The sequence below is a fragment of the Pituophis catenifer genome, unplaced genomic scaffold (genome assembly GCF_029215685.1).
Source record: "Pituophis catenifer annectens isolate HBS135680 unplaced genomic scaffold, rPitCat1.0.hap2 SCAF_1, whole genome shotgun sequence".
NCBI lineage: Eukaryota > Metazoa > Chordata > Lepidosauria > Squamata > Colubridae > Pituophis > Pituophis catenifer.
In genome coordinates, this window is record NW_027256881.1 from 205,182,461 (window position 1) to 205,326,639 (window position 144,179).

Sequence of the window (144,179 nt, forward strand, 5' to 3'; positions counted from 1 at the left end):
GGTTCCAGATGTACGTCAGCTCACTGTTGCTTGTCTGCAGACTTTCACGCGAAAAGAGCCCAAGTATTGAGAAACGGTTGCAGGCGTTGAGTCACAAGTTTTGTTTTTAAAAGACCAAGTTGAAGTAATCCCAAGGCACCAAGCTGATGCAAGATGTTGCTTTGAATAGAAATTGATCCCTTGGTAAATTTTTAAACGAGAGGGAAGACTTCTCCTGATTGAGACATTTGGTTAAAAATCATTTTCTAAAGCATTTGTTTGTTTCTCAGAAGGAGGAAGGCATTTCACAGCCTGTCCCCAAACAATAATGTAATTATTGATATTACATTTTATACTTAAGGGGTGAAAAGTAGTAAATCTGGTGATAACACAGTGTGTGTCTAAATATGCCAGCTATTTTGCTGTTCAGTTGTTTGGAATGGTTGGTGCGGGGAGCCTACTGAATTCTGGATTTTATTCATTAGCCTCTGCTGGTATCTTGACTGAGCAACACCACAATTTAACCTCTTGTTCCTGCAGGTTAGTTTGTGAGAAAAAAATATTTTCTCCCACAGTACTGCCAAACTTCCGTTTCCTTTCTTTTATTTTTTAAAAGATATCTTTAAGTTGCAATGTAAGGACTTTACTATTTTGTTTCTATGAAGCTGCTAGATCAATTAGTCCTAGCCCCAAAGTTTCTCTGGAGATTAACAGAGGAAAGTAAGATTGAATGACTTGTTCCTTCTTGGTTTGAGAAGGAAGGAAGGAAGGAAGGAAGGAAGGAAGGAAGGAAGGAAGGAAGGAAGGAAGGAAGGAAGGGTCTGCATTTATGTCAAAAGAGATGAGGTGGGAAGGGGAGTGAAGGCATCCAGGTGTGCAAATATCAGAAAGCACTGGAAAGCCTCACTGGGAATAGTGAGGAGGAAACAATTCCTACAAGAAAAAGGCAGACACTAGAGTGGTCCACAAAACAGCCAGCCAGGGGAGTTTACTCTTCCTTAGTACACCTCACAGGGTGTCTGTACTAAGCACCAGCTTGGCTGCTAGCCAACTCACTGAAATCTGGTTTGGAATTTCTGAAGTTGGCTTGTGGAACAGCTTGGGATATGAACAGAGCAAGGCTTCTGGAATTATTGTTCCTCAAAGTTAGAATTCAGGAAGGAAATTTGTTTGTTTGACTTATTATGACTGCCCATCTCAAATAAATGATGTTGGGTGGCTAACAATGCTAAGAGTAAATAAAAACAAATCCATTTAGAAAAAAAAAAAAAACTAAAGCACACAGCAACCAGAAAAAAAAATCGCAAACAGCTATTAGGCCAACAAGCATCAGGGAATGAGACTTAAGCACAAAACTAGGTCTTTAAGGGCATATGATACAAATACGATATGATAAAAAATAACAATAGACACAAACTAAAGGTAAACCGCTCCAAACTCAACTGTAGAAAATACAACTTCACAAATCGAGTGGTCAATGCCTGGAATGCTCCACCCAACTCCGTTGTTACATCCTCAAACCCTCATAGCTTCAATCTTAAACTGTCTACCGTGGACCTCACCCCATTCCTAAGAGAAAGGAGGCGTGCATAAGCGCACCAGCGTGCCTACCATCCCTGTCCTACTGTCCCCAATTATTTGTATTAATTTCCTTCATTCATGTCCATGTTCATATTCATACCTGCTATCTTGTACATGCTTGACAAATAAATAAATAAATAAATAAATAAATAAAGAAAGAAAGAAAGAAAGAAAGAAAGAAAGGCCAGCAGGGTTGAGGCCAACCTGATCTCCAAAGGGATGATGTTCCAGAGAGTGGGTGTCATAGCAGAAAAGGCTCTCCTTCTTGGCCCTGCCAGCCAACATTTTTTCTTAGCCAATGATACTTGAAGCATGCCTCTTCTACTGAATTGCTTAGGATGGGTAGAAATACCTGGGGAAAGATAATCCCATAAGTAACCCAGCCTCAAGCCATGAAGGGATTACTAGCACCTGGAAACATACTGAAACCCAGTGAGCACTTCTAGCGCCAATGGAAGAGAATAGTTAGAACACAGAGGATAGAGTTTACAGCTCAAGGTTGAACTGGGAGTTTCTTGGTCCTCTCTGAACTCCATTGTTTTCTTGCAGACATTTCATTACCCAACTAGGGTACTGATGATGTTACCTAATGGGGTAATGAAACATCTGCAAGAAAACAATCAAACCTGGAGAGCACCAAGAACCCCATAGTTCTGCTAGCATTTGATCTACCTAGCAACCCAATTCACCTTAATTAGTTTATACATCACAGGTTAGCAGAGAGCCACACACCGCATTAGAAACAACTCCAGAAGCCCTACTCTGCAGGATTTCCCTGGTGCATTTTAAAGTCAGAATTGGTCTAACTGTGATTTCCCATGGCTTTGTAATCCATTTTTTTGCTTTTACTGTTCATTCCCCTCCCCCCCTCCCCTGTTTCTGGGCCTTGACAGTTTATCTTCTTCTTGTTTAGAGTGGATGTTCTGGTAATTGTTCCAGAAAACATCCACAAAGGAGGGTGACCTATCTAAAGGCCCAGGGCTGTAACCCACCCAATCTTTGTGCCCAATTCCCAGTGCAACTTAAAAGAGCCCACTGTAGCATCATTTTATTGTGGCACAAGGGAAAATTGTGCAGTATATAGGTTTTAAACATGTTAGCAGCATTCAATTAAACGGAAATGTAATCAAATTTCACGGATCTATTTTTTTTTTAGTTCTGCCACTTTTTTTCCTGCCCCTCTCAGATATAATGAAATGTCTACTGTTTGAAACCCAGAAACCTTGCCATTTAGAAGTCAAGGTTGAGCTTTTTTACATGAAAAAAAAACAATACTTGTTATCCTTTTTAAATAGTCAAATTAATGTATTATCGGTATTTATAGATCTTTCTAAGGAGAGTTATGGGCTGGTAATAAAGTTGATGGAAACTCTTTCAGTTTTTCCAGTATCTGAAAAGAGAAAATAAGAACGTCTTATAATATTTCGGGGGCACTGGTTGCATTCCGCAATAGACAACAAAACAATGCAAGAAGAGGAGGAAGGACCAATAAGAAGAGGAAGCAAATTTAAACCAGTGGGTGTCAATACATTAGTCACTCGGGCAAGAGAAGTGATGATATCCTCCCTGGAGGAACTATTTAGTTTATATTTTGAAAAACAAAAAAGAAAAGCCAGGAGGAAGGTGATTTAATTTGAACCCAGAAAACCAGCTGTGGTTTTTCTCCTCACACTTTGAATTCCAATACCCATTTACCCCCTAAAGCAAAAGGCAATCAGAATTTAAGAACTGGGTGGGAATCTTTGGCTTGGCTCGGCTCACAGATCACCTGACCAACCTATTCAAAATATTAGGGTTTGCCTTGAGCTGGATTTTCTTTTGTCTCAAAAGATGCCTTTATGGTGAAACTGGATTGGATTGAGGCGACCCATATTTATCAGTGGAACAGCTTGCCTCCAGAAGCTGTGGGTGCTCTGGAGAGCACTGGAGATTTTTAAGAAGAGATTGGACATACATTTGTCTGAAATGGTATAGGACTGTGATGGCAAACCTATGGCACGCATGCCCAAAGTGGCACGCGGAGCCATGTCGCCTGGCACACGTGGCTTCGCCCATTCCTCTTCTCGGTTTCTGGCGCGCATGCATGTGCGAAAATCAGCTGGCTTTTTTGCATGCAGCAGTGCCAGAAACTAGAAGAGCTGGTCTTCCATTTTCCTGCGTGAGCATGCGCGCCAGCCAGCTGATCGTTGCGTGTGCATGCGTGCCAGAAACCTGGAAGAGTAGCTGGCTGAAACCGGAGGTTCAGTAGCTGAAACTGGAAGTTCATTTTTGGGGGCGCGTATGCCTCCTGGGCAGCTCCTCTTCCGGGTTGTGACCCAGACACATGCATGCTCCCTTTCTGGCACTCAGGGCCAAAAAGGTTTGCCATCACTGGTATAGGATGTCTTGCTTGAGCAAGGGTTGGACTAGAAGACCTCCAAGATCCCTTCCAACTCTGTTCTTCTGTCTGTTATCTCTGCCTTTTTTCTGTGAAGCTTCTCCATATTGTCTGTAGTGCTCAGAATCTGCTTCCAAATGCAGACTGGCTGCCAAAGGATAACTTGCTTTCTGCCTGTTCTCTCTGTCCCTTGATTTTTGCTTTGTTAGGGCTGGCAGCGGGGCTGATTATAACAAGGATTGATCTGCCGGGATGCAAGACAGGTCTTTAGCCTGAGCTATAAATAAAATTACAGGATAAAAGGAAAGTGAAAGGGAATGGAATCGCACAAGGGGAGGAAAGGGAAGAAAATGGAACAGACGAGCAAAATGGATGGAGAGCAGGCAGATGATGAGGGTGATAAGAGAAATAGATACACCAGGGACACAGGATTTGCTTGCTCTGTTAGGTCAAAGCTGGGGTGGGCACTGCTGCTGAATAACAACAATAAAGAAAGCAAAGGTAATGCCAATAGCAATATAGCCACCTTGAGTGCAATCCCAAAACAACAGGAGCATCCCTTGAACATCATCGGCACTGACAAATTCACCACCATCGGCATTCATCGAATTCACTAATTCATTGAACTGAGGAGTCAATTGCAAAAGCTTTTACTAAGAACAGCTTATATCCTGTGATATCTGTAACACCATCAAACATCCACATCTGCCTATCCCAGGTCCTTGGGAAGGACTCCGTTGGTGGACAAAAATGCCAAATACAGTCTGAACTTCTGGATCACTGGGTGACAAACCACAATAACATAAACAAGTCCAACAATTAAAACATCAGGCTATCAAGGGCAAATAGTAAATACAAAGCTAAACACCATAACATTGTAAAAAACACTAGAGCCTGTATGGCTGTCTCTGCTATTCATCCTGCCCAGAGGTGGTATTCAGCAGGTTCTGACCAGTTCTGGAGAACCGGTAGCATAAATTTTGAGTAGTTTGGAGAACCGGCAAATACCACCTCTGGCTGGCCCTAGAGGGGGGTGGGAATGGAGATTTTGCAATATCCTTCCCCTGCCACACCCACCAAGCCACGCCCACAGAACCGGTAGGGAAAATTTTTGAATTTCACCCCTGCTTCAGCCTTTTTATTCCTGCCTTATACAATACTAATAAAGCGTGGTAATAGGCAGCAATCTATAAAGAAGGAGAAAGCAGTTTTTGATTGCAGGGCACATATTCAATTGTTTGATTTGCTTCTAGTCCCTGGTGAATCAAAGGCAAGAATTTTTGGATCAGAGATAATGGAAAAGAAATAGAAATATAGGTAATCTTCGACTTACAACAGTTCATTTAGTGACGTTTGAAGTTACAATGGCACTGAAAAAAGTGACTCATGACCATTTTTCACACGTGTGACCATTGCAGCATTGACCCCATAGTCATGTGATTTACATTCGGATGCTTGAACAACTGATTCACATTTATGACGGTTGCAGCGTCCCAGGGTCATGTGATCCTTTTTTGCAACTTTCTGACAAGCAAAGTCAATGGGGAAGCCAGATTCGTTTAACAACCATGTTACTAATTTTAACTGCAGTAGTTCACTTAACAAACGCGGCAAGAAAAATCGTGAAATGGGGCAAAACTCACTTTTAAAAATTCTCACTTAGCAACATAAATTTTGGCTCAATTGTGGTCGGACGTTGAGGACTACCAGTAAGTGAGGGCATCAGCTCTATCCTCCAACCTACAATTTTTAGAACAGGTGGAACTTTGAGAAGCTCTATCCGTGGATAGTTGAAACTTAGTAGGAAATCCTAAGCATCTATCAAATACCACGTAGGACCTAAAAGAAATTTGCCTAAAGATGGCTTGTGCAGTTAACACAGAAGAACGTTTTGAGAGCTGTCTAACCGCATTCAGCCCAGGCATACACATTACAGGAAACAAGAAAGCAAATGAAGCACATTTTTCATGCACAAAGGTAGGTACAGGAAATCAAAGCATTTTGGGGAACAGGAAATTTTAGAAAATACCGCTGCTGATTAAAAAAAATTTTCAGAAGAAATTAAGCTAAAAGAGTGAAGCCCAATTTTTCAATACTTTGTGGGCCTTTCCCCGTGATGGCTGTTGATACATCATTTCACGTGGGAAATGCCAATGTGTTCTTCGAAGTTTCTCTCATGAGGCCTCCCATATTCCTGATGCTCGAGCAGAAATACTTGACCATAAGAAAATGTGACTGTGGCTGATGACCCCTCAACTCACTGACATCTACAGATTTGTATTCCTAGAAATCTCCAGAGATCTCTAGAGATGCCATTTCTACCCATTCTGACTTGCTGATCTTCTCTGCAGCCTTTTGAAAGTCAGGAAAGTGAAATAGAGGAAATACGAGGTACACATTACTTATTTATTAATTTTATATAGCCAACGATCTCACAAAGGCGACTCTGGCTGGCACGCAACAAACTGATTAAAACCGCATGTAAAAATAACAACATAAAATGCATTAAAATCACTTTAAAAGTTAAATATTATTTTTAAAAAAACAGAGATATAAACCCTAGGTGAAGAGAGAATAAGAATAACCGGCTCAGCAATGGAGCCATTTAAGTAAGTCTCCAGTTCCCTGGGAGCCCAAAACCCAATAACATAAATTAGGTTTTGAGGGCCTTCAAGATTATCAAAAGGGGTGGAGCTAATCTAATTCCAGGAGGAAGATTCTTCCGTAAGGCAAGCACCACAGTGGAGAAGGCATGTCTCTTGAGACCCACCTAAAAACAGTTGTACTACTGAAGATTAATATCCAACTGTTCCCTCTGGCTCTGCTGCACATCATAAAAATATCATGAATATAGCGGTAGTTTCGGAACAAGTACATCTTATTCTGTGTCGTGCTTGTTGCTGATTTTGTACGATAAACATGATATCAGCATCCAAGTTACAATACAACATACTACTGATATTTTTTGCTATATTTTGTGATATTTATACTCTTGCATTTGGACAGCAGTTTCCTGAAAAGAATCCTATCTAAAACATTTTCATTCTATAAAAATCTACACATAACTCTCTAAGGTTTCCATAGTAGCTGGGCCAGGATTAAGGTATTTTTGGATTGCATTTTTGTAAATTCTTCAAGAGAAAAAAAAAGCCACATCCCCATGGAGTTTCAATCTTTGGGCTTCAGAAAGTTCTGAGGTCCGTTTGTATCTGAGGACACGACACTGCCTTCTAATTGGTCAGGTCATTTTGTCTGATTAGGCTCAGCACTGCATAAGTCTTTGGTCTGTCTTGAGTTCAAAACTAAGATTCTCAATTTCAAAAGCCCTTTCCAAATTAAAGTCAGAACAGAACAGAACAGAACAGAACAGAACAGAACAGAACAGAACAGAACAGAACAGAACAGAATAGAATTCTTTATTGGCCAAGTGTGATTGGACACACAAGGAATTTGTCTTGATACATACGCTCCAAACAAAACAAAAAACAAAACATTTTTCTCTAAAATTACAAATTGGGTTGCTAAGGGTTTCTGTGTTCCTCATCTGGAAATTGTTGCATGGAGGACAGAGGAAGTAACTCTATTTACAGTGGAACTCACATATGTATTCATTGTGTCCACTGTGTTCTTGCAACCATGGGAATGGCTACTATGGGTATCTGTGCAGTGCCCCTTTGTACCAAAGGATGTTTGGTGGGTAGTTCAGTAGTAATGGGTGAACTGCTGTAAGCCCTACGCCAAATAGTTTAGTAGTTAATGATCTTTCACGATGAAGATCCCAAGGGAAAAATAAACACACTTCTAATACTTCTTTCCCAGGTGGTATCATGCATTTTTATATTATTTAGTAAGAATTGTTATTCCTAGTCCAATCCATGATGGAAAGAGCCTTTGAAATTTACCCTAACTTGTTAAAATAAACACATGTGAGAACATAAAGGTTTGAATGTGGGCACGAACCACATCAAGTATTTGGAAGTAGCAAAAGAACATCCTTATCAAATAAAAGGTTGTTTGATTATGATTCATAGCACTCATCAAGACTTCTAATGAAAGCAGTAGTTTAATATGTTTTAAAATGTCTATCTCATTACAAAACAAAAAAATAAATATTTCATGTACTGCAATCACACACATTCCAGAAAAGACTATTTAAGAACCTTTAGGCATATATTTAGCCTATTAAAACCATGCACAGACCAAAGAGTGGTTTCCCTATTTGCACTTATCCAATATCGCTAATATGACACTGTAATTGTGTCTGTGGTTTATTATCAGGTCAGGTGCCTCATTTAAGAAGACCAAGTTCCTGAGTCTGAAGATTATCTGAAAGGCTACTATGAGGACTATTCAAGGCAGAATTATGTGAGCATAGTTTGATTGTTCCGAATCATTTCCAACAAAGTGTGTCTTAATATATCTTGTTGATTGATATTTGTTGCTTTTAATTTTGCACAGCCCTGAGTCATCTGTTGAGCAGCTGCCCATATACTTTGAAAAACAGGCAGGGAAATAAAGAAAATTACATTAAACCTGTATCTTGAATTGCACCTGGGATCAACTGGCAGCCAACACAGCTCCCATAGTAGTGATGTTGAATGATAAAGGGATGGCAAGGGGACAAGTTATCATCATTATGTTATTGACCTATGTACTATCAAAATTTTCTTACACCCAAAGAAAAGAATACAATAGAAGAAGCATTGTTGTAAGGATTTCAACATCCTTTAATAGTGTTAGAATGTGAACCACAGCTGCCCACGGCTGAACTGAAATGTTTTTTTCCATTCATTCTTGAATCCAGACAAAATAGCATCAACCTTGTGATCCCCGTTGCTAATTGCCATCCCACTTCTACTTCTGTTAAGTCACTGAAGCCAACCAACTTCCTTCCAAGATAATGGATGACAGAAGTCTTTTCTGCATGACTTGCTAACTGCCATAATCATATTGAAAGGCAACTGCCTTTCTGCATGGACCTCAAGACCTTTCTGCATAGACCTGCATGGACCTCAAGACCTTCAGCTCACACTTTTTTGGAATAGAGACCATGTTCAATATGCTTTCCTGCTATTATGGATTGCGGAATGTCCAAACATAGTAGAGAAGCAAGGACGTGGCAAAAAAGAAAACCTTAATCTACAGGAGGGGGAGAAAGCTCCAGAAGGAGAGTTTTTTTACACCAGGTGTGACCAAGTTCTGCAGAAATGACTTTGGCAGGCTTTCAAGGTTTTGTATGACGCCCTCCTAGAAATAATAAAGACCTTTCCAGAAACCTAAGGGGTTCTTATTTTTTGAGTCGGTCTGCCCGGAAGGGCTTGATACCCAATGTATTTCAAAAGTAGGGGTTTCTGACTTGCACAAACATGAGCCTAGTATGTGGTTTTGCTACCATGCGTTCTCTTCATGTGTTTCTGAAACTTCCTGTACTTTCTGATGCAGATCTTGGACATTTCATTAATTTTTTTCTCCCCTTTATCTGTAATAAGCAGTTCTCTGAAGCACTAGTTCCCCATTCAGACCCTACAACCAATGTTCCAAGGTGGAAGGCAAGCAATGGATGGTCAGAGAGGACCAGTGAATTACTGGACTCCTCCCCCCATTTTCAAGGCTGGACTGATGAAATAGGGGACTATTTTTGTTTTTCTGAATATACTGCATTTATTATTTATTTATTTATTTATTTTATTTATTTATTTATTTTATTTATTTATTTTATTTATTTTATTTATTTTATTTATTTTATTTATTTATTTATTTATTTATTTATTTATTTATTTATTTATTTATTTAATATATATCCCACATTTATTATTTTTACAAATAGCTCAAGGTGGTGAGCATATCTAAGACACCTTCCTCTTTCTATTTTCCCCAATAACAACAACCCTGCGAGTTGGGCTGAGAGAGTTTGATTGGCCCCAAGGTCACCTGGTTGTCTTTCATGGCTAAGGTGGGACTAGAATTCACGGTCTCCCATGTTCTAGCCTGGCGCCTTAACCACTAGACCAATCTGGCTCTCAAATGAGTGAAATTGACATGGATTTGGCCAATTTTCCCTAGTATCCCAATTATGAAATGGTGGTGTTTCCTTTCCCCTGCACAACAGTCTACTAGTTGATGTACCACCCAGATAAGTGTTGAGTATGTGGGAAGAATCAATGGAGGGAGGATGGGGCTCATACAAAAGATCTCTCAATGTAAACCACATGTCAACAAAACCCATCCTTGGAATGGAAAGTTATTGGCACTTGTATGCCTAGCATAGGTGAGAGGAATTTAGAAACATGACTCCACCAATTAGGAGTCTTAGTTACCAAACACCAGATAGTCCCAAAGGTGCTTTATCAGGAGGCCACTGGACCTTCTTATTTTTTCTTGGAAGATGTTTTGTTTCTCATCCAAGAAGCTTCTTCAGCTCTGACTGAATGGCGGGGAAAGGAAGGATTTATATTCCTTGCAGACAGCTGGTCATTTGCATTCTTTTAGAGAGTTGAATTCATTTAGAGAGAGAAAATGGTAGACAAAAGAAATTACTGGGGACATGTTTGGCTAGGTGCAACCTGGAAAAGTCTGTATAGAGCATTGAAAATAAAACAGGATTTCCAACTTTTCTTTCTTTTTTAAAAAAAAATATATTTTTTTAATTATAGCACAATATGACAAACACATAACATACAACAGATAAATACTGTATATCCTCTTTTTAAAACAATGTTTCTTGGTGGTCTTCTTTCCATTTTGTATCTTTCCCCCCGTATCTCTCTTATTATTTATTTGAAGAAAAAGAAATAATAAGAGAGGATTTCCAACTTTTCATCCCTACCTTTCCACAATCAGATAGAATCAACCTTTTCATCCCTACCTTGCCACAATCAAAAATGAATGATAGTCCCCTATTTATATATTTGAAGAAGCGTTGCTTTACTTTTAAGTAACAGTTTTAATCTCTCTCTCTCTGTCTCCCTCCCTCCTCCCTCTCTCCCTCCCTCTCTCCCTTTCTCCCCCTCTCCCTGTCCCTGTCCCTCCCTCTCTCCCTCTCTCTCCCTCCCCCTCTCCCCCCTCTCCCCCTCTCACTCCCCCTCTCTCCCTCTCTCTCCCTCCCCCTCTCCCCCCTCTCCCCCTCTCACTCCCCCTCTCTCTCCTCCTCTCACTCCCCCACCCTCTCCCTCTCTCCCCCCTCCCTCTCTCTCCCCCTCTCCCTTTTTTGTCCCTCCCTCCCTCTCTCCCTCTCCTTTCCCTCTCCCCCTCTCTCTCAATTTCTGCCATGCTGTTGAAAATGGTGGGTTCCTTAATAAAAAATTTAAAGACATCTATAAATGGCACGAAATCATCAGATCTGGAGAGATTGACAGATGGTGTTTTGGACACAGATTATCAAAGGCAGAAAAATAGCATGTTAAGAATCCCTTCTATTTACCACTAGCTGAAGGAGGCGGGGGAAAAGTAAGCAGATTGTTCAGTCTCATAAGCAAAAAAAAAAAAAAAAAAAAAACCACCATCTCTACATGCCCTGAGTAACACTGAATGATCTGAGAAAAAAGATTTATGTAACCTGCACCCTAAACCACAAGTCACATGGGTTTCCCCTATGCTTTTTTTTTTTTTTTTTTTAATATTTTGGGCTAGAGTAGTTATGCTTTTAGCTGGCTTCCTCACTCATGCAATACTCTTCAGTGCTGAATGAGTTCAGCTTGAATGCAAGATGTCCTTGAAGAGGTTGATTCAACAGAGAGGCAATGCCAACTGTGTGGGCTACTGTCTCAGCTCAAATTACAGCCCATCTTTGGAGCCAATTGATGGTCCATCTTTGGACAACCAGGGAAGCCAAATGTTCTCAGACCCAACTGGAAGATTGTCCAAGGACTGCAAACAGGTACTGCTCACTTTGGAACTTTGCAGGATTTTGTTTGTGTCACCTATAAAAGACATATTTCTTTCTTTTCCTTTTTGGCTAACCAGAAATAGATTTACCAGAAGATTTATTGGCAGCTCAAAAGATTCAAGCCTAAACTAGTTTAAGAGAAAGTTTTGTACCAGGAGCATTGCTTGAATTACAGAAATTTAATGGGGGTTTAGCTGGTGATTATTTTTTTTTTTTTGGTCTTCTCCTTTCTTTCACATTGCTCTCTGGTTTATATATAGAAAAATGGTTTAATATCTATATATGTATGTATTTATGAACACTCCTTTTTTCCTCCCTCCTTCTTCTGGGATATTTTTTATTTCACGTGGCCAAATAATTCATAGCAATTTCAGCACTGGGAAAGTTGCTGGAGCGCATGGTGCCCTTTGCTCTTCTCTGTCAGACAGAAAAATGTTTGGGACAGTCTCTTGGTAGTGGATTGGCGTTGATAAACGGATTGTAATCCCAATTGATTTTAATGCAATCCAAAGGCAGAGCCCAGATGTAGCTTGTTCCAACAGCAGCCTCCTCGGTCAGCTTGACTAAAGTCAGGGCCGTCTTAACAGCATTATGGGCCCTGGGCATAAAGCAGTGCACTGGGGCCAGTGGTGGGATTCAGCCAGTTGGCAGCACTTCGGGAGAACCGGTTGTTGACTTTCTGAGCAATTTGGTGAACTGGTTGTTGGAAGAAATCATTAGGGCAGAGAACCAGTTGTTAAATTATTTGAATCCCACCACTGACTGGCCCCTATGATAACTACTCACAGGAATAAAAATGTAAATGGTCGATAAAATTAAACATATATTAATTTTATTGGCACTTCCAGCAAAATTGGTGTTGAAACATTAAAAACATGTGGTGCCGCAACAACTAATCCACATGATAAACATTTGAGCAATACATGAGGCTTGAAAAACACAATAATACTCAGTTGCTGTATTTATATGATACAAGGTGCATTGAAGGGTTAACATACACAGATTAGTATGGGGCCCCTATGCTCGTGGGGCCCATGGGTAAGTGCCCATCAGGCCCATGCATTAGGACAGCCATGGGTGCCCAGATAGAGAAGGTGCTTTAAAACAGCCGGTCACGGGTTCTGTGCTTAAGGTCAGGCCATAGTCCAAGCCACCTTTGACACAAAATTCGGTTGTTTTTTCTTAACTGTCTACTTGTGTCTACTTGTGCAGCATTTAAGAATATGTTGAGGAGGTCAGACAGTGGTAGTTAAACCAGGAGCAGCTCTTACTGTCTATTTTAAGGAGATGAGTTTTGTTTTCCCAGATGTAATCATTAACTTCAGTCCATACAGTGGTGATGTTTAATTTTTAGATTACTTGAATAAATGTTTGCCTGATTATATAGCTTAACATTCAAATGTTCAGTTTATAAAAAAAGTTTGTATGGGAGGAAAAAGAAAGTGACCATGAAAAATAACAAGCTAACATCCTCTCTGTCTGCAGAACATGCATTATTTTATTTCTATATTGGAACGAGCATTAAACATGCATTATCTTATTTCCATATTACAATTGCCATACATCTCCTCTATGTTTTATTTAATGCTTTAATTTGGGAAAACCTACTTTTATCACATGTATGTACCTGATAGGCAGAGGACAGGGGTATTGTCTGAAGGAGATAACACTGAATGACAGGTATAAGATGGCTATCAGTTTACTTTGACTTATGAAGATAGCTTTGGGTTGGTTAAAAGAGAAGCAAGGATTGGTTCTGAGTTCATATATAGAAAATCTCAGATATCCCAATTTTTTTAAAAAAATAATCTCAGAAGAAAGCAATAGAAAACCACAGTTGTATCATTGTCAGGAAAACTACAGCAACGTGTAAATGAGCCACCGAGAATGCGTTTTAATAATATCTTCAGAAGTCAGTAGATATTGTTGTTGGACTACATTTAACTCAAGGCAACCGTATTAAGTGCTTTTAACTATTTTTATATTTTCCCTAGTTTATATGCCATCCAGAGACCACTGGAGTTGGGTGGCTAATCCATTTAAATAAATAAATAAATATTAAAAGGACCCAATTCATACAGTGTCCTGCCTCATTGGAGCTTCTACTTTTCCAGTGAAAAAGGGCTACAGCATTTTCTCAATTTATGAACATCGTGTGTATGTCTAAAGATGCTTGAACCAAGTCCTCCTGTAGTGTTTTAAGTAGTGCCTAATTTATCAGAATTAGTAAATTCCAGCCAAAAATTCTGTACAACTAGAATGGACCCTCGTAATAGAATCAAAATCTGCCAAAAATACAGTCTCCTGTTGTTGTTGTTGCTGTTGTTGTGCTTTTCTGATGTTGGTTTTTTGTTTTTTGGTTTTTTTGCGTAGTTCCTTGATATTCTTGAATGAGGAATCTATGTTGATATGGCATTTTGTTCAGCAAGATGGCAGAGACTGCCCTGTAAAAGTTTGGGAAGAATAAATAAACTGGAATTTGCATGTAGTAACAACAGGCGACATACAAATTCAAACAGAATTAGAAAGGCACATACATATATATTTGAACAATTAACAAATTAGCATGTGGTATACGAAAGTAATCAGTAACGAATTTATGGCAAAATGAAGGAAGATTTCCCTCACCCATTCTAGCAACAACTAAGATAAGATCTTCATAGATTTGATGAGAGCTTTAGATGACTTTATGGAGAAGAAGCTGTCCATGATAACTGAATGAGGTGTCCACAGATTGCGATGAAAGGTCTCTCTTGTTCAGGGAGGCTTTTTGACAACCAAAGTAGCTGCTAGATATGACAGCTAGTCAGATATGTATATTTCTATTCTGCTAGTAGTTAAAGATGAAAGACAGCAATTATGGTTATGGTCCATATGTGGCTTTCTACTCTGAAAAAGTTGGTTATGAACAAAATTGGGGTCAGTTAGAGCAAGATTTCTAACTTAGTTAAACTGGTCGGCTTCTCCTGATGAAGTATTTAGGAAAGCAGTTGTCTTGTTTATTTCATTATTAAGGATTCCTATCAGTCCACGTGTAACGTTTTCATCATGCTACTGATTTGATATGATAGAAAAAATACTTCTCTGTGTGTGATGGAACTAATTCCTGCTCTCCATTTCTATTTCCAGCTTGCTTTAAACAGAACGAGTTCCATAAGCAAATCTTCTGGCCCACACAGGTAATAAAGATATTACTTTGCTCCTTTCGTCTATTATTTGTTTACTATCTGCCTGCCTGTAAGGCAACAAATGTGTAGGAAGATAGAGGAACATAATGAATGGTGAAGATGTAAGCATGAGATTGCTGCAGTGAAATATGTGGGCTGTACAGAGGTGAAAAGATTAAATAATTCATAAGGGCAATCTCTCTATGAAACCAGTTAACAGTACAGTTATTATGCCACATTGTGGCAAAATGGCATTAAGAGATTAAGTAGGTATGTATATTAGATTAAAAAAAAAAAACTCTTGGAAGACTTTGCATGCAAGTTCATATCTATGTTAAAGAAACCGCTGATTGATCTGGTAGCAAATGCCCCAGGAAGTGACCCGCCATTTTATGTTCTGTTAAATTCATAATCTGATTTAATTCAACCAAATCGGGAAGCCGAGTGTGTAACCTGAAAGGATTGATGCAGAAAAGAAATATGCTGAATAGACATATTTTAACTGTGTGTGCCCGTTGTCCCAAAAATTATGCTAGAGAGATAAATATGAACATAAATTGCGAGCTGGAGGAGATGTGAGATAACAGCAAAATTGTTACCCACTTTGCTCCACTTAGATTTCTCGGCTGTGTCCATTGTTAATTTTTTCACATGTTGAACTGATAGTTGTATCCCCCCTTTAGAGTGCTAACCACCATCTGCCTTTTCTGGCCCCTATCATGACTGAAGCTCATTTTGAACTCAGTGGAATCAAAAACTCACTCAGGTCTATTTCGTTACCTTTTGAGTTTGAGTTCAAACCTGGAGGTCCTTGCCTTGAGTTGCATTTTATCTAATTTGTGTCCCTGGTTTATTTCACCATCATTCTTAGAGCCACTTTCTCCAACATGGTCTCCTCCAAGATATTTTGGGATTTTGTGCTACTTGAAAACTGCTGGAGGACACCAAGCTGGAGAACAATTTGATTTCCATAATGTAGGAGTTTGCCATACTTCTTTTGTTATCCATAAAGTTGAAGATTATTTCATAAGAAAAGCCCATTCAAAAGTTATTATTTTTGTTCACTATATCTTTCAATCATTTACTGGTAGCAATGTTACATGGCATAGCTAAACAACTTCTTCCTATTTTATTTTTTATACAGAAAGACATTTAAAATCTTCAAGGAAGACAATGAAACATTTGGATTTGAAATCCAGGTGAGGCTTTAACTTTGTGAATAGGCATCTCCATGGCTAATAGGTAGGATGGCAAACAGTAATTCCAGAAGACTGATTTCAACAAAGGCATTCATTGATACTCATAGAGATGTTCCTCACTTATTGAGGTTCACCTTGGCTCATTCCACAATGGCAACAGGGCCTGAACATTTCCTCTTAAAGTTTGTACTTAAAGTTTGTCTGCGTCAAGCATTCTGGACCATTGTGGAAAATTGAAACACTAGCTCCTTACCATCCTTGGAGCGCTGCTTCTATTGACTTCCATACTGAATGTGGCACAAATGACAAGGAAGACCCATCAGAGTCATTTTGCTTAAGGAACTTACAATTACATGCAGGTGCCGTGTAACGGGCTGAGCTCCCGTTACTTGTCCCAGCTTCTGCCAACTTAGCAGTTCGAAAGCACATAAAAAATGCAAGTAGAAAAATAGGGACCACCTTTGATGGGAAGGTAACAGCATTCCGTGCACCTTTGGTGTTTTGTCATGCTGGCCACATGACCACAGAGACATCTTCGGACAGCGCTGGCTCTTCGGCTTTGAAACGGAGATGAGCACCGCCCCCTAGAGTCGGGAACGACTAGCACATATGTGCGAGGGGAATCTTTACCTTTACCTTAGAGGTAAACCATAACATTGCACAGACACATCTATGAAATCACAAGAGTTAACTCATCATGAAAGAAAGAGTCCTTTTGTTGTGTTGGCCACTAGCCACTCCAGCAGCCGAATCAAGGAAGAGGAGGAGGTGTGAGTCAAGGTCAGCAGCAAGGCAACCGGAGAGCTCCGAGGGGGAAGAGGTCATGGAGCTGGCAGAGAGAGAAAAAGAGGCAGAGCCTGGGCCGTCCGTCAGCCCTCAGATGGAGAGTCAACAGCCCTCAAGTCTGGAGATGACTAATGAGGAAGAGGAGGAACAGCTGGGGCCAGTGCCTGACAAGTGGATGTGCAGCAGGCAGAGAAGAAGCAAGCAGTGGAAATCCATGGGCCAATCTTTGGGAAGGACGAGCCACCGCTGCTAACAAAGCCCCACCCTAGCTTGCGGATAAAAGGCAGGAGGCAGAGATGAATAGATGTGGCAGACAACTATTCATCTTCCGGTCAGCCGGACTTGTTAACCTGCTTTGAGAGAGAAACTTTTTGCCGGGGTTGCCGGCGCTCCTAATAAAGGAATCTTTGCGTTAACTTCAGAGGGTTTTGTCATGTTTGGGGAGCTCTTGGAGCTCTCAGTTTGGGGAGCTGGGTCATAACACCTTTCTTTGAAGGGGAGCAGTGATATGTAATCATCTTAATTCTTTGAAATAAACATTTGAAGGGATTATGTGGCACAAACAGGCAATACAAACCAAAAAAGAGGGATCTACTTCTTAAACATCTTAGCTATTCCTAGGCAGAAGATATGTGTTTGACAGTGGTGGATTTCACTTACCTTTGCTACCGGTTCGCTCTACACATGCACAGAGCATATTTGATGACATCTGGGTGAGTGGTCGGAGCCTCTCGCCGCTGCTACTATCGGTTCACCCGAACTGGTGCGAACAGGTAGCAACCCACCACTGGTATCTGAGTATGTGCACTTTTCCCCCCTTGCCACTAAAACATATGCAAAGTGTTTCACTTTGTATAATTGTTGACCACACTTTTCCATACAATTCTGGAGAATTAAAAAGGAAGATAAGAGTGATGTCCGCAGCAACTGGCACTGGTGTCCTAATGACAGCAACTGTGTGGTTTCTGATTCAAGTCATGGCATTTGCTGCTGATATCCCATGTGTCCTCCTTTGTCACCATGCCCACCACTCTGCTGACTGTGGAGGGGCCTCTCTTTCAACTGAGAAACTATAGCCAAGTAATTGCAAGACAGAATGAAAGGGGATTATGTGTTCTTCAAAGGCCAGCCCTACCAGGGGGTAAAATGAGTCATTTACCCTCTGGTATCAGATTCCAGGAGATATTGTGCTTTGGAGAAAGTTGAGGGTCGGGTAACTGGAGCTGCATCTTTAAGTTAGCTTGTTCCCTTCAGACACAAAGAAAGGTGGTATTCCTATCACAGTTGAAGAAACATCAATCAATCAGATTTCAATCAGATTTTGGACAGTATGTGGCATGGTAGGTGATGCTACTTTGTCATAGGCAGCAAAATGTTTGGGTCTGGCTCCTGGTCCTTTCTCCCTCTTTCAGGGGTTTCTGTGAAGGGCGTGGGGGGTCAAATAACTCAAGAGAGCAGCCACAAATTTGTGCAATGCACCTTTTTAAAAAGTGGGATTTCAACTGCATGATTGTGCTGCCCTCTTGATTTTTCAACACTCCCCTTTCCCTTTTCTTCCCTTTATGGCATGTTCTAAAAGCTGACATCTCACACTGGGGAACAGTGCAGAGAATCTTCTGTGGCGCAATGGCCCAGTTTCCTCCTAATCATATTGGTGCAGCTTGGTAATCAGTCATATGCCATGAAAGAACAGGACAGCCCAGTTGTTGGGTGGGAAGCCTATTTTTTCCTCTGATTGTTCTTGTTATTTTTCTTTAAAGGATAAAAAGAGGAAATGTTTATTTTTGCACTTGACAAGTAAAGCTTTCCATGGGCGTAGGCAGTTTGGTAGAGTTGTAAGGCAACTGACCTTCCTGTACCATGTTGGAAACTCAGGATAGCTGTCTACACATGGCCAAAAAGAAATGCACCACCAAAAACTGAAGACAAAACAAGACATCATTTCATATATTTTAAATTTAAATAAAATACACTATCCCTTAGCGAGGATACAGGGGTCTGTAGGAGCCATCTGCTTGCCGAGTCTAATAATTGTTGCCCAATTTCCAACTATAATGAGTAACTTCAAAGGCTTGGATTGGGCAACCCTGTCAATGGAGAACACTTTCTAGCAGACTTAATTGACATGACATGCTTATCCCTCATTGATTTACTCCCCTTCATCTGTTGGATTTGTGTGATAAACCAGTCAATTGATCACCATCCAGGCTAAAATGTAGTCGGCTTCTCAATGAGTCATGTGAACCCAACTAAAATAACAGGCTATTCTTTGAAAAGGGGGACAGGTGGCCACTCTAATGGTAGCTAGGAATTGGGGTCAAAAGTTGCAAGATAAGAGTTGCTCTTCTAACAACATTTTTTGTTTCATGTTTTGCTTTAATTCTTTAATTCTTCCATTTTAGTGCCAAAGTAATCGTTTCATGGAAACTTGCACTTATATTTGCAACGTGAAAGGAGGAAGCCCAGCTTCTCTTACTGGACTCCAACATGGTAACTAACCTTTCTTAGAATTCTCATGGTTTAAGGGATCACATTTCTGATAATGTAGAAGGGTTGATGAACATCAAAATACATATTCTAACATATTTCATTTTGCATTATTACAGGTTACATCCTGGTCAGCATCAATGGAGTGAGCATTAAAGGACTAAGTCACAAAGAACAGGTGGACATGATTAAATCATCTAGGAATTTTTTAAGGTAACCAAGATATATGGGGCTGGTGCCTGAGCTTATTTTTGTAATATTATGCATTTGTTATTGATTGGAGTGGGCATTCCATCAGTTTTTCACATGCTAAGGAAAGAATATGATTGCTCTCCTTAGATTGGAAATCCACTACAAATGGGAACAAACGCATCTTTGTATTGTAAAGGGAGGAAAGATGGCAAGATGACTTGATGAATGAGATACATCATAAGAAATAGATGAGGATTAAATTGTAGCACTCTGCCACTCAAAGTTACAGTGTCCCCAAAAATCAGAAATAGGGGACAGTCCAGTTGCTGTTCTTTTCTCTCGTGGTTTTCATGAGATTCAACAACTAGACCAGTGGTGGCGAACCTATGGCATGAATGCCAGAAGTGGCACTCAGAACGCTCTCTATGGGCACGCCCCAGCCCAGCTCCATCGCGTTTCTCCCGTGGGGGGGAGAGAGAGAGGGAGGGAGGGAAAGAGAGAGAGAGAAAAAGAGAGGGAGGGAGAGAGAGAGAGGGAGGGAGGGGAAGAGAGGGAGGGAAAGAGAGGGAGGGAGGGAAAGAGAGAGAGAGAGAAAGAGAGAGAGAGGGAAAGAGAGAAAAAGAGAGGAGGAGAGAGAGGGAGGGAGGGAGGGAAAGAGAGAGAGAGAGAAAGAGGGAGGAAGAGAGAGGGAGGGAGGGAAAGAGAGGGAGGGAAAGAGAGAGAGGGGGAAAGAGAGGGAGGGGAAGAGAGGGAGGGAAAGAGAGAGAGAAAGAGAAAGAGAGGGGGAAAGAGAGAGGGAGGGAAAGAGAAATGATATTACAAAAGTTTTTCTTTTTTATTGTTGCTAAACGTAATATTTCAAAAGCAGAAAAAAATTGAAGGGGCATAAAAGTGCATTTATCACGTTTTCCTTAGAACATTTAGCTGAACTCTGCCTTGTTCAGTGTCAACTGAAGTGTCAAAGTGTCAACACGGCAATTTAACCTGAATAATGAGGTAGTAAAACCTCATTATTCAGGTTAAATTGCCGTGTTGACACTTTGCGATAAATAAGTGGGACTTGGGTTGCAGTTTGGGCTCTCGGTCTCTAAAAGGTTCACCATCACGGAACTAGGTGAACCACCTTTCTCATTGTTTTTCCCTTTGACTAATTGAAGGCATGATTAGGTAGCATTCTTTTGCAACTATTGTCACTTCTTAACAACTGGCACTTATTTATTTTAACTTTTAGTTAAAAGAACTAAAAGGTTAACTTTTAGTTAAATTATCTTCCAGTTCAGATAGAGGGAACTTACATCCACAGCCCCATTTTTTTCAGCTCTTTTTAACTCTCTCTCTCTCTCCTTAAACTTCACTGGTATCATTATTAGAGACCTCCAAAGGCCTTTGTGGCTGACTATGACAGAAAAGTCAGAGTGTCACAAAAGTAAAAAAACATTTGCCTACTCTAGCTTTTCTAACCCTAACCCTAAATGATATTTCTTTCTGTAGGCTATCTTTCTAAAATGGACTGATCTAAAACAACTCTTGCTTCCATTCCTAGGGTTGTATTGCCACTATAAAATTATATTAAAATGACAATGATGATATCAGTAACTCGCTTATTGGTTAGACACTGATGATGATAATCGTTAATTCAATTTATAGGTTAGATACAGTGAATGAAGCCCTGATTATGAAAAGAATGGAACTGGAAACCAAGTTGCATTGCATGAAGGTACGATTTCTATGTAAAATGGAAAGCGAGGGTGTATATTGGCTTCAGCCAGATTCTAAGGTGAAGGGAACCCCTTGGGCTGCTCAGGGAGGCAAAGCTGGATCCCAGCGAAAGCAGCCCCACTGAGTCAGGATTATTGTGAAGCTTTGGAAGCAATTCAGTGAACAGAGAAACAAACAGCTTACAAACAAAGTCCATATCCAGGTTAATTCCTCCATAAATGAAAATCCTTGATGTCAAAGTCAATTCCTCCACTTATCTACTTGGTGTTTTTGCCAGGATTTGTCTCCCTGCTTTATAACTAGGATATAAACTCTAGGATATAAAGGATATAAACTATTTATAGTTTATATCCTCCCTGCTTTATAACTAGGATATAAACTCTAGGATATAAAGGATATAAACTATTAACAAATAACGAATTAACAGACACACACTTGTTTACTATTATTTGTTTAAAGTGCAATATTCACTGAAGCTACCTTAAAACTTTGCTGTCTTCTATAAAATTGGACAACCTTCTTGCCAAAAAGAACCATTTGGACTGGGCAACTTTCCCAGAGTTTCCCCTCCGCTACAAGGAGGATTCAAATGTGCTATGGTGGTTAAGATAATGTGATCAAGGCCAAGGAGATCCAGATCCAGATCCAGATCCAGATTCGAATCCACTGTCCACTATCAAAACTCAATGAGATGATGTTGGACATATCATTCTGTCAACCCAATTTACCTTACAGGGTTTTTGTTGTGGAAAAAAAATAGAGGAAGAAAGTATAAGCCACTGCCTTTTTCTCCTGGGAAAAAAAAATCAGGCTATAAATCCAATAAATAAAAGTTAAACAAAGTTGTCCACTTCTACTCTAGTGCTAGTGCTCAAAGTTCAAGAAAAAGTTAGGGGAACAAAAGGGCCAAAACAGAGAAGTTTAGGAGATCCATTTTCAGCTGCACCATATTACTGGAAATCCAAGTCAGCTTTTTTGTACTTCCTTAGATCTTACCCACATAATGTTTTGCCCATTAGAATAGAGGGACCAGAAAAAGAACCTTGGTAGTACAGTGGTTTAAGGCACCCTGTTATTAAGCTGGTTATTAAGACCAGCTGCCTGCAATTACTGCAGGGTTCGAATCTCGCCAAGGCTCAAGGTTGACTCAGCCTTCCATCCTTTCTAAGGTAGGTAAATTGAGGACCCAGTTGTGGGGGCAATAAGCTGACTTTGTATAAATATACAAAAGGATGAAGGCTATTGCTGAGCACATTGTAAGCCGCCCTGAGTCTTTGGAGAAGGGCGGCATATAAATCAAATTAAAAAAAAAAAGATATAAATTACATATAAGTCACAAAGGTTCCAGAACTGAATTGTTCCAACATTTGTAAGAAAAGCCCATTCTATGGAAGTAGCGCATGGGATCTTATCCTACCCTTGCTCTCACTATGTGGGATGGCCAGTCCGAATGAGATGCCAGGTGCTCCTAATACCCGCCTGACCTTTAGTTTCACAATGAAGATCTAAGCCTCATGATGAACTTCATCCTACGATATTTCTGGTCTATGTTACGATGGTTTTCCCGTTGCTGATGGCTTTCCTACTCTGAAAATTGCCATCAAATAGTGATCTTTATTATGACCAAAGAGGCAATTTAGTGTTTAATCAAAACCTTTCCAATTTTTGGAGGGCAGCAATTGGCCCACCACTCAAGGAGTAGCTGTGGCCATGAGTCTCCAAGAAACGGTGCATCTAAATAATGCTTGAAATACAACCCATACTGTGACTTTCTCAATACAGGTAGTCTTCCGCCTATAATCATTCATTTAATGACCATTCACATATACCATGGCACTGAAAAAAGTGACTTATGACCAGTTTTCACACATATAACCATTGCAACCTTCCCAAAGGTATGTGATCAGACTTTGGGTGTTAGGCAACCTGTATGTATTTTTGATGGTTGTAGCATCCCAGAATGCTGGGATTGTTACTTGCAACCATCCTAGTGATTTTCTGGCAAGCAAAGTCAATGGGGGAAGACAGATTCGCTTAACAACTGCACAATCCACTTGACAACTTCAGTGATTTGCTTTACAACCATGGCACAAAATGTCGGGGCATGACTCACTTAACATCTGTCTTGCTTAGCAACAGAAACAGCTGTGGTTATAATTTGAGGCCTACCTGTACATTAAGTCATTTACTATTACGATAGAAAGCTATCAGGCTCCATTAAAGTAATTTAGAACTGGACTTATACAAAAGAAAAATCCATATACAGGTAGTCCTTGAGTTACGACCACAATTGAGCCACAAATTTATGTTGCTAAGTGAAACATTTGTTAAGGGAGTTTTGCCCCATTTTATGACTTTTCTTGCCACAGCTGTTAAGTGAATCATTGCATTACTTAAGTTAGTAATACGGTTGTTAAGTGAATCTGGCTTCCCCATTGACTTTTCTTGTCAGAAGATCACAAAAGCTGATCACATGACTCTAGGACATGGAAACCATCATAAATATGAACCAGTCACTAAGCACTTTTTCCAGGGCTATTGTAACTTTGAACGGTCACTAAACAAACTGTTGTAAGTCGAGGACTACCTGTATTTTTTGCATCCAGTCTTGAGATATCCTCAGGTCAGATTTTTCACGATGAGAAATAACTGAAGCATGGAGTTGCTACTTGATAAAAGACACAGTAGTTTCCAAATGACAAAGTGTTGTTTTCCCTTTGACAGAAAACTTTGCAAGATAAGTTGGCCGAGCTCCAGGCCCTGTGCTTACGAGAAAAGGACCTTGCTCGCGGTAAGTCTGAATGTCCTGTTGCAGAAGTAAGAAACGGTAACGCCCAATTTCTGTACGGACATATGCAAATTCAGTTAATGGTTATAAAGTTGCTTAGTTTCAGTTTTGTTTGCGTAGTTTGAAGGAAGTTCTGAAGAGGAATAAGAGCCATATTCTGCTTTTACGAAAAGAACATTTGCGATAGTCTATGTTGTGGGTGTGCCATATTGAGGAAGTTGTAAAATTAGATACTAAAGTCATTATTTTTTTAACCTTGCCCTTCTGATGGTTATCAATTGCTTAGTTTTATTATAGTTCCTTGTCAGTTCCCCAATAAACTTTTATGTAGGCTCACATATACCGTGTTTCCCCGAAAATAAGACCCTGTCTTATATTTTTTTGAACCCTGAAATAAGCATTTGGCCTTATTGCCATGCACTCAAAAGCCCAATTGGGTTTATTATCAGGGGATGTCTTATTTTGGGAAAAACAGGGTAGCTACAGCACATACATTAAGTAAATCAGCACTAATTTTTCTGTCTGACTCATATCATCTTTTCTGTCTGATTTGGAGGGAAAAATCAATATTTTTCATATCAGGGTGCATGGAGTATTCTAGAAACTTCAAAACTAATTTTGGTTTCTCTTTGTTAATTTTTTTCCTTTTGGACTCTGCTGAGTTCTGATTGACACTTAAAACTTTCAAAGGTTGTGTGATGTATTTATTTCTTTATTTGTCTGTTTATTAAATGTATATGCTGCCTCTATAAGGTGACTCTGGACTTTTTTATTTGTTTAGCTTGGTCATGCTCATGGAAGAGGGGATAGTGGCAGAAAAAAGGTCAGAATCTGGACTCTCTAAACTATAGCTTAGCATCCAGAGTCTGAAAATAATCCAAACTACAGTTCTCGGTATTCTCCTCCATTGACTTTGCTGGCTCTGCATCATAGCAATTTATTGCCTCTTCTAGAGTCAACCAAGCATTATTTAGGCCAGTGTTTCTCAACTTTGGGCACTTGAAGATGTGTGGACTTCAACTCCCAGAATTCCCCAGTCAGCATCCACACATCTTTAAGTGGTCAAGATCAGGGCTGGATTCCACTTACCTTTACTACCGGTTTGCAATGGGAGTGCATATGCGCATGCGCAGATCATCAGTGATGACTTCAGGGCAGGTAGGCGGAGCCTCCTGCCACCATTACTACCGGTTCGCAAGAACCGGACTGAACCGGACTGAACCGGACTGAACCGGAGCAACCCACCACTGGTCAAGGTTGAGAAACACTGATTTAGGCCAAAATGACACCAATGAGAACAGGTTTTATTGTTTCAACAGGGCCGAATGATACTAAGAAAACTTTACCAGTGATTACCAAGGAAACAGCTTAAAGGTCGCTAGGGATTGTAACTCAGTAATATGAGGAAGCTTTCAGGTCTCCCTCATGCCTGTTCAACTCTCACACTCATACAGAATAAGTCTGGAAACTAACCTTTTGCTCCACATGTAAAGGCTTCCGGTGTCTTCACAGTAATCAAATGGCACTTTTGATATTCTTCTGCTACAAACAAACATTTCTGAGAATATAATGCTTGTTCTCTTCCATTTGCCCTTTAGGAGAAGTCTGCTCACTACCAGATTCTGCAGGATTAGAAGGACCTAATATCTTTGGTGATCATGCTGGATTAGAATCCCACTTGGGCAGTAAGGCCCGATTTTCCAGTGAAAGCAGCTGCTTAAGCCGCCTTAGCTCAATGACTATGGATAGTGAGGACAGTTTTTACCAATCCAGTGTTTTCGAAGACCCCGCTAAAGAGATTTTTAGCCGACAGTCAAGCACAGAAGACGACTGCTTTCTTCCAATTGGTAGTAATGAAGTAAAGAAGACATCATTGAGAAGGCATCGGAGTATCAGTGTGACTAGCAATGTCTGTAGATCTCCTTCAAAGAATGGAGATAACTTCTCAAAGATCTTTGGGACTCTCCCACGGAAAAGCAGAAAGGGAAGTATTCAAAGGAAGCTGTTGACTTTCATTCCTGGCCTTCACCGAGCTGTGGAAGTGGATGAAAGTCGTATCTAAATAACAAGTTTAGAATTACATGGAAATCTTGGACTGCAATTTGCATTTCATATTCAAATCAGGCCTGCATTTCATATTCTCAATCAGTAAATAAATGGAAGTAAAATAAATAGCTTGGATTGATAGCTTTGGGGCTTTTTTTCCTGATATAGTTTCAAGACAATTGGATTGATAACATACTTTTGGGTGTTATTTGTGGATTTTTGGCGGGAAGCAGGAAAGACTCGAGTCGTTGCCTAGTAACACTACAATATAGGCCTGAAACAATAAGAAGGCAGCAATTTGTAGTAGCTAAGACTTCACATACATCTATAAGTATTCAATTGCTAGCAAGACAAGTTAAATGTATTTTTTAAATAAAAATATATATTGTTCTGGTTACCCAACATCTGACTCGCACCTTGTAAATCTGGGTGACGACTAAACCAACATGATTCCCCTAGTTTATGTTACTCTAATATTTGAGGTAGACAAGTGAAGCGTTAGAGGTCTTTGCCCAAGGACCCATACTGGCAAAATACAGGGAGTCCTTGACTTACCACCACAACTGAGTCCAAAATTTCTGTTGTTAAGTGAAACATTTTAAAGCATGTTTGCCCCATTTTATGACCTTCCTTGCCACAGTCATTCAGTGAATAACTGAAGTTGATAAATTAGTAACATGGTTGTAAAGTGTATCTGGCTTCCCCATTGACTTTGCTTGTCAGAAGTTTGCAAAAGCTGATCACATGGCCTTAGTACACAGCAACAGTCATAATTATGAATCAGTTGCCAAGCATCTGAATTTTGATCACATGATCATGGAAATGCTTCAAAAGTCGTAACTGAAAAACGGTCATAAGTCACTTTTTTTCAGTGCCATTGTAGCTTTGAACAGTCACTAAATGAACTTTTATAAGTGGAGGACTACCTGTAGGTACCAATTGGGATTTGAACCAGTGGTGGGTTTCAATTTTTTTTACTACTGGTTCTGTGGGTGTGGCTTGGTGGGCGTGGCATGGCTTGGTGGGCATGGCTTGGTGAGCATGGCAAGGGAAGGATACTGTAAAATCTCCATTCCCTCCCCAATCCAGGGGAAAGTTATTGCAAAATCCCCATTTCCTCCTGATCAGCTGGGACTTGGGAGGCAGAGAATATATGGGGGCGGGGCCAGTCAGAATTTTTACTACCGGTTCTCCGAACTACTCAAAATTTCCGCTACCTGTTCTCTAGAACTCGTCAGAACCTGCTGAAACCTACCTCTGATTTAAACCCAGTCTCTCACATCAAAAGTGGCATTCTAACCACTGTCTAGTCATGTTATAGCAACATTAGTGTTATGTCCTCATAAGGACATCCGCCCGGATTGGCTGCCAGCCATCGGGCGGGAAAGTTTGAATCTCTGTCAGGGGCGGTGCGACTGCCGGAGCGAATATAAGGAGAGCTCCGGCAGCGCGCAGCCAGTCTTGTCTTGTCTCGTTACTGTAGCTATTAAAGTTACTAAATGTATCGAGCTGGTCACGTCTTCATTTCCTGCGCCTGATCTAACAATTAGGAAAAAGGATTATGAGAAGCTGGAAGAGTACCAGGACCTGTGAGAGGAGCTAGAGGGGATGTGGAAAGTTAGAGGCCAAAGTGATCCCAGTAGTGATATGGGGACGTTGACTCCTAAGTAGGGAGAGAAGTTTCAACAAATTCCAGAACAGCCTCAGAGCTCTCTGTCCAGAAGAGGACAGTGCTAGGAACAGCCACGATCCCTCAAATTCCCAGGCCCTGCCCTGACAGATAGGACCCAAGACTGAGGAAGGCACAATCTACCCATAGGCATAAGGACTTTTTTAAAAAAAAAATTGTAATCAACTGATATATTTGAAATGATGATCACATGGAAGAAGCTGTATGTGAACCAGAAATCTGTGTGAGTATGTTCAGAGAAATGCAATGATTTTTATGATTGGAACATTATGGAAGAATATAAACACACCACGAAGCCAATTGCAATAAGGGTGAGAATTAAAACAGGCTACTATACTCATCTACCTATAATAGTACCTTACTTCTTGCGGAGGAACTGGAGCTGGAGTAGGCCTAAAGGAAATGTTGTTAGCATACTGAATTACGATAATAGCTATTGCTTTTAGATTTTTATATACTGATATTTCCTGTTCTGTGAACTCCCAGGCTTGTTACCGAAGAACTCGGCATTGAAAGAGGAAGTGCTTTAATACAAAGGTTCTACCTCTTCTTCTTTTTCTCTTCGTAAATATAGTCTGAATAATAATTTAACCCATGGGGGGTTAATATCAGTCTTTTAAACATTCAAACGTGGTATTTATTGCCCGCTGCTTTGTGTTTGAGTTGGTTGAAAACTAGTGTTGCCTTAATATGGGTGCCGAAATTCCAGTGAACTCTTCAAAAATGGAAATACCGGAGATTTGTCATCTGAGGCTGAAACAAAAAAAGAACAGGTCAAGCAGACTGAAAAATAAAATGTCAAATATCAATATCCAACTTGAAAACAAACAAACAACAAACAAAATATGTAACATTTGGCTTGGTATTGCTTAAAGGTTTGTATAGTTCCATCTTTGAAGTGAAATGGTTGAACTGGCAAATTTCCTAAGAGTCCAGTGTCTGGAGAGTGAATATTTTGGAAGGAGGCTAATCATTTTTAATTTTCAGGCAAAATGTTCCCTTTCATAAATCAACAAAATAAACACTGCTTTGATAGTACCACTTAGCAAATTTCTCCCGGTTCTTGTTCCCTTATTCACCACCTTGGGTCCTGTTAGTGGACTGATTCTGAACAGACATACAGTACTGTTTGCATTTCCAACACGGTATCTGAAGCAAACTTTAATTTAACGAAGCATGCTTCTCGACTGATATAAATGCAAACAAATCAATCGGCTAAGATAATTCTCTATCACAACCTCTGGAGGAACCTTGTGTGAGGCAGCTGCAGTGTTGCAGCCTGCGGTTTCATTTTATATTATTACCTTGAGGGCAGCTGAGACTTTCATTTCTCTTTCCAGTGAAAATGTTCCACACTTGAATTTTTCTGCAGTGCAGCCTGAAGCTGCCTGATTCCTGTGTGTAAACTGTCTGGAAATGAAGCCAGTTTATGAAACCCCCTTCTGGATTTTGGATTTCAGCACCTTTCTCTACTTTGGTCCCAATTCTGGCCCTTTATTCTCTTTGGCCAATGGCTAATGGCAAATGGATCTTCCGGTTTCTTTACCCTTCCCCTCCTGGCCATGAAACAAGCTATAATAACTTTTCTTTCTTTGAGCAGATAAGGAAGGAAGGAAGGAAGGAAGGAAGGAAGGAAGGAAGGAAGGAAGGAAGGAAGGAAGGAAGGAAGGAAGGAAGGAAAACCACCATACCCTTCTTCCATTCACTTGAGTTAGAAGGGAAAATGTGTGTGTGTGTGTGTGTGTGTGTGTGTGTGTGTGTGTGTGTGTGTGCATGCGTGCATATTTTAAATCCAAAGGGAAGAAGAATTGCTTCATAGGTTGAGGTCTCCTTAGAAGAGGACAGCTGTGATCAGAACAAGGTGATCAGAAATGACAATGAACTCTGGAGGGAAACATTCCTGGCATCCTGCAAGTAGCCAGCTGAGAAGGAGGTGCCTATCTGTAATAAAATGAAAAATAGTAGGCAAACTGGAATGTCAGAAAGCACGATGGTGTTATTGGAAATAAAACTATGTTAAAGATTTTCCATTTTTGAAACATTAGATCTGGAGGGGGGGGTCTTAAATGTTGAAATCAAGTAGAGCAGACACCATGGTAGGTGATCCCTTTAGCACCTAGTCCCCGTATTGGAGATCCCCCCCAATGGCATTTAAAAATAAAGCTAGCTAAAATCACTATAGTAATATAATCAAACATCTGAGATAACCACTACAAGTAGTACATCAGTAACAGCATAAATAGCACTGGAGTAGGACCAGGACCAATCAGTTATCCCAAAGGTGCTTTTTAAAGAGGCAACTGGACTTTGGTTTTCTTTGAAAATATTTTGCTTCTCATCCAAGAAGCTTCTTTTGCTCTGACAGGATAGTGGGGTATGGAAGGATTTATATTCCTTGCAGACAGCTGGTCATTTGCATTCTTTTAGAGAGTCTTTGAGGCCACTTGGAGGTTTATCAGTGTCCTCAGGGTCACCTGAGTAGTGCAAATGGGTGCAGGGCCTTCTTGGAACTGCTGAAAGGACTTTGTTGTAGACAGGAGATAGATGATGTCATATCCCTCCCCCTCTGTTGAGAGACAGCTGTTTAGTTTTGACATTGTTGGCCTCTTTGACCCCCTCTTTCAAATCAGCAGTCCTCTCTGTCCAAAATGTGGATTTTGCTGTCTTCAAGAGTGGCCTTTGTCTTTTAAATGCATATGGATTATAGATGGACTGCTGAATCTTGTCCTGATGGGTTTGTTCTCCTACATTGTGCCATGAGAGAGAGAGAGAAAACCCATTAGGACAAGATTCAGCAGTCCATCTATAATCCATCTGCATTTAAAAGACAAAGGCTACAAGTGCCCCTGAGGTCATAGTCAAACCTCCAAGTGGCTTCAATGACTCTCCAAAAGAATGCAAATGACTAGCTGTCTGCAAGGAATATAAATCCTTCCATACCCCACTATCCAGTCAGAGCTGAAGAAGCTTCTTGGATGAGAAGTGAAACGTCTTCAAAGAAAAACAAGAAAGTCCAGTTGCCACTTGAAAAAACATCTTTGGGACAACCATGACCTGTATGACTAAGAATCTCTATAGACCAATTGGTTACTGAGGTAAATTTTAAAAAGCATCCAGCTTTTATTAGTGGATGTGGATGTGAGGCCTCATAAAAGTCCCTTCCAGATGTACTGATGCCAAGAAGGTAATTGAATATATTACTTATTCTTTACCAAACACTTTCCATATTTGAGTTAGATACTGGCATGTGAAAAGGAGATGGAATTACTGGCAAAGTAGAGCAGAGAGACCTAATATGCCTAATAGCTGATGGAATGAAAGACATTTCATTTGTACTTAAATAAGAAGGAAGGCACCAGGCAAACCTCCATAGGAAGCACATTTTAGAGGTGGTTCATATAAGAGTGTGTGAAGAGATGGTGAGAAACTTGCCAAGAAGAGGACAAGAGAGTGTTTGGGAGTGGTTCTAGCTCTTCTTGTGTCTTTGTAATGTGTTCAGAGTTCTGGGAGTTGTAATATTTTTGTCCTGTGGTTGAGACATGTGAAACAGTTCTCAAGCACAGTCCACCCTCGCAACATGAATCTGAAGCTGATCTGCAGGCCCTGCTTGTTTACAATGCTAACATTACTCAGGTGGGTATGTATTGCCTGTTTCTCTGCAGAGCAGGGGAAAGAGGAAGTGGTTTTCTATGGTTTTGTTATACACCAGCCATTGCCACAGTAACTTTGGCTTTGCAGTCTTCACGCCGATGACGCAAAAACTTTCAACTGCCAGATGTTCTTTCGGAAAAAAAAGTCCTTGATTAAATAAAGACCCATGCTACTTGTATGGCTTCAATCCCATTAGAGATACAGGTTGAACAAGGGCAATATGACCATCCTTTCCCGAAAATTTACCTGTTTCTCCCAATTATTTAAGCTTTATGTATCCTGATTTATTTTCTCTGAGCAACGTGGGGGAAAAAAGAAAGATGAGACTTCAGAGCCTGATGGGATAACAAGCAATAGCAATTACATAATACTGAAATGCAAGAGGAAAGATCATAAGCATTGGCTGGACCTAGGAGGAGAAACCAGGAAGGAAAACTAACTCTAGACAACTCTCCAGCGGATGCCCTCCAAGCCCTAGAAATGTTCTGAGACAATATTAAGAAAGTGCAGCATTTAATGTCTGTGGAGATTCTCAGTCATCCAGATCATGGTTGTCCCAAAGGTTGTTCTTCAAGAGGCAACTGGACTTTCTGGTTTTTTTCTTTAAGACTTCTTATCTAAGAAGCTTCTTCAGGTGGTGGTGGGGAGGTTCTGCCCACCTGTCCACAAGCGCGCACACCCCCACAAGCAAGCCAGTAGTGATGGGTTTTGAAACCCACCCCTGGTTTATAGCTATAAACTGAAATACTAACCAGACCCAAACTTATTTAGCTTTACAGCCCTGACATTGGTCTTGGTAGCCTTAGTTGCTGGCCTTCAAGTCCTTTTGAAAGTGAAGGATCCTTGATACTCTCTGACCTTGGTTATTTTCTTGCAGATGTTTCATTACCCAAACTAGGTAACATCATCAGTGCTACTCACTAGCACCGAGGACCTCTTATTTCAGCCCTGAGCTATAAATATTTATTGGTACCTTTTAGAACTCGTTGTGACCTCAGAAATAATTGACTGTGGTAGACTTCTGAATGATATGCAATTTAATAATCCCATTCCCTTTTAAGTGGCAGTTCCAGTTTTGTGTAGGGGGCAATGGTAGTTACTCCTTTGTGGGTTCTGCAACCCCCCCCCACTGCTTATTATCTACCTGAAGCCACCACAGAGGTCATCTGTTGGTTCGGGGCATGATATCTTCACCAACAGTAATGGCTATCCCAGGCCAGAGTGGAGATGTCATCAAAATCCTGGCCAAGTTTAGAGTGGTTTATTTTTTATTTTATTTTATTTTATTTTGAATTTGTATACCGCCCTTCTCCCTGAGGACTCAGGGCGGTGAACAGCCAAGTAAAAACATCAAGTACAAATATTAAAATACAGTTAAAAATATACATATATAAATTTGGCCCCGTTAATTAAAACCAATAAACAAAACACTTAAAAACACTTAAAAAATTAGGCCAGCCCAGCTTGCTGGAAAAGGAAGGTTTTAAGGGCACGGCAGAAGGCACTGAGGTCTTGGATTCTCCTTATCTCTGGAGGCAGTTGATTCCAGAGGGTAGGTGCCCCCACAGAGAAGGCCCTCCCCCTGGGGGTCACCAGCCTACACTGTTTGGCTGATGGCACCCTGAGGAGGCCCTCTCTGTGGGAGCACACAGGTCGATGGGAGGTCGTCGGTGGCAGCAGGCGGTCTCGAAGATAGCTAGGCCCTATGCCATGGAGCGCTTTAAAGGTGATAACCAACACCTTGAAGCGCACCCGGAAGACCACTGGGAGCCAGTGCAGCTCGCGCAGGAGCGGGTTGATGGATCCCTTGTATGGTGGTTTGGCCTAGTCAACCGAAGTTGTTGAACTTTTTTTTTTTCTTTTTAAGAGTTTTGTGTTTGCTTTTTTTGTCCTACCCTGTACGCTGCCCAAAGTCACAATAAATTGGAGCCCGGTAAAAATACATATTCAAGAGCCATGATAGAGCAATGCTTAGAATGCAGTTTTGCAGGCAAAACTCTGCCCACAGCCAGGAGTTTCATCTTGACTGGTTCAAGGTTGACTCAGCTTCCATCCTTCCAAAGTCAGTAAAATGAGGACCAGATTATTGGGGGCAATATGCTGACTCTGTAAACCTTCTTAGAGAGGGCTGTAAAGTACCATGAAGTGCTATATAAGTCTAAATGCTAATGCTACTCAAGAGTTTACCTCCTAAAAGCACTTCTTTTCATATTTCATGTAGGAAGGCCCATCCATCATTTAGGCTGAGTGATAGATTGAGAGCTATGGAGAGGTACAGTATATAAATCTAAGTGCTATTGCTATTCTATTTTAGCAAATGTTTTGTTATTTCATACTCCTATTTGTAAACAGATTCAACAATGTCTTTGCCTTTATCTTTAATTTCATTTGCCTCAGTTAGATCCTTTCTATGATTATTTTGAGAAGGGATATGCAAATATATATAAAGCAATGTGAGACATTACAAAGTTGGTTTAGCCTCAAACCTCTTCTGATTTGGAGGATTTATTGCAGAAAAGCACCAAATTGTCCCATCCCCCAATGTTTATCTATCTATCATCTATCTATCTATCTATCTATCTATCTATCTATCTATCTATCTATCTATCATCTCTCCTATTTCTAAATTGCCCATCTCCCTCAGATACAGTTTGGGAACAAATTTGACATGACCTGGAGAGAATTGGAACATTCTGGAGTTCTCTGGAACATTCCATTCTTGGATTGATGAATTTTGCACATTCCTTTTCTTTAACATGCCTACTTAATGATCCAGTAATTTCTCTGATCTTCTTAAAAACATCACCCATTTCTTTTTCTTATTCATAGACTTTATTGGTTAATACTCTTGACTGAGATCTTTTTTCCTGAGTTTCCTTGTTTGGGAAATAAAAAAGAAATCTGAGTTTAGTTACTGACTGGACATCTTTGTTGTTGTTTTTTTTCTTTTGGCATAAGTTTTATCCTCCATGTTTCTCTGACTATCATATTAGCTTATTCTGAAAGCCTCTTGAATCTATTTTCTTTGAAATTTTAGAAGCATATTTTTTTCTGCTTTAGTTTTCACAATGCCTTTGATCTGTAAGCTGTCTCTGGCATTGATCTTACATTATGATTGTATATTTTCAATTGCACACAATTCTCATCAATTTTCTCTCTTTAAACTCTGACTTTTTCACAATGTGCACCTGGAACTATCTTGGCTAAGTAGCAATTCAGTGCTGCAATTTTGGTGGGTTTATATTAATACAGAATTTTTAAAAAGAAAGACAAAAAGAAAAGAAAAAAGACAAAACTTCAGAAATAATAAAAAAAAGAAATAGAAAGAAGCAACTTCTAATTTCCTTTGCAGCAAATATAAGCATGTTTACAAAGTTATCTCTTATGCGATGGCTATAAAATCAGCTTACTTTATCTATTTTTCCCCCCTAATCATCCATCCACAAGTTATAAGTGCTTTTTTTTTGTTTCATGCAAAAAGTTTGTAAGAGATTTCCAGTCAGCCACAAATGTAGATATTATCTTTTCTCTAATCAAGGAAGTCAGTTTAGCCATCTGCAAATTCTTCACCAACCATTTTTCTGTGGTTGGTAGTGTCGAATCTTTCCACTTTTGAGCATCTAATAATCTGCCCGCAATTGTCAAATATATAAAAGATGGGGTTTTTTTCTAGCTATCTGTCCGTTAATCCCAAAAGAAAAGTCTCTGGTTTCAATTCTACATTCGTCTTTAAAATGTTCTGAAATAGTGTATTAATCTGTGTGCATTTTCCATCACTTTTTTATTCATCTACCACACATGATAAAATATCCTTCATGTTGTTAGATGACAGTGTTTCAAGCACTGGACCGGATGCATGCTTAATCTGCCCAGTATTGCAGGTTGAGCAAACAAAAGTTCTTTCTTAGATAACCAGGCCCTGTGCTATGATACTGTTTTAATTACATCTGATTTCTCTTTTTAGCTATATTGACAAAGTAATTCCTGCCTGAGTTACCTACCTCTATCTCAACAAAAAAAAAAAAAAATTTAAATAGAAAGATTGACTACGGATATTTAGGATTTTGTATTTCTCCTTATGTTTACACATGTACTAATGCTTACTCAAAAGTTTTTGTTTTTAAAAATATTTGCTTTTGTGTGGTTTCTATTTTTTTGGATTTTTTTTAATTTCAGTTTTTTGCTTTTCCAAGTTTTGTTCCTCTTTATTTTTTGTAAAATAAATGAAAAAGCAAACAAAGAAGCATAGGGATTGTATATTTAATGCATTTGAAAAGTAAATGCCAAATTTAGGACAACACATATACTGAATTTTTTTTAAACTTCATTTAATACAAAGTTCACAGGAAAAAAAAAGGGGGAAAGAACAAAGTAAATGATGTTTGGCTTGATCTGTCAGTCTATTCCTGTCCAGAATATATGTTCTGCATCAAACAGAGTTAGTGTTGGCAAGGAAATCAGATTTCATTCTTCTCACATCATAGCATGACTTGTAAATCAAGATATTCGGAGCTTTCTGACGTGCTCAATAACACAAACAGGAAGTGGCTACTGGAGTGAACATGGGGAGCTGTCTCACTTGAAATCAAGTTTAACCACAATACGAAGGTTATCTACAGATTTCCTCAGGACAGTGGTAAATATTTGGGTACCCTCCCTGACCCATGTTAAATTTTATGATATGCATCTTCTCACATATTTGGGAGACATTCATCCCACTTAAGCTTTATTGAATGGGATTTTCAGTCTTTTGTGGTGCTAAAGAAAGATGCAAAAATTGGGCTAACAGGAGAATCTTCTTCAAAACTGAGTGTGTATTGTAAGCAGCAGTGCCTCTTTGATACCATCCCCAGCTGTCTTCAAAACTTCTGCCCCTTTCGGTCCACTTGTCCATAATAGTTTTTATCAGGGGATTTATTTCTGAATAAATCTGAATAAATATATCAAATAGGATTTTAGTAAATCTGGAAAGACCAATGGATTTTTATCCCTAAGAGCTTTCAGATTGGCTGCTCCACCCTTTCTTTGCACCTATAAACTATTTTGTCCACAAGGCCAAATGGGGACAGAAAGATAAGGAGAAGGCTCTTCCCGTACTGCCCTGTGTCTGTTTCTCACATGATCTAATTGTTAGTCAGAGGAAACGCTGTGTTTAAGAAGAAAAATAGAATTCTGCTGATGTATATCTCTTCAAGATAGAAGTGAGGTTCTTGTATCCTCATGTATTTCCTAGTAAATCCCCTTTTTACGTCAAGTGCCACGAATATCCATTGGCAATTCCTGATAGCACTTTGCCTCCAGGACAGCTTGATCACGAGCACTTCATTTTTGCAATGGGATGTCTTGTGACCAAATTACTTTATGTACTTTTCATGCTCTGCTTACGTTCAGGAGCACATCATCTAACAAGGCTCCTGCTGAATTCAAATGCACAGTAGGTCCCCAGTCTTTATGGCTGTGCGAACTGGCAGTGGTGGCAGAGGGGAGGAGATGGTTTTGCTTGCATATCTGCGGCTTGCAGAAATGGAGCTTTGCACACTTGCCTTCCACTTGTGCGGTCCAGTTCTCAATGGACCAGTACCATCCATGGAGCAGGGGTTGGGGACAGGGGTGGGTTCTACTCAGTGGTGAAATGTAAAATTTGTGACTATCGGTTCTGTGGGTGTGGCTTGGTGGGGGGGGTGTAATGTGACTGGGTGGGCGTGGCCAACTTTTTTTTTTTAACTTTTCAAAGCATTTTTTCTACAACCTCTTCGGCCTAAGAGGTTGCAAAAAAATGCTTTGAAAAGCCTCTGCCGATCAGGCAGCTCAACTGGGATCGTCAGGGGCTTTTCAAATCATTTTTTTTACCACCTCTTCAGCCGAAGAGGTTGCAGAAAAAATACTTTTAAAAGTTAAAAAAAAAAAGCCTGTGATGATCGTGCGGCTCAGCTGGGCATGATGGGGGGGGGCGCAGGGATTTGCTACCGGTTCTCCGAACCACCCGCCACCATCACTACTGGATCGGGCGATCCGGTCCGAACCGGGAGCAATTCACCCCTGGTTCTACTTATCTTTACTACCAGTTCGCTATGGGGCCGCACACTCACTTTGCTTCGCTCCTGTGCACACGCGCTCTTCTACGCAAGCACAGAAGCTTCTGTGCATGCGCAGAAGCGTTTTGATGACATCAGGTCAGTGGGCAGAGCCTCCCACCAGTTTTACTACCAGTTCTATATAACCGGTACAAACCGGGGGCAACCCACCACTGGTGGGGGACCCTTGCAATAAATGTTACATAACATATGAGCATAATTGGGGCCAGAATTTCCATTGCTAAGCAAGGCAATAGTTAAGTGAGTTGCATTTGATATTTTTTTTGCCATTGTTGTTAAGTGAATCATGTGGTTGTTAAGTGAATCTGGCTTTCCCCATGGACTGCTTGTCAGAAATTGGCTGGGAACGTTGCAAAAGGATCGGTTTTAAGTCACTTTTTTCAGTGCCATTGCAATTTTGTTCTCTAAATGAATGGTTGAAGTCAAGGACTATCTATATTACATAAGCTAATGCTGGTGGCTTTTCCCTTGTAGAGGATGTTACAATAATGTTCTTGAGCTCATTGGTAGACATGTTGTTTGTCTGCAGTGAGGATATGGGAAGTAGTCTGCAATGAGAAACAAGAGTGGTTGAATGAATGCAAGAGGACTTAAGAGGAAATTATTAAATTCTGTGGCCCATTGGATTTAGTTCTGCCAGACATTGGCTTGTGTGAGGTTAGGAAGGAAGGAAGAAGTGAATGAAGTGGCCAATGGAAGGGCTGCCACTGACATCCTTGTCTGTTCAAATGCTAGATAAAGTGGGAGGTTAGGGGTCAATAACAAAAAAAGTGGAAGATGGAAACTGTTGAAAGAAGACTTCAGTGCTTTTCTCCTGTTGGAAATACCTCCTCCCTGATTTATGACTAACAAAATTGAGCAGAACCAGTTAATATTTTAAGAGTCCGGTCAAAGCAGTCATAACATTTGAGGGATGTTTATCTAAAATTGCAACAGCTGGGTCAGGTCACATCTGGGATATGGAAGAAATGGCTGGCAAATTCTTCAGATCTGTTCTACATTATGGTATGAAAGAGCTTCTCTGCTGCCTTCATGGAATAAATCCAATTTATTTAATCAGATAAAATTCCTTCACTGAAATCGGTCCTCGTCATGAAACTTTACAAATGGCTGACTTTCTGGAGCTTTTTGATTAAGTGGCATTTGTGATTGGATCAAATCTACTATTCTGGCCTGTAGGTGGCAATAATGAGCCAATTGCCATCCTTGCTCCATTGGAAAGTTCACACACAAGATTACTGCACTTTTAGGCAATTGCTATGTGATTCTCAGAGATGATCCAGTTCTAGTCCTAGGAAGTCAGAGAGATGGGGAACTCCCATCCTCATCCTGATTTGACTTTATAAATTGGCCTGGGATTCTTTGTTAAAGAGTAACTTAATTTATTTGTATGGGATGGTGACAATTTACTCTGTCTTGGAGCTGCCCTTAAGGACCAAACAGGAATTACTGCTAGTACAAAAGGCAGCTACCCAGGTACTTGCAGAATACTCCCAATATTGCCATGTGACAACATTGTTGTTATGGGAGTTGCATTGACTGCCTTTTTGTTTCTCAGGGCAAATGGGGTTCAGGGCTTAGAAACTATCTCCAATGCTTAGAGTGGCTCAGTGGCTAAGACATTGAGCTTGTCGATCAGAAAGATCGGCAGTTCGGTGGTTCGAATCCCTAGTACAGGTCTCCTGCATGAGCAGGGGGTTGGACTAGATGACCTCCAAGATCCCTTCCAACTCTATTACTGTTAATAACTGTTAAAATGCTGAAGCTAACCTATGTTGAGAAGGCGCATAGAGAAAGGCATTCTTGGGGGGGTGCTCCTGTCACTTGATACCTTTGCTGGAATGCAGTGACAGACTGCCATGAACTGGAGAGAAGGGGAACAAAGGGGGTGAATGCTTGGGGAAATGAAAGTAAGTGCAGTATCCCCTCGAGACACTGCCTCAAGGTCACTCAGCTGGAAGAAGGAGGGAGCTGCATACCAAACTACACTTGGACTGACCATTATGAAAACGTCTTGCCTGAACATGCGGGTGGGCAATGAGAGACATCTAAGGAAGGGAAAAGTTGATTTTGGCACACAATTCTCAGTTCTAGCTTTGCATTACTTGCAATACACTTGACTTCTAATAACTTCTATATAATTGACTTTACCTTTCTCAACCGATGAAGCTAAGGGTTGTTTCTATTTAGAGGTTTAAGTTGTGGCAGGTCTAACATCTTCCTTCCTTTGAAGCAGTAGGAATGGTTTCCTCTCATCCAGAAGTCCCAACTTTTCTGGAAAGCATTTAGAGATCAATTCAGGAATTTAAGCTGCATTGCCACAGTTCTAATCCTTGTTCCTGTCTTGCAATGTATCTAATGGTATCGTTATTTTCTTGTGACTTTATTGCTTTGAGGCTTTGGAATGGCGCAGTCGTTACAAACCAATAAATTATTTTACAATAATTAAGTGTATAAACTTAGTTCTTTGTCTGCTTTTCCTATTAAAGCATTAGCTACTTCGGTAGTTTAGTCATTCTTCCTTATAGTATGGAGCATTGGCTCTTTTTCTTCCTATTCATCAATTAGGATCACATTCTGTAGCATCATCCTCCATCCTCATTTGGATAAGATATTGACTTTCCCCTCTCCTAATTAATTAACTAATTAAGATAAATACACTTCTAAAATTTCTACTATTCCCAATTATGCATTATTGGGGGCGTCACTCTTTTTTTCCTATTGTTCACTGAAACAGATTTCTACCAATTTGCATATCTGGGCTATAAAAATACAGTATGGGCAACTAAAGTTAGATAGGAGCAAAGGGACACAGAAGACTCTTTGCTGCCCTCTACTGGTCATCAGAAGTTTTGCAAACCAAACATGATTAACACACATGTCTGTACATGCACACATGCATACACCCTGGTTGCAATTCTGGAACATAACTAACATCAAATCCATTTTTATTCATCTGGATAAAGATAGTATGGTAGATGAATGAAATGAAATGATTCTACCCGTTGGGCCATTTATTAGGCAAAGAAAAAACCCATCTTTTCTTTCATAGGTTTCACTCTTCACAAGGTTTATTCTTCCATTATATTCATAAGGTTTCACTCTTTGAGAAAGAAGTAAGACTGAAAGTAATTATGCATATACTGAGAAAACGAGAGAAAATCAAAGGGGAACCACAAGTGAACAGCAATTTAAACTTCTTTGTATAAAGAAATACACAAAAGCATATGAAATTTAATTTTGTTTGTTCATTTGTTTGCAGCCCATCTCTGTCTCAAGTCTCAAGTAACTCTGGAGAGTTATTATCCTACATCACTAACTTCACTTCCTTGCAGGAGATTTCAGTGGTTGCATTCTGATACTTAATTTGCCTTAATTTGATGTGATGCCAAACATTTTTTGCAATGTTATTGATCATAAAACATCTCCCAGGTTCTAACATCTGGAAAGTGAAGTGACTTGAACCCAAAACAAAAACTGGATTGATAGGCTGAAGTTCTGCTGAGGTTCTGTTTCTAACACTGAAAAGGAATATGTTCACAGAAAAAAAAATGTTTAATTTGTACATTTGTGATTTATAACCATATTAGCTACCTCACCTTTCCACTATAAAGCACACTCAACAACCTCCACGCCAAAAACAACTCAAATTCACATTAATAATAAAAAGCACAATGAAATCATAGCAAAAATAGAACATGAAACATTTATACAAACTAAAAACTGTCCCCAAATCTATTTCAAAACCCAAATGAAAGAGATGCTTTTTGATACCCTTCCTAAAATCAGAAAGGGGGACCACTTACAATGAACTACATTTCAGGAACAGCACAGTTGTTGAGTGGAAACCACAATCCTTTGGCTCCACTGCTGAGCAGCAAGAGCTTTATGACACACCCATGTGTTTTCTTTGTTGCGGGAAGCAGATCGACGGGGAATAAGTAGTGCTGAAAGCACAGGATCTGACTGAGTAAAACATCACTGAAGGCAATATATGCACACACATTAATTTTAAGCGGAGATGCATCCTTCTAGCATGTGGCACACTGGTTACCACATGATAAGAAGCCATTTGCTGAACTGCATGATTAATTGGTAGACAAGCTGAACAGGGTATTTATGTACATTTCCATATGGCATACTGCAATTAATCAATGGCACGCCACAGGATTTGGAGAATGGATCACGGACTAGTTCCCTTCAGTCTGCCCCCCCCCAAAAATACCCTACAGCCTATCAAGCAGCATATCAAAGAGATACAAATTGGGACAGGAGAGAAAGGGAGAATATTCTGAATAATAATAATAATAATAATAATAATAATAATAATAATAATAATAATAGAGCCCTGATTTAGTTCAAGGCAGTTTTAATTATCTTTAGTAGTGGACAGCTGTTGTGGCACAGTGTTTAGAATGCAGTATTGCAGGCTAACTGCTCATTGACAGGAGTTTGATCCTAATGGGGCTCAAGGTTGACTCAGCCTTCCATCCTTCCCAGGTTGGTAAAATGAGGACCCAGATTGTTGGGGGCAATATGCTGACTCTGTAAACCGCTTAGAGAGGGCTGTAAAGCATTGTGAAGCATCTAAGTGCTATTGCTATTTCCAGCTATTCTGCGATGTTACATACACAATTATTAATGATAAAATAACCAAAGGCCTTTGTATATTAAAAATTACCTCTAAGTCAGGGTTCCAATACATTCCTTTTGACTGAAATAGGTGAGCAGTTGAGGAAGAACAGTTTCCTTCAAGTTTTTTAATCTATAGGTTGTCTTCCCAGAAGCTCGCTCTCCAGTGGTACTCTGAAGAAACACCAAATCCATAAAGATGCTAGATGAAGAAAAAACAACCCCACTATTCATTTTGTCATCTACTGGTAGATTTTCACAAGCAAGCTGACTCCCCCCCACCCCAAGGCTAGGTTTTCTTGATGCCCTGGAAAGCAGGATTTTTCTTCTTCTCCTGTTTGATAGCTGGATAAAGAAGGCAGCTGTAGGAATCAGCTGCTGCTGATAGCAGTGGTGGGTTGCTACCAGTTTGCTCTGGATCGGGCGAATTGGTGGCGGCGATAGCAGGAGGCTCTGCCCACTCGCCTGGACGCTTCTGCACATGTGCAGAAGTGTCCAGCGCGTGAATCAGTGGTGGGTTGCCCCCGGTTCGCACCGGTTCTATAGAACCAGTAGTAAAACCGGCAGGATGCTCCACCCACCGACCCCGACGTCATCAAAATGCTTCTGCGCATGTGCAGAAGCTTCTGTGCTTGCATGCAGCCCCTTTGCAAACCAGTAGTAAAGGTAAGTAGCTTGAATGCACGTGTGCCCACGAGCAAACCAGTAGCGATGGGTTTTGAAACCCACTACTGGTTGATAGGCATCTATTTGAGCATGGCCTGTGAGTTGTTGCAAAGGTGTTTTGATCAATCATTAACATTCAATAAATTGCCTGTTTGTCTTATTAATCAGCGATGAAAGATGGGTCTTAATGGATGATCCCAGAGTGGCAGGAACATCAGAATATTCAATAAAGTCATGCTTTGTAGATTTGCCTCAGATTTGCCTTGTTCTACTTGCTTAGAAGACCACTCAGGCAATCTGTTTTGTTTTTTTCAAATAAAATCTCATTGGAGTCAAACTTGCCTCCAAGTGACTCCATAGACATGTCCTTGTAGCTTTCTTGACCACCGTATGGAAGCTGGTTGACAGTGCTTCCTTCTAGCCTTGGTGGTAACTTCCCTGTCTAATCTATAGCCCTGAGATTTCCCATCAAGTCTAACTCTGATTAGCTTTTTGATATCAGCTAACATCAGCTAAGTGCTGCCATCTGCTGCATCACTGAAAAAAATGTGCATTGTTTTCAGTAGCAGGTGCTGCTGCTAACAGCAGAGCTATCTAGGAAAAAAATCAGCCTGTCAGAGAAGAAGGACATTTAATGGCTAGTAGAAAAATTTCCTTAACTTCCATAATACCATCTTAATTTTAGGCCTTCGAAACAAAAGACAAACAGAACCGTGTTGTTGCAACACAGTTCCTGGAAAACCTAGAAATGCTTATTTTTTAATTAAAATATTCATTATTCCTTAATTACTTATGCCTCTGTAGTTGCAGCTCAAATAAATATGCTGGCTCTTTCTTAATGTGTTTCTACAAGGATATGTTCTCACTATTCCAGAGTTTACCTCCTAAAAGCACTTCTTTTCATACTTCATGTAGGAGAGGCCATCCATCATCTTGGCTGAGTAGTGGATTGAGGGCTACAAATAGACACCTGATCGGTAGCCTCAAGGAGCTGCTTTGATAATGTCCTAAGTCTGGATCCAATGGGAATTGGTCAGATATTTAATATACTATATGACAGTGATGGCTAATCTTTTTTTCCTCGGGTGCCAAAAGTATGCGCGTGCATGCTATCACGTGCGCACACATACCCACACCTATAATGCAATGCCCCTCCCATATGCCCCGCTCCCTGCACATGCGGGCAACCCCCCCACATGTGCAGGGGGCAGGGCATGCAGGAGGGGTGGGGCATGCACATGTGACCCCCTCCCTCCGTGCATGTGCGTGTGACCCGCCTTTTGGCCTCACGTTCCAAAACAGCACTGGGGGTGGGAAGCCTTTGCCTCCCAAAATGGCTGGGAGGGGGGTTGGGAAAGCCTCGCCTCCCAAAACAGCACTGGGAGGGGAATCACCGGAGATCTGGGAAGGCACAGGCAGCAGAAAGTGAGGAGAAAGGTACATCCCCCCTCTTGCAGGGCAGACCCGAAAATCAGCTGGCCAGCGGGAAGCACGCACACATGCACTGTGGAGCTGAGCTGGGCGACGGCTCGCGTGCCCACAGAGAGAGCTCCACGTGCCACCTGTGGCACATGTACTATAGGTTTGCCATCACAGCTATATGATACTCCAGGGGTAAAAATAGTAAGATAGTAAAGGTAAAGTCCTCTCTGAGTTAAACTAAGTTTCTAGTAATAAACAGTTTTCTTAGAAACTAGGAGACCTTGAATTTTAGTCTTGCCTTGCTTGCTGATTTTCAGAAAATCATTCAATTTATAATAATAATAACTTTTATTTGCGGTCACAGACCAAAATACAAATATAATTGCAAAAGAACATGGGGAAAGTAACATCATAAACAGCTGGCTACCAGAAGCCTTGGCTGAGAGGAATTACAGCATTCTCCTCTTATAGTTACAGCTCTTAATAAATCATTCAATTTAAAAAGAAGGCTTTAGCAATCTACTTCTGGAAAACTGCATAGATTTGTCCCTGTGGTCAACAGGAATCAAGGTAGACTTAATGGACCATTACTTATACTTAACTAATTCACTCTAGTGTCTAGAGAAAATTACCCACTTACCGTGTATTTATGTATATACTGATTTCCTTGCTAACAAGTCTTGTACCTCTTTCAGCACCAAAGAAAGAACATGGCTTGAAGACAGGCAGAACTGTGCTCTTAGGCAGAGTAAGGCAATTGTTTCAAACAGCAGATGCTGAAGACTCCCAAATGATCCTCTTGAACATTGTTGTTCTGACCTCTGCATCACACCCATATTTAATTGTACACTGCCCAGAGTCACTCGGTGAGTGAGATGGATGGTCTTCAAAGTTGGTATATAAATAAATGTCCAGTTTGTCCCATGAGTCTAAGCCAGGGGTGTCAAACGCGCATCGTCATCATGTGACATATTATGACTTTTCCCCCCTTCGCTAAACTGGGGGTGAGCGTGGCTAGCAGGTGATGCATCTGGCCCATGGGCCATGAGTTTGACCTGCCTGCTCTAAGCTAGACTGTTATCTCAAATCCAGAGGAGAATAGTATCCCATCATCCAGTTTGAAATAAGGTTCAACTGCAGTCCAGTTCTGTACAGCGACTGAAAACGAAGCACTATCTAGTATTTCACCAGAAACAGCAAAGTAAATAGAAAAGAAGGTAGACTCTAATAGGAAGAGCTTTGGGATGCAGGTACTAAGGATGCCAGATATAGAAAACATCCTCTTTCTTGGGAGTTGGATTTATTGGGACCAGTATTCATCTAAACAGACAAGTATCGGAGACTAATGGATCTGTGGCAGCCAAAATCTTACATTTTACATCTTACATTTGGCCATTGCCATTTGAATCTGATGCAATAGTGTCTGATGTAATATCTTGATGTATGATGTAATATCATGCTGTATAAACCCAGTGATGGTATTGATAAATCATGACTCCCTATGTGTGAATCCCAGCTGTGGTTTTATTTAGCAAATCTTGGCCAATAAACCCAACATAAAAACCTTGTCACAGATTGCAATCTGAGCATGGGCTTGTAAGGGGAAGACAATTGCTTGGGGAGGGGACTTTCAGGCAATGCCATTTCCCTACAACAGAGAAAGAGATCTCCTTCATGAATGTTATCATGTGCAAGGTCTATCACTTAATGACACAATTTATTTGCACACAAAGCTAGGGCATTCCTTAACCACCTCCATTTTGTTTCTCAGTGATGACTGACCATCAGAGATCAATCAGATATTCGGCTACTAGCAGAATCTCAGTGACCACTTAAAGCAGGAGTGTTGAACTTGTGGCCCAGATACATCACGTGCTGGCCATGCTCACCCCCGTTTTAGTGATACGTCACGTGACGACAACATGACGTTGTGAGTTTGACACCTCTGACTTAAAGCTTTTAGACTTTTCTTCCATTTCTCAATATTGGAACTGAGCCTAGTAGTTTGACCGTGGAAGAAAAAAAAATGGAGAAAAATACAACGCTTACATCTTCAATGGGAATATCATTCAGCTTAAATTGTTTTTCTACAGAAGTAGATCAATGTTTCCCTTGGCTGAATTTTATAAAATATGTACTCCTAACATTCCATCCTGTTTATTCTGTCACTCATGAACTTCATGGCAGAAAGGGGAATATTCCACTTTTGATGGGAAGCAAAAATGGAAAAAAAAAAAGATAGGTGGAGGCTGTTCTTCTTCTGGGCTGAGGAAAGATGACGATGTTGGATGCTCACATCCTTGACAGATGGGTAGCGGGCCTCTTCGCCTCTGGGCAGGATGAGCAAGGCATGCAATTGTGATGCCTTGGAGATACATAATAATATCCACCAGAAGAGAATTTTACAGCACATCACTGGAGCTTATCTGGAGAAGCGCCACACCCAGACAGCTGCCAAATGTTATCTTGTTGTTGTATAAGATACGTATGCCAAATAGTCTTTGGAATCTGGATGGAGAAGGGTAGTGTGTTAAAAGACTGATCTGAGGTTTTGTGGTGCAGCAATGCTGTAAACCAATTTCTTATCTTATCCACTGAGTCCTGGGATGGAGGAAAGACACTTTGGTGGCCTCCTTGACCTGTAATGTTCAGACAACTCACTGAAACATTTAAGACCATAGAGAAGTAGAATTGAAGACAGATCTTCAAGAACTACTTGACAGTTGTGTCGCTAAATGGTAATCTCCCTTTTGCTGCTTTGACTCAACAATCCTAAAAATGTCTCCTTTACATTATCAACAACAGAACTTTACTTTGTGGCTACTTTTGTCAAAACATTCATTTTTAAAAAGCATTATTACCATATGTAAGACTTTATTTTAATTTTTTTAATGCCAGGTTGAAAACGGGGGAGAGGACATGAGAGAAGAGTATACTGTACCCAGATTAACATGTCTTGAAAAAAGTGATGCAATCACATGCAATCACATGCAAGATTACCCAGTGCCCTTCACAAATGTCAAATGAATTCTTTGTCTGATCCAGAAGGATATCAAGGTTTAAGCAGAACCTATTGGGGAATGTTAATCTGTTTATACTGCAGTACTGTGCCTTAAGGTGGTCACTTGGTGTAGATTAAAAGGTTGGGACAATCACACTCTTGTTTCAAGGCGAGCGGACAAAGAAGCTTTATGGTAGATGGACAAAAATCTCTGCTTATTTCAGCGGGGCTGATATGCGGAAAGCTCAGCTTTGCATACCAGCACAAAAAGCTTTGTTGCTTGTAGATTGTTTGTTTATGTAAATTGAAAATAGTGCATTTATTATGCAACAGAAAGGCTAAGTGACAGGAGAGCTACCGATTGGCTGGCTTTTTTGTGAGGAGAGCTCGGACAAACCCAAGATACATCTATTCTCTATTTTGGTTACAACAACTTGAAGGGAAGGGAAGCTTGTTGATTCTTCAACAATTCTTTATTCAACACACAAACAAACCTACACAGAACAATTGGTTTGAATATTGCAATAATTATAGGATTTTTTTATTGTCACTGGATACAAATCTGCAAGGAAGCAACTGGACGTTACCTTCATTATGACAGAAAATATCCAAGCTCCGACCAGTATTAATCGGAACATGTCTTCTGAAAAACCTCAGCTCCAGGTCATTGATATTATTGATCAACTAGCTAATTCTTCTGAGATACGTCCATATGAAATTACAGAGATTAATCCTGGCTCTCCCTTTGTAGAAGAAAATCAAGAAGGTGCTAAACATTTGGCAGAGAATTCGGCACACCAAATTTCGGATGCTACAAAAGAACTTCAAGGTAAAATGACATTGGTAAAATTGTTCTTTTCAGTAGCTTTAGAAAAAAATAATGAATTTGGATTTTGTTCTATTGCATCATAGTTCAGTAGCATTATTTTTAAAGAATGTTACATTTTTTAAAGAATGATGAATAATAACCCAAGGTTACAAAGGACATCCCCCCCCCCAAAAAAAAAATCTTCTGAGCTTTTAAAAAGAATGTAAACAAACAAATATTCCTTATTTTAGATAAGGTCTAGATAAAATTAACTACTTTTAATTCTTACTTATTTCAAATTGAAGAAATGTAATCATGTGTACTACATGTTCTTGTTGAAAGTAGCCTGATTTAAAAGAATTGTATTTTGGCTGAATTTTGTCTCAGGCTGATAATTTTAATTGACTTTACTTATAAGTCCACAGTCTTTAAAAAAAAAAACCAGTTTAATTGCAAATTTAGTTCACCTCGAGTCCCAGCTGAATTGTACTGTGAAGGGATTAATAACTGCAAGTTATAATCATTAAGCTTTGTTTTTAGGGAAATATCACTTTTATACTTTATATCTTTTCAAGGAAAGCCAGAAGGAAAAAGTGAAGAAAAAAATTGTCTCGTTTACCAGGAATCAAGAGTCTGTGAAGAAGAATCCAGAGACGGTGAGAAATACACTTAGTTTTTGGAAGTAAAGAAACATCGTGGATATTGTGAATTGCATCATGATCTAACTTGAGTTATAGACAATGGGTTCAAGTTTATTTTAATAGGTTACTTAACATGTTTACCCTGCTTCAGATTTAAATTAATTATAGCTATGCTCCATCAAAGTATGAGGACTTCACAATAGCCTAATTTTGCTATCTAACAGCATCTCTCAAGCCAATATTATTTCAAGGGCTCTTTGCAATGCCCAAACTGGGTTGAAGAGTTGGCGGTAGTAATTCAACACATTTGAATAGATCCAGGTTGAAAAAGGCTTCTTACATGAATAGATTAGTAGTCTACATTTTTTTCCCTCCTTGTTTGGAGGCTAGACCCTGCCTTAGTGGAAATAGCTGCCATAGATGTGTGAGAGAGTGGCAGAATCAAAACAGCCATGGGAACGGTTAACCCTTGCCTGTTGTTGCAGTTTTGGTTAAGATGATCGGCAAAAGCCATGCTTAACCTTGGAAAGGAATATTTCTCCAGCCTCTGTGAGAATCTTTATTGTGGGGATAAAGCAGCCTCTGGGATGGGAAAATGCTTAGGAGGAGAGTGTTGGAGAAGAAATAGTTAAATACAGGATGATTGACCTCTTGTTTACCAAAGCACATGCCCATTGCTTTCCTGAATTTAAGGAATGTATAGTTTGGTTCATTTCCACAGAAATGAATACACTGAAGAAGAGGAAATAGGAGAGCTCCATTTATTTTATCAACTTCTATCCAGTCCCAAATGAACCAATAAATGTTGGCTGGAAAATTCTAGCTAGCTTGTGACAGTGTTTTTGAACTGAGTCATTATAAGGCAGCAATGGCAAGAAACAGTATATATCTAGTCCACATTTAAGTCTGGCAATTTTTTGGGACTAGAGGCACATTTGTAATTTTTAAAACACGATAGGTACTCTCACAAAATGGATGTTAAGGAAAACGGCTTGCTTATTCACAAAATGGCTGCCATAGTCATTCATAAAAGAACACTTTCTCCAGGACCCCAAAATTCTCTTTTCTGCCCAGCTTACCTTTGGCTTCCTTTTGAACAAGTGGGGTATACAACACTTTCACAAGAAGTGAGACATGAGATTTTTAAAAACAATTTTCTAAGAATGACTGAAAGACACATATTACCAGAAATAGGAGGCATTACAAGATAATCATATAGAAGCAGATGTTTTGTTTTGCATATCACCGCCATGTTTCCTGTTGATATCTGGTAGGAAATAAATAAATCACAATGTGTATTAAAACTCATGGATGAACAAAGAGAAAAAAATAATCCTCACTGTATTTGTGACATCCCTAGATCCTAGATTTGTTTTATTGGAATTGTTACCTTGACATATAGTCGATGATGTTCTAATCAAGAGACCAAGTAAAACTTGCTTAAGGGTTAAGGCTATCATATCTCTTGGAGGCAAGGAAGGTCATTGTTCCATGAGGCAGGCACCACGACTGAGAAGGCATAACTTCTAAGCCCCACAAGATGATATTTCCTAATAGAAGGGACCTAGAGAATGCCAATCCTGCAGATTCTGGTGGGCAAAGCATAATGGCCAGAGACAAATGGTCCCATGTCATGTAGGGCTTTATAGGGGACAACCAGCATTTTGAATTGTGCCTTAAAGCCCACTGGGCGCTAGTGCAGCTCACAGAGATAACTGCCCATATTCTGAACCAGCTGCAGCTTCTGAATGTTCTTCAAGGCCAGGCCCACATAAAGCACATTGCAATAATCCAGCTGAGAGATGACTAAGGCATGACTGATCATGCGTTGGGCCTCTTGGTCTGGCAACAGGAACAACTGCACACAAGATGCATCATTATAAAGGCCTTCTAAACAAGAAGCTGTGTGCTCAAAAAGACCCCCAAATTGTTCACCTACTCTGTTTGGATGAGTGTTATGGCATTCAGAGAAAAAGATTTTTTAAAAAATCACTGGATTGGATGTGGTCAAAACCCATAGCTACCTAATCCTACTAGGATTAAGTTGGATCTTGTTCTTCTCCATCTAGATCCTCACATTTTCCAGACACTTGGATAGAACCTTGACAGTGTTCATTTGGTTGACCAAGAGTAGAAACATATGGGTATCATCAGCATATTATAACTTGGCCAGTGTCAATCTCTGTGGGAGTTCTTCCATTCTTATAGGAATTAAAAAGAAGCTTCTTATAGGAATTAAAAAGAAGTGGAGATATAGTAGACTAGACCTGGGCATTTAACAGCCCATGAGTCACATCCGGCTTACAGGCTGTTGCAGTCAAGCCCACTGTCATCGGTGGGATAAAGCATCATTGGTGGTGGGAGGTGGGGTGATGTCATTGTTGGGGATATGGCATCAGCAGCAGGGAGTAGGGCATCAGTGATGGTGGGCCTCCATAACAAGCCCAGTTTCTCATGTGGCCCCTTGGGAAAACCACCATTAATTGTGGTTGAACCTTGCGGAATTCCACAAAAGCGGGGGCCTTGAACATGATCGCTTCCCACTGACCAATACTGGCTGGAACCATCCCCAGAGGAAGGAGGATAATAGCACCATGCCTCCCAATTGCAACCCTCTGAGTTGCTACAGAAGAATACCATGAGTGATGGTATCAAAAACCATTGAAAGGTCAAAGAGTGCCAGGATGGATTCACTGCATCTATTTTGTGCCAAAGGGCATAAACAAGTGCAATCAATGTTACCTCAGTGCTATAACTAGGTCTGAAACCTGACTGAAAATGGTTTGGAATCCTTTGAGGGGACTCTAGAACTGCAGGCCGACTATCTTTACAACTTTCTGTGAAAGACAAAGATTGGAGACTGGGCAAAAATTGTCCAGTTCTGCTGTGTCAAGCAGTGGTTTTTTGGGCAAAACTTCCTCCTCTTTCAAATCAGGCAGCACCAACCCCTCTACAGAAAAGCATTAACCACTCCATAGACCAGCCATATCACACATCCCAGGAAGTCTTCACTAACCAAGAAGGATATGAATTCATACCTAAAATGGCTGAACACAAAACATTGAGGCCACTTCATCAATTCTAAAAGGTTCACATTTTTCTCAGATAATCTGTAAAGACCAGATCGCAGGCATCTCAATAGGACCTGTACAATTGTAGTTCAACTCCAAATGACTCCAAGCAACTTTATCTGACAGGAGCATAGAACAATGCCCTGCAAGTATTCCTTAAATTCCTCTAAATTTAATTCATCTAAACAGGATCACTGACCAGCTCTCTGTAGATGCACAAAGAGAAGAGGATGGAAACTTAACTGTCAACCATTGAGGTAGACAGTTAGGAAACTAAACTCATGCAGATTAATACTATTTCTATTATAAGATTATAGAATCTTCCATACCTAAATGTACTTTCTTGCTCTTTTCCTTTATTTTCATGAGAATTAGGGAAGGTCTTTTCTGAGATGCTTCCTCAGATTACAGTTCTGGTCCAGACTCAGGTTTCTTTTCTCTAACTGTTGTCTTGTTAGTAACTCTTCCTTCTGTTCCTCAAGATTATTCCTTCCATCCATCACAATAATTACATTTTCCCACCCTTATCATCATGACATAAAACCTAAGGAAGGCTCTTACTTTGGCTCAGTTGAGTTCATTTTTTCATTTTCCTCCAAAAGTGCTGTAGGCATCTCTTATGCTGTTTTGTCAGGAGGAATTCCTCTAAAAAACCAGGGAGCTCTCTGGTATCCATGCTCATAGTGGCTCCGGATTATTGTGATTCAACCCAAAACTGCCATAGCCCGCTCATTATAAGCTGAGCCACTGCTTCTTATGGTAGATGGGAGCATGTACAAAAGGGAAATTTACTTTAGCTTTGAAAGTGACTGCTTGTTACAACTTTACTACAGTTAAGTGCTATTACCGCAACTGAATTTCATCAATGCCATTCCTAAGGTGATTTAAGGAGTAAAAAAATATCCTCATCTGAGAGATGGCAAAACATTGACTCTTTTAAAAACATAGGCAGATTATGGCTAAGAAGGCATGCAAATGATTTGCTACCTGATTCAGACGAAGCCTAGTTTCATTGCTTGTTATATTTGAAGACATGTGCAGTATAAGATCTTTCTAAAGCAAAACAAAAAAAATCACATAATCCCACATAATAGTTGGTTTAGAATATAATTCTAAGACTTGCGTGGCCCCAGTCCCTATCAAATACAGGCAGTCCTCAATGTACAACAATTTGTTTAGTGACCATTCAAAGTTATAACAGCACTGAAAAAAGTGACTTATGACCGTTTTTCAGTTACGACCTTTGCAGCATCCCCATGATCAAAATTCAGATGCTTAGCAACTGGTTCATATTTATGACTGTCACTGTATCCGAAGGTCATGTGATCACCTTTTGTGACTTTCTGACAAATGAAGCCAATGGGGAAGCCAGATTCACTTAATAATCATGTTACTAACTTAATAATCAGGTTACTAACTTAATAATTTTTCTTTATTTTTTTAATTTTTTTAATTTGATTTATATGCCGCCCTTCTCCGGAGACTCAGGGCGGCTTACAATGCATTAAGCAATAGCCTTCATACTTTTGTATATTTATACAAAGTCAGCTTATTGCCCCCACAAACTGGGTCCTCAATTTACCTACCTTAGAAAGGATGGAAGGCTGAATCAACCTTGAGCCTGGCGAGATTCGAACTAGCAGTAATTGTAGGCAGCTGGATGATAATAACAGGCTATTAGTCCACTGCGCCACCAGGCAGTAATCAGGTTTCTAACTTAATAATCAGGTTACTAACTTAATAATCAGGTTATTAACTTGGCAAGAAAGATTGTAAAATGGGGCAAAACTCACTTAACAAATGTCTCACTTACAAACAGAAATTTTGGGCTCAATTGCAGTTGTAGGTTGAGGACTGCCTATTACTCCCTAAAGAAACTATTAATAAGTCTTCCTACAGTGGAGTTCTGTGCTTCACAGGACATTTTGAGAAGATGTTGACTCTTTACCTACACAAGAATTTGGCAAATGGTGCTTAGTAAACCTTGGTGAAGCTCCCACATTGCGTTAGCCATGGCTTGTTCAATTTGCTAAATAAAGCACACTCACTGTCTTCCCACAAGAGGCTAAGCCAAACCCAACACTTTCCGGGTTAGCATTATGTATGAATCCAATGTGTGTCTTGAGAGCTCTGCAGATTGGTACAATTTTTCCCATTTATGCCATTTATCTCTATGCATTTTTATTTGGCATAAAGTAAGGATCATCAAGCCCCTTAGAGGAAGGCACAGTCAAGGAAGTAGGAATCATACAGACTTTGACAATACATTTTAATGCAACAATGATGAGCTGGGAATATAAAATCTTGGAAATTGTGATAGGACTCTCCAGCCCTCATGGGTTCATGTGAGATCACATGTGGTCTCACATGAACCTTGTGATCTTTGAAAGTTCAACTCTTTTCTTTCTGGGTTTTCTGCAACCTGAGCTACCATTTATTAAATATTCCACTAACCAACAAGGCCATCTATTGATTGTTTAGGTCTAGAGGTAATCCTGGTTTATTTTCAGGCTCTTTATAAATCTCTCCATTAAGGGAAGATAGCATTACCAGATCAAACACAAAGCTGAAACTAGTGGGATACTGGCATTAAGTATCTTCACTGTTCTGTTTATTCCAAAGTGATTACAGTTCTTTCTAAACAGAGATTTTCAAAATTATCAGGTGTATGCTAACTCCTGGCATAACTTCTATTGAATGAAAAGGTTTAATGCTACTTCTTCCCCATGGATTTAAAAGCACAAGGCTAGTACAAATCCCATTTTGCAAATCAGGTTGAATTAACTTTGTTCAGTGAAGGCTTTTGCTTGCACAGGGCTTGCTAAGTGTCTGATTTCACAGCCTTCACACTGCATTAGTGCCCATGATTCACATTTCACATGACTAAGCTTGGCAAATCATTCCAATCATTTAGAGCCACTTTAACTGCATGTCAGAAACCATACTTATCCAGTGACCCAAAGGGGCACAAGAAGACACTTTTCTGTCTGTCCTGCAGTGCTGATATACATACACCGAATTTTTACGAAGTGACTTTGGGTGAACGCCCCCAGAAAAGGCTTCAACTTATTTATCTTCAAACTTAATATTTTTGTGGGAATCAGACCTAGATGTTAGTATTTTCTAGTTTGGTAATCAGGGAATAAAACATGATTTTTTTTTCTGGTTCCTGAGAAAATCTCCTATTGATTCCCTTCCTCTCCACTTATAAAGAATCAAACAAAAAATAATGAGAAAGCGGAGATAAAAAGCTTAGATAACTATGCATGAATTACTGTATTGTCAGGACAAGAAGATATAGATATTTATGTAACATTTTATATTGACTAATCAATTATATGTACAAGCTATCAACCCCCCCAATCCCAAATTATGAGGCCCACTTTCGAATACACACATACACATATGACTACAGCGTTAAAGATTTTCGATGTTGCTTTGTAAATTTGTCAGAGTGGCTGAGAAAATGAGATCAATTTACGTTACTGATAAGTTACCTATTATACCATAGTAGATGTCCTTAATTGCTTCTGAGAAATCATTGTCCTTATTAAGGCCCACTTGGTTTTCTAGATACGTTTTTTAATATTTCTTTGGTGTTAAAAGTTCCCTTCCTCAGAGTCTTTGAGAACTAACATTTCTGAATAGATTGATGGCAGTGATGGCTGCTGGTTATCTCTAGATCACGGGTGTGAAACTCACATTGTCACGGCGGCATCACATGATGTATTGGGACTTTCCCCCCCTTCACTAAGGGGGGAGTGGCCATGGCCAGTGCGTGATGCATCCAGCCCGTGGGCCGGGAGTTTAATCTAGAGCCCTGCTCTAGATTATGCACACAGATGAACTCAAAGACAGAGTGCAGGCCATTGGCTGCTATTTTAGAGATCCATGTTTACAACTATGGAGTTTGTCATTCCTAACATGGTTTGAGACTAACCAGACTCAACTTGGAGACCTTCAGAAGTGTTAGATTTAAGTACTTATCATCCCCAGTGACATGAATACTGATTATATTTGTTAAAAATAATGGAAATTGAGTCCAGGACATCTGGAGGACATCAGGTTGAGGAAAGGTGCCCAAATCCACCATGTATTGCAATGTATCTATTTGAAAATAATAAGAGGAAGATTTAGAACACTGCTGCCTTGGTGATAGCATAAGGCAGACAGAGGCAGATTAGCACAATGCATTAAAGCATACATAGAAAAGAGGTTATCACAATATATCCAAAGGGCAAGGCAAATAGTTGGAGAAAGAAGTATGTCTCTAATTCAGAGGTACCATCATTAATGAAGGAAAGGAATCCCTGAATGGGTGTTGGATATGAACTCTAATGCAGGTAGTCCTTGACTTATGACCACAATTGAGCCCCCAGTTTATGCTGTTAAGTGAGGATTTGTTAAGTGAATTTTATCCCATTTTAGGACCTTTCTTGCCACAGTTGTTAAGTGAAACATTGCGCTTGTTAAATTATTAACCTGGTTGTTAGGTGAATCTGACTTTCCCACTGACTTTGCTTGTCAGAAGGTTGCAAAAAGTGATCACAAGACCCTGGGATGCTGCAACAGTTATAAGTATGAACCAGTTGCCAAGCATCTGAATTTTGATCACATGGCCACGGGGATGCTGCAAAGGTCGTAACTCTGAAAAATGGTCCTAAGTCACTTTTTTCAGTGCTGTTGTAACTTTGAACGGTCACTAAATGAAATGGTATACATTGAGGACTACCTGCATAGAATCTATAGATAATGACTAACCTAAAAGACAAAACTTTAGTGGAGATGCGAGGCATAAAACTAATCAAGGATGTGATTGTCTCCAACAGGCATGGCAAACATAAGGCTAGTCCAGCAATTCAGTAGTACAGTACAGTAGAGCCAATTTTGGTGTGGTGATTAGGATGCTGGATTAAGAACGGAGAAACCATGTTCTAGTTCAGCTTTAGGCATGAAAGTCAAATGAGTGATCTTGGGCCAATCATTCTTTCTCAGCCCTAGGAAGAAGACAAGGGTGAACCTCTTCTGAAAATGCTGCCTAGATAACCACATGGACTTGTCTAGGCCATTGCCAGAGGTCAAGGCCGAAGCAGGGGTGAAATGCTACTGGTTCGGACCGGTTCACCTGAAAGCAGGAAATCCTGCTTTCTAGCGAATCTAAATCACGTGGCACAGCTGTTCCCCCCCGTTCTACTTACCTTTGAAAAGGCTTCTTAATCCTCCTTTTTCAGCATTGTGCAATAGTGCATGCAGTGCACATGCGTGAAAAACATGCATTTGGTCTGCAGTGAACCAGTAGCAAAGCGAACCTGTAGCAGACTTCAGAGCATTTCACCCCCGGACTGAAGGTTTAAAAAAAAAAAAAAAAGCTACACCAAAAGTTAATAATATGAGTAAATGATTATCCTGAAGTCTGTTACTAGGAGGGAGCCTTAGTGAACTTATGGGTTGAGCCAGACAAGTGTAAACTGTCTGCTTGTTAGCATATTGCTATATTGTGATTGTTGTTATTTGTTACAGGGCTCCATGAGAAAACTGCTACTTTAAGTACTAAAGAATGTCAGGGGGAAGAAAATGTCCCATCCAAGCTTCAGGATGAAAACATCAATAGCCCTACAGAAACAGAGGAGGAGCAAGGAAAGACACAGTCGAACGAGACCAGCGAGCAAATTAAAGAAGAAACCCTGTTAAAAGACAATGAGAGCCTAACGGAAGAAGATTGGGAAGGTGAAGATGACGAATTTCAACAGGAAAACAGTGCGGCTTCTCATAAAAAAGGGCAAGAAAACAATAATATCCAAGGCCTTCCTACCAGTCCCAGCTGTGCCTCTCAGACTGAGCAATATGATGACCAACCAGGGCCCCTGAAAAAAAATGATATCTCTAGGCACAGTTATTCTCGCTATAACACAATATCTTATCGGAAGATCCGGAAGGGAAACACTAAACAGAGAATCGATGAATTTGAGTCCATGATGCATTCATAAACTGAGGCAGAGAATCAAATAGGCTTGCTAGGATTCTTCCTTTCCGTCTAGCTCCACTCCAGATGTTTCTCCATCTACAATATCAAGTTATTGTAAAGTCTTCGGTGGCTTCAATCCAACTAAATGTAGTAGTCCTGACTAATGGTGTAACAAGAGGCTCCCTTGCCACTTGGGAGTTAGCCACATTGACCGCATGAAGGTTTGCTTCTAAATAAATATATACATAAGATCAGGATGCATGATTGCAATCCTATACACACTTAACTGGAAGAAGTCCTACTCAATGTAATGTAACTTACGATGGCAAGTACGTACCTACATATCTTGCAACAAACTTGTGGTCTGACTTCAGGCCTACTGATTTCAGTGGACTTAGATGCAACTGATTGTAGCTGGATCGAGGCCCAGTATGTATTGTTTGATTATAGACTTAAACAGTGTAACTACTTCTATTTTAAAACGACAGTTTTAGGATTTAAGTCGATAGTGCGATCAATTTACCCTAATTTGATTTTAAAGATACATTTCAAACAAAATGTTTCTGTCCATTTTTGGTACATCATTGATACTTTGTTCTGTTTTTGCCGGTTTTTCTATAGCGCTATCCTGCATAAGTTCTCATCAGCATTTCATGTCAATCTTAATAAATTACATATACTGACTAATTCAGCCCAGTAGCATCTTTCTAAGAGAGTGATCCACTTCATGCTTATTTGACAGACAGAGTATAGAAAACAAGTTGCTTTGAAAATATGACTCATTAGGGTTCTATCAACTACAGTCCTATACACACGTACCATCAAGTACAATGGTTTTGAGGGCAGGACAAGAATCAATGGATGGAAACTAATCAAGGAGAGAAACAACCATGAAATCATCTTTGGAAAACTTGGGGCACCTTATTTGGTTTCCCCAAAAATACAGATGACCATGCAATTGCTTTCCTAAGATAACCAAGCAAGTAGATGTGCATAACAGTTATGTCTCTATTCCAACCATCTGAGAAATGAAGGGAAATTATGAATGCTAGTTTTCATGTTTATCTTCTGAAGGTATTCAACAGATTGACTGAGTTAACAGATCATAAGCCACCATATGGTTAGCTTTTGATTTAGCAAAATGGATGTATCTCTCATTCAATACCCTAGGATTAAAATATCATGATTTAATGTGATCTGTGAACTGATTTCTTAACATTTACAGAATCGTGGTGGGAGGAATGGGGAAGGTATTGTGTCGTTATTTTGTTGATTGTTTTATAACGTTTTTAGCAGGACATGTTACTTTAGTGATTCTTTTTTTATAAATGGGTGTGATGAAATTGTGGAAGCAATGCTTTGTTCTCATTTTAGGGCTACCAGATCTAGGTTGCAAAAATCCAGACGACCACTAGATGGCAAAATATAATTATTCAGGTAATCCTTGCTTATCAATAACTGTTTGCTCAGTGAGCCTGCCTGCCTGCCTATGCAATTTGTTTGTTTGTTTGCCACCCATCCGGCAGTTCAGGCTTATGACACTGAACAAATGGTAACTATGATCAGTCTTCAAAGTTATGGCTGTTGCAGTGACCCTATAGTCATCTAAGCAAAATTAAAAAGTTTGTTCCCATGCTGGGCTACAATAAAGGCAGGAAGACACTTGTGAGCAGATCAGGAAATTGTTTATTAAAGTAGAGCCGAAATCAGCAAGCATACAGAGAGGAGTTCGCCATTCCTCCCCTCCTATACTTTTCTAATTCAAAAGTTTAGGCCAATCATTAACAATAACAGTACAAGGCATTGGCCAATCAATTAAGATTTCTTAGCAAGGACTCCTTATGTGCAGTTCCCCTCCCCTCTTATTTATGGTTTGCTGCAATGGTTATAGACAGTGCCTGCAGTAAACAACAACCCCCAAGTCTTTAATTTTATTTTCAGACAACTTTTGCAGCATGCTTATTTACCCATGACAGAGCTACTGCTCATTATAAACTTCAAACTTTTTATCAGTCCTTATGCTAGTTTAGGTATTATTGTAAACGAAATATTTTAACACTTTGATATTAGGTCTCTGAATGTAATTGAACTGCTGGCACTAGGCAGAGTCAGCCTGAAATACTGCATTCTAATCACTGTGCCACCATGGCTCTTACCCTTTTTGCAGCCATGTGTACACCATGTTGCAGCTATTCAATCTCAAAGTGATGAAGGTGTGAGTTGCCTTCACTAGGTCCTCATATTCCAGAAAGGGTTGCAGCTGGGCATAGCTGGGCAACAGCACTCCTGTTCATAGCTTCCAGCTGCCAAGACCTGCTACTTTGTGAGGTTCAACAAACTGCAACTTTCTGTTCCTGGAATTCCTTTCAACGTGTTTTGTTCTGCTTCCAGACTGCAGGTTTCCTTAGCCATTTGAAGCACAATCAAAGGACAACAGTCTATGCCAACTCATTTTCCATAGGAAAAGATGCTCAGTCAAAGTTCAACTTAAGAAGGGTGCTGTTAGTAGAATGGGCAGCCAACACAAATCTGGACACAATCTTTGATTCTGTGATGAATTGTTCGGCTATTTAAACTATATCTAAATTTGCATTTGGGTGCTTAAATTGGATCACACACATTTATTCAAAGCTGTTCATCAGCATTATGCTTGTTTCTTTCTTTTTTCTTTTTTAATTTGATTTATATGCCGCCCTTCTCCGGAGACTCAGGGAGGCTTACAATGCGTTAAGCAATAGCCTTCATTATATATTATATTATATTTATATTCATATAAATATACTTTTGTATATTTATACAAAGTCAGCTTATTGCCCCCATAATCCGGGTCCTCATGTTACCTACCTTAGAAAGGATGGAAGGCTGAGTCAACCTTGAGCCTGGTGAGATTTGAACTTGCAGTAATTGCAGGCAGCAGATGTAAGTGGATGTTAATTAGTCTGCTGAGCCACCAGAGCTCCTCAACTCCTTTTTGGTGTTGTGTCCGTGGTCCTCAAAGGGGTCATGCATATTAGCTTCCCATCCTGAATCTACCATATAAATAGATAGGCATCTATTTCAGACTGTGCATATATTACATTTAAGAGTCCCTAGGGAGTTGGGCGGCATAGAAATGCGACTAATAAAATAAATAAATATTTTATTACATTTGCAGGTCTCACTGATGAATAAGCACAGCATCACGGGCATCCATGACTGGCCAACATCTACATGGCAGGGACATGTGGGCAATTTGCACCCATTGTCTGCAAAGTGGGTCTTTGATTGCCTGAGTTGTGGCTTCTGTTTTGATGCTACAGAGGGCACCGCTGCTCAGCAGCTGCCCATGCCCAGTGGGGTCCTTATCATTTTTATTAAATTTCTTTTGCACTTGACTTAACTGAACATCAAGGGTAATAAAAATAAACCAACAAAAGTGAAATGGTGGGGGAATGGAGCTGTTACAATGCCACTGAAGTTTAGAAATGAAATAATGCTTTAGGTTTATTTTTCATGTTTTGGAATTTATTTTTGTTCATCGTACAAATCACTCCTTTATTGTTTAAATGAATAAAATGACAGTATTGTACAAACTAAACACTAACCTCATTGTACCAAAGCAAGTTGTTTATTCGCCCCATTAGTCTGTATGACCCCAGAGGATATATTTGCAAATAGTAGGCTTCTGTTTATGATCCTTGTCTCCAGACAAATGCTAAGAATTCAATCAACATTTCATCTTCATTCTGAGAACACACACTTATTATTTTGTGTGAAATAAAAATGTGCTTGCGAGTGCACAGATTTATTGAAATTAATATTTGGGAAGAAGTAAACTGAATGAAGAGTCTACTTTGCTCTCCAAACTATTGAAGTTAACATCTTCCCCTTTTTATCCCAACTATATTCAGCAGGTATACTTTCTATTTGTTGCATAATGAAATAGTTGAACACATATATGCATTGTTACATACATACATACAACCACCCTCCCCCCCCAAACACATACATATAGCAACAGCACATAGCAAGATTCTTAAAATCTGAATTTTTTTTGAAGAGTTTTTTTCCAAGAATAGCTTTCAAAATGGTCAAGATTGGTACAAATATCTTTTTTTTCTGAAGTCTGGTAAATTGTCCCCATCCTCCATGCCTGCAATCAAATTGTAATAAACTAAACTTGGAGTATCAGTCTTCCTGGTTACTTTCCATGTATCCTAGTGCAAATATTTTAGTCTCAAATAAGCCTATAGACTTCAGCAGCTTTGGTGTGCTTTGGCTTCAATAAACGCCCTTGGGAAATGTCTCATTATCAAGGCACAATTTGGGGAGTGTTGTAAATTTGCTCGCAAAAACTGCAGTTGAGTTGAAGAAATCAATAATCTGGGTGACATCAGCTCTAAGCTGCTTCAGTAGCTGTCCTTGTGGATTACACACACAAGTTTGGTAGTTTTACAGAACCAAATCCAAAAGAAGGGTCACTTGCTTTATATACAATTAGTGATCATGATTTTAATGTGAATTCTGTATTCCACTACAGAAGAAAGCAGAAAGAGACAAGGAACCAAGTGCACAGGTATTAAATAGATAATACAGTACCTGGCTCAACAGCAGTAATTGTGCAAAGGATCTAGGAGTCTTACTGGACCACCACTTAAGTATGAGCCAGCAGTGAGCTTCAAATAACATGCAAAATATTTTAATTTCTCCTTTGCCCAAAAATTTTAGGGAACCAAACATTGCAAAGGTGTATAGTATTCAAGAAACCCTATTTGACACAGCAGTTTCAAGCTTTCAGTCATGCAATCACCGGTGAGAAAAAAATAATGCAGTTCAGATGCTGAGCTACAACTGAGAAACAACTAAATATCCATGGTGCTGCAAAATTAACAGATGGGGAGACAGTAAGAACTTATTAAAACACACAAACCATTTTTATATAGCAAGAATTTTGGTATTTATTACTAGTTTTCAAAATTAAAACTTCATGTCAAACATTATCAACAAACACCATTAAGGAAGGAATGTCTTATATAAATAATATGTGCTCAAGTTTGAAAATATAATCTCTCATATGTGTCTATTCTGCAACAATTTCTGGGGGGTTTAGTGAAATTTATTCCAATGTAAGTCATAGGGGACTGCACATTAAGGCACATTTTGTTAGTTCAGATATATAAATCACTGATCGATTTACAAGGATTTACAAATCCTATTGATTTGAATAAATCTACCTAAGCATGAGTAAGAATCAAATCCAGTAATGAAACTACGATGGGAGGAGCCTGGCTAGCAGAATAGTTATATCCATCAACACACCATTGAAAACTACTTCAGAGGATGTCTTGAATGGAATTTAAAGAACACCCAATGATGAAAAGTCCCATTGTACCAGCCATAGTTATGTATACAAATTTGTATCCAAATCATTCCAATAATATATACTTAAATTCACCAAAGAAAAGAAAAGCTCTTCTCTGGATGCTAATTCAGCTAAAACAAAACAAAACAGAACAAAACAAGGAGCAGCTATTAACTGAAACAATTTTAACACCAGGAACATAATATACAACCAGAACAAATTATATTTCATACAAAAATAATGACAGAGTTCATACACTGATCCCAATGTATGGATCCCATACATTGATCCCTATAGCTTTTTGCTTTTCAGACACAGATCTATTAAACAAAACATGGAAGTCTGCTTAAAATTTTACTTAAGAAGTCACAATTGCTAGGTGCATACAGACATACATACAAAGTTGAAAGAAACAATATATTATTCAGATTAGTGTGAGGCATGAAGGTAACATTTAAGGCTCCCTGCAATAGTTATTAGGGATTCATTTTGAGTTCCTCGGATCAGTGATAAAGAGAACAATTGCATCAGTATCAGCACCTTCATTATCATGAGTAATAAACTTTTAACAGAATGGTCCAAATTTTCAGTAAATGACTTTTTGATCTGAGGCTTGGTAATACATAAAAAAATACAGTAATGCAACATGCTTTATTGCACAAATAGATGCTGTTCAGGTATTGATAGTAGAAAATTCTATAAACTAATTTTCCATATACCACCAAGATTTTTTGTTGTTGTTCTTAGTTAAAACCAAGATTGTGCTTTAAGTACAGGTAGTCCTCAATGTAGGCCATAACTGAGCAAAAAGTGAGAAATTTGTTAAATGAATTTTGCCCCATTTTATGAATTTTCTCACCACATTTGTTAAGTGAATCACTGCATTCTTAAATTAGTAACACAGTGGTTAAGTGAATTTGGTTTCCCCATTGATTTTGCTTGTTAGTAGGTTGCAAAAGGGGATCATAAGACTCTGGGACACTGCAACCGTCATAAAGGTGAGTCAGTTGCCAGACATCCAAATGTAAATCACATGACCATGAGGATGCTGCAACGATCTTAAGTATGAACAATGGTCATAAGTCACTTTTTTCAGTGCTGTTATAACTTTGAACGGTCACTAAATGAACTGTTGTAAATTGAGCACAACCTGTAGATTAAAAAAAAATATTTTAATGACCTTGTAAGCCCTTGCAAGGCGGAGTCAGGGCAACTGAATGGAGCTGAGTATTTACTGGCCGGATGCCCTTCCTGTCGCCAATGCAGAGTTCGCAGCTGATATTTACTCATTGTGCCCAAAGAGAGAAATATCTGCCTCTACCTAGAAATATCTGCCTCTATCTACTACCTGTAGATATCAAGGGAAATTAACTGCAGAGAATTTGCAATCATTTCAGTGAAGCTCAATTTAAGTTTAGGTTTATAGGTGCAACTTGAGTTCATTCATATTTCAGAGTTGACATCTACCTTGGAGAGATGTTAAAGATGTCCATGTTTGTCATGTGTTGTACAGATCAATATGGAAAGATCAGTTTTTCACCTGGGCTTGCTGCTGTTATGATTTATCAATTGGGCATTTCATTCAGAAATGCAAAAATCGTCACAAGCACACAGTTCAGTTTCATTGGGCTTTTAAAGAAAGGTAAAAGTGATGGCAGGCTGCATTCACAATGTATTAACATTATTAAACAAATTAACATAATTAACATGGCGTCTATGGATATTTTTAGATGTTCAATGCCAGGATTTTAAATTACAGTGAACGTGAAGCAATTTACCATGCTATATGGATGGCTGAATTCCACAGTCTGATATTTGTTCATCGAAAAATTAAGAAATGTCAAAATTGCATCATGTGCAATTTTTTTTAAGAGCCGAGAAATGGACTGGATAAATTCAAACAGTAAAAAAGAATATAGTCAACTACCATGTTTTCCCGAAAACAAGACCCTGTCTTATATTTTTTTGAACCCCGAAATAAGCACTTGGTCTTATTTTCAAGGAGGTCTTATTATTTTGGGGAGTGTGGAGCAAGATGGGGCTCCTCTTGCTGTCTTGCCTGATTTCCAGCTCTGTCTCCCTAACCCTAACCAGAGGAAATGGCGGGGAACGGCTGCACATGAGTTTAAATATTTTCGGGAAGGGCTTATTTTCGTGCATGTGCTCAAAAGCCCAATTGGGCTTATTATCCAAGGTGGTCTTATTTTTGTGGATACACGGTATATTGACACAAATATCATCACAGCAACAAGCAAGTAAACTGTATTCAAATCTTTTTGCACAAAGCAGGTAGATTCACTTAGAAGCATAGGCTAGAGAACATCTATATCTTGGCTTGATTCTGAAAACAATTACACAAAGTGCTGCAGAACACAGAAGCCAATGAGGCAAAGTAAATACCAACTCAGAGCTCAAGTAAGGATGAGGGATTTATTTGTCTTTTATTTCCAGACTAAGAATCCAGGAATCAGGGTTGGTGAATGAGGGAAGGTTCTTTCTGTCTTCTTCTACACTGGTTGGCAGGGACACGTTGGATTTGGCATCATTTCCAAAAACATGGCATCAAATTTCTAAGCCCAATTCCTTTTTGGAATGCATTTTTGTAATCTTCACCAGTAAGCAAAAAAGACAACATACAGTTGCAAAATGTAGGGAAATATGTTAACGTGACTGCTTGTTAAAGAATGAAAATACGAAGTCACGATTGATTGTAAAGGGATATTTGTGTCATATTTTAGTTCCCCACATTACAAAGAGAATACCAAATTATTTTAAAGCCTAAACAAAACCATTACTGAAACTGACATTTCGGAAAATGAATAGTGAAAATGCATTGGGACTTATGTGAAATACAATGTGACTGTTACATATGGCCTCTCTATGTTGGCTAAATGAAGAATGACAGAATATCAGCACACAAAATGTAATGAAATTAATGTTTTTGATAAATCATGAGATCACAGACAACATCTGTGTAATTTTTTTGATAGTGCCCACAGGGTAGCAATACTAAATGATATGCAAAGGAAATCAGAAAGACAGGTGGGAATGAAACTGTGATGTCTCTTAGGCAAATCAATATTTTGGCAACTTTGCTTTGCCAAGCGTTGTCAGCATTATGTGATATTATATACCGAGACCCACTTAGACATCACCAAAGAATCCTATAACCGGCTGTAAATATGATGGCTGATGAAAGCTTGGCTGCCTTCTAAGTTTGTCTTACAAAAACATACAATGTTCTGAGACACAAGATGTGAATTTTAAGTCTTTTGTTCCAGAGCAATTCACAATCATAAGAATTCTTATGCTGATGAGCTGTTTCAGCAAATTAATTCCAGAGTTACCAGTGTTTATTGCTCTTAAATAAATACCATGAAGATTATTGTTAAATATTTTGGTCCTGTCAAATAACAGCTTAATTTAACAATGGTCACCACTCTCAAGCCACAACAAACCAAGAGAATGTAGAGAAGCGGGATCAGAATTCCTCAGGACCCCCAATTCCTGAGAAACACACATTCTCGATAATGTTTAATGTGCTGTAATGTCAGGCATCCATCTATTGGGGAAGCCCATATTTTATTTATTTGTATCCCACCTTTTATTATTTTTACAAACAACTTAAGGTGGTAAGCATAATCAATACATCATCTTCTTCCTATTTTCCCTACAACATTGTGAGGTGAGTTGGGCTGAGAGTGAGTTGTGAGTTGTGAGTTGTGACTGGCCCAAATCACCCAGCTGGCTTTCATAGCTAAGGTGGGAATTGGAACTCACGGTCTCCTGCTTTCTAACTTCATACCTTAACTGCTAAACCAAACTAGCTCTAGATCAGGGGTAGGCAACCTTAAACACTCAAAGAGCCACAAAGCTGCTAACCGGAAGCCCCCCCATTGAATTCTGGAGCCGACCAGAAGTCCGGTTCCCCCACTATAGAGTCTCCTCCTAGCGTGGGGTCCTTTTTCCTCCGCCAACCAGAAGTCCGGTTCCCCTACCATACAGTCTCCTCCTAGAATGGCATCCTTTTTCCTCTACCTGTCCTATCAAGGAAAGTTCTATCAATTGTGGAGCTAACCGGCGACAGGAAGCTGCAGCAGAGGGATGAAAGAACCACATGCGGCTCCAGAGCTGCGGGTTGCTGACCCCTGCTCTAGGTCCTTCATTAGGTGTTTCTTTTCACATTCAAATATCTAAAGATAGGGTGGTTGCAAGCCAGGGCATAGTCTCCTTGTGCTATGCACTGGTGTGCTAAATACATGGAAAAATATATTTATAGTGTACAATTGCATAGTGCATAAATAATTTCATTATAATGTTGGGCAACGTGACTTCAGATAATGTGAATGGGTGTTAAGTGAATTTCGTTGTATGGGTATACTGTGTATACACGTACAATGACAATAAAGTTATTATTAATAGGTGGATAACTCAATGGTGTTTCTCCCAACATCAAAAAATGTAAGTTCATATATTGGCAAAGTTACATATGAAAAACACAAGTATTTGTTTTTTTAGAAGATGACAAACTATTTCAAGATAGTGGGGTATATGTAAAATTTGACTTTGCTTTTGGAAACATTCAAGATTGTTTTTTCTTAAGTGCTAATTGTCTGTTTTAGGGGGGGACTGAGCTGAAAGTGGTGGGGTCCAATGAGGTCCATTCTTAAGTAGCATCTTTTTAAAGAAATGTTCACTTTGAATTTTACATCAGGAACATCTCAGTCCTATGATCTTGTAGATTGTGAAAATCACTAAAATCTAATAGAATATTAACTGATGAGGTGGCCAGTTCCAAAGTACAAAACAAGCAATCTTCTGAAAAATGTTTCTGTGACCCAAAGAGTTGCATTCATGTGGCAATGCTTGAAATCACTGTGTATTTGGAGGCTACAAGCACCTGGCTCTTCATGCTGTCAGGATCATTACACTTTAGTTCCCAATTGGCTAGCAAGTAATAAGTGCCTGGCTGATTCTTCCATCCTAGAGTGCCTTATGATAGCAATACGAACTGCTGGAGGAACTACCCAATGTGAGTTTACATGGTTCTTTTAATTTTTTGTGCCTAGTGAGATGAATCACATCATTGACATATATGATGCTGCTTTATATTATAAAGGAATGCTTGTCATCCTTCTGAAGGGATCGCATCTTTATGTCCAGTTTCTAAAACAAGAAATGTGAATTCTTGCCACAAAAGGGAAACACACCTAGAACATCCAGCCAAAGTTGCAAGTTATCCAAAAAGAAATTTCAAAGCAAAATTACATTTTTTTAAAGGCTTGTGATCCCATTTTCAATACAGCTATGAGACTCTTCTTTCTCTTTCCCATTTTGGATGATCTGAAAGGTGTTGAAGTGGCTGTAATTCTAAGAGAAAGGGTTGTCGAAAAAAATTACTTCTGATCTCTACAGCCGAGTGACCACATTTTCTTGGAGATGTCAGCAATAAAACTTTTTCTCCTAGAGTTGGAAGACATTTTTAACCTTCTGTACATACTTTTGAAATGAAGGTTTTAGAGATTTAAGACTACAAGGTTTGCCAAAGAGTTTACTGAGTGAGAGAGAAAGGGAGAGAGGGAGGGAGGGAGAAGGGGGGAGAGAAAGAGAGAGAGAGAGAGAGAGAGGAAGAGAGGGAGGGAGAGAGAAGGGGGGAGAGAAAGAGAGAGAAAGAGAGAAAAAGAGGGGGAGGGAGGGAGGGAACAATAATGAAATGAAATATTCATAATGGGTCCCATAATAACATAACATAATATTCTGTTGTTAAATTTACTTTTTATCATGGAAAAAGATACTCAAAGTACTGTACTTCCTTTTCGTTGAACTCTCTCCCTCCCCCTCCCCCCCCCCCCCCCGGCCAGATTTCTGCCCAGCCTCCTTTGAGGTAACAACCCTGGTTGGAATGACACCAGTTAAATCAGCTGTGCTCTTTCTCCATCTGTTGATTTCCCCATACACTGCTTTTAAATTGTGGTTTTGAGAAACATTGCTGATTCTGTACTTCCCATTTCTAGAGTTGTCATTCTTGAACTTATCAGCGTACTAAGCAGCTCCTACATGTAGCTTGCTTGGCTTCTGTTTCACTCAGCATAGTAATTTCCAAATTGCCACTTCTGATGAATATTGCTTGAAAAACAAATGTTAGCCCTCAGGGTTTTCTGCGACTGATCTATTTCCAAACATGTGGCCCTTGAAATCTGTTCTAAAACAATGTGATCCATCTAAAGAGAAGAGAGAAGATGGTGACAATGGGTTATATGCACAAAGCTGAAAAGTAAGCCATTGCTTTTGTACTAGAAAAAATCTTGACAAAGTAACTCTTGCCATGTTTCCCGACATATATCATTTATAAGCAGAACAGGAAGTATACAACATGTCTTCTGGACAAGAAGTGTACAACAGGTCTATCTGTTCTTGGACTAGAGTCTCTATGTGGCACAGCTTGCTAATTCTATGAAAATTCAAAGACAATTCTTCCCATCTAAATGGTAATTGTTATGCAAAGGAAATTATATCATACGGCCTTTGCAATAATGGGTAATTTAATGGCAGGTGAGTCTGCCCTTCAGATTGCAATATTACTCAGCTGATGAAATAGGGGGCATATCACAATGAAAAGAGGGCCGGATAATTTGTTAATTGTCAAAATCAAATTATAAATTCCTGAAAAGTTTTGAATGAGCAAGAATCATATTCTCAGGTGCAACTAACTCTAAGTAGGTTTCCTAATAAGTAACGTAACTATTCTCAAACAGCTTATTTAAGAAATGAGTTTGAAGTATCTTTGATAAAAATTGATATTTAAAAGCTGAAAAAGGTAAGGAAATGAAAAAAAAACTTCATTGCCACAAATATTCAAAATCTAGAGATTCACAATGCAAAGTAAATACTGCTCATCATAATGAAGGGATTTTCAGCATTCAAGGTACAGCATTGGCAATAAAAACAAAGATCATTAGCATTTCACTCACTTCTTGCTAACTGCAGGTAGTCCTCAACTTATGATCAAAATTGAGCCCCAAATTTCTGTTGCTAAGTGAAACATTTGTTAAGTGAGTTTTGCCCCATTTTACGACTTTTCTTGCCACATTTGTTAAGTGAATCACTGCAGTTGGTAAATTAGTAACACAGTTGTTAAGTGAACCTGGCTTCCCCCTTGACTTTACTTGTCAGAAGGTCGCAAAAGGGGATCACATGACCCACGGGACGCTGCAACCATCATAAATATTAATCAGTTGCCAAGGGTCTGAATTTTGATCATGTGACCATGGAGATGCTGTGATGATCATAAGTATGAAAATAGTCATAAGTCACTTTTTTCAGTGATGTTGTAACTTTGAATGATCACTATGTGAATTGTTGTAAGTCGAGGACTACAACAATTAGGACTATAGTCGAGGGACTAAACTAAATCTGTGAAAGCATGGAAAGAAACCACCCAGAATTACTCCGAGGTAAGATAGGCGGCCAATAAATTTTACAAATAAATAAATAAATAAACTTTTTAGCATCCCACTTCAGTGTCTCTCCCATCAGATTCGTATCTTAGGCTTGATGTCTTGCAAAGTGTTCCTATCTGTGTCAAGTTGCATGTGTGTACATAGATGTAGGCACAATGTTGATACTAGAGGTTGTCCTTGACTTACAACCATTCGTTAAGTGACTGTTTGAAGCTACAACGGCATTGAAAGAAGTGACTTATAACTTCTTTTCACACTTATGATCATTGTAGCATTCCCATGTTCACATAATCAAAACTCAGATGCTGGGCAACTGGCATGTATTTATGACAGTTTCAGTGTCCCAGGGTCATGTGGTCCCCATTTGTAACCTTCCTATCTGGCTCCTGACATGCGAAGTCAATGGTGGAAGACAGATTCATTTAACAACTGCATGATTTGCTTAACAACTACAGTGATTCATTTAACAACTGTGGCAAAAAGGTCATAAAATGAGGCACAACTCACTGAACAACTGGAAATTTTCGCCTCAATTATGTTTCTAAGTTGAAGACTCCCTCTACTATATCCAGAAAGATAGAAGTAGGTTTCTTTCAATTATCTGGAAGCTGCTTATCTTTGGCAAGATGGGCAGCATGCACATTTGATAAATAATTTTTTTTCCTTTTTGCCCTTCTATACAAAGAAAAATGAAGAAAAAGTTTGTCATGACTACCCCCAAAGAACAGGCTGCTCCGCTGATTTTTCTTTATTTTCAATAGAAACAGCATAAAAGGGCCTTGTAAATAACAAGGTCTTGTAAATAACAGCTATTTCTTTTGTCTAAAAAAAATCCATACTTTGGTTTCCTGTGACAGAGATATCTTTAGGCTGCATTTCTCCCATAAGCCTTATATTCTGTTCCTTTAACATCCAAAATTCCCATAAAAACTAATTTGATATTTTACCACAGCAGATAAAACAATATTGTATATTGAATTAACATACCCATATTGCAATAATATGTGTCCAATTGTGTTTAATTAGTTTTTATAGTCTAGCTAGCTAGAAAAAGAAAACAACAACACCACCCATCCAAGACAACTTAATGGATGAAAAATGTTCTTAAATTTTTAGGAAGCCTTTTAGCTCAAGACAATACCTTTTCCTTCTGAATGATGGAAGAATAAATGGAAGGCATCTCTATAACCAAGACTGGGTACATGATTACTGATGAGATACTCTAATTGCTGTAATTGACCTTCCCCACAAAAACCAAAAGACTCTACTGACATATTCTATCCCCATTCCAATTTTAGATGCAGAAAAATAATTCTAATTTACTTTGGCATTTTCTTAGCATTAAGATCAATTTCTAGGTCCTAGCGCTGGCTGGGGGATTCTGGGAGTTGAAGTCCACCCATCTTCAAGCTTCTAAGGTTGAGAAACACTGTCCTATAGCTATGGAGAGTAAAATAGAATTTATTTTTTCTTTTTCTAAAAACATTCATTAGACCATTTTTCCCCGGATCAGAACAGCTTGGTAAAAACTATTTTTGACTGCTAAGTGAGCAGTTTATGCTGTCATCTAAGGTAAATAAATCTGAAAGGTTGAAACTATAGCTTTGACAGGTTTGTATCAAAGCAACAGGAAACCGAATGAGATTATTTTTCAATAACGTCAATAAAACATTGGCTCTTTAAAAGACTTTCCAGCACAGCCCAATACAAAATTGGATGTATATATTCCAACTGGAACAAGTAAGTTATTCACTGCTGTTGTTTTATACTTTTTTTTCTTATTTACATTTATATCCTGCCTTTCCTATTAATAGCGAAAAGCAGATTACATGAGGTTCTCCCTAATCTTTCTCCCATACCATCAATCCTTTGAGGTGGAATGGACTGAGAACGTGTGATTGGTCTACGGAGTTCCATGATCAAGTGGGGGAGGGGCACCTGGCTGTCCTTGTTACTTTAACCTCTATACATACTGACATCTATTCTATAATATAAGGAGCAATTTTTGCATTTCATCTAACCAATGTTGTTTTATAATGACGGGGAGAGTTTCTCCATCTTGTAGAGAGGCATTTTCTCACAGCATGAGATTTTTTTTTTAAACTACAAGTACTGAATCTGGAACATATCCAATGCAACAAATATTGTTTTACATTAATTTGTTAAGACTGCTCTTTTAGTGCCCTTTGTATCAATCCATATTTTGGATATTATAGACATTATTTAGTGTCTTTTTTCTTCCTGCTTCACTGTTTTTCACCACACCCTTATGTCATTTGTTTCAAGTAACAGAGTAATTTATAGCAAGTCCTAGCCAAATTTGTCGGATGTTAAAAAAAAATCCATGCAGGGTTACTGAGGAAATTACAGGGAACTTGGCAGAGGTGCCCACCGTTCCAATGCTTTCATTAGAAGGATGAATCATTCAGAATGATGAAAGCAGTGTTGCTCCACAAAAATACAAGCTCCACCCCTTTTGTACATGTCTGCAATTTCATAATTTCTGTGGAAAAAAAGGTAGAGCTTGTTATCACCCACCAACCTCATACCACCTACCTAGCTTTAGAATTAAGAAAGAAGGAAATGACAAATTGTTTACATATTGTTGATAAGAAAGCTGTCCCTAAAGTCAACTAGTCATGAAAGAGACCTTCCTTGGGGGAAGGGTTTTTTCTTGCAAAATGCATGAGTCACTCTTATCTGTGTTTAGTGTGAGCTGCCTATGAATTATATCTGTATTAGATTTGGGTCTAAATCTGATGGTTGCCTATTAGCTTTTTAGTGTTTATTAACTTGTGGGTTGTAAATTTTTGTTTGGCAATTTTGTTTTTTAATGACAATATTCCAATTTGGCTATCCCAAGGAACATGTCCCTGCTGAAATAAATGGGAAGTGATATAATTGAACAGCATTAAACAAAAGGCAATGTTCCCAAATTTACTTTTGCTGCTACACTTTTCACTTAAAAATGGAGCATGGATAGAAATTCCATGACTGGCAGATAATAAAATTTAGAACTTAAAGTATCTGTCAGGTATAGCTCCAACCCTCCCCTCCCCCTCACACTTTTTTTTGACAGTGGTTTGATTTTACAAAATTTGGTACTAGCTTGGTAGCCCTTAGACTTTCAGTCAGACTTTCTACTTGCAATACTGGAGTTAAAAGTGTGAAGCTAGCAATAAAGAGACCCATGTCCAAATCCTGGCTAAACTTTAAGCTAACTACTGGGTGACCCTGAAGAAGCATAATCTTTAGTCTATTCCCAAAAGTGCATTTTTTCAAGAGGCAACTGGACTTCAGAAAGTCCAGTTGCCTTTTGAAAAAGCACCTTTGGAACAACCATGACCTGGATGACTGAGAATCTCCGTAGACATTCTTCAGTCTAATGTTCAGATCAGGGATGTGGTGAAGAGTTAAGTGCAATCAGAATGATATGCACTGCTCTGGACCTCTTGGAGGTAGCTGATGATAGATTAAATATTCACTGGTGTTACTTCTCTTCCCAGGGGGAAAAAAAGCTAAGAGTAAACCTTGCACAAGTCCTTTCCTTACTTGAATAACAAATGTCCGCCTGTCTGTCATTGGCATACAAAGGGAAATGATGTAGCAAGCTGTCTTTGTTTTGAACCAGTTCCACTTTAGCCACAGTGAGAGGGGTTGTTATTTGCTAAACAGCTGCACTTACGAGTTCTGGGTGAAAAGCTACCAGTGATTTATGCAACCATTTCTGGCTATTGTTTCTTTTATCGCAAGGGTGCAGACCCAGGGTCCCTTCAGCATCAATAAGTGCCAGGCAGGAGTCTTCATGCTGGATTAGCCTCAGCCAAGTGTAGTTGAACTTTTGGTTCTGCACATAGAAAAGAATTGGCAAAGATAAAGATTCAATCAGGGTTTTCTGAATTACAGTGACTATGCCTTGGATCACTCTAAGATGCTCTTTCCAGGGGTTACTCAAATACTGACCAAAGGTTCACTATAAATAAGACAATTTCCTTTCTCAGTTAGACCAGTGCTAAAGGCACACATAAGATATATTTTTCAAATTTATAATCCATTAAGTAAAAGGCAGCCTGTTAAACTGACATTTTTATTGTCCCCTTCCCCCCTCTCTACATACTTACCTTTTTGTTACTTTAAAAATGCACTGAACTATGTTTGGTGTATTAAATTGAAAATGTAGGTTATTCAAACTTAAGTTCACATTTATTTTTTTTAATTCACTTGAACACAATTTTTTATTATAAATTTATTATAAATGGACTGCTGCTTCATTTGTCCCTTCCTTTAATAAAGTTATTATTGAAAACATAAGCAACTGTTAATTCACCTAACACAAAGGAAGTTGCATATTCAGAACAGATCTAGAAAAGATTAATTTTCAGGGAAAATTTTGAAGGGGGACAATAAAATTCAAAACACACACATATTGTTACATGAAAAATGATCTGATCATGTTATTTTCTGCATCAGAGATACTATTGCTCTCAGCATATCCGTTCTTTTAATTTTATTAAAAGTTTGCCTATATTGAGACAGATGGATATGTATTTTCAACTACTACCCCCTCTTAAAAATAAAATGTTAGAAAATAATGCATAATCCATTTTAAAAAATTTCTTGGGGCACACACATTAAAAAAAACTTCTTAAGCCTCTTCTGCATGACACTGCAACTACATCCTCCACCTTCATTTTTTTCCTTTTTTTTTTCTTCTTCTTGTGGGTCCTCATGTCGGTATCCCTGGCAGAACCAACAGGGCATTCATTTTGTTTGTTTTGGTGAGTGCAAAAAGTTAGGAAGCATGAGCAAACTTGAAAGAGGCCACAATCCTGTTTTGTCTGGATGCAGATTCCCAGTTTCCCACTTCCCAAGGCCACCCAGCCAGGATCAGGGTGCTCTTGTCTAATTTCACCTTACTCCTATTCCAAGGTGAATCTCCTTAGACTTCTTCTGGGGGTGGGGGGCATCACAAGCCTGTGCTCAGCTTTCTCCGATCAGCCTGACTGTTGCACCCCTTCTGCTTCTTGTAGGGAAAGGGCCAGAGTGATTCAAGCAGAGGCCATCAAAAGATCCTATAGCATAGACAGGAACTTCAGCCCCTGCCTGAAGGAGGAATTCTGGCCGCAATTCAATTTTGAGCATGGAAGCCAGATGAATCACTGTCACATTGTAATCCCCTTCTGTCAGCACCACTGGGTAGATCTAACCAGGAAATCAACTCCACAGGAAGGCTAAGATTATTATAATTGGGACTGGCAATAACAGAATCTTCCAAGTCTAATTGTGATGTACTTCCTCCCCTTATTCTTTATAGTTCAGTGAATTAGCGAAGTATCTGCCTGAGCAGCTTCTAAATGTTACCTTGTTCTGCACTTAAAAAATGCTTCAGCCCCTTTTGCCTATGTAATGGTTCTTGCAGGATTCTATCAAGGTTATCTGCCTTACCCTGTACACCCAGGTTTCTCAACCTTGACAAATTTTAAGATGTATGGATTTCAACTCCCACAGTTCCCTAGCCAGTATGTTTGTTTGTTTGTTTGTTTGTTTATTTATTTGTTCAACCTGTATGCCGCCTTTCTCCGAAGACTCAAGGCGGCTTACAATACATTTAAAAACTATATATGAAAACATTAAAAATTAAAACATTAAAAACAATTAAAACCCATTCACACCATTCATGGCTGGATTTCGCCAGATCGCAATAGCGAGATCAACGGCCCCAGGCCTGCTGGAAAGGCCAGGTCTTCACCACTTTTCAGAAGGCCAATAGGGTGGGGATGGTCCGGATCTCAGGAGGTAACTGGTTCCAGAGAGCTGGGGCAGCCACAGAGAAGGCCCTCCCCCGCGGGCCCGCCAGCCAGCATTGTTTATCTGACGGGACCCGGAGGAGACCAACTCTGTGGGATCTTACCGGTCGCTGGGAGCTATGGTAGAAGGCAGTGGCTGGGGAATTCTGGGAATTGAAGTCCACACATCTTAAAGTTGCCAGGATTGACAAACACTGCTCTGTACTTTCGATACTTTGGATAAACTGACATTTGGATTATCCAGACAGAACTGGATTCCTTTTGACTGCAGGGTGGTTAAAGGTGCTTTAAAACTAAAAATAATACAAGCATCACAGCTGGATAGAAAACTTAATAGAATATATATATGACCAAACCATATGCAGTACTTTGAAGATGTTTTAAAGGGTTTAGTCTCTAAGAATAATAAAAAATAATTCCAGTCTTACCTTGTTATTAATATCACATGTTTCAAAGGTAAGATTAGGCTGCTTCACAGTGATGCATTTATTCATTGCTACATTAATAATCTAGAACAAATAAATGATTGAAACACATATTCAGAAAAAAAAAATAACTTCAAATTATACCAAAAAAGACAATGGTTGACTGAAAATGTTGACGCAATTAAATTTTATAATCACTATTTAGCATTTGTAATCTGCATCTGATTGTATTTTATTTGTGGAAGAAAAATATTATGCACTGAGTACGCCAATTTATTACCAGCAAAATGTATTCGTATGCCTGATTCTCCCAGGATGGAAAAAGTACTACCAGAAGGCTGAAATGAAAAGAAATCTGAAAGGACCTTAAATAAATTTTATAAAGAACTAGAGGAAATGAGTGAACAGCTCCAGAAAACATTCACTAGAGATAGAAAAATGGATGGAGAATTTAAAAATGAACTGATTGCTGATAGAATGTACAGGTAGTCGTCGACTTACGACCACAATTGAGCCTTGAGGGTTGACTCAGCCTTCCATCCTTCCGAGGTCGATAAAATGAGGACCCAGATTGTTGGAGGCAATATGCTGACTCTGTATAACCCTCTGTAAAGAGAGGGCTGTAAATCACTGTGAAGTGGTATATAAGCAGGGGTGAAATGCTTCTGGTTTGGACCGGCTCGGGCGAGTAGGTAGTGATGGCGGCGGGCAGTTCGGAGAACCGGTAGCAAAAATCCCTGCTCCCGCCCTCCCCATGCCCAGCTGAGCTCCGCGATCATCAGTGTCTTTTTTTCCTTTTAAATAGCTCTGACCAGCCAAGCTCTGACATCCCAGCTGAGTTGCCTGCTAATCAGGCAACTCAGTTTGGATCACCAGAGCCATGTAAAAGCCCCCCCCTCTCCCAGCCTCCAGCTTGCTTACCTTAGCTGATCGCATGTCGATCGCAATCCATGCATCAGCAAGCAACTGAATCTCCCTGCCTGCCATCAAGCTCATCGGTGAGCAACTCTTTCTGCCTGCCTGCCTGCCTTCCTGCCTAGACTTGTGGACTTCAACTCCCAGCAAAGCTGGCTGAAGAATTCTGGGGGTTGAAGTCCACAAGTCTTAAAGTTGCCAAGGTTGGAGACCCCTGTTCTATTGGGTAAGTTTTTTTCCCCTTTGGGAGCTTAAAAAAAATAGTTAATTGGGTTTTTTTTTTAGTTGTTCTTTTTTTAGACCTAGCCATTTAAAGTTTAGGAAGTTTTAAATTTAGCTGCTTTTATATAAAAATAAAAATAAATTAAAATAAAATATTTGTGCAGCTTTCTGAGATTTAGTGTGTTTCTGTAGTGTTTCACTCTAACTACACAAATACACAAAATCTCACAAAGCTGTATGTAGAATTTTGTGTGTGTAAAGTGTGAAAGTTGTTTTTTTGGGCTTTTTGTGGCTGTGTGAGGTTCCTGCTTGTTGCAGGGGCCATTTTGGGTCTAACACAGCTGCTTTTACATTGTGGGTGAACCAGTTGCGTTGTGTTGTGTGTGTGTGTAAAGAGTGAAAGTTGGTTTTTTTGCGCTTTTTGTGGCTGTGTGAGGTTCCTGCTTGTTGCGGGGCCATTTTGAGTCTAGCACAGCTGCTTTTACATTATGGGTGAGCCAGTTGTGTTGTGTTGTGTTTTGTAGGTTAAAAAAGGGCAAAGAAGTGACATTGACTTGGCCACGCCCACCCAGTCACCTTACCAAGCCCCGCCCACTAATTAAGCCATGCCCACAGAACCGGTAGCAAAAAAAATTAGATTTCACCCCTGTATATAAGTCTAAGTGCTATTACATAAGTCTCAGGTCTTATTACATTAAGCAATTAATTTCCAACACCACACTTACAAAAATGATTCTGCAACTCCTTCTACGTGAAAATGTGAAGCTGAGATAAGCACACACACAAAAATGACACTATCTCAGTCTTCACCTTGTAGACTTGAACCTAAGCTCTTACCAGTGTTCAGTCACTTCTACAACTGTCTATCTCTCACTCAAGGCATCTTTTCCTCTGCTTCATTTCCCTCACCTCTGCTCATATTATAAAAGTTTTGCTATGCACTATTTGCACAAAAAGCACAGTTTGCATCATGCCTCTTTGATCGATTCTACCCCATCTCCAGTTTTAGGTGAACAAACAAAAACACTTTAATTTCTGTTGATCAAAGTTAATACACTTCCTGATTCTTGTCAACAATCCTTGGCTGTCCAAACTTAACTTTCTCTACTTCAGATGCTGTCGCAGTTTATCAGAAGGGAGTTTCCAAGAGTTATTTCTATTTGTCGCTATATCGGATCAGCAACCTAAGCAGGGACAGGTAAAAATGTAATTATCCACAGCTGACCTTTTGCAGTTAATTTGGTTGCCCAACCCATTGAAACAGCAATCTTCTATCTTAAAATTAGTTGGTCTAACCAAGACTAATTCATAGTTTTAAACAAACTCTTCCAGATTAATGAAGTGAGCTGTAATTTGTTATTTTAAAGGTCAAAAAAATAAATATAAATAAGTGGGTAAGCCCTCCTGCTGTTATAAGATCTGTGTTTGCTAATGGATTTGGAAGATGAGTGACTGGTTATATATAACATTTTTTTCAGTACTGAGATATAAGGCTTATATCAAGAATTCCTTCTTCCCCCACTTCATAATACCCAAATTTTTGTGATGCTTGAGTTCATGGATAATAGAACAAACTCTAACCTGTTCCTTGCCCTTAGAGTAAGGAGATTTAGAAGAAGAAGGACTCCTTCTTCCTATACAAATTCATAATTGTGCTGAAAAAATGGAATCTCAGTAGATGTACATATACCAACTAGCCTAGAATTCTCTCTTTTATGAGCCGAGGTGGTGCAGTTGCAAGCTACTTCTGCTGCCAGCAGTTCGGCAATACGATTCTCACCAGGCTCAAGGTTGACTCAGCTTTCCATCCTTCCGAGATTGGTAAAATGAGGACCCAGATTGTTAGCAATATGCTGACTCTGTAAACTGATTAGAGAGGAGCTGTAAAGCACCGTGAAGTGGTATATAAGTTTAAATGCTATTGCTATTTACACAACTATTATAATGCAAGAGGTCCGAATTGTTTGATCAGGTCACCATTCAAGTTGTTCTGCAAAATTTGTCAAGATGAACATTATCAAAAACAAGATTATTTTTTTCATACCATTATAGTTTATCATGAGATATATGCAAGGACTAGCCTGGGATAGCAGGAGAACATTGATGGGTTTGTAGAACAGAAGGTCTGATGGAAAGAAGGGGGTTTCAATATGGCCCTGGTCTTATGTTTTCATGATGTAGGTTTTTTAGCATGCGAGGCAAGGTAGACTATGATCCTCCTTGTTGAACTACATTTAATCATACATAATTAATTCTGTTTTCCTAACGTGGGATTTAGCAGTTTTATTGTTATTTGCTTGATTTGTCCTGCCATGTTGTTGCTTTAATCCTAATATTTACACTTTGTAAGCTATTTAGAGTTGTGAATACAGTCCAGGGTAAATAGACTGCTTTTAGAGGTAGTCCTTCTAACTTGGGACTGATAACTTGGTCTTGGTGATGTGTTTGCTAAGTGAAAAATGGTGAGTGTAACTGTGCTTATGATGTTACATGGGAGAATATATATGTACTGTAATACTGAACGTGTGACACAGAAAGGCACTGTAAAGGTCATAGATGTAAGCATTAGCTACAAAGTGATTTTTCATCACTGTCTTAACTGTGAATGGCTGCTAAATGAGGGGAATCATGAGTGAGGACTATCTGTATCTGGTATTATGTGTTATGGTAGCAAGATACCACATAGTAGTTCCATTAGGGCAAAAATGCTTTACAGCCATTTCTAAGCGGTTTACAGAGTCAGTATATTGTCCCCAACAATCTGGATCATCATTTTACCAACCTTGGGGGGATAGAAGGCTGAGTCAACCTTGAGCAGTCAGGATTGAACTCTTGGCAGTGGGCAGAGTTTGTCTGCAATACTGCATTCTAACCACGGTGCCACCACAGCTCTTAGTACGAAGTACGGAGAAGAGTCCTGAGAAATGTACCTTCAAGATGTAGAGAAAACTGTAACGATAAGAAGTACAGTTCCATGTGATTGTTGACAAGATGCTGATATGATGGCATGAAATTTTTAATTATGCCTTATGTCTGACAAGAATTGTATGTCGTCCTATTGCTCCATGGATTCAGGGTGTTGAAACAGCAGAATGAAGTCCCAACAGATTCCTACATGGCTTGAACAGGCTTCTCAAGCTGCCTTTAGTGATGCCAGGTAAAAAGGCAGCTACAGCAGGAAAACTGCATTTTGATTATATATTGATGTGTGTGTGTATACACACACACACACACCAATATATATATATATTAAAGAGAATGGTTTTATTTTATGTTAAAGTTATCAGAAGAAGCAATCATAAAAAAATAAAAATTAAAACAGCTTTTGGAAAAAGGAAGCCAAACAACTTCCTCTCATCTCCCATAGGTCATAAAAAGCTTTATGGCTCCAATACATTTTGTGTTACGATGGCTATCATTTACAGCTGCTAAGTTATCTTTGGAACTGGAGAAGGGGTATTAAAAGCTCCTTAAGATGCACCATAATACAGTTTTATAGAAGGTCTTGGCTTTGGGACCCTACAGAAACAATTCCTATTTTATTCCAGAAAGGAATAAAATGGATTTCTAGTGCACTCTAGTGGTTGCAAATTGAAAATATGAAATCCTTAAGGCATTGAAGTGAACAGTTCTACAATTAGATTGAATATCTGAAGCATCTGCTTGATATCAACATACCTCATTTAGGTAATAGTTAAATAAATAAATGATAAATTATATAGATTTTGGAAGGCAAAAATAGCAAAGCTTTATGTTTACTGAAGGAGGATCAGTGTTTGGGGCTTACAAATTTTATACATTTCAGTTAATTTACAAATATTGTTCTAAGGATCTATACCAGTTTTCCTGTATAAATTCTGCCAGATAATTCTGGGGAAAAAAATTATAAAACATACTGCTTTTTTCTCTTCTAGATCCCAATGTACTTCTCGTAATACATAACTTTCCACTGACAAAACTGCTATCCTTCCATTATAGTTAACTGATTTCAAATCAGAGATGTTGCATTGCAACACATAAAATATCCAGGAGTAGTAATAGAAAATATTGATAAAAGAAAAAGCAGTGCTTAGGAAAAATGTAGATTTAAGAGAAAAATGCATGAATTCTGCAGCATTTACTTCCAAGACTTCAGCTAAGTTTGCATAGGGAACCCATTACCAGTAGGTTGTGATTCCAAAAACTAGAAGTGATAAATGCCAGTCTATTGTGTAACACAAATACATATGTACAGGTCAGGTTCACTCATTAATCTAAACCATAAAGGAGTTTACTTTTACTATAGCTTTGTGTATTGCGTAAACACATTTTATTTATTTATTTATTTATTTATTTATTTATTTATTTATTTATTTATTTATTTATTGGTTCGATTTATATGCCGCCCTTCTCTGGAGACTCAGGGTGGCTTACAATGCGTTAAGCAATAGCCTCCATATTTTTGTATATACCTGCTTAGTAGGGCTTTGCCCCCCCACCCCAAAGTAGTTTCTTTTTTATACAAAGTCAGCTTATTGCCCCCACAATCCCGGTCCTCATTTTACCTACCTTGAAAGGATGGAAGGCTGAGTCAACCTTGAGCCTGGTGAGATTTGAACTCGCAGTAATTGCAGACAGCTGGCAGCTAAGTGCTACTTAACAGCACTTTAGTCCGCTGCACCACCAAGGCTCTTGTAATAGAGTCTTATTGAACATACATACATACCCATCACATTATTTCCTTTCAATGAACATAATATGCTACATGCAGCAAAGAAGCGAGAAACATTAACCAAATAAACAACAGGCATTAAAAATGGATACACATTAAATAAGATTTTTTAAAAAACAGTTATATATAAACTATATCTAGTTTATATGAACACAATTCACTATATCTCTCCATACTTTGCAAACTATTTTATATACTTGGAAACTATCCTTGTTTCTACCAAATCCACATATTGATTTATACATTCATTAGGTTTGTTTTTCTCAGCTACTTCTTTCTAAGATCTCATAAATGCTATCCAAATATAATTTCTGGTACTTTCCCTTCCTATCAATACATCATTTTTTGATATAGAGATTTACTTTGAAATTCAATCCTCATTTACTTTCTCTATACTGTACAACCAAACTACTGCAGTATACTTTTTTGAACTGGTCACACACTTTCATATTCAATCCACCTTTATTCATTCTTGTCCCTAGCACTTCCTCTTACCACAGATTTCTCAACTTATTCCCACTGCATTTTATTTTTTCATTTCTCCGGACATACCCAACTTTCACCATTATTATGTCAAAGAGAAGAAAAACACCTTCTTGTAGACAGCCATTTTTGCTTCTTTTGAGTCTTGCAACATACAACATACTACCCTTTTACTAGCCTTTGTATGTCTTGAAATTTTGCTACCTTTGTTTCATTTTTTTTAGTAAATATTCTACAAAAAATAGAAAAAATCATCTACATGTTGCACTTCATCATTTATGTATAATTTGCAACTTTCTTATTAATTCAACTTTTTTAGTCAAATATAATTGCTTGATCTTTGATACATTAATTTTATCCATACGCCATATCCTTTCTACATCCTACAATCATTATACATTCATTAAATATCATTCAGATACTCAATCGTTACGAGGACACGAATACACACATATTTTACATCTTCATCCAAAAAAACTCTAAGCATTTTGATATTTATCAATAAATATATTAAACAACTCAGAAAATACCACACTTGCTTAGTCCTGAACCATTATCTAATATTTCAATTTATTTTACTTCAATTGTATGTCACTCTTGCCTTATTAGCAATCAATTCCACATTTACAAAAGTGTATTCTAATTATCATCAAATCTAATTGTGTGTGTACACATACACAGACAATATCTTCCAACATACATTTTACCTTTTTGTTATTATTCCTTTACTTCTCCGTAGAACTGTAGATGTAGACCATCATCATTCAGATTTATTATATCCTTCAACTTATTCTTACTTTTATCAACACACTTTCTTAATTCATGTTTAATATTTGTTCTTCTTACATCACACATCTAATCTTCCATATGTCATGGCTCTCCTATGATGGCCCCATAGATATTGATTCCTACCATCTATTATAGCTTTGGTTAACTGAGTTAACTAAGTCATTAGTCATATCTATTCCAGAAGCAACATTTTGTGCCAATGGCATGGCACAGAAAGTGGTAATCAATTTGGGCACATTTTGGCCAACATGCTACAAGACTAACCAAAACTTAAGTTTACTCCAAGCGTGCCCATTAAATTCTATAAAATCTTTGTATTTACCATTTACTCCATCTCCATTCCAAGTTCTAATCTTTTTGTCATAATTATCACCAGATGGACCCATATATATTAATCTCCTTGCCGATTCAGGCTTTAGTTAAGCTAAGCTTTCACATTTTTAAAATTATAATTAATTAAACCAGACTATAGCACAATGTGTGGATTAAATTATTTGTACGGATAAACCATTCCCAATAACTTTGCTTGGCTTTATCTTTCCCCAGAGCACCTTCTACCGTATTAATGTCAACTTCAACTAGGAAAGATTTTTCTCTTTGGCCTGACAGTTAAATTAACTTTCTCTATCTTTTGAGGCAATACACCTTCAAAAACTAGTAGCTGGGTGAACCAGAGTATGCTACACAGTCACTCTTAAAAAAGGAAAAGCTGGTAAAGTAAAGGAAAGTTACTATTTTCTATGTAAACAGAATACAAATCAGAGTTTTGGTCACAGCTCCAAATATCAGCAGCCTTAATTCATTAGTATTAATCTATTTCAAAATATTCATCTGACAAAGACTATGCAGAGAATTTATAGAGCCCAGGGCAGCTATCCGCAGGGGAAGACTATAACTCAATATCACAATCTGAAGTAAAGAGGCCCTTAATTTGAAGTTGAAAATTGCTTCAATTCCCCCCTTTATGTAATCCTTAATCTCCCCAAAATTAGTTTTCACTCAGGATGCTTTCAAACCAATTTGCATTCAGTTAATTTATCCATAACATGGAGATACCAGAAATATCCCCCACCCATTCACAGATTTGTTTTCAGTTAAACTAATTCTCTAGAGCACTGGTTCTCAACCTTTTCTTCAACATGGACCCCTCCTTAAATATGTTTTGTGGCAACGAACCATGGCCTCAGACCAGTGGTGGGATTCAGCCAGTTCGCACCAGTTCGGGGAACCGGTTGTTAACTTTCTGAGCAGTTTGGCAAACTGGTTGTTGGAAGAAATCATTAGGGGAGAGAACCGGTTGTTAAATTACTTGAATCCTACCACTGCCTCAGACCACCAAAATGTACCTCAAGATTTAAATCATAACATTTGTTCAAGCTTTCACAGACTCCTTGTGATGATATTGCAGGCCCCCAGGGATCCAAGGACCACAGGTTGAGAACCAGTTCTCTAGAGCCCAGTTGGATTGAGGTGACACATAAATTTCATAAATAAGTACAATTTCATAATTCTATCAATCCTAATTGTCCCACTAAGACACTTCAATATTAACTGGTCATCAAGATCTTTTCAATAATTTTACTCCCAAAGTTGATTTCTTTTACCTGAAACCAACTGAATCCAATTTTTTTCAGCTATGTATTTAAACAAGCAGAACTTGAACAAAAAAGCAAGAGCAGTATCTGTGGCTTACCCAATGCTATAACAGTAGAAAAGACTATTGCAGATTAGCTGTGCTCTGTATGTATGCTGGCAATTATGTGATGTCAGCAAATGACAAAGTAGAGCTGCACCCTCTTTGTCATCTGACAGTCTTGGGGCCTTCATAGGCTAATGATGAACTCTATGTTTTTCTATGTTTTACTTTAAATAAAGCATACTGACATTAGAATATTAGAACATTCATGGATCTGACAGTAAGGAAAACCCAATAGCAATGTCCTTTGATTTTTTATATTATGGATGTTAGCCTCAGGATAGTGATTCAGTATACTATACATACAGAAATCCATAATGAAGTTTTAAAATTACTATGAATTATTAGAATAAAACTGTGTTATGCAACAAGGTGACATAATAAGCCAACCAATTCACCCACTCATCTCTTCAGAACTTGATGGAAAATTCAAGTAACATAACTTAATACATTTTGCTGCTGCTAACACAAGATTTTTATAGTGCATAAGAAGAAAAGAAATTAAGCTAAAACCACAATTAACATAAGCACATAGCACAAACCCAAGTTGGTAAAATGAACATACCAGCCCATTAGCTTTAACGAGAGGGGCCTCCAAATCAGGATATACGTTTTCCAAATACCACTTGAAGTTCTTGCACTGAAGCTGCTCCCTCAGTTTCTTCTGTTGAGTCAAATCTCCAATGTTCAAGTTTTTTTGAATAAGGTGATAACCATGTCCATAGAAAAGATCTGTGTATTCATCCAACCAAACTTCTGCCACCCGGACCAAATTCCGCTCTACTGTAGTGAGACGATCTTTAGGGAAGGAGTAGGGGTTATCATTCCTAAAAATATGACCTACTCGGGAACACGGAATAATCTCAATTTCTCCTCCACACATCCAAACCTGATGAAATAAAATCAGGCCAACAATAGATACAATTTCTAGAAATTTTATTCCACAAACTGCAGTGTGTAGATGTCTTAATTTCTGCATATGTCTTACTTTGTTGTTTTTTTAATGAGAAATTCCATATCTACTAAGTTGAGAACATAGTTGAGTCCTTCGGGAGAGGGGGCGGTATAAAAATTTAAAAAAATAAAAATAAATAAATAAATATAAAATTATGATTTGCATCAACCGTGTATTTACAGCACAAATAATGGCTTGGGGTTTCAAATTCCTGGATAAGTTATGGTTTATAGAACACCCCCTCAAATTTCTACACTCAGAATTACTTTCTTGTTGAAACCTTCAGAAGTAAAACAATAGCCATAATGGTTGTTTAGCAATTCAGACATTACACCACTTATAATGAGCACAAATATTATTTTGCACACTTTTTAAAAAAATTTCTTTTGATGCAAGCCAGTGGGTAGGCCTCAGTCTATCATTTAGTGACTGAAACTTAATGATGAATTGTATTAAAACTTCATTGATCATTTCTTTCTAATGATTTAAATACAAGTATAGATATTGAGGGATTGGTTACCGTTTGAAGCTTTATGTCTTGGTTGAACAGGAAGCTTAGGATTTTATAATGAAAGTTATATTTAGATAATACCATATATATTGCTTAAAAAACCTGACAGTTAAAATATTAATAGATTATTAGTTATAAAATTATAAATAATACTCTTATCTATATACAGGAAAATTAAGTTTTCTTGACTTTGGTGCACTGACTTTGCACACAATAGACACAAATAACAAATGTTACTTTATTTCATTTGTCTGCTGACTATCTTGCTTAGAGATTTGTATCATCTGTGCAGCCATAATAACATACTTTTGATTTACCAGGCATTGGGTATTAGGGATATCCCCTTCCATAGATACAAATAATCACATCATGATGACATATTGTTTATTTTAATACAGTTATTCCTAATCATCCATAGTTAAGGGAATTGGAAATGAATGCATATGTACGATTTAGCTACTGACAAGAGAGCATTAATTTGATGCTCTCAAGTACGAATCGGAAACAAATGAAAATATGTTTAACCTACCTTGAATGAGATCTCCATATTTTCACCTCCCCAAACATCAAGGCCAGGATCATATGCCCCAAGCTCAAAAAAATACTTCTTATCAATAGAAAACAGCCCACCTGCCATCACAGGACACCTAATAATTGAACCAGACATTACTTGCACATTGTGGTTTGGGAGGGCAAATGAAGTTTTTGCTATTTTGAGACATGTCCTTTTGCACACAAATGACAATTGTTGCATTAAATGCAAACATACCTGAAAGTTCACAACACTGGAAAACTAGTTTGGCAATAGTTCAATGTTTTTTTCAAAATCTTATAAAATCTCTTGATTTATGTTAGGCAATAATTTAAAGTAGAAGCAGGGAACTTGTGGCCACTTATTGCCAAGTTACAAGTTCCATGAACCAGAATGGGCAGAGGTAATTTAGTAATATCTAGAAAATCAAAAGTTCTTTACTCTGCTTTAAAGTAACATCTTTAGTTGAATAAAGAGGTCAGGTTTAACATCATATTAGTTTCCATCCAGAAAGAAGAAATTTGCAAATCATAAACTATGTGTCATTCTACCATGTTGAACATTTATTACTTAAAAAGCAATTCTGATCACAAAAATTTAACTTCATATACTTACCTAATTATATCGGTTTCCTTAATCTTATTTTTTTTAATGACATCTGAAGGAATTGGCTTCCACCCAAAATTCATTGGCCATGTAAAAATACCACGTTGAAAACTATCCACGGTCATGTAACTAAATGATGGAGAACATGCAAAGAATTAATTTAAGAAGCAAATGCTGAGTCAGAAGCTACAATAAACTGAATGACATCTTTGAGGTTTGGGGTTAACAAAACTAGACTAAAAATAATAGCCTGCAAAATTATGAACTGATTAATGTTATGATACGTTTGTGTTTTCTTACTTTATTTTGAATTAAACTTTATAACAAACGAAAAGACCTCAAAAAACGATGTTTTTTGTTTTGCCCAAAGGAGGGCAGTAATCTGTGTTAGAGTCCCAAGGCTTTTCCTGTTGTCACTCATACTTTATAAATGTTTTTAAAGTATTTTGAAGGAACATGCCTAGAAGAGCTTGCTGGATCATGCCTTTCAATATAGAAAAGCTGAATATTAAAAGGAGAGAGTCAGAGTACATGAGATCATGAAGGTGTGACCAATTCAGTTATCGGTGTACCCTTGGAAGACCAAGTTCAGGCTACAGTTCTGAACTATGCTAAATGTCCCCTCTGCCCATGGATCACCCCCCACCCCCCCATATTTTCAAGGGAAACATGGAAGAATAAAACTCACCTCATATCTTTGTCACTGATCACTTCAATGACAGGGCAAGCAACTTTTTTTCTATTTAAATGAATTCTGTCCAGTAGTGGTTCCAACCACCCCACGTTGCATTCCACATGAGAATCTAAGAAGGTCAGGACATCACCTAGAGGAGCAAGTAAATTTGCCATTATAACAAGGAGACAGGAAAAACTTGGAAAGGTTTACAGTATTTATTGGCCTCTTGAAAAAAAATTATATTTGCTTCCTACTGTGGATAGATATTTAACATATAATCCATACATAGCAAGGAAGTTCATAAGAGACGTTGTTTAAGCAATTTTTTTCTCAGATTATATCTCTTCATTATTTATTCAAAAATTTCCACCTTGCCACGATATAATGTTGTTTTTTACTGTTCACTTTGTCAAGAATCATAAAAATATTCCGCACTAAAAAGTAACTTGGAAATGCTAATTCTTAACTGTATCTTAATCATACCATATATTCTTTCCAACACACAATTTTTATATACCACTGGGAAAAATGTCCTTTATGGCATTTCACTAATTGATAAGAATGCCTTCACTGGTCAGCACCATATTCACCTAATTAGAAATTTCTCTAGAGTAGTGAAATTGTGATGTGCTTTAAAGCTTCATTAATATATATGACATATGAGTTGGAAACGTGTTAATAAAGTTTTTCATTTTATTAACAGAGACTTGCAAACACGGCAATGGTGTAATAATAAAAAGGTATACCTACGGAAGGACAAATTTTATTTCATGCAGAACAATCTTGAAGGTGCTTATTAGCTCTATGTGAGCAATAACTGGTCCTATCACCCGCTAATGCCTCCATCACTGCTGCATATCTGGCAAACTCAAAATGGAGTTGTTATATGCATACTAATATACTAATACTGAGGTCTTTTATAATGTAATAGATTCTCTCTTGCCTGGAGGGGATCTTTGCACATAAGCCCCTTATGGTCATAAAACATATGTCTAGTGGTTACATGACTTGGGTGCATAGTGGTAGGATTAGCCTCCACAAATTTGCAAGACATTTATTTATTTTTAAACATATAAGGGTGGCTGCTGGACTACCAGATGTGAAAATCAATCCCAATAGAGGTATATTATCTAAAGGAAGGAAGATGGAGAAAGAAGTCAGAACGTTTCTCCTCCTTTTGATGATTTTTGGTATTACCTCTGAAAATATTCACCTCTCTCAAAATTTACTTTCCCTCAGTGAGTCTGCATAATTAAACCTTATTGACTGTGTAATGTAATTACCTCATTTTCTCTGGCTACAATTAACCCAACCAACTCATTAAAGAAGCACTGGGTTAATTCACATTTCATTTTGATGGTCATCAGCTTTCAAAACTTGGAGACTTTATTAATTTATTTACATTATCCTATTCATGACACGATTTCCAATAGACCAGGCTTGTGTGGAAAAATTATTCAGGATTCTGAAGGGAAATAGGGTGATAGAATGTACAGGAAAATGCAGCAAGGATACCAAATAGAATACCCTTTTTATGACTCTGTAATCCTTTAATTTGGGGAACACAGATTATTATTTTTATATAAAATAGAAAAAAAGAAAATTTCAGGAAGTATTTCTATCACACATCTCAAAAAACTATTTGAGTCCAAAAATCAAAGCAAAAGCATATCTTTCTATCCATTCCTATTCATAAAATTTCCCAGAGCTGATAACAGATAACATTCAGAAGAAAAACAATTCCAAATATAAAATTATTCTGAAAACTGGTAAAGTATTGGTAAGAAAATTTGTTGCAATAGCTATTAAAGTAGACAAGATCTTCACACTGGAATATCAGCAGAGCTGGTCTCAAAGTCAGTTCTTGGCAAAACCTTTATATTAACTTGCTACTAAATTTCTATCTTTAGTAGATAGGAAGTTTTAACATTTTAAATATATGTGTAACACTTTCTGCTAAAAACACCAAGGTGCTTCATAGCAAATAAAACAATATCAAATTCATGAAATACTGCATCAACAAGAAAAAATATTTAAAAATTAAAAACATTATCTATTAAACTATTAAAAAGGCCAGATTAGAAAGACATTTTGGAATGTAGGTGAATTAATGCTAAATATGCTGTGCAGCGTAATTTAAAAAATATCTCGATTTCAATAAATTTCTTGTATAGTTGTTGGAATAATACATTATACTACATTGTATTACAGCTTATTTATGGCTTAGCCCAGCGTACAAAACCAGAGAGAGATTTTTACAAGTTTAGGTCTCAATGTCATGGTTAAAGAGCCACTGTCGCTAAATCAACAAATTCTTTGTTATTACCTTTACAGTGGGGAAGTATGGAAGTTGTTTTTAGTTTTATCTCTAACGTTAGTTTGAAGTCTGATTTGGTTTTTTAATTAAACATAAAAATTTAATAATTTTATGGAGTGGTGTTGATAGCCTCAAGTTCTTAGATTCTTATTTTATTCCAAAAGTAGGAAATATATGTGTAGATCAGGGCTGAACTGATGAATCCTTAGTGGTCTCAAAGCTTATAGGGTGTTCCTTAATATTAATAGTAATTAGGGCTAGAATTTCCATTCCTAAGAAGTGTGATATCATGTCACTGCACCACTTAACAACAATATTTCTGGCAGTCCCCAGTTACCGTTGTTAAGCTAAGACCTTGCAGGTTGTTAAGCAAGGACCTCAGATGATTGCAACTTCGGATTTCCTACCAGTTTCCCCACTGACTTTACTTGTGGGAACCCAAGACTGCAAATCATGTCCACCTGACTGTGAGACACGGCGACAACTGGCAATCCAGGTCAGTTGTTAAGCATTCAGATCACAATCCTGTGACCATGGGGAATTGTATCACATGGAACTCTGAGGACCAGTTTATTTTATTTATTTTAGAAAATTTATATAGCCGCCTATATGCTCACGACAACTAGGTGGCTTACCAGCAGTAAAAACACAAAATAGGAAAAATAAAATAAAAAACAAGTACAAGTTGTAAGTACAACTTGGATATATTTACAACTCGTTTGTACAACTCGGTTACTGCTGTCATAAAGTCAGAACCGTCATTAAATGAGGACTGCCTATATTTTATTTTATTTTCAACTGTAAACTGCTTAGAATAATGAGAGTGGATAAAACAAGCCATAACTTCACACAATGTGCGAACTCAGCTGAGTTCTGTGTGTTAGCACCTGCTCCCAGCTAACCAAAGCAAGGAACAAACTACTTAGTTCCCTTTATTCTAATGAAATTTAAACAAACAAATTTCATTTAACAAATTAGATTGTTCTAATTATTTCTGTATCTTGTAGGGTAGCTGCAATTAATCAATCAATGCCATTCTGCTTACCTTTGGCAATCTCTGCTCCAGCTAGTCTTGCTCGTATTAAACCATGCCTTTCTTTCAGATGAAGGATACGGACTTTTGGAAACTGTGCCATGTATTTGTCTAATTTGTCCTTCAGGTAAGCTAAATTAGAACAAAGAAGAATCAAGTATGTGGACTACAGATTGTACCTATTTCAAACTTAACTAATAAAATGGGTCATCAGTCCCCAAACACTGCCTCCGATACTTGTAGAGGATATTGAAAAATACCAAAAAGTTATTTTCTACCGACAGTTATTATTGGGGTAGAAACTGTATATTACTATTACATATTAATCAACTGATTACATGTCACCCTTACTAAGAAGAATTGATCCAGTAAAATGTTCACAAAGATGCACACATACAAAATGCCTGTTATTTATATCAACTGGTCTATCCAGAAATCTATAATATTCTTGAGCTGAAGAAGCTTCCTGGATGAGAAGCGAAACGTCTCCAAAGAAAAACCAGAAAGTCCAGTTGCCTCTTGAAAAAGCACCTTTGGGACTACAGTATTCTTGCAATTTGGAAAAATAAACATACCACCTTCTACCTGTCAAGCTGCTTAAAAGTGTCACTGCTGACCGTTTTAAATAATAAAAACCAAGGATCCTCTAAATGAAACAAGGACTTGGTTAATAGCTATCTCCAGGTTTGCAGTATTCTTTATGTCCCACAAAAAGGAAGGAATAAAATAGCACTTTTGGGATGAGGAGGCCTATGAGGCTGCAGAGAATTACTTTTCCTGAAGAGAAAAAAAACCTGAGTTGCCAACGTTTGAAGCAGTCATGAAAATGTTCCTGTCATCAATCAGCTGCTTCTGCGTTACAAAATGGCCCAATGATATTTTCTGGGAAATTATTATTAAAGGAAAAAAGAATTATCTGCACTATCTACAACTATCGACCAAGTACTGCCAAATCTTTTTTCCCCCTATAAGGATTTCATAGTTTTAAAGTGTTTTTGTCATAATATATTTGCACAACTTCCCTCTCTCTATAGGTCAAAAGCAAATTCTTTCTACCAGGCTTCAGCGGCATACTTAGCTGATCTCCCATTCGTTACACACAAGCATCCAATGACCCCAAAATATTCTGGATGCTTTTAAGTCAAATGCATATGTATGGTACATTTGTTTCTAAATTGTAAGGGGAGGAATAATATGATATAATTTAGGAGAAGGGGGGGCAGAATCTGGAGGCGGAGTGAAAAGAGGGATCACACTAGAATCCCTACGTAGCCCCAAAAGAACTAACTGCTGTTGACTCTTATCCAAAGAGGTGACCATCGTTAGTTGAGGAGATTCCTGTGCATAGGCATGAGTAGCAATAAATCCATTTATTGGAGTTTCATGGGTGGACTTGATCTTTTGTGCTTGACATATGGGGGCCCACTGAAGCAAAATAAGGCCATTTTGACATTTCAGGAAATGTATGGGATGCATTGGAGAACCTCAGTAACTTGTATCATGATGAAAAAAAAGTTTTGTTTTCAAACAACAAATTATCAAATGGCATGTTGATTCTAAGACACTGACTTACCTCTTGTGCTAAAATCATCCACCAAAATAACTTCTTTAATCAATTCAGGGGGGGACCGGTTGAGGATACTATGGACAGAGCGCAGGAGAGTGGACCATACTTCATCGACAAAGCACATGATAATGCTAGTGGTGGGAAGGTCATTGTGGACAAGAAGATCTGAACATCTGGAGCAAAAGAGATTAATAGCATAGCATAATATATCATAAACACTTGATACAAGCTTACTGGTAGAAGTGAACATTAACTTCTCTAATTGCCATAAAAACTTAGTTTACTGATATTTTCTTCTGAGGACGAGAGTTGATCACTAAAAAATAAATTCTAGTTAAATTATACCTCTCAAAATGCAAACACTTCCTCCCCGGCAATTAAAAGTTGTGGGAAAGAAATCTGAGCGTAAGGAAAGGAAAACTATCACTTGAGTACCGGAATCCAATACAGCTAACAGCATCAGCTGTGAAGCATTGCTAGGCACCTGCTTAATAGAAATTGAGAAATAGTAATGACATAATACTATAATACATCTCAATATAGTGGGGAGCATTAGAGCTATTACGCCTGCTCAGTTTGCTATCCATGTACTCTCTAATTAGGGAATTTGAAGGTTTTTACTCTTTCCTCTGATAATTTTTTAATCTCAAAATTAAAGTTAGATTGTTCAAACTTCAAACATAAACTGTTTCTTCCATGATCAGACAGTGGCAGGTGCATATCTGTCATATCTTCTTCTGCATATCCAAGCAGATCAGACCAGGTGAAGACAATATGTAAATGAGCATCAGGGAGGAAAAGGATCTGTTCAAGGAAAAAGGCCCTGTTTAGGATTACAAACTAAAGGCTTTGGCACCGATTCCATGGGCTGACCTTGACTGCAACTACACAAATACTATTGTAACCAAACAGTGACTGAGTTTCTGACAAAAATATCACAGTGAGAAATTCTGCTCTTTACAAAAAGGCCACTTTTTGGGATTAATGAGCTGGTTTTCACTGAAATTCACAGAATTTATGCCCCAACCTGGGCCAGAAGTGGAAGCATATCAATAAGACATGGTCCTTGGCCTTTAGACTGTCAATTTTTGTGCCTACAGTGTAGCTATATGCTAGATACAAATCATAAATTACAGTTGCGTCTTCATGCCACACAAGATCCAATTTACGTTATATCAAAAAAAACAGGACCCGCTGGTGCATAATTTTTTATACATTCTAAATTTAAAAACCAAGTTTTTTCTGGCCTCTTTTAGTAAGAGCATTTTTCAAGTCCTTAACTCAGACACTCACAATATCTCATTCCTGAGTAAAAATTTCAGATCCTCGTTAATTTCTGGATGGGTCCAGACAGATTTGCCTGGTTCTCTTCAACTGTCAAAAGAATACTGAAAATAGAGGGATTAGGAGAAGGGGAAAGCTTAGTATACCAAAGAGCAGATGTAGAACTTTTAAAGTTCAACTTAAAATCCAGATTTGTGGCCTGGTTTGATTGCTTCAGTTTTAAGAAACATATTGTTGTTGTTCAGTCACTAAGCCATATCCCATTCTTTAGAACCCCATGGATCATAATACACCAGGTCCTCCCTGTCCTCCACTGTCTCCGAGTCTGCCCAAACTCATGTCCACTGCATCAGTGACACTATCTGCCCATCTCATCCTTTGTCGTCCCCTTCTCCTTTTGCCTTCAATCTTTCCCAATTTTTTTCCCAATGAGTCCTTTCTTCTCATTTGGTGGCCAAAGTATTTGAACTTCGAGATACATATTGCCAGCTACCAAATAGGCTTTTCAGGCACATCCACATTATATTATCTTAAAATATGTACCCAGTTCTGAGATTGACTAGAAGACTTTTTTCAAGAAAGCCATGGAGCTTACTGCCATTATATAGGATGCTGGAAAAAGCAAGACGTAAAAAATTCTGCAAATGCCATGAAGTTACTACCCAAAGAAAACAACAAAGGAACTAATTCTGTAGTAAGATTAAAAAAAAGGGAAAGACCCTTGCCAGGAATTTGTGATTGGGGAATGTTTTCCAGTTTCCTTCAAGGGTTAATCAAGAAATGGGAAGACTGAAAAGTAAAAACTATAATGAGGCGTGGTGTTTTCTAAGCATTCCTGCAAGGAGACAAGGTTATTATTTACTTTATAATATTATTATTAATTTAATAATATTATTATTACTGGTATCCTCAGATAGCTGCAAAGCCTTGAAATAGCACTCTTCCATATTCCATCCCCACATAAAATATAACATTTTTCTGACCTAAGATTGCATGAAGAAACATATGGCTGGAGATAAATACTCTTATAAATTTGTCACAATATTCCAAGCTGGACAAAGTCAACCAAAGCACTTGAGTAAATTAAAAGAAGCTAGATGCAGCCATTCAATGCTACTCTGACCATGAATATCATAGTGAAGGTCTACTGGCAGAGAAGGGACCCCCATAAAGGACTTCCAACTTAAATGCTTTCCTGAACAAGTGTTAAATTCAATCACAAAGACTCTATGTTAAGTTTAATTGAGAAATAACCTCATACACTGGCACTAACTGTTGATAGAATTTCTGTTTGTATTAATACATCCTTGTCGCTGGCAAAGAATAGTCCCTAGTGGATGATAAAAATAAAAGATCCAGGCTGCAGCCTGGATTTCTATTAGCCAGTTTCTAGTTTTAAAATAGCACCCGCCTCCTGTGATCAAGCAGGGTGGCCAAAATAGTCTTCAAATCCCAAGGCACCTACATTATTTTTCCAGAGGAAAATCTTTGTTTAAAAAAAAAAAAACAAGGGTTGGCAATCACAATGTGTTATAAGGAAATAGAAGTCAAGAGAAACGAAATAATTTATGAAGCGCAAACACTGTAGATTTTATGGTACAAGGAAGCTAGATGTGAAGCAAATGTAAACTCTGTGTAAACTGGAAGCATCTAATACCTAAACTAATGTTTTCCAACTGCCCAGAGATTACAGCTTCCAGAAGTCTAAGCCAACATGGCCCCGGGTCTCCTTGGAGTTGTAATCCCGATTTAACTGGAGTTATAAAAGCCCGAAAATAGGTAACTTGCTCAAGTATAAAATGGATAGGACCCTCATGGCTTATCTAATTTTTTGTGCACTCATCTGTTCTAGATCTGCATTATTGTACAGTAAACCTTTCTCTCTTTTTTTGCCAACTTGTGAGACCTTCTAGCAGTCTCCTCCACTTTGGTTCTTCTCAGTGCAATTTTAATAATTCTCCATGTGACTGAGAAATGAGAGTTGTAATTCCAAGTAACATAGAGGGATTCAGGTAGAGAAAGACTAACATATAGAAATAGCTGAAGATACGGAAAACCCTATGATATATAATCCAGAAGCATAAAAGGAACATATGATTTTTCTTTTGAGCCTAAATGTTAACATGCCAGCACCAAAGCTGAACCTTCTCAAAGTTGCCATAACAAAGGTAAAATTACATTTTGATTGAAAAAAGAAAGAATAATCAAAGCCTGAAGGCCACGTATATTATGAACTGGGTCTTACTTGGACTTATTCAGTAACACTCATTGCAACTCCAAAAATGGCAAGCCAGCATGGTGTGGGAAGCCCTCCCCCCACTTTTAGAACAATGAAATATTTTACAAAATATTAAAAAGGCAGGATAGAATATTTCCTCTAAAGGAGAAATGGGAAAAAAAATCTTAAGGGAGGTAGAAATCAGCATCAGTCTCCCTGCCCCCAAGCAAAAACTGAGGAGGCCAGCTTTTAGAAATGCAGATTTGGCAATCTGTTCAGAAAGACTGGGTAAGACAAGAAACTCCAAATAAGCAATTAAGAAGCCAAAAAGGTTAGGAGAATTAGTTCAGACATGTACCTAGGAATTGCATTTCCCCCTTTGCCTATAGAGCCAGCCATGACCCCATAGAAATCTGACAACAGCCAATAGAATATTTTCTTGCACAGGAACAGGAAGCTCAAATACAAAGCCCAAAGAAGGTATAAAAATCCACCTACTCTCAATTCCATTTTGTCAACTGTCCCTGAATCACATGTGGTTGGTAGTTCTGCTTCATCAATAAAGGGAACCTTTCTTTCTAATCAGTCTCCAGCCTCCATTTTATTTTCAGTACCTTTCTCCCGGCTTGGAACTGAACCAGATGGATTTTTCTTTCAACAATGGGAATCAGCTTGGAAAAGGCTGTAGTAAGAAATGCCTCTCCAGGGGAAAGGGCAAAGTAAATCACTGAATCTACCTCTCTATAAATGTGTTCCACTACTACTATAATTACCTAACACTATAGATTGATCTCTGAAAATTCCCTAGCATAAAACTGCAATGTGAGTTTATGGAAGTTATTTTTTATTCTTAACACAATTCTTATACAAGCAAACCTAGTTTTATTCCAGCTGGGAGAAAGAAAAAACAACTTGATTTCCAGTGCACTCTAGTGGCTGCAGGTTGGAAATGTGAGGTTTCAGAATGAATTAGTTTTGGTACTCAGAAAAAGATGAAAAGATAAGAGTGTCAGGAAGATAGCAAGAACCTTTTAGTTATAAAGCTTTAGCGATAGTGACAAACCCCTAAAACATTCTGCATCAGTAAGTATCTGAGTATCATGCAGTGGTGGGATTCAAAATTTTCTACTACTGGTTCTGTGGCCGTGGCTTGGTGGGCATGGCATGGCTTGGTGGGCATTGCAGGGGAAGGATACTGTAAAATCTCCATTTCCTCCCCACTCCAGGGGAAGGATACTGTAAAATCTCCATTTCCTCCACACTCCAGGAGAAGGAAACTGTAAAATCTCCATTTCCTCCCCACTCCAGGGGAAGGAAACTGTAAAATCTCCATTTCCTTCCAATCAGCTAGGACTCGGGAGGCAGAGAATAGATGGGGGCAGGACCAGTCAGAGGTGGTATTTACCAGTTCTCCGAACTACTCAAAATTTCCGCTATCGGTTCTCCAGAACTGGTCAGAACCTGCTGAATACCACCTCTGGTGTCATGTGACACAATGTTCTTACAAAGATTAGTAAAAAGGCAACACTATGATACTTTGCTGCCATGTATGCCCCAGGTTATGAGCACAGATCGCACACACTTTTAACTAGGCCAAGGTACTTTCAAAAACTTTCATTTTAATATAGTTTTAGTACAATGTAAAATAACAATTCACAATTGTCCTTGAAACTGTCCTCTAGAGTCCCTACCAGATGAATGGGGCAGGACAGAAATTTTCAAGTTATTTTCCCCTAGGAAAATGTATATATTGTCTATTATTGCATTTTTTATGTGTGCCAGAGACTTTATTTTAAGCCAAATTTTTAAAAACATTGCTACATCTGATGCTCGTTCCAACACATTTTACTGCTGTGAAACTTAAATTATGTTACATAAGCAGTCCTTGATTTATGACCATTTGTGTAACAATGCTTCAAAGCTATGGCCGTCTCGGAAAAAATGATTTATAAAATGTCCCAGTACTTATGTTCATCATATCATCCTCATGATCACATGATCACAATTCGGTTGCTTGGCAACCAGTTCCCATTTATGACCAGCTGCAGCATCCTGAAATCACATGACAATGATTTGTAATTTTCCTAGCTACTTTCCAACAAATGGGGAAGCTGGATTGGCTTTAATGATATGATTCACTTCATATGTGCATTCGTTCGTTCGTTCATTCATTCATTCATTCATTCATTCATTCATTCATTCATTCATTCATATTTATTTGCTACCCATCTTGTATCCAAAGACTCTGGGCTGCTTACAACAATAAAGAACCTTGAAAAAATATTAAAATCATCCATTATAAAAATACAACAAATAAAAAACAACTGTGGTAAAAATGATCACAAAAAATTGGGTCTGGTCACATGACGACTGTCTTTACAACAGCCCCAATTTACTATGGAAATTCTGGTCCCCATTGATTCCGTAAATCAAAGACTTATCTGTATCGTATTGCTTTTTTTATGGATTGTTTTATTATCTATTTATCTATTTTATTAATTGTGAGATACCCTGGAACTGGAACACATTGAAAAGAAATATATAAATGTCTCAAAAAAAGAAACACATTGCAATTCTTGCTATATGACTACCAGACCTATATAAAGCAAAGAGTACTACTGGACAAATAAACTAACTGCTATACTAAGAGGGAGGCCTCAGTGTTATTTTTGATGCTGTTAAGGATGTATAGTAATCCAAGGGCAAAATAATTTTATGTTATATCCATTCCAGGTCACAAAATGCTGAACTACAGGTAGTCCTGGACTTACAACCACAATTGAACCCAAAATTTCTGTTGCTAAGTGAAACATTTGTAAAGTGAGTTTTGTCTCATTTTATGACCTTTCTTGCCACAGTTGTTAAGTTAGTAACACAGTTGTTAAGTGAATCTGGCTTCCCCATTGACTTTGATTGTCAGGTTACAGAAGCTGATCACATGACCCTTGGACACTGCAACCGGCATAAATAAGAGTCAGTTGCCAAAGATCTAAATTTTAATCACATGATTGCAACAGTCATAAGTGTGAAAAAAGAGCAGAGGTGGGTTTCAGCAGGTTCTGACCAGTTCTGGAGAACCGGTAGCGGAAATTTTGAGTAGTTCGGAGAACCGGTAGTAAAAATTCTGACTGGCCCCGCCCCCATCTATTCTCTGCCTCCCAAGTCCCAGCTGATCGGGAGGAAATGGGGATTTTGCAGTATCCTTCCCCTGGATTGGGGTGGGAATGGAGATTTTACTGTATCCTTCCCCTGCCAAGCCCACCAAGCCATGCCTACCAAGCCTCACCCACAGAACCGGTAGTAAAATTGTTTGAAACCTACCACTGGTCATAAGTCACTTTTTTCGGTGCTGTTGTAACTTTTAACAGTCGCTAAACGAACTGTTGTAAGTCGAGGACTACCTGTAGTAGCTATCAAGTCAAGGGCTAAAGATATTCCAGAAAGAGAACCTCGTAGAAGTGACGGCTACAGAAATAGAAAAGACGTGCAGTTGAGAATGTTATTTAATTTATTGTTTGTTTGTTTTTTTTAATTTAATGCTGTCCATCTTCCCTATAAGGTGAATGGAAAGTGGATGTCTGGATAACAAATCCACTTCAAAAATCACAAATAAAGTGTATGGATCCTGCAGTCCCTAGAAACACATTTAATATCCCTGTAAACCTAGAGCCAGTCTTTTTTAAGTGCTCAGTCTCTAAAGAAAAAACACGGATCAAGTGAGGTGGGAGTGGACTTGCGTGAAATGTATATATACATGCAAAAAGGTGAAGGAACATAGCAAGTTGCCTTATACTGAGTCAGACCATTGTTCCCAAGAATGCTTTCAACATTAGAAAATGGGTGCATTTAAAGTGCTCCAGTATGTATATAGTTTTGTTTTGTTTTGGCAATTCCATGCATTATTTCCCTCTTCAAATAGCCAAACAAAGTAAAAGCAGCAATGTCAAAGAAAACAAAATTCACTTATATCCAGACAAGACTTTAATTTCCAGGAGTACCGGTATTACTAACGTTCAGGATGTTCAAGTATTTTGTTTGCATATACTTAGTAGAATAAATTGATTTGTTTGGAGAACTGGCGCCCTTTAGAAAAAAGGGGAAAAAAGATACTTGCAAGACTGTTTTTTCCGGTCATGTTGTCCAAATAAAAGCTTTTCCCCGACCCCCGCAACACAATCAGCGAACACTGACAGCCTCAAAGCAAGCAACGTTTCAATGTGACCCACTAAAGCCTATCAAAGAAGTACGGCAGAAAATCTGTAGATCTCTAGCCGGTGATAAAGATTTCTCTCATTTCATTGAATTTGTCATTTTACATCATGCTGGTTTAGAAAAAAAAAATAGAAGAAGAGTCAAAGGTTTTGGTCAGGTCTTCTCTGCATGAACAAAAGGCTGAAGGGAAAGCATTTTTCTCAATTTCTATTTGCAATTCAGCTAAGCGTTTGATGGATGCCTTAAGGGAATCTTTACCCCTTAGGCTAATATATCTTCCAGAAGATCTTGAGAAGGCCAGGGCAACTTACCAAAAGAACTCCTCCCACAGAGAATCTGTTCCTCTGATCATTTTTCACCAATGTTTGATAGGGTGGTTGATCCTATCCTCCCAACCTAAATGGAAAACTATTTTTTTTTTTTGTTCTGGGTTGTTTTGTTGGAAAAATAGTGGATTGTAGCTCAATGGGAGCACGCCTGTTTTACATGAAAAGGCTCTTGTTTCAATGACTGGCATCTCTGATTAAAACAGATCAAATAGCAGTTGATGGGAAACATTATTCTCTGCCCTTTGCCATTCTGGGCTTCGTCATCTATTCACGTAATCCTGTTGCATTTGAGAGCCTTCAATCTGTTAAGGTATCCCTGAAGGCTGCCCAAATATTGCCATAATGCACCACTATCTCTGCCCAAACCCAAGGATATCAAGTGCCAGTCACAATACGACAACAGTGCATTGTACAAATAATCTGATTTATAAAGTAAATGCCAAACTACAGTTTTCGCATGCGATATACCAACACGTATCTACGACAACATCCAAGACAGATTATTTAAAGGCTCTCTGGTGCCTTTATTAATGTCACTGTGCTTCAAGATGTTAAAGACGGCATTTGTTGGCCTACTTACCGGTCCTTTCAAGTTCAGTTAGACTAGCAGACAAAAGGGGAAATGGGAAACAGCTTTTAGGTAGAAGAATTTAACTTAAGAATGAAAGGCTACTTATCTTCCTCAAAGGCCTCTGAAAACTCAACTGTTTTGCATGACTTTAATGGAGGGGTCAAATTTATTTATCACAATATTTCTGTACTGCTCAAACATTTTATGGTTTTTAAAAAATCTTGGTGGAAAAGGTTGGTTTCCATAGCTTTACAAACACAAGTAAGATGAGGGCTCTCCCACCACCACCTCAGAGCCCCAAGTGTTCCCTAATGAAGATGCTGTCTGCAAGAGCCTTAAACTCAAGTAGAGTGAGCAGCCTTCTTAAGAGATTGATTCTGCAACTCAACAGCTACTAAGCCATGTGTGCTTTATAGGTTAAAACAGCACCAGGTATTTTCTGTCTTAGGTACCAGAAACCAACTGTTTAAGACACATAAATGCTGCTTTAAATATATGCAATTCCCAAATCAGTGCACTTTTCTCTATAAGCCGATTATCATGCATGGGTAATACTGTTTTGCAGGGCTCTGAAAGCCTGTGTTAAAATGAAATAATGACAGTTCGCCACTGATTTGATTCTGTGGCTGAGTTCACACATCACAGGAAGCTATATTACGGTTGTGCTGGTTTGAGGGGGTAGTGGCTTATATTGTCTGAACTAAGTCACCAAGATTTGTAAATTTACAGCTTTCAGCTTAGTACTATGCAACTGTTTTCCCTACAACAGAATAAAAAAACTTAATAGAACATTTTTTTTTACAGAAAGTAATAATAGAATTATAACTGGGAAAAAAAAGACATTTAAACAAAGGAAAGGCTGCTAAATACAGAAGCAGGATAAGGACTGGAGGACTATGTAATGCATTCATGCCTGGGAACAGTAGTTGGAGAAAACTAATTAAGGTTAACGTCAGACCAACAATCAAGTAAGCAATACCCCAATTAAGAAATTGCCAAAGAGCCATCAGCAAACAGCCCAACCAAAGAATCCCTAAAACCAATCCCACCCACACAGACTAGACACCAGAATATAAACTGACAGCAAACAGCACTCAACTAGCACTGATGATATTACCTAGTTAGGGTAATGAAACGTCTGGAAGAAAACAAGCAAGCTCAGAGAGCACCAAGGACCCCTCAAAAACGAATTCATTTATAAAATTTAAATACTGCCTATCTCACTCAAAGTGACCAAAAACTATGGGTTTCCTGTAACTGGATGTCTGTGGCCCTTTACTGGTTTAGCACCAGGGGCAGTGATGGATACTCCTGAGACTGGTTTCAAACTTCTGTTTTCTTTTTGAGGTGGTAGCTGCCAAAGCAAAGTTCTTGCAGGAAAATTGCTCCTCTAAGGGCCGACTTTGTTCTTTGAAATAAGCAGAAAGGAAATCCTTGTGTTCCATATTCAAGGCTACACAATCAGTTTGTGTGTGTGTGTGTGTGTGTGTGTGTGTGTGTGTGTTTACACAATTCAGCACATCACTCAGTGTTAACTTTTTTGGTAGTAATGATATCTAATCTGATGGGCCAGTTTCCAATTTCCATGCGCATCTTAGTATCAGCATGAATATTCTAGTTGTACAGTTCCACTAACAAGATTCCAGATATAAAAATCCATATTTATTTATTTACTTAATTTGATTTGTATGCCGCCCTATTTCCATAGAACTCAGGGCGGCTCACAACAATTAAAATCAAACCAGATAAAAACATATTAAAATACAAATTAAACATATGTTAAAACTCATTAAAAATCAAACCCCATCAGTCCAGGCTGGGCGATTTAAACAACCATGTCTTTAGTTCGCGGTGGAAAGTGCGAAGGTCAGGGGCCAACCGGAGCCCCAGGGGGAGTTGATTCCAAAGGGTGGGCGCGCTCACAGGGAAAGCTCTACCTCTGGGGGCCGCCAGCCGACATTGTCTAGCCAACGGCACCCTGAGTAGGCCCTCCCTGTGAGGGAGGGCCATAGCTATGTTTCAATTGTGACACACCATTTTAAATGCGCTTATCTCACAAAATTATATACACTCACAAGAAAACTAGATAAAGCAAATATGCTGCAATTAATTTCTGAACAAACTTTAAAAGGATTGCATTGTTCAGTAATTCCATTTGCCCAATGTACTTGTATAAAAAATACTAAATTTAAAGTAGTCACAGTAGACTTTAAATCCTTAAACTATTTGAGATCTTGCTATTTGAGCTTCAAGGTTAACATCTGATATTCTGTAATTTTTTTTTTAAGTATTGGGGGAGGCCTTTTCTATATGGTGGCCTCAGATTGTTTAGATATTTCCCCCGAAAAGCATATATAGTCTTTGTTGGCTTTGAGGAAAACTTTAAAGGTTAATTCCACTCCACATATTGCTAATTATGCTTATTACCAATTTGCTGATACAAATTTATGTAATATATATTTAGTTGTCCAGGTACTTATGACTTTTGTAAATATTGTATATTTAAAATAGTCTCTCTTTCTGAAGGACTACATCTGAACCAGGGATCTTTACCCTTTTATTTTATGACTTTTTTATTTTTATAAATAATTCAAGGCTGTGAACATACCTAATACTCCTCCTCTTTTCCCCACAACAACTACCCTGTGAGGCAAGTTGGGTTGAGAGACAATGAGTCAAAGTCATCCAGCCGACAGGAGGGACTAGAACTCAGTACAAAGCAAGTCAATTATGCTCAATGCAGTTATCAAATACTATATGAAAAAAAACTGTATGGTATAATATTATTATTCATATAATACATCCAAATTCATGGACCCCATGAAATCTATCCTCAGGCCCCCAAGAATTCCTGTTCTAGACAAGCATTTAATAAATCAGCAATTGCACTAGCCCAAACGTGTGCTGTGCAGCACAAGTATTTACAGCTTACCCAACAGGCCTTGTGTCATCAATGGCACGATCAAGTGGGATTAAGTCACTGAGGTAGACATTGAAATTCCCTTCATTCCATCTCCTTTTGGCTTCCTCCTCCTTCTCACCTGGGACTTCAGCAGGGCGTCCAAATTGACCGGGTGCTCCGGGGTCTCTTGGGGTCAGGGTCCTATCGATAGTTAACACTTTGTGCAGCCTCGTATTTTCTGCAAAATCCACATTACTCTGATTAGGTTTGGGGAATTGCTCTTCACCTGCTAAATGGCCTTTGTCAACCTTCCCCAATGCTCTTCCTCTGGCAACGATCCCTTCCGTGGCTTTAATAAGGCCATCTATTTGGGTTGCATTGGTGGCTTTCCCCTTATTGCTGCTTTTCTCACCTGGCAGTTGTACATACTTCCCCATCAATTTGGTGCTGACTTGGAGATGCTGAATTGTTGGAAAAACCATAGGGACCAGCTCCTTGGTTACAAAGACCTGTTGGTTTTCTGATAGAGCATCCTTTGCCGGAGGTATTTTTGCACTCTTCCTGCTTGGCAGGTTTCCCGGAGCTATTTTCTTCAGGGAGACTTCCTTCTTCTCTGATGTCGAGGTATTCAGCTTGCCCGCAGGTAAACCCCACCTTCCTTTGACCTCAGGAACCTCCATCGTTCTGACTAGCCCCTCAGTCCTGTTGGCTTTGAGAAGACCAGGATTGGCCAGCCATTCCTCAGTCATGCTTCCAGGGGAGACACCACGTTTTAACCCAACCAAAGCCCCTTTATCGGTGAACTCCGTGTGCACTAACACCTCCGTTCCTCCCGCGCTCTTCTGAACTGGCACCTTCTGAGGGACTCCGTTTGGAAGAGGCGCTCGCCCTCCAGCCCCTATTGAGTGTGGCTCCTGCTCACGCCGGGCCAGAGCCGGCTTTGTGTGCCCGGGGTCGCCGCCGGCGGCCTCGTTGACTTTCTTCTCCGGGGCACGGGACAAGGGTTGAGCGGGCGGTCGCTGCCGTTTCAGCGGGAATATGTCACGCAGGCCGGGTATTTTCCCAGGTGCTGCTTTGGCCGGGGTCGCGCCGGGGGATAAGCGCTGCCCTCTCCCTTCCGCGTCCTGGCCAGCATCTTCGCCGTTCCTAGAAGGCTTCTTCCCGTCTTGTCCCGGGAACGGCGGGGAAGTTTCGGGCTCCTCTCGGGACCACCTCCCCGGGTCATCCTCGGAGTTGCGCCAAACTCGCCCTGGCCCCTTTTCTTTCCCCCATGCCGTCCTTTCCCCTTGCAGCACTTTGGTGCCGCTCTCGCCGAAGGACAACTTGAGGGCTGCCATGTCAAAGATCAGCCAAACCACCGAAGCTGCGAAGATCAAAGCCAGAGCTCTCCCGCTGCCTCGGCAAACCTTCCGGAATTTATTCATTGCGGAGAAAGTTTGCCTCGCTTCTGAAAAAGCTTTTCTTCCGGCCGCCCCCGGGCCTCCTTAACCTACAGAGGCGGCAAGAGGAGCGCCACGCGGAGCCCCCTCGCCCTGGAGTTCGCCCGCATCTCGAGCTAGGAGAAGTCGCCTGTTGCGCTTTGCCTGCGTGGCATATTTATAGCGCGGCATCCACGTCTCCTCAGCTTCGCGTGGCGGGCCTTGCAGCCGCATGTCCTCAGCCAGCCAGTCAGCCTGCAACCAGGGCCCGAGCGGCCGGAGGTGCAGATTGCAGCCTCTTTTTTTTTTTTAGGAGTCCCCTTCCTTTTTCTCTCGGCAGCCTGGGGGATTCTCCATTCTTCTTGCTGGGGGGGAAAAAAAATTAATAAGCGGCTGCAGATCAGCTGGAGAAACTGATCCCAGCCACCCGGCCCCCCGCCCCTGCCCAAGCTGGTTTTCTTTCTCTGTAATTCGACACCGCCTCGGAGAGAAAACAAACTGCAAACTTCGCACCGCTTTGGCGTGGCCTCTGCTACTACCTTCCGAGATCCCAGATACTTTGGAAAATCATGCCGAAACGCCAGAAACAAGCCTGCTGCTTGCCTCTGTCTGTGTATATGTGGAAGTGTATGATGGAAGTCATGGGAAAATTCTCTTAAGAATCTCCCTTGCACGATCTTGAATGATTCTTCTTATGTATAAAATAATTAACCGCCAGGGTTTTTTCCCATTCTTTGGCAAGCCACGGTTTGTTTCATCGTGGTTTATTGAATACATTTGCTGAGTTCAGAGGTTACGCTAAGGCGCACAAAGTTCACCAATCACAGTTTGGTGATTTAGCTGGCATACCAAGCCAGGAGTATGCAGACTGCGTTTCAGTTTAGCATGTTACTTCAGTGGCTGGCGGCCATGGATCAGAGAGACTGGGAAGGGGAGGAAGTGCGTGAAAGCAATTTATTCTTACTACTTTCTGATATTCGGAATAGGAGCAACCAGTGAGAATGTTTTCAAATTGTGTTTATTTTTAAGTAGGCTTTTAGGGAAGACTCAAACTAACAATAAAAAGCCATCTTGGCATAAGAAAGACTAGACTAAAAATATTCATGCAATAATAAAATAGGTCAGAAATTAAAAATTAAATATACAATTCCCTCACGAGGCAACATTTTTAAAGGTAGGTGCAATTGACCCTCCCCTGGTAGAGGCCTACAGAGATGATGTCCCACTGAAAAACCTCCTTTTCCAGTGAGGTCTGGTTACCATACTAACCATCAACAGCAGTCAGAGGAGATTGTATGGGTCTTACTCTCCCTGCTTGGGAGCCTTGTTCTTCCTTATGTCCATGCTCCAAAAAATTACAGTATTCCAGCATGGAATTTGCAGTCTGTTGCTAGCCCCAGTCCTGCGTCTGTTAAGTCACTATAACATAACTCACAGCGGCTCTTGGAGGGACTGGGGGGGGGGAGGGGGAGGAGTGATATCTCAATCATGGATTGACAATGAGATGAAGGCAATATCATGGAGCTATGGCAGAAACAAATGAATGCAAATCATAAAAAGCCCTTACAAGCGAGCCATTACTTGGTAGAACTGAATTTAAAGCTGCATAGTTATTGGATACGGCCTTTGCTTCTTATTTACTCATTTGACTTGGATGCTCTGAATGGTACATAAAACAAGAATGCAACATGGGTTCCAAGTGCACGAAAGCAGATACTTGGTAGTTAGTGAGATATGGCTCAGGAAAGATCTCATTCTAATCTTACATCACAGGTTTAGATAATCTGAAGCTGCAATCCTAAATCTCCCAATCTACTTCCTAAATCTACTTCCAATTTTATCTGGATTGGAAGTAGTTTCCATTGAAATCCATGTGACTTATATCCGAGTAAAGAAAAATGTTGTTGGTCTTAAAAGTTAGTAATTTTTTGTGTAGGATAGAAGTTTCAGGTGGTATAAAAAGTGATAAAGAAAAGTAGAAAATGCATATGTAGCAGTTATCCTGGACTTGGAAGAGCCTTCTACCCAGCACATTAAATAAAAACACAAGGTTCAGTGAAGCTATCCAAGACAGCTGCAGTAGAGTGGATTAGGGTCACTCTATAGCCGTGATGGTGAACTTATGGCACACATGCCAGAGGTGGCATGCAGAGCCCTTTCTGTGGGCACACGCGCCATCATCAGCTGCTCTTCTGGTTTCTGGCATGTGCATGCAGGCCGACCAGCTGGTCTTTGTGTGTGCCGGAAACCCAAAAACCAGCTGGCCAGCACTCCGGCGTGCGTGAAGACCAGCTGGCTGGCGTGCATGCATGTGCCGGAAAGATGCAATGGCACCGGCTGGCTGGTTTTCGAGTTTCCAGCACTCCGGCGTGTGCACACATACATTCCGGTTTGGGCACTCGGTGCTGAAAAGGTTCACCATCACTGCTCTATAGGTTACCTACTCTTGCTGTAAATGATAGCAGCCTTTATGGTATGACCCACAGTGACTCTGTTCACACATACTGCTAAGCCCAACACATTTTGGCCTGGCAGTATATATGAATATAACCAGCATAAAACTAAGCACATGAAAGATTGTTGCTGTTCCTTTGGTGTGGTACAAGGAAATAAATTTAAAGTTGCCATATTGTGGTTTCAAACATCTCTGATGCCTTATTTGAATACTAGCTTCTCACGCCATCAGCTAGCCACAAATTGCTAAGAATAGTTGAACAACATAAAATAGGGTGTTTTTAGCAGTTTCTCCTCCCTTTCACCCCATGAATGAATTCTTGAAAATAAACGAAGGAGTATGCCCTCACGTTTAAACTATGCTTGCACATTATGAATCATGAAACATTTCAGAGCTGGAAATGGCATGATCAAATAGTGCTACCATAAACTTTGCAATGTGGCTTTACCACTCAGCAAATACACGTGTGGTTTCTGTTTGGACATACTTGTTCAGCATAAGATAACAGCTTTTAATTTACTCCAGAACACTAACATTAACATAATACTGAGGGTCAACCTCACATGGACATGAAAATTTAACATGTAATAAAGGTTTTCCCTTCTTTTCATTCTCTTTTTGAAAAAAATACACAAAACTCAAAATGGAGATCATGGATTGGTGCTTAGTAATAAGAAATCAAGCCAGACCTCACCTATCTATAATAAATATTTAAGATATCGTGTTACAGGATATTGGAATAGAACACCTGCTTTGCATGAAATACACTGCAAATTTGACAATGAAGATTGCAATAGTAACACATACTTAACTGTACTTTATTAACCTATTTTAAATCTGAAAACGAACTGCTAATAAAGCTGGGATTTGATTCCTCTGATCAATGAGCTAATAGTAGTGAGATCTGAAAATCTACATTTGCCAGTTTGTTTTCAGCTCTATTAGTTTGTAATCATAGACTCCAAACAAAACCTAAACCTTATTTCCTTCCTATACAAAATTACATATATGAAAAATTGTAACTTAATTTCTGTGCTGAAGGATGTTTTTTTCCTTTAAGTAACAGTAATAGAGTTGGAAGGACCTTGGAGGTCATCTAGTCCAACCCCCTGCTCAGGCAGGTAGGGATTCAAACCGCTGACCTTTCTGATTGAAAAGCTCAGTGTTTTAGCTACTGAGCCACCTAGTTACCAGGAAACCTTTTTCGGATATAAGAGAGCAATCAAATAATCCATCTAGTATTGACAGTTATTACCACTTTATTGATATTTTTATTGTTCTTAAATATTTTATTTTCTCTTGTTGGTTTTCTGTTTATTTCTAATGTGCTTTCTTTTAAAAGTGATATATAAATGGCCGTCAGAGAATATATATATGATATGTTATTTTCTGGGAAACAGGTATGTTGTAATAGGGATAATTATGAGTAGTCTCCTGCAGTTCTTGATCAAGATTTCATACTATTTATGAATACTTTCTTATACATCTGGAATTTTAAAAGCTTCATCTTTCCTATTTTGAAACTATTTTTGACGTATCTGAAGTTTCTATTTGGCGTGGATTTTTTTTCCTGAATGTTATTTTCACATTGTTTCAATTACGCTTAATTTCAGATCTGATTCAATCTTCTACTTTAGTTTCCTTTTATTAAACTGTAAACAGAACAAAGGTAAACTATATAGCTTTGCCTCTGATTGCCTTGTAATCTCCATTTGCACGTCATTGTTCAAATGCCAAAATATTGTGTCAGTATTATTGCTGAACTATCAAATTTATAAAACATTACACAAGGAATTATAGTAAGCCTATATTACTTCCAAATAAAACCCCCTCCCCCAAAGCAAAAAGAATTAGGTACGAGATTTTATGTTTGCCCCTTTAAGAGGTATCAAGTGGTTATCTAACTTCCTGCAGCTCTTAAAGGTGTGTCCTAATATAATATAATCATTAGGCAAGGAAGCTTTCATAATCTAAATAAATGTAGCTTTTTTCCCTAGGCACTGATACGTTACAAATGCTGACTGAGATCTCTGCATCTAGGTGATATGATAGGTGATTTTTAAAAGCTTTAAAAATTAGATGCAAGAACATCTTCATGAATTCATGAAGTATGCTTTCCTAATGAACGCAAAAATAAAAATGATAGTGGATTTTTTCTTTAAAAATCTAGCAACTGATTCCACTTTTTTTTTTTTTTAAAGGAGATGGGTTTTGAAGAACCATAAATTAAATTGGCGAGCATAGCCAGACAAAGAAAACAGTTTAAATACCATGTATTTGTATAAAAGATCACCTAGGAAATACGAGCTTTCTTGTAAAGTTTCCAAGGAAGCTGTATGTATCTGAACAATATAATTATGACCAAACAATATTTCTGTAAACTAGAATACTACATAGATTATTGCCGGAATAAAATTTAGTAACATTGAATAAAACATTCAAAATCTGCTTTATAAAATCTGACTGGTCGAAACAATTTTAAACAGACCAAGAGGCTAGGAATCTCTACCTTGGATTTTTAGTACCTAGCTGATATTCTATTGGCTAATCTTGAAAACTGTAATTAAGAAAACGTAAATTAAGCTTCATTGGCACTTGGAGAACTATATATTTACTGGGATTATTTTTTTTTTTAAAAAAATCCTTTGAGAAGGATTTATTTCTATGGAGTTGTAAAACCAAGAAAAGCCAAAGGCGTATTGATGAAGTCAAGCCGAAAACTATATCTGCTTGAAGTTTGCTGTCCCCTTTGTGATCTCTGTTCCCCTTTGTTCCCAATCACTGTCAGTTATTGGCCTCCCTTACAAGACAATGGGTGACATAGCCTGACAGATTACATGCACCTAGAGATCCCCCTTGTTTAATGTCAGAGTGAGGGTGACTAAAGCCTGTCTCACTCATAGGTTGGAGTTGGGGATGAGAAGAAGGCAGTGCCATTGGGATAAAGGAGGAAAAAGATACTGCTAGGACATGTTTTGGGCAGTGATTAGAGATAAGTAAGGGAACTAACTAACCTGGCTGTAAAAACATCTTAAAGTGTGGCACAGTTTGAATCTAATCTGTCTAAATTATGTTCTAAATCTATCATGATTTAGAACATAATTTAGAAAATTTCTAACCATTTTGATTGCAATATGCAAAAGAGAAAAATCCTTGCTGGATTGGTCCATCCATCATCATCTATTATTGTGTTTTTAAGAGTAGCAAAAACAGTTGTCTTGAGAAGGCCTATGACAGGATGTGACAGCAACAGCCTGCCTCAGCATCTGATCTCCAGAGAAATATGTCACCTCTGATACATTGCTTACACAGGGATTACATGTGACTATGTAAAGGTAGTCTTCATTTAACAATTATCTCATACTGCAAATATTCAGTTATGACAGTAATGAAAAAGTAACTTTGTGACCAATCCTCTTATTTATTTATTTATTTAGCTTATGGCATAACAGACATGTACTAGCAATATATGTTAACATTTCATTTAGATTAGTAGAATCCTCATATTTATGACTTGCATAGGTCTGTAAAGCAAAGGAAAGATGAAATAAGATTATAAACACTGTGAGGGTTTAATTTAGCAACTGCTTCGCTTAATAACAAAGTTGCCAATCCCAGTTGGGGATGACTAAACAAGTACTACCTGTATACACTGTGTACATTGTAAACCAACCATCTCCCTCAAAAGACGTGACACACGCACACACATGCTTGTGTCTTAAAGTCATCTTGATTCCTGGTAACTGCCTGGATAAGTGCCTGCAGTTTTCGTGGCAACATTTTTAGAAATTTGCCCTTGCCTTCTTCCTCAGCTGAGGGAGAATGACTTGTCCACAGTCACTAAGCTGGCTTTATGACTAAAGCAGGACTAGAATTCACAGTCTCCTGGTTCCTGGTGTCTTAACCACTGCACCAAACTGACTATATGAGGTACCAGTTGGCTTCAAAGTTTTAATTCAAGATGCCAGTTATTACCTTTAAAGCCCACCTGTTTCCCATTATATATGCCCATCCGGTTACTCTAACAGAATTGGCTTGCTTCAGGTCTCTTCGACTAAGTAAAGCCATCTTGTGTGACCAAGAAAGAAGGTCTTCTATGTCCATTGGAATAGCATCCCACCTGACATCTTTATGGCCCTTGCACGTCCATCTTCAAGCAATCTTTAAAAAAACTTTTTAAAAATAAAATAATCCAGCACCAAATGCTGATTAATGTTCAAGGAGGAGAAAAGAATCTGAAAAGTGAATGGAAGAAGGAACAAAGAAAGAGGTTTGTTGAAGAGAAAAGTGGATTCAGATACTTTAGTAGTAGCAGGCAAAGAAACTTGATCAATGCAACTGATTTGTACTTTCATTTTTTTTCAAATAAAAAGCACTGTAGCTAAGAACTAATAAATGAGCATAAGGCAATTTAAATATATGTGCATGTGAATCCAGAGGCCAGAAAAAGATTTTCTCATAGGGTTATTTTGTCTCACAGAATTTTATGGTGAATCCAAAAATTGTCATCTTCTATTGTGGGCACCAAGTCTGCCTATCACTGCTTGTTCAGACTTTCTTCTTACAGCTAGCAAGAAGGAAAATATAATGAGTGTACAACTGGCAATGTTAGAAGCCATTCTTCTAAAAGCAACTTCATTAAGGTAGTAGAAGTCAGAAATCCTTGGCATCTCCATTAATGCACATTTATGCACATATCACTTTTGAGGATAATTCCTTGCAAGGTGACTCCCAAACATTGATTTATTTTTTCACTGTATAGATTATGTTATGTATGTATCTATTTTGTGCGGGAAATTCAAATGTACAGTGAATTCTGATTGGTTCTTGGTTGCCTTTGAAAAGTATATAAAGAAGGCTGTTGCCTGTGTTTCTTTGCTGAAGTCTCACCCTGAATTAAAGAGCTGTTGTCACTAGCTTGCTTGTGCCTCTCGTTATTCCCACGCTACAACATTGGCGACGAAGGTGGGATAGAGGCCACAAGAAGCAACCCAAAAAGAGCTCTGAGTTTCAGCCAGGGTGACTAGCGAACACGGAGACACGGCATGTCTGCCTACGTTCCGCCAAAACCCTTCGACCCAACCTGAGAGAAGTGGGGATCTCATCTGACCAGGTTCGAGTGTTCCCTGGAAGCAAGCGAAATGCAAGGGCTCTCAGCGAACCGAAAAAGAGCCCTGTTCTTAAGCCACTGCGGGCCAGACGTATTCAAGATGGCCGAGTCCCTCTGCGAGCCAACCCCAGTCCAGACAGTCCCCTGGGACATCCTTCAAGCCAACCTGAGAGCCCACTATGCTCCAGTTCCTTCCAAATTTGTACAGTGCTACGAACTCCGGCAACGAGTACAAAAAGAAGGAGAACCAGTCAGCGCTTATGTGGCCGCACTTAGAAAAGCCGCAACGCATTGTGACTATAGAGACTTAGGTAACGCGCTGCTTGAACAATTGATTTGCGGGGTTCGAGATATCCGGTTACAAAGGCGCCTTCTGGCCAAGCCAGACTTAATGCTAGCCGGCGCTCTAGACGAAGCCCATGCACATGAGGCATCAACGAAGGCTTCGGAAGCGCTGCAGCGACCACCTTCAAGCAAAGACAGGCCGAAAACAGCCCCCGTCCACAGAGAAGAGGCGCGAACTAGCACAGAGGAAGAGTCGGACGAGGACGTCTTCCATACTGCAAAGAAATTGAGCGAGCAAAGCTGCCGCCGCGAGAACTGTCCTAGCTGTGGCGGGGATCACGAGAGACAATCGTGTAAATAACAGAGAAGCCATTTGCAGGCGTTGCGATAGGAAAGGCCACCTAGCACGAGTTTGTAGAGCTCAATTTCTGTGTAGTCGCAAGCCACGTGACTACCGCGACCAACCAGAACCGGCTCGTTCAAAACAGCCAATCAAAGATGACGGCACGAGGAAATGGCACAAATCTCAAAAGCGGGAGACCTATAGCATGAGAATCGGCCAAGCCAGCACAACCGACGATGATAAAGTCTACATGAAAGTAGAAATTGATGGCAGACCGTGTGAAATGGAAATCGACACTGGGTCTACGTTATCAATCATGTCCTGGACAACACTCAAGCCCCTCCTTCCCAAGTTCCAGAAAACCCAGCTGTCCCGACAGAAAATTCGCCTCCTCGACTACCAGGGAAACCGAGTTCCCGTAGAAGGCGTGGGCACGTTCTGGGTCACCTACGGCGAGTTCCAGAGAGAGCTGCCCCTGACCATCGTAAGCAAGCCACTACCGAGTCTCCTGGGCATGAAATGGTTCCGAGCCCTCGGCATGGGCTTCACCGGCGTTCACAGCATCGGCGGCTCATCCCTCAAACCCTCCTTCACGAGTTTCAGGACGTTTTCGAAGAGACTCTAGGCAAGTACGTGGGGACCCCTATATCTTTTAATTTAGACCCAACGTAGCGCCAATTAGACTGAAAGCAAGACGAGTTTCATTTGCTTTAAAGCCCAAAATTGATACAGAGCTCGACAAGCTCATTAAGCAAGGGGTGCTAATTCCCGTAGATCACGCTAAGTGGGAAACCCCAATAGTCACGCCAGTCAAATTGGACGGCTCAATTAGAATTTGCGCTGACTATAAGTGTTCGATCAACAGGGCGTTGCAGCAGAGCGCCTATCCGGTTCCGATAGTCCACCATCTACTACACTCCCTGGGGCCTGGCAAGCTATTCGCAAAACTAGACCTTGCGCAGGCGTACCAACAACTGTCTGTAGATGACGCTACGGCAGAATCACAGACAATAGTAACTCACAGAGGTGCCTTTAAATGCACCAGACTACAGTTTGGGGTCAGCATCGCCCCTGGGCTCTTTCAGAGCACAATGGAGTGCCTTCTACAAGGCCTCCCAGGTGTCGTCCCATATTTCGACTATGTTTTGATTAGTGGCCAAGACGAGACTCAGTTAGGTTAGATGGTTAGACAAGTCCTAACCAGATTCAGAGAAGCGGGACTCAAACTCAAACAAGCAAAATGCAAAATAGCGCTTCCATCAGTGGAATTCTTAGGTTACCGGATCGATGGCACAGGCATTCACCCCACAGAAAGCAAAGTCAGGGCCATTCAAAACGCACCCACCCCCAAGTCAAAGACCGAACTGTAGGCCTTTCTGGGGCTTCTCAATTTCTACACCATGTTTTTAAAACACAAAGCCACCATTGCGGAGCCTCTGCACAGGCTCCTTGGAAAAAGCGTTCCGTGGGTGTGGGGCAAACGAGAAGCGGCTGCATTCAACGCAGTAAAGAAACTTTTGTCTCAGGACAGTTTCCTCATCCAATACAATTTTGAACTACCTCTAATATTGGTCTGTGACGCTTCCCCCTTTGGCGTAGGCGCAGTTTTAAGCCATAGACTGCCGAATGGGTTAGAGGCGCCCATCGCCTATTACTCTCGCACCTTGTCTAGTGCTGAAAGGAACTATAGCCAGCTAGACAGGGAGGCATTAGCGGCTGTAGCTGGGGTCAAAAAATTTCACGAGTACTTGTTTGGCCGCACCTTTGAACTCATTACGGACCACCAGCCTCTTTTGGGACTTTTGGCTGGAGATAAACTGACCCTGGCTGCTCTTTCCCCCAGATGACCAGATGGTCCATTTTCTTAGCTGCCTATTCTTACAGACTGCTCCACTGGCCGGGCAAAACTCTGGGACATGCTGATGCCCTCAGCCGATGTCCCTTGCACAAACTGTTGGACAACCCGACCCCGGAAGCCCCAGTTTTACTTATTGACATTGTTTCCCCGGGCCCAATTTCCTCAAATGAGGTGGTGAGGGCTTCTGCCAGAGACTCTGTTTTGCGCACTGTAATGGGCTGAGTAACGAGGGGTTGGCCTACCAAGGTGGACGGTGGTGACTTTCAATTGTACTTTAACAAAAAAAATGAACTGTCAATGTTGGGGGGTTGCTTGTTGTGGGGAGACAGGGTGGTCATTCCTTCGCGGTTAAGGCACAGAGTTCTAGAAATGCTGCATGAGGGACACCCTGGTATTGTTCGCATGAAAGGCCTAGCTCGTAGCTATGTTTGGTGGCCACATCTCGACCAAGATGTCACTGAGTGGGTAGGGAAGTGCAGGCCCTGCCAGGAATCCCGCCCAGATCCTCCTATAGCTCCCGTTCGGGAATGGGAAAAACCAAAGGGGCCATGGGGGAGGATTCACATCGATTTCGCTGGCCCGTTCCATGGCCAGAATTTTCTAATCATTGTAGATGCATATTCTAAGTGGCTCGAGATTGCCTTAATGCCATCTACCACTTCTGAGGCCGTAATCAAAGTACTCAGAAAACTATTCGCAACACACCGGTTGCTGGACACCCTGGTATCCGACAATGGGCCCCAATTCACGGCAACTCAATTTGAGGGCTACCTAGCCGAATTAGGCATAAGACATGCATTATCCACTCCTTTTCATCCGGCTTCGAATGGCCTTGTAGAAAGATTTGTAAGAACGGCCAAAGAAGCTCTTTCCCGGCTCAATGCAGGGGACTGGCAGGCTAGAATAGATGAGTTCTTAGCTGTACAGCACGCCACCCTGTGCCCCACCTCAGACCACAGCCCAGCTGAGCTCTTAATGGGCCGAAAGCTAAGATGCATTCTCGATCGACTGCATCCCAATTACTCCTCCGATAACTTCAAGGGGGAAGGGGGAGGACTAAGACAATTCCAAGTGGGAACACCAGTTTTTGCTAGAAACTACACCAACGGGCCCTTATGGGTAGAGGGAACCATCGTAGGAATTACCGGTCCAAAGTCTTACACAGTTGATATAGGGCATGGTAAAATTTGGAGGAGACATATAGATCAATTGCGTAAATGTTTACAAAACTAAAACTCATGTCCTAACTATCAATGTCTTCCTGACACAGCTACCTCAAGCCCGAGTAAGCCAGAATACTTATCTGGCAACCCAGAGTTCCAGCGCCGCCCCAGCGAGTCGACACTCCCAGCCGGGGATAGCCACACCTCCGGAGAAATCCAGGAGGTTCCATTGGCGGAGCCGGGAGGTCCCTCCAACCGTCTCAATGCCTTGCCAACAACTGAACTGCGCAGGTCACCAGGATTAAGACACGCCCTGGTCACCTGCGTAATTTTGTATGTAAATATGTAAATAGATAGAATAAGTGCCTTCTGGGAGTGGAGGGGTGTTATGTATGTATCTATTTTGTGCGGGAAATTCAAATGTACAGTGAATTCTGATTGGTTCTTGGTTGCCTCTGAAAAGTATATAAAGAGGGCTGTTGCCTGTGTTTCTTTGCTGAAGTCTCACCCTGAATTAAAGAGCTGTTGTCACTAGCTTGCTTGTGCCTCTGGTTATTCCCGCGCTACAACAGATTACTACTATACAATGTAAAGGATCTAAGCCTTCTTTATCTACAGGTAAAAATGCCCCAGAATAGCAAAAGCAACCAAGCCTTAAGTCTACTCAAAAATTAATTCAGCTGCTACTATAGCAAGTCCATAGGTTGTTTTTCTTTCCTAGTGTAGTCTCCCTCTCACGCTACACTTGTTGGAGTCATTAAGTAACTGCTTTGATAATAAGCTACAGAAACAAGTCTTCTGGACAAAGGATATACTGATGCATCAATGAATATTAAGTTTGTTTTGAATATTCATGCAAATTTTGTTAAGTATTTCATGCTCACAATTTCATAATTGAACTTTGAATTCAAAGCTTAGATGTGTACTATTCACGTGGAAAATTTGTCACTTTGCAACTTCACACTTTACCACTTTGCCAACATTTGCCACTTTACTAATGTTTTGTTAGCAATCACATAAGCGGTAATTAGATGTTAACATTCTTGCATGTATAAAGACTTGTTCCGTGACACAGAGCAGCTAATTATAAGAAAAACTCCATCTTTCCTACTTCCTGAGGAATCCTTGGAAAGCAAATAAGAATGGTTCATTTTTTTGGGTAGAGAACATAGACCTCAGCCTGAATATTTATGCAGCTTTTAAAATTCCAGTCTTGAAACCAATTTGGACTATCTCATCCAAAGACACACTGATGGAAAGATATTTGGAAAGATATCCAGAGGCAGGCTTTTAGATGGAGGGTAATATCAGCCCGATGGACAAATATCCATATTTTTTCACTAAATAAGTTAGGAAACTATTACTTCTGTCATTTTGACTGTTTTCTGTCATTTTTTTTTTTTTACTTCTGCTGCATTTGAATTAAAAAAAATCCATTGACAGCCATCCTAAAACAGTTCATTAACAAATAAGCACCAACAAACTGTAATAAGGATTTGTTCCACATGTATAAGAATATTTTGGGATTGCTTTTCCTGATAGCTCTTCCTTTATTGGCAACAAAAAGGTATTTTTACTAGGCAGTATTCACTTTCAGGGAGAAAATATTATTAAATACCACATCAAAGAACTGTCCTGAAGAAGATATTGATAACTCAGACTACTCAATTAACCATGAAATTTTATTTCAGCTTTGGTGACAAGACAGTAACTTCTGCTGCATTTCTCCAAGACCAGCAGAACTGTTGAAGTTATTATAAGACGTATTACATGCCTATAATTTTGCGTTTTGCATGGTGCCTAACTGAGGCCATTGCCTTATTCTGTCTAATGACAGCTGTCTTGCAAAATCCCACTAGAGAACTGAAACAGTAGGCCCTTCGATCAATGCTTACAATTTTTTAAAATCATTTTTCTATTAAGGCATAGGAGCAAAAAAATAGAGAGAGTGCAAAAGTAATTGTCCTCTTATAATGTCTTCATTATAAGAGATGAAAAAGTCATAAAGAACTATTCAAGCTTTCTCTTAAAGCTGGGTTTTAAGCAAAAAAGGAGGGCAGGAGAGAGAAAGGAAATGCTTCCTGATCACTGTGTGTGCACACGTGTGTGTGTGTGTGTGTGAGAGAGAGAGAGAGAGAGAGAGAGAGAGAGAGAGAGAGAGAGAGAGAGAGAGAGAGAAAGAAAGAAAGAAAGAAAGAAAGAAAGAAAGAAAGAAAGAAAGATGCAAAAACTGACTATTCATATGAAATACTAGAGGTTACATTTCCTTTGAAAATATAAATGCCAACAGTATTTCAGATTTGCCACTAGCACTACCAGGGATTCCTTGCAATACTGGTAACTCTATCTTAACAACTGGTTGCTTAGCAACTGGTCAAAGTTACAATGGACTTCCCCAGAGCTACTTAAAACCTGGTTCTGGAGTTCCGATAGCCGCCTCCCCAGCGATCACATGATCACATTTTAGCGCTTGGCAACCAGCTCACATTTACAGCCATTTGCTTCATCCCATGGTCATGTGATAGCAATTTTTGACTTTTTTTGCCAGTTTCTGGCATTTACTTCCAGTTTCCAGCAAAAAATGCCTATTGAATAAAACAGTTTCGCTTGACAAATGCCGTGTCTGCTTAATGGCCACTGTGTCTGCTTAACAACCCTTGCAAAAAAAGTTTGTAAAATTAGACACAGTCATGTGGTGACCCACTTAATGACCGCCATGACTTACAACTGTAATTCAAGGCTCAATTATGGACATAAGTCAAGGACTACCTATAGAATTGTTGCTCTCTGTTGTTCTTGGTGCCGCTTCTCTTATGGTACACTGTTTTCTTGCAGAGAATTCCTCTTTTGGGATCCCAAGGAAGGTTTCTTTGCTAGAGAGGCATCATGATGCAATCTTTCAGGAAGAATATAATTTTCCTGGCTCTGCCAACTAGCCTAGTCCCTGATGGGGCCGTTGCATGTTGAAGGTGATTATTGAACTAGGAAGAAGATTCCACCTCCACCTCATAGTATTCTGGATTTTTAAATTTATTTAATCTCTCCTTACTTAATAGTTAATGTTTTAATATTTTGAATTTTGGGAGGGTTTTTTTATGTTTGTAAACTGTCCAGAGTCATTGAAAGTGAGATGGGCAGCATATACATTTAATAAATAAAATTTAGTTAAAGCAAAATAATTATTTGGGGAGGGGAAGTAGATCAGAATACATTTGCTTAATATATTCACAAATACTCAAAATGAGAACATCAGGCCTTCTGCGGATTTGCAGAAGGGGCGGGTTTGGCTAATACGTGTCTTCTAAAGGCAGACAGTGTGTTTTAAATAAACAATGATAAAAACTGACCTGATAATGCTTTTTAAATTACAAATTATGCATAAAGTGTTTGTGAAATTAATTAGGGGTTTCATTATGAAGAAAGTAAAACATCTACAGTAGTTAGAAAAAAAGCAACGTTCAGGAACGTGAGGTATTTTCTATGCTTGCTAAATATAATCTGTCTCATAAAATGAATCTTTGTTGAATTACTGCTGTATATAATTCATGTATCATATTAACATTGCCATTAATTACTATTAGAGTAGAGAAGCCCTGAAAATCTGGTACACATACAAACAAATGCTGAAGCAGATGGTTGAAATTAACGAAACATGATCCACTGCTGAACTTGTTACCTAATTATATTGTTATATCAAAACAGTTAAACCAAATTTGTGAAGTTGTCAGTAGTGAGCTGGGGATTTGTAAAATCTACAAAATAATGCAACAACACAGTTGAATGATTTAAATGTTTTGTTTCATACCTCTACCCATTGATTGGATTAATGGTTTAAAAAGCAGACCTGACAAGTTGGGACTAAAATTTATGAAGTGTGTTTCCTCTAACTGTAATCTTATATGGATATCATTACAGTAACTATAGAGTAGAAACAATATTGACTTTTATTTCTGCCTGTATTTCTTGGTAAGTGAGAATAAGAAATAATAAGAAAGAAGACCAGTGGGAAGTATCCTAGACAATATCGAAGGACTTCAGCTTTCTGAGAGAGCTGTTAAATTCAGTTGTATATATTCATTTATTCACTCATTAATTTTGCCATTAGCTTTTTGTTGCTTTTATTTAAGTATTTAAAGACATCAAACTGCAGAGATCCATAATCTTTCTGGCATTGGAGCCTTGGTGGCGCAGTGGTTAGAACACAGTATTGCAGGCAAACTCTGCCCACAGCCTGCAGTTTGATCCTAATGGGGCTCAAGGTTGACTGAGCCTTCCATCCTATTGAGGTCAGTAAAATGAGGACCCAGATGGTTGTGGGCAATATGCTGACATTTTAAACAGCTCAGAGAAGGCTGTAAAGCACTAAGAAGTGGTATATAAGTCTAAGTGGTATTGGTATTAGATATAATTCTGGAGGTCATTATCAGATATTAGATTGCTGCTTTTTGGATTGACTGAGGCTACCATATTTGAAGTGCAGAAATCTAGATGACCACTTGCTATCAGCCCCAAAATACAGAAAGTCATTTTTTTGGCTACCTCCTAGTGGCCATCTGGATTTTTATACATAGATACTGTATAGTATGCTGGTCCTGGGGTTGCACCTTTGGGAAATGATTCACTGAATTTTTGTCCTTTTTCAACTCAGGATCTTAATTAGATGACAATTCTCATGTGAAGGAAAGTGTAAAATAATCAGAAAGATGACACAGGAGGGAGACTGATGACATATTTGCATGCACAAGCTTCAGCCTTTCTGGTCAAATTGTATGTTCTGATGAATCCCTAAGTGAAGAGAAACAAAAATTATCTCTGCATGGGAGAGAATTATTCTCAACACCTTTCTGGAAAATTGAAGGCATATTACTTACCGTATTTTTTGGACTATAAGATGCTCCGGACTATAAGACGCACCTAGCTTTTGGGAGGAAAAAAAAAAAAATCTGCCTCTGCCTTCCAGCAATTTGCCTCCTTGCAGCAAACTGCAAACAGCCTGATCAGCTTCAGCACAGCCTGAATTAGCATGAGCAGCTGATTAATGGTTGAATTGGCCTCCTGGAATACCGATGATCAGCTGTTCCAGGCTGCGGGGATTGCTACCGCCTATTGCCGCCTCCGTGCACCCCATTTTTGGCCTCCATGCACCCTGTTTTTGGCCCTTTGCAGGCAGCGGGAATCCCCACCACCTCCTAGAGCCACCGAACAGGATGTGTGGAAAATGGGATGCGCAGAGGCCAGTGGGTGGGGGCCGGTGGATGGGCAGGGCTTCGGCAACATTTGCTCTATAAGATGCACAGACATTTCCACCCACTTTTTTGGGGGGGGAGGAGTGTGTCTTATAGTCCAAAAAATACGGTATTTATTTTACTACTATTCTTGGATTCTATTACATGAACTTTTCATCATCTATTTTTAATTCTAGATTTTATCAAAAGTTTTCTTCTAGCTTTTGTCATGCTTTCTCCCATATATCCATAAGTCCAAATGTTTACCTATAGCAGGATTCCCTATACTATTAGCATTCCCCCAAACATACTGCCTGCAGTTTATACTTTCATTTAGCAAATGCTTGAAAGAATCAAGAAATTAGTTTGAAGCCTCCTCAATATAGTTATAATTGTATAGTTTTTATAAGGATTGTCACTCATTGAATGAATGAACTGCATAATTTGAAAGTACTTATTTCATATTTCAGTCACTTTTTTGCTGACAGTTATTTCATCAAAACTACTATTCTGACCTTATTCTGACCAAAGGTAATGTTGATCCTGTGGGACATTACCTATCCCTCTTTTCCAATATATCTTAATGTACTGATAGAATAATTTGAGGAGCATTCTGGTTACAGCCCCTTGTTAGGCTAAGAGATATTGATGTTACAGTCCAAAAAACAATGAAGATATTGGGAGGACCAAATAGTGAGAATGACAATAAGCCCAGGTTGGTAATAAAGGAAGACCAGAAGTATTAGGGAGCCAAGTAATATTTTTTTAAAAAAATAAAATTGCATGATAGAGTCTTCTTGCTTGTCATGAACAAATTCAATTTTCTGACTCCTTGGTCCAACAGATATTGAAAGTTTTCAGTCAATATGCCAAATGTATTTGATGGAGTTAACGGAGAATAAAGAGCACAGGCTATTATAATTCTATCATATCCTTTAAAATTATTGTCTGCCTCTGTCATTTATTAGTCACTTCCATGTCAGACTCCCTAACCTGTGATCTTATGGGAATTGTGTTATACTTTGTTGCCTGTTTAGCAGCATATATTCTTCGTGCTGACTCAAAGCTCTTTCAGGTGGGCTAACTGTTGGAAACTTCCCAATGGTTATTTTCACAGTAAAAAAAAATATTGGAAAGCCATAGAATTTCTTTCAGTGAAGCAACACTTGGTGGTCTACAAAGTTTTGTGATTTTTTTTTAATTGCTCTGTGCTAGTCCCAAAAGAAGAATCTCTCATTTCAGTTGTACTTTAACCTTTAAGATCTTCTGAATTAATGCATGTATTTGTATCCAAAATGTTTTGGCTTTTTTACTTGTCCATCAAACATGATAAAATGTTTTTCCATGTTGTTCACATTTCCAGCAAAGATTCAAAATACGTTCTAGATAATTTTTCTGGTGACTTGTATCAACGATACATTCTGGACAATTTTTCTGATGACATATATCAATGATACATCATTTTGTAAAAATTATCTTTAAGGCTAGAACATAATGTAAATTTCAATCCTTTCAATCACGTTTGTATAACAGAGCCAAAATTTTTAGCCTATTTTATGTTATGTTTCACTTCTTTTTCTTCTGTCTCATATTTCAATAAAAGTTTAAACATCTTAGCAATAATATGTTCATCATTAGTACATAATTCTATTTCAAATTCAGTCTTATTTGTTCAAATTACAAGTTTATGTATTTATGTATTCAATTTATATGCCACCCATCTCCTGCAAAGTGACTCTGTATGACGTACAATTAAAGTAAATGTAGAAACATTAAAACATTAAATACAGAAACAAGCAGCAAGAAGCAAGATCAATTGCTACAGCTTCTTCTGTTAATCCACCAGCCACTGACAACATTGTGCTCCCCCATTGGGCCCCCAAGCTAACTAGCAGAGCCATGTTTGAATGCCCTTCCGGAAGGCCAGAAGGGAAGGGATAGATCTTACCTCATAAGTGGGGGCTTATGAGATATAAACCAAGTTTATGTTTGTTTGATATATTCTTTTTAAGCTGTTTGAACAATAAGGTCATACAATTTCTGAAATAAATCACATGTATTACACACATCCAAAGGCCAGTGAAAATCCTTGTGATACATGAATACTATATAATATTATACTGTAGTGAAAAATGGGTGTTGCAAAACCACCTTGGCTTGGATCCAGACTAGATAATCATACCTTAATCCTCTTGAAGTAAATGGGAATCATGATTCACTTAAGTGTGACCGAATTTTCAAATGCCTTCGATTTCATGCAAACTATACGGCTTTAAAAAACCAATTTTCTATACGCTTAAATATATGCATGAAACATTTTTAGATTCACTCCCCCAATGTTCTTGCTGAGAAACTTATTTGGCAGAATGTGAGGCTCAAGTGTTGCAAGCAGAACTAAGAATCAGTTACAAAACAGAAATGAATATTCATGTTAGATACTTAACAGTTACGTGAATTGCAGAAATATGGGAAACTCTGCACATCTATTTTCCTTCCTAGTCTTTGCTTTGACAAATGCATTGACATTGCTTAGTTTGAACTTTATAAATAATATCAAACAAATTTCAGTGAAGAAAATAGTGATTAACCTATGGTTTAGAGCTCCATAAGAAAATACAGAACAGAGATTTTACTATGTCTCCCATTGGTTGCACTGCATTGTTTACACACACATGTAGAGGAGACACAGAACTGGAGGGATTGGGCAGAAGGTCCTGTGTGTTACAGAGCTGAGATTGGACAGCATTCAAAGGAAGATGAAACTTGAATGTAGGAATCTGCCTTATACAAAATCAAGCCATTAATCCATATAACTCAGAATAATCTTCCTCAGGCATATGCATCTTTTTTTCAGGAAAGAGCCACATTTGGTTTACAGTCCAGAAGAAGTGGCTGGGAAAGCAAGAAATTAAATTGATGAAATTTGTAATTAAATTCAAATCAAATGAATTAAGTAAATGGTTAAATGTAATTCATAAATTTATTTTCTCTTTATATATGTCCTCGTTAATGAATTAAGTAGATGGTTAAATTTAATTTGTAAATTATATATATATATATATATGTGTGTGTGTGTGTGTGTGTGTGTGTTTTCTTTTCTTTTCGTAGGTCTTTATGTGTATTTCTCTTTAGCCAGGTTCTTCCTATGTAAACCAAGATTTTTCTGCAGCCCTAGGTCAGTGAAATCCCAATCCACAAGTTTCTAGGCTTTTTTTTCTCCAGCAGCCAGCAAGCTCACTGATGAGGGCTTATAAACCTGAAATAGATCTATCTTAGTCTCCTTAGTCTCCCAATGGGCAGCAGGGAGCTTGCTGGCTGCTGGAGAAAAAAAAAAAGCCTAGAAACTAGTGGATTGGGATTTCACTGAACTAGGGCTGCAGAAAAATCTTGGTTTACGTAGGAAGAACCTGGCTAAAGAGAAATACATACATACATACATACATACATACATACATACATACATACATACATACTGTCCTCATTTGCCTTGTTGCTTTAGAAAATACAGATAGAGTGACATACAATCCTGAAGTTTTAGTTATATTTATGATTCATGTTTATAATTAAATCTGGGATCTGCTGAATGAAAGATCCATATTCTATTAATGTGCAATGGCTTCTTCAGTTGCATGACAGGAAGTACATCTCAGAGATGGACATTAAATGGAAACAAACAAACAAATTCTTCCCCAGAGAATTGTGGCCCTCGGTACCCAACAAACACGGTAAGCTTATCCAGTTAATACCATTTGTTTATTTAAGGACACAGATGATTTATTGACGGCTCCTGTACTAGTATTTTGGAGGAAGAAGAGAGGTTGTAGCATGCCTCCCTCCTGTACAGTAGCCCTTTTTGTAAGCTCATTTTAGCAGCCAGGCTGATTTTAATTGCTACAGTCAAGTTCATAGTGCTAACACAAAACTGCCCTGCATGATTTCCCCTGCTTGATTTCCCCTGCTTATAGTAATGTGCATGTAACATCCCACAAGTGAATTTGATAATACTGTAATTTGACAACACATACTTCACAGCATATGGAGACCACAACTGCCGAAATGATTGTCTTGAAATTGAATGGCATGCATGTGTGCATATTTTGAGTGAAAGTTATCATTGACTGAGGGATATCATTCAAATCAATGGAGATGAACTTTTCGGCAAGTCAGGTGTGGCCTAATTGTTTAGTGTCCTATTTTGTCAGCAACATCAGCAAAATGAATAACTAGGATGTACACTAGAAACCAGCACATATGAATTGTTATTTAGAGGAAAGGTCTAACCATCATCCCTGCTAGAAAAGAATCATTATCATTAAAACTCTCACCTACTCTGCTTGATACATTTGTGAGCCTGAAAGATGATCTGATAAGCTGAGATACATTGACAGCACTTTATAGTCTTTATTTATTTATTTAGCATATAGCGATACATAGTTCATTCTGTTCGGTGCCTGCGTGCCTATCCTTAGTCCACCACTGGGGGGCAAACTAACATACACTAGCTGACTAATGGCGCTCGGGTTGCTGGCTCTTCCGGGCTTCTTCACCAGTCTTGCCTTGCCTCGCCAGGTCCAGTGTCAGCTTCAGTTCTCTCCACACAAACACAGTTAGTTTTTTCCCACCAAAGTGGTCCCCATTTATCTACTTGCAATAGTGCATGCTTTCAAATTGCTGGGTGGGCAGGAGTTTAGGGATTGAGTGACAGGAGCTCACTCCATCTCACAGAACTGGGCTCGAACTGCCGGAGTGCAGACTATTTGTGACCAGGCGTTCCAGCATCATTAAGCCACTGTGCCACCCAGGGCCGGATTTAGATGAAAAGAGGCCCTAGGCTAATCCACTTATGAGGCCCTTTCACCTATAGTGAAAGTGTAATTTTAATTTTGCTAACAATTTGAATGTAGGCCCCTCTTGATCTTGAGGCCCTAGGCTGAAGCCTAGTTAGCCTATAGGAAAATCCGGCCCTGGTGCCACCGCATTCCCTTACTTTATAGATTAATACTCTGCAGTAAGTTGCTCTGACAGTGAGATCAGGGCAGTGATACAATCCAGCCATAAAAATAACATCAATCATGATGATGATGTTATCATGTTCTGGCTGGTGTCAGCTTTGATGGTGCCCAGCCACCATGTCCTTTCAATTAATTTTCACATGAGAAACTGGTACTCTTGTGGGGGGCCTCTGCCCTGCCCCCCATCATTGCTGCTGCTGCCACCATCACATGCTGGATTGGGACAGCTGAAGGGCCAGATGTGGCTCACAGAATGTAATATCCAGAATATCCAGGTGTGATCAAAAGACAAAGCATTCCCAATAGGTAAAGTGCTTCTTATACTGAGAATGTTACAGATAACATTGGAAAATTACTGGAGAAACAAAGCTTAAAAATTATTTACAAACCAATGAGAAAAATCCAAGAAACGCTTTTATCATCTAACGATGTCAGAAGTCCACTTTTATCAGAGGGAGTTACCTTGCAGTTACAGACAGATATATATATATATATATATATATATATATATATATATATATATATATATATATATATATATATATATATATTGGAAATACAAAACATAATATTAACACTTGATTAAAAGACTATGAAATATATTGCTGACTAGGACAATTTGAATAAATCAGTGGTAGCTGAACACATATTGCTATATAATGAACATCAGATAAAAACCCACAAGTATTAGCAATCATATCAAGGCATGACCATCTAGAGACGCTATTGAGGTATAAATATCTCAATAACTTTTAACAAGAAAGAAGAAAGTTCGAAGATTGACAAAGTTTCCACCTTTATATCACACCAAAATAAAACAATCCTTAATTAACCAATGCCATATATCACAGTCTCATTTGAAATAATGAGATATCCCAGGTCCTTGGGGAGAATTCAATAGGTGGATAAAATGTCAAATCCAGTCTAAACATTTGATTGACTATGTGATAAAACGATAATAATAATATAGTAGTATTGTGTTTGAAACACAGACCAGTAAAAAGTAGCTCCTTTGGAACTTTTTGAAATCAGACCAATGATAAATTCACTTGGATGAAGAATCAGTCAGAAACTGGCTTTCCAGAATTCTGTTGACATGGTCCAATAAGTTGCAAACACCACTACTCAGTTAGTTCCTGCTCAGTTGCTTGGAGTGTGATACAGAAGATGCCAGTCACAGTTCAACCAGTTGCTGGTTGAAGTATCAGGACCAGTGGTGGGTTGCCCCCAGTTCCGACCAGTTCGCAAGAACTGGTAGTAAAACTGGCAGGTGGCTATGCCCACTGTCCCGGATGTCATCATCTATGATCTGCGCATGCACAGAAGCAAGGTGCTCTCGCTTTGCTCACTTGTGCGTGCGATCCCATTGCGAACCGGTAGTAAAGGTAAGTAGAACCCACCCCTGGTCAGGACCACAACCAGTTTGGAAGCTCATCACAATTGGACTGATACTGGTGATGAAAGCCTGCCTTGAGGTATCATTTGAATTTCCCATGAAGCCTCAAAGTATGCTAAGTTATGGGAAATCAGAATGATATATTTATTCCTTTTGAACCACTTAAGTCAGAAGAACTATGGATGTAGTGATTCAAGTATTCTAAAGGAATAGCATTTTGGGGAGCTTCATAGGGTCGTCTGTTAAGAACCACCTCAATCTAAAGCAGGAATACTACAAGCTTATAACATATATTAATATGTTATATATTAACAATAGTATAAATATTTTGTGATTATTTTCTTCTTGATCCCTCAAATTCTTATTCTGTGTATGAGAAAGGTAAGAGATTCTTTCATTACACATACACACATACACACAGACGGACACAACCATTTGCCTCATTCTCAACTAAGACTGTGCAAGTTAAAGAATATTGAGATGACCTTCTCCCCATGAGTTTAACTAGACAGCAAGTTCACATTCCTTCAGGCAATCTAGGTACAATTGTGGTTGTTTGAACTAATCTCTTGGCATAGGTTCAGATTCACTTTGTTGTACATCCCTCTTGAGACGGCCAAGTTTTTTTTCTACAGATCAACTGAATATAGATAGTAGAACTAACTAGAAGTCGTATCGAATCAATGAAGTTTTATTTCCCATTAAGTGTATGTGTCTAATTACTCAATAAAACAAGCTCTAGGGTTCTGTGATGCTCTTAAAAACCCATTTCTTTCCACCACACCATCATAGAAGCCAATGAAATCTACCTATGTGTGTGCATGAAAGAGCAGATGAAAGGAGAGTACAAATTACTGTCTTGTGGCATCTCTACAAGGATGCTGGGAGATACTTTGGGGTATAAAAGCTATTCATAAAAGCCAGTTTATAATTGGACTCTAAGAGTTTTCCCACTATGTGAACTCCTATTCTTTTTTTAAAATATTTTTTATTTATTTAAAAATACAGACAAAACAAAACAAATAACAACAAAACATACAAAACATATAAACATGTAAACAAAAATTCAAATATATATCTTATCTAATTTGATGCAACTGTACTGTCTGTTCTTATTTGTGTTTTTGAGTCCTGCTTATTTGGTCTTTCTCTTATATCTATCTTTATAATTCGCTGTTAACCTGCATTGATAATGTATGTTCCTATTTTTATATTGGGTCATTCTTCCTAATCTTTTTTCCCTTTTCTATCTTCCAACCATGTATACCACTTTTCCCATGTTAAATAGTAGTCATGTTCCTCTCTATTTTGTAATTCCTTTGTGAGTCTGTCCATTTCTGCACATTCCATGATTTTACTAATTACTCTATCTTCTAGTGAACTCTTATTCTTTTAAAGACAATGGAAACTCATCGGAAAATCAAATATCATGCAGCTACAGTCTCAGCACAATTGCACAGAAGTTTGATGATTTCTCTGAGTTTGGATAAAGTTTAAAATGCTAAGGCCCATATACGTTAGCATTATCAGATAAGCTTTCATTTTCAACGTAGGGAGATTTATACAATGTTATAAAAATCCATCTTTAGAAATTAGCAATCCTTTTACACCTTTTTAGATTTAAATTAGATTTACATTTTAGAGCGTCTCAGAGTTGCACCTGGATGAGATGGATGGCACACAAACCAACCAACCAACCAACCAACCAACCAACCAACCAACCAACCAACCATCCAACCAAATACAGATAGTCCTCAATTTACAACCACAATTGAGCCAAAATTTATGTTGTTTAAGTGAGAAATTTGTTAAGTGAGTTTTGCCCCATTTTACGACTTTTCTCACCACATTTGTTAAGTGAATCACTGCAATCCTTAAATTAGTAACAGTTGTTAAGTGAATCTGGTTTCCCCACTGACTTTGCTTGTCAGAAGTTTGCAAAAGGGGATCACATGATTCCAGGACACTGCAACCGTCATAAATATGAATCAGTTGCCAAGTTGAATTTTGATGATGTGATCATAAGTGTGGTCATAAGTGTGAAAAATGGTCATAAGTCAGTTTTTTCAGTGCCGTTGTAACTTTGAACGGTCACTAAATGAAATATTGTAAGTAAAGGACTATCTGTAGATTCCAACAATGAAACTTTTATTTTACTGGAATCAAAAATGTCCATACTGAAGGTTTTGGATGCTCTTCAGCACCATCACTAGCTTCGCTCCCCAAACTCTTGAAAACAGTTTGAATTTTAATTAATTTAATGTAATGTAATTTAATTAGTACACTCAGTGCTTCGGTACCAGACAAAAATTCTTTGTGTATGTAACCACATTTGGCCAAATAAGGCTATTCTATTCTATTCTATTCTATTCTATTCTATTCTATTCTATTCTATTCTATTCTATTCTATTCTATTCTATTCTATTCTATTCTATTCTATTCCATCCCATCTCATCCCATTCCATTCCATTCCATTCCATTCCATTCCATTCCATTCCATTCCATTCCATTCCATTCCATTCCATTCCATTCCACCCTACCTTTCCTTACCTACTGCTACAGAAAAATCCATCAATCCCTGCTACTTAGGGGAAAGTGCTCTGGGTTCACCAGATTTTTCACATAAGATAAAACTGTATACATATTATGTATCTCTCTAACAATAGAATAGGGCAAAATCCTACTCCTTTTTAAAGATCCACTGTAACTTTGGGGGGGGGGGGGGAAACCTTGCAGCATGAAGAAATGTGACATTCGTTGACCACAAGGTGGGGCTTTTGCTCTCTTGTTCTCTTTCTCAGAAATATATCTTGGTATATAACTGAGGGGAGAAGATACCTAATTTTAAAAGCATATTTAGGGTTGAATACATTTGTGATGTCCCATTACTCTAATGAGTAACACTGCAACTTTGTAATGAAGCCTTAACATAAAACATTGTGTGTGTGTGAATTCCCACACAGTATAAATAAATAACTAAATAGGCTTCTTCTGAGTTAACATGAATTGAAGCACTACGTGTGCATTTTTTTTTTCTTTATCAGTTGGCAGCATTCATTGCCCACTATTTGGGCAATAGAAAGATTAGTCAATTAGGCTCTGCAGTACAGTATTACACAGATAGCCGTATGGTTTTCAGTTCTGCACCTTCCAAATATAAATTTACTGAAGTGAAGATCATGATAGACACTATTTGCTACTGATGGATATCTAGGGGTTTATCCAAGGAGTGTAAACAATAGTGCTTCTCTGAAAGTCCTGGAAAGTTACCAAATGAAATGGATCTCGGTGCAGAATGAAACTGTACCGCATACCGCAAATCCATTCTTTAATCCAGGCCAGGATTTCAGAATAATTTGAGCTAGATACAGATACAGTATTTTATATTAGACAGATAAGGTGACCACTCTATCCACACTCACATGCAATGGAGGAACTAGCAAATAAATTATTGTATACTTCTGCACTGTTAAATATGTGTGTGTGTGTGTATGTGTGCACCTATGTGCCTTCCTCTAATTCTGATTTATCTTTTGAAACTAAAACTGTTCCCAAATATTTCCATGACAGTAAGTCTCATAAACTGAAATGGGACTTAACTTTCATGTAAAAATGTATAGGTTACAATGATAAGGGCAGGTACATTTTAAAATTGTATGTTCTTTTTCTATTCATGGCTCTTAAAAAGCAGAAAATAGTGTAGGCAAAATATTGCATTTGTCACATCACCTTTTCTATAGTAGATCCAGTGATTACTCTAGATTATAAAAATGAAGAATTCTACTGTGTAATTTTAATATTTAAGTTTAAATACTTTTGAGTCATCAGGAACAGGAGGAGCCTGCAGTCATAATTGTATATTATTTTATACAATATATTCTGTTTACTAAATTGAGCAGTATAAAAGAAAGATTAAAGTAAGGTAACAATTCACAAATCTATACGCATGCTGTAAATGAAATATATCAGTAGAAAGTTATGCATTTCAGGTAAACTGATTTAAATTCGCGGCAACTCAAGATATATTGCCGTTTCCACTGCTATTAGACATTAAGGAATAATCTTCTTTCTCATTTCTCTCTCTTTTGTTGCAAGAATATAATATGTGTTTGTGATCGATAGGGATAAAATGCTTTAAATGAAAATCTCTAAAACAAAAAGCAAAACAACCAGTGTCGCCACAATCAAAACCGGGAAGTGTTGTTCAACAAAAGGGTATAGATGACACGCCGCATTTGCGTCAAGGCATCAGAAAACACTCCTGTGTTTGCTCTCTGGAAGGAAGTATTAGTACGAGACGATGGAGCAAATTAGTTCTTATCCTGCTCAGATTTGGTTGGCTTCAGAAGGGATCACGGGGGTCAGTGTTCCAAATGGCATGCTCAGTGTGGAAAGGTGTTCCTTTGGGAGCTGTGTTCTATTAGGAAAAAAGCTTGGTTTCTTTTGTCAAGAAAAAGGCTCTGGGAGCTTGTATGCTCCTCATGAATATCGCTCCTGATAGGGCTGCTTTCTTTCCTCAGGCCCTAGCCAGTTTTAATGGGCATTTTAATGAAAAACAACTCTATTGTTTTATGTAAGCAATGAACGATCTGTGTCTAAGGGCTGAATTGCAGTTGTGTCTCCTGATTTCTAGTTGTAACTCTTTTCCGGGAACTGGCAGGTTCAAAACACTTGTTTGCCTGAAGCAGAATTGTCGCTACGGCCTTCCTCTCTTGCCTTGTTCCATGGATAAAGGTTGATCTGACTAGCAGATGAATCTTACTTCAGTGCTGATGGTTTTATTGACTTTGAGACTTTAGGTCCTCCCTCAGGGAAAAAGGGGGAGCTGTTCGTTACTACATCACAGGCAGCCAAGCGCCTCTTGGACCAGCTTTGGTGTGGTCTACAGCACCCAAGAAAGCAGGACAGCTTTATGGATTGGAGAAACCTATGTGCGTCTCTTCTCTGTCCATTCTGCATTCTTCTGAATTCCTTTTCTCAGAAGCCATCTTGCTTTACCTAATGGAAGGCCCAGTTATTTCTTTCTTTTTTTTTTTTCTCACTGGACACAGTTGCTCCTTTACCACATTTTATTCCCATTCACAATAGATAATAAAGAGAGGACCTCTTCCCAGCCAATATAAAACATTAAATCCCAAGGTAAACCCGAACAGCTTCTGCCATTGACTTACTAACTTACAAGAAGTTTTCCTAGCAAGGTGAAGGAAGGTTCCTAGCAGTCTACCAGCTAAATGTAACTCAAAATACATCTCACAAGAATTTTAAACTGGACAAGGGAGTTGGAATGGTTGAAAAATCTGGCGACCAATTGTTCAAACTCCCAAACCTCTTCATCCAGTTCAAAATGCTTGTGAGATCATTCTAGAGTTGTTTGACTATTTGCAGATCTATTCAGGTATCAAGAAACTCAAAGAATATGTAGCTTTATTTGTCTGCCACTTTGGAAGTTTCAGAGAGTTTTCAGCTGCCACAGCCTCTTTTTTTCCAACAAATAGCTGAACAAAATATTCACTTACTGTCTTTTCTAGCTGTCCCAAACTGATGCTTAGCCCTGCTCCTTCAGATTTTACTGCCTAAAAAAACCCCAATCTCCCCCCTGTTGTCAAACAGAAATGAAAATAAATTGTTAATGTTTCTCTTCTCATATACTCCATATGCTTCTGGGCATATACTGTATCTGTGAACATTTGTTATTGTGATTTACAGTAAAATTAAGATGTAGTTTGGGGGGAAAAAGTTGTGTTAAAGGAGGTTATTAAAACAAACAACAAATGCCTTAAAAGTCTTCTCATTAATCATGAGGAGCAAACCTGCTGTACCACCAACTTTGTGACTCCTCCCCACTCCCACCAACTATGTCAAAATGCTGCTACTTTCTATGAGAGTCCAAAATCTGGGAGGGGAATGATCAGGGGTGAAATCCAGCAGGTTTTGAGCAGTTCGGAGAGCTGGCAAATACCGGCTGGCCCCTGAGTGGGGTGGGAATGGAGATTTTGTAATATCCTTCCCCCAGGAGTTTTGCCTCCAAAGCTGCACTTAACCATTATGCCACCAGAGCTCCCAACTGCAAAGTTTTGTTCAATGACTATTACAGTCTCATGGATCTGAGAACTGACTACTTTGTAGACCTAAAAGTAGCTAACAACTATGATTCTTCCTGGTACAACACTGCACTATAGCACCTTAATGCCATAGATCTAGCTGCATTAATATTAATTTTTTTGCCATACACCTTTTACTGTACAAGTGTACATTAATGCTGGGGGACGGAAGATGCAATGAAGCAACTAAGTTGTGGTTAAGGGTGCATGCTTCTATTTCAGAATTAATTTTAGAAATTCTGTTTAAATCTTTGCTCAGGAGGAGCACAAATTAGTGTAGATTCAATTCATGGACTAGTGAGATAACAGATTTGGAGAAATCTGACTGTCCTTGCAAATCATGATAAGCCCCCCCCCCCAAGAAACCAGCTGTGTCATCTTGAGTGCATTCTGAATTCAGAATTAATTCCTGTAAACAATCTTCTGCTCATAATATAAACAGCACAACTGTGGATGCACATGTCAGCAGATATCCGTAGAACACATAATTTCCAGAGTACCTCAATATATTTTCACTAGGTATTCATTAGGCCTATGTAGTTCTGGAGTCAAAAGGAGAAAGGTTATTGTCAGCATTCCAGAAAGCCCCAACTCAGTGGTGGGTTGCCCCCGATTTGGTAGTAAAACCGTCGGGAGGCTCCACCCACCAATCCTGATGTCATCAGAACGTCTGATGATGCACGGCCCCATTGCCAACCGGTAGTAAAGGTAAGAAGAATCCACCCCTGCCCAACTCCAAATAAAAACTCTGAGGCAAGCATTTCTCAAAGTTCCATTTATTAGAGTAGGTATACTGGCACATCTGGGAAAACCCCAATCTGAGAATTCTGGGTTTTCCCTCAGTAAATCAAAACCCCAAATCCAGACCCTGCACCAGGGGTGAAATGCTCCTGGTTTGGACCGGATCGCCTGATCCGGTAGCGATGGAGGCAGATGGTTCAGAGAACCGGTAGCAAAAATCCCTGCCCCCCCCCCCCCGCCCAACTGAGCCACACAATCATCAGAGGCTTTTTTATTTTACTTTTAAAAGCATTTTTTCTACAACCTCTTTGGCCAAAAAAATGCTTTTAAAAGTTAAAAAAAAAAAGCCTCTGATGATCGCGCGGCTCAGCTGGGATTGTCAAAGGCTTTTAAAAGCATTTTTTCTACAACCTCTTCAGAGGTTGTAGAAAAAATGCTTTCAAACGGCTCTGACAATCCCAGCTGAGTTGCCTGATCAGCAGAGGCATTTTTTCTTTTAAAAGCCTCTGGTGGAACCATTACTGAGGAGCATCTGAAATGCCCAATTGTTTTGTGATGATTCATTGACAGCAGAACAACATACATGTGATGTTTAGCATCAAAGAAAAATCTCAATGAAGCCATATTTTGATAGGAGAGACGGGGGGGGGAGAGGGAGAGGGAGAGGGAGAGGGAGAGAGAGAGCACCATCAAGCAAGTGTCAAACTTTAGTGAATGTATAGATGGGCCTTCTTTAGGATGATCTGTCCCATCCTGACCCATAAGGTCTTCCCATGATTCACTGCTGTAATCCAGTGCATCCATTTTGCTGTTTGTTGTCCTTTTACTTCCTTCCACACATACAAACATGCACACACACACTACAAATTTTGAAAGAGAAAAAGGAAAGGAAAATAAGTGGAAAAATATGAAGAAATAATAGGGAAAGGAAAGGAAAGGAAAGGAAAGGAAAGGAAAAGAAAGGAAAGGAAAGGAAAGGAAAGGAAAGGAAAGGAAAGGAAAGGAAAGGAAAGGAAAGGAAAGGAAAGGAAAGGAAAGGAAAGATAAGGTTACAAAGAAGTGGTTCCTAGTCTTTTCAATAGCAATTACAAGTATATTTATATTATACCCTCTTTCTTTAAGGTTACAACATAATTTCTTTCTTTCCATTATCTAACCTTCCTAATCTTCAAAGCCATAAATCACAAGCTCATTTTTTTTTCTGTTTTCAGCAAAAAGTCCATAAGAGGTATGCAGTCACTTTTCTTCCATCTTTCTCAGTATAATATATTTCTCAAAGGATCTGAATTTTTGTATACTATGTCCAGAAAATAATAATTTGAGCCTGGTCATTTATGCCCAGATTAAGAATTCTGTATTGATTTGTTCTATGTATCATTTGTTTTCTTGGTCATCAATGGTGTTGCTATCCACCATATGAGAGCCACTTTGGTTAAGGCTAGAAACCAGGAGATTGTGAGTTCTAGTCTCACCTTAGGCTCAGAGCCAGCTGGGTAACCTGTGGCCAGTCACTCTCACTCAGCTCTAGGATGGAGCAGACAAGGGCAAAGCACCTGTGAAAAATGGTGCCAAGAAAACTGGAGAATTGAACATGATTGAGTGGAAAAAAAGAAATCCCATCATATAAAAATATTCATGCTTGTTTTTCTTTATTCAAATCTGGTGAAGTTGGTAACATTCTGGGCAAAAGAACCATTTTTATATGGAAAATAATAGAGACACCATCCATATATTCCTTAATATCTTTGAATGCCCACACTCATTGATGTTCATGGTTGACGGAGAAGTCACTCTTGCCTTGTCATAAGTCATTCTTGCTGGTTTCTGTTTCAGAGAAAGTGATTGAATTCTTTGTTCAGTTCTCAGTATTTGTATCCAAGGATTTGGTTACTATTAAGATGGTTGTAATCTTACTTTCCTTGTAAAATAATTAGCTGAAAGAAGCACGCCTACTCGAATCACTGCTCAAAAGCTATAACCATCTGCTAATCTGCTGCAATTTCCCCTACTTGGTCCCTCACTTCCAGCTATGCCTGATTTTTTTTTCAGCATGAAGTTCACTCTAGGATCTTGATGCAGTATGTGTATGTACGTGTGGGTGTACCATCATTCTCGTATCTGGAAATCTGTCTTTTTGGTTACTCAATAGTAAGAAAGATGTTCTATGTGTTCTTAGAGTGATGTCTTCATTTATTATGAAACCTCTCTAGGCAGTCCCAGATTAGGTGATGCCCCTTCAACCAGGCAAACTTCAGCAAGATGTGATTTTGTTAATAGCCTTTTTTGTATGTGCTGTTCAGAGTGAAGATCTGAATGATTATTTTTGATGGGTGTTGAAAAGAGCCCTTACATATTGCCTAATATGTTTTGTAATATAAATGCATTGGAGCGGGCTCATTTTTATTTCTACTGCAGTTAAATTAATTTTTTTTTAAATGATAGCAACCTTCCTTTTTTTTTGCCCAGAGGGCTGTTTGTTTTTAAATCATGATAGATTGTGATGTCACATCTTCCTGACATTTGGTGTGAATGAACTGGCTGAGAAGCAAGGGGGAAAAACTCAACTTTATTGTATTTCTCCAGTTTATGCTTTAGCATGTCTTGTGTGACTTTAAAAAAGTGTTGTATACCATATGTAATCAGAAAAAAGCTCATGCTTAATGGATCCACTGTGTAACAGATAAGGCTTAAACTGCAAGCACTATCACTTTGGCTGAATTCAAAGCTAGTGTGATAGTATTTGCACTATTGATTTACACTCTGTCTTTCTATTCACATTGGATATTGTAGTATCTAAACAGATTTCAGCTATAGTTCTGTATTTTTTTTTAGAATAGAATAGAATAGATTTTTTTATTGGCCAAGTGTGATTGGACACACAAGGAATTTGTCTTGGTGTATACGCTCTCGGTGTACATAAAAGAAAAGATACGTTCATCAAGAATCACAAGGTACAACACTTAATGTTAATCATAGGGTGCAAATAAGCAATCAGGAAACAATAGCAATATAAATCGTAAGGATACAAGCAACAAAGTTATAGTCATACAGTCATTAGTGGAAGGAGATGGGTGATAGGAACGATGAGAAGATTAATAGTAGTGCAGACTTAGTAAATAGTTTGACAGTGTTGAGGGAATTATTTGTTTAGCTGAGTGATGGCATTTGGGAAAAAACTGTTCTTGTGTCTAGTTGTTCTGGTGTGCTGTGCTCTATAGCATCGTTTTGAGGGTAGGAGTTGAAACAGGATAAATAATAACATTTAAGAGTCACAAAAAGAGAACCAGCTGTATAGATAAGGTTTCCGATAGTAGGCAGAAATATTAACAGAGATATACAATATTTGGAATTGTACTTTAGATATTGTAATGAATTAGGCTAATGCAACCAAGCATCTTATTTGAACATGCTTCTGATAGCATTTGTTGATCAGCAAATAAAGATACCCCAATCATTGCAATAGAAAAGATAGCAAGGATGATATTCAAACATCTCTACTCACCCCATTAGTTCCAGCAGAAGGAGACTCTCTACTGAAGAAGTTCCATCAATTAAAGAATGCATCTAGTGGGACTCAGGAATGGTGTCTTTTCTGTTGCAATGTGTTCTGCCCCAGCTACGGACCCCAAAGAACGCAGCACACACAAAGTCTGTACAAACCTTAGTTTACTAAATTAAATCAGTCTTTTTCAAATAAAGGCTGTTAATTAACTTTCTTAACAGCCTACAAGAATCCAAAGAATAAATAATCGTAATCTTACTATGGTTGGCAGAAAGCCCAGAAGCAATTTGCAGGAAACTGATAAGAGAACTAAGATCAGGACGCGAAAGAGAGTGAACAAAGTTGTTCCCTGCAAATTGCCTCAGTCATCGTCCTTCCTTAAATAGGCTAAGGGAGTGGCCAATTAGCCCCAAGCCTTACTCTCGAGGACACCTCCTCCTGAGGAACCACTCCTGCCTGTTGGCAACTCTGCGCGCCCGTGCATCGAGAAGAGGCTCCTCCTCTTCTTCCTCTTCACTTATGGGAGCTTCTGGAGGTTCTGAAGGCCCTGGCTGAATCCCCGCCTCTGGCACCACATCTTCTCCAGTCTCCTCATTGTCTGACTCGAGTACCAGCTGCACTGGCACAGCACCACGCCAGTCTCCTCACTGTTGGAATCAGCTCCTAGCTGCACAGGCCGCTGATGGGCCACAACACAATGCTTGTCCTCTGGAATACCTTACAGCCCAAAATCAGAGGGGATACAACCTGGCTGGTTTTCCAGAAAGTGAAAAAAAAATGTGCCTGTTTGTCAGTGCCTAAAACATGGCTGGGATCAGATACTTAATGGAGCCCATGTGGCTTTTTGTTAATCTTGATATAATAATACCCTTGGTTGCCATTTTTGCCTTCAAATATGTGCTGTTTGGTTTACCATTGTTATTTGTATTGTATTTTCTAAACCTTGTTTGGGGTCCAGAGCCGATTTTGTGAGATGGGTGGCCATAAAAAATAGAAATGAACAAACAAATGAATATTTATTACATATATCAAAATGGTTGAGCAGATTTCCATCAAGCTCACATTTGAATTAATTTATGTTTCAAAAATCTCAAGGCTCACTTTCTTGAGATCGGCTGTTCATATTCAACAGGATCTAACTTACTTTAAGGATGTTAAGAGACAATGATCTTTGAATGGACCCAATAAGTTAATGTTTGTTGCATGTCAAAACATTGCTTTTTTCTGCTACATCTCAGTGTTGCCATTGTTGTTGGTGCTTACCATCTTTACCTTCATAAGATCTCGCTAATGGTAATCATTTTGGTTTACTATGGAACCAAAACACATAGATAATATACACCTGGTTTGTATGACATGATAATTCATGTTGTGATTTGGCTTAATGTGTTACACAAATACTGACCATCGATCAGACTGTCGCTGTTAGAATACCTTAACCATAACCTGGAAAGATGGCTTGATTTTGTAGTGTAGTAGAATAGAATAGAATAAACTGGAAGGGACCTTGGAGGTCTTCTAGTCCAGCCCCCTGCAGTACAGTATGTTATCGTCCAAACGCAGAGTAATAGTTGGTTTATGTTTAAGCTATTTAATCCCTCCCTTGTCCAATCACTGTCCTGGATGCAAAAACAACTGCAAAATGCCCTTTTCATCAATTGTCCCCCCGCCCCCCACTTATATTCAAGAGGTATTAATCAGAAACAAAAATGAGTGGTCATTGAAACTAAAGATGCTGGGACCCTTTTCAGGGCACTTTTCTCTGAGTTTGCCACCATGACAGGGAGCAAGTTCAGTCCTGCTTTATATGACCCTGTCAGACCCAGAGGAACTATACTTGCCCCTAAACAAAGCCCATAATCCTTCCCTTGCTGAAAAGCGGCATGCTCCCCATTAGCAAAGGCAGAAAGAAAATGGCCGAAGGTAGCCAAGAGACAACCCCAGTGCAACTGACTAAAGCAGGACCTAATAAGAACATCCCAAGAAAGTAATTGCACCCAATCTCATTCATGTTTCTCAGCTGGTTAACAAGACCCGTCAGCTATTTCCAGCACTGCTGCCACCTCTAAAAAGTGCCACTTCCCTTAGCAATCAAAAGGCTCCTCATACACAACCAAATTCATCCAGTTTTTCCTATAAGAGCCCTAGAATTTCCCTCTTTAGAGTTCAAAATTCATACAAAAGCCCTTAGTTTTCTATTGTTCTCTATTCCTGTCACCTTGTGAAGCTGGAACCCAAGGGCCATTGAAATAAATGGTTGGCTTCTTCTCCTCAGTGTTGGGCTCAGTTCCTCTGAATTTTCCACTACATTGTTATCTAGTTTGTTTGATTTATGAGAAGTAATCATTAAATTTCACCTACTGAGCCAAAACGTCAGATTTTGTTTTTTCTATTCTGCCAGAAGAAGCTGGCTTATTCAGGCGGAGCAGGAGGAAGGCCTAGAACATATTTGACAGGGATTTGGGCTTTTCACACAAAAGGATGCCAAAGTCTTGACAATATCACACTTTGGGTTTTGCAGACAGAGTAGAGAAAAAAAAGGTGAATGTGTATTTTGGGTATAGCGGTACCGAAAATTCTGGAACATGAGAACTAATGGAGAATTTAGTTTCTATATAGTTACAGTTAATAAAACTAGATGCACATAATCATAGAGTATCACAGACAATAGCACAGACAGTGTAACAACGGATAAGGGTGTTAAAATCTATGGGAATTGTAAACCCTGGATGACTGCCGAGGTACGGATGCTTCTGACAGCCTGAGATTCTGCCTTTAAGGCAGGGGATAGTGATATAAACATAGAGGCCAGGCCAAACTTTAGAAGAGGCATTAAGATGGCTAAACAACAATGTAAACATAAGGTAGAGAACCATCTGGCAGATAACAACCTGAAATATGTGTGGCAGGGACTGCAGCATCTAACTATAAGGGCAACATGAGGAACACAGTCAACACTGACGCCTCTTTGGTCGAGGAGTTGAACACCTTCTTCGCCCGCCATGAGGTAAAAAGACTACATCCCGTAACCACTGCCCACCGGCTTTCCTATTCCCAGCCACTCGCTCTCTATGAACACCAAGTGAGAGCTGTATTGAAGGCTGTGAATCTGTGTAAAGCTGCAGACCCAGAAGGGGTGCTGGGGATAGTGGTAAAGAATTGTGCCGATCAATTAGCAGGGGTCCTAACAAGGATCTTTTTACAACCGGTTCTTTGGGCATGGCTTAGTGGGCGTGGTTTGGCTTGGTGGGCATGGCTTGATGGGTGTGGCAGAGGAAGGATACTGCAAAATCTCCATTCCCACCCCACTCCTGGGGGAAGGATATTGCAAAATCTCCATTCCCACCCCACTCTGGGGCTAGCCAGAGGTGGTATTTGCCATTTCTCTGAACTACTCAAAATGTCCGCTACCAGTTCTCCAGAACCTGTCAGAACCTCCTGGATTTCACCCCTGGTTGTAAGTCATTTTTTTTCCAGTGCTGTCATTGTCAGCGTTCCAGCGCTGGCATATGAGAGGAGAGGAGAAGCTTGAACTTTTGCCTACTTAATTCCTTTGAAGATTCTGTTTCCTTGGAGATGGGAGGAGGGGGGACATTCCTGTGATCTGACGGAGATGGGATGAGGAGAGTGGCTTGGAAGATAGCCAATGAGACGCAGAGAATTGGGGATCGGAAAGGGAGGGATTGGGGGGCAAAGGTCAGTGCTGACCGCGAAAGAGCCAGGGACATATCACTATGCTCAATAAAAAGAAAATTTCCTCAAAGATCGGCAGTTTGGAAATTCATTTATTTTGAGATAGCATCGAAACCTGACAGACATATCTTCGAATGGTCACTAAACAAATGGTTTCAAAATTCAAAATTTGTCATTTTGAAAATTTAGCAGGATGACTTATTGTATCAAATCAATATAAACACAGAAGCAACAGAACAGACTTTCCTAATTTTGTTTTTAATGGGATGATCTGCAACTCACATGACTTAATAAGCAGGTTATACTGACTGAGAATTATGAGATTTGTTATTCCACTCATTTAAAGACCATCCAAGCTAGGTAAGATTATGCAGATACATTGAGAAGATGAAGAAGCCGCCATTAAGAGTAAGATGGGCTGGTGGAGGGATGAAATAAAAAGTTGGGAAGCTCAACATTTTTTACAA

General features: G+C 39.0%; 3 protein-coding genes across 3 annotated transcripts; 2 read left to right on the forward strand and 1 right to left on the reverse strand.

Moving 5' to 3' along the window:
• The first annotated feature begins 11,642 nt into the window (after nucleotides 1-11,642).
• On the forward strand, nucleotides 11,643-26,312 carry CYTIP (cytohesin 1 interacting protein). Its single transcript, XM_070956994.1, has 8 exons — nucleotides 11,643-11,813; nucleotides 14,952-15,001; nucleotides 16,134-16,188; nucleotides 19,377-19,464; nucleotides 19,581-19,674; nucleotides 21,301-21,370; nucleotides 24,097-24,163; nucleotides 25,759-26,312. Exons 1-8 carry the CDS (start codon nucleotides 11,643-11,645, stop codon nucleotides 26,220-26,222), a joined length of 1,059 nt encoding a protein of 352 aa, XP_070813095.1. The 3' UTR covers nucleotides 26,223-26,312.
• Nucleotides 26,313-47,957: 21,645 nt separating this feature from the next.
• ERMN (ermin) lies at nucleotides 47,958-58,304 on the forward strand. Its single transcript, XM_070956995.1, has 3 exons — nucleotides 47,958-48,192; nucleotides 48,747-48,827; nucleotides 57,404-58,304. The coding sequence occupies exons 1-3, from the start codon at nucleotides 47,958-47,960 to the stop codon at nucleotides 57,868-57,870; spliced, it is 783 nt and encodes a 260-aa protein (XP_070813096.1). The 3' UTR covers nucleotides 57,871-58,304.
• A 10,936-nt stretch (nucleotides 58,305-69,240) lies between these two features.
• GALNT5 (polypeptide N-acetylgalactosaminyltransferase 5) lies at nucleotides 69,241-106,834 on the reverse strand. The gene is made up of 10 exons (XM_070956996.1): nucleotides 105,441-106,834; nucleotides 93,901-94,067; nucleotides 92,340-92,459; nucleotides 88,990-89,125; nucleotides 88,311-88,430; nucleotides 87,693-87,810; nucleotides 86,263-86,586; nucleotides 76,885-76,965; nucleotides 74,335-74,496; nucleotides 69,241-69,410 (listed from the first exon to the last, which is right to left on the reverse strand). The coding sequence occupies exons 1-10, from the start codon at nucleotides 106,832-106,834 to the stop codon at nucleotides 69,270-69,272; spliced, it is 2,763 nt and encodes a 920-aa protein (XP_070813097.1). The 3' UTR covers nucleotides 69,241-69,269.
• Between the last annotated feature and the right edge of the window lie 37,345 nt (nucleotides 106,835-144,179).

Coding starts and splice junctions, on each gene's coding strand:
- CYTIP (XM_070956994.1), top strand. CDS start 11,643: ATGTCCTTGAAGAGGTTGATTCAACAGAGAGGCAATGCCAACTGTGTG. Junction 11,814..14,951: donor TGTCCAAGGACTGCAAACAG/GTACTGCTCACT, acceptor TTCTATTTCCAG/CTTGCTTTAAACAGAACGAG. Junction 16,189..19,376: donor CATTTGGATTTGAAATCCAG/GTGAGGCTTTAA, acceptor CTTCCATTTTAG/TGCCAAAGTAATCGTTTCAT.
- ERMN (XM_070956995.1), top strand. CDS start 47,958: ATGACAGAAAATATCCAAGCTCCGACCAGTATTAATCGGAACATGTCT. Junction 48,193..48,746: donor TGCTACAAAAGAACTTCAAG/GTAAAATGACAT, acceptor TATCTTTTCAAG/GAAAGCCAGAAGGAAAAAGT. Junction 48,828..57,403: donor TGAAGAAGAATCCAGAGACG/GTGAGAAATACA, acceptor TATTTGTTACAG/GGCTCCATGAGAAAACTGCT.
- GALNT5 (XM_070956996.1), bottom strand. CDS start 106,834: ATGAATAAATTCCGGAAGGTTTGCCGAGGCAGCGGGAGAGCTCTGGCT. Junction 87,811..88,310: donor AAGGAAACCGATATAATTAG/GTAAGTATATGA, acceptor TTCAATTATTAG/GTGTCCTGTGATGGCAGGTG. Junction 69,411..74,334: donor TAGCTTTTCACCCAGAACTC/GTAAGTGCAGCT, acceptor TCTTCTCTTTAG/ATGGATCACATTGTTTTAGA.